Raw genomic sequence first — 134,347 nt, forward strand, 5'->3', positions numbered from 1 at the left:
GGACCCCAGGGCAGCCACCCGGGCTCCACCCGGCCCTGGGGCTCGCGGTGGCGCCCGCTCAGCCAACCCTGCTGCGTCTGCCATCGCGCCTCCCGCCACTGAAGAAACAGGCCGCAGGGTGACTCTGGCACCGCCCCCTCGCGGAGCGGGCGTCAGGTGTCGAAACCTCCCGCTGCGAGGGGGCCGAGCAGGCCACACCTTCTCCCGGCGCAGGGACCTCGGCTCCTCCCCTCCCGAGCCACCCAGGTTTGGCTTTGCGGCCCTCCCGCTCCCACTCAGACTCCACGGGATCGAACCCCACCCGCTCCCGAACGCAGGACGTTCGGCGTTCGGGTGTTCTCGGCCGGACCGACTCCACAGCCCCGCGCCTTCCCGGCGCAGGCGGGCCGCGTTGGGGCCTCCGAGGCTCCCGTCAATCCCACAGCCCGTGGCTCCACCCCCAGCCGCCACGCGCCCCACTTCGGAGAGTTCCCGCCCTACGGCCGAACCCTGCAGCCTCAGGTCCCGCCCCCTGGGCGCCCGCCGTTCGCTCCGCTGGGCGGGCTCACCCCACTTAAGAGCGCTCAGTCAGCGGCTTGCTTTCTCTCAGAGTGTCCCACTGTCCTCCGACAGAACCAGCTAAAGTCCTCGTAAACACCAACTTGGCCGAGGCGGAGCTAGCCCCTACGTAGTGCGCTGCGCAGGGTTTCCTCCAGCCCCTAACACGCCGACTGTCTGCGTCACTTTCGTCATCACGCCACGTCAGCGGAGCGGGAAGCCTGGGGGCGGCCCAGTCAGAACTGTGGCCCTGCCCCCTCAGCACCTCGGTCCAGCCCTCAGCGAGCCTCCTTGGTCCCCTGATATTCTGCAAGATCAGATCTTGGGGCTCTTTATCCTGGCTCCGCCCCCTAGGCACACGGGTCCTCCGAGCCCCGCCCCCCTTGGGCCGCTTTCACCCCGCCCCTTTCTAAGTGAGGCGATTCATCTCCTCTTTCATATTGCCTATGGCCCCGCCTTCTTACCTTGCAGGAGGCTCAAAGCTCTGGGAAGCTGTTGGCTCCGCCTATAATTAAACCAAGGTTACTTATGTTGTAGGGACAAATGAGGCAAGGCACTGAAGAAAGCAGGAAACAGTTTTATTTGGCTGCAGCCAGGTTCAGAGGACACAGCTTTTGCTATAATCAATCATTACCCTGAACCCCGAGTTCCTGTAGTTTCATAGTTTTACACCCAGCATGTAAGGAGGGGCTCAGAAGTTCACAGTCTGCAGAAGTTCCCATAAGAGCAGTTTTTCTTTCACTGTTCTGAGCAAGTTAACCCTCCAAGGGCCACATCTGAGAAGGGGAGAGCTTCTTCTCCCCTTTCTTTCCTCCCCCTGCTAGCTGTTACCATGGAGCCCAGTTGGTAACTCCTCTTATCCTAAAAATGTAGACATCTCTGTGAAGCCCAGCTCAAGGCCAGAGGCCTTGTTTGCACATTTCTACAAACTACTATACTGCATATGTTCGTGAAAAACTAGTAAGGGGTGTGCAGCCCCTGGAGTGCTGGTATCTTCTCTGCCAGTGGCCAAGTAAACAGGAAGACACGAAAATAGGAAGTTTATCTACATTGGACTCTTTTGCTGACAGTCCTAAAATCAACCATGGTGAAGATTTCTGGAGAACCCAGTTAAGACTTTTCTGTGGCAAAAGAAGGTGCCACTTCACTTATACCTATTTTCTCCAAGTAAACCAAGGCTTATAGCCCCGCCTATGTGGGAACTTAGGTACTTGAGGGGTACCCAGGCGTGTGACCCCGCCCACATCGGAGCAGATCCTTTGCCCCCACTGTTTCCGAAGTAAGCCAAGTCTATGGCCCCGCCCACATCCGGTCGCCTTTGAGGCCCGCCTATGTTGGAACAGTGACTTAAGCGCTTGGCAAGCTCTGAAGTAAGTCAAAGCGCGTAGCCCGCCTACATCCGAATGCTGCTCACGAATTCGACTATCTCCGATGTAAGCCGAGGCTGTGGCCCCGCCTCCAAACGGTGGGCTCAAGCTCTCCACAGCGCCCGAAGAAATCCGAGGCAGAGGCCCCGCCTCCTCCGGAACTCGGAGCTCCTGACCCCGCCCACCCGGGCCCCGCGCTGGCTCCTCCCGCTCCAAGCTCCAAGCTCCCGGCCCCTGTTCTCCGAGCCAGTGGTCCTGCCCATTCACGTACTGGTGCTCGGCGCTCGGGTCTAGCCGGTCCGTCAGGTTGGCTGCTTCTGCCTCGTGCTCCCAGTTTCCTCTCTACCCAGCCTGTCCAGCGCCCGGCTGCCGCGCGCCCCAGGCCTGGACCGTGAGGCCCGGCCGGCCCAGCTGGAGCAGGCGGCGCGGGGGCTTGCTGTGCGGGGAGGCGTGGCGGCGGACGCGGGCTGGCACTGCTCGGTCGCCTGCAGCCCCGCGGGCATTTCAGGTGGGCTAGGCTGGGGGGGACCGGGTGGGGACGCTGCGGGTTGGCTAGTGGTGAGGTGTGGGAACCGCGCTGGAGTGCGCCGGGCGCTGTGGCGTAACCGCCTGTAGCTCTACCCGAGCGCCTGGGACGGGCTCGGCTCAGCCCAGCTGCGGACGGGCCTGAAGACCTGCAGGGTCTGCTCTGGCGGCCTAGGTGGAGGAGAGGTCCGAGATCCAGAAGAGGTGGAGGGCTGGAGGCCCGAGCTTCTCTAGGTGCTGTCGGCGGAGAGGTCGGGGTTCTTGGGTCCTCGAAGGGGGAGTAGCTGGGGGATCTGGAAGGCAGTCTAGAGGGTTCCCGGGTCCTCCAAGGAGGAGATGGGGGGTCTGCATGTACAGGCTCTGAAAGAGAAGGAGTATGGAAGGGGAGCTGTGTCTGTGTTCTCAGAGAAGGGATGTCTTTTATGTCTGAGTCCTAAATGGGGGTGGGGAATAGGTTTGATTTCTGCGTTGGCCAAGGAGAGGGGTGGGGGCTGGATTCCTGGATCCTAGGAGGAGTAGTAGCACAGGCCTGGTTTCCTGGATTCCCTAAGAGGAGCTGAAGGCCTGGGCTCTCACCACAAGCCCTGGCCCTCTATCCCTCCCCCAGATCATGTCACCAGAAGAATGGACTTATCTGGTAGTGCTTCTTATCTCCATCCCCATCGGCTTCCTCTTTAAGAAAGCTGGTGAGTCAGGTTCCCTCCCCAGTGGAAAATAAGGGGGACAGGAGGGGGACCCCCTGGAAGGTTCCAGGCTTATGCTGTCCCTTTTCTCTGCAGGGCCTGGGCTGAAGAGATGGGGGGCAGCAGCTGTGGGCCTGGGACTCACCTTGTTCACCTGTGGTCCCCATACTTTGCATTCTTTGATCACCATCCTTGGGACCTGGGCCCTCATTCAGGCCCAGCCCTGGTGAGAACTGGGGGAGGGAGGGCAGGGAGAGTGGGGGTGTGGAGGAAGCCACTTGATTCCTCTTTGGGTCTTTCTCAGCTTCTGCCTCCAGCTCTGGATTTCTCCTCTTTATCTCTTGTTTCTCTGTCATTTGTCTCATCTTTTTCCCCTTTTATCTTGTCCTGCACCTTGTCCCTGTGTGTTTGCCATAGTCCTTTGTGTCCATGTTATGGCTGGACATGCCACCACTCATAGTCATGCATAGCCACCCCCCTTCTTCCCCATCTTGAGCTCTGGATCTTGGTGATGAAGAAAAAATGGAGGACTGAAGGTCTTCACCCTGCAGATTCTCTCAACCCTTCTTCATTCTTCTCCAAGACTGTGCAGTTCCACATGTTGCCTCTTCCATCCCTGCATACCATTGTCCAGTCCTCTCTCTGTCCCCCCCTTTTTCATCCCAGTGGGGAAAGGTGGGGGAGGATATGTGGTTAGACTCTGGCAAGAGGAAGACAGAGGCCCAGGTCCCTGCCCACACTGGCTTCTCCTTGCTCCAGCTCCTGCCATGCCCTGGCTCTCGCCTGGACCTTCTCCTATCTCCTGTTCTTCCGAGCCCTCAGCCTGCTGGGCCTGCCCACTCCCACGCCCTTCACCAATGCCGTCCAGCTGCTGTTGACCCTGAAGGTCAGACTTGGGGCTGCATTCTCCCTCCAGCTTCCTTACGGGCCATTTAACCTCCCTTGCTTCACCTCCTCCCATCCATGCCAGTGGGGTTGGGGGGTGGGATTTTATTTCATCCAAACCCCAAGAGTAGGACTTTACCTCTCCCTAGGGATAGGGTTCCCTTTCACATACGCCCCAGCAGTTCTTCACTTCTCCACTGTTCTGGGGTAAGGAAATGGCCCAAGTGCATCAGCAGGAGGAGCGATTTGGCACTTGGAGTGAGCCTGTCCAGCGTGCTTTGCCAGCAGAGTCTCTGTATTAAGCTGTGTTGCAAAGGAGGGATTCCAGCTCTGGGGAGGAGGTACCTGGCCCAAGGGCACAAAACTGGGATAGCCATTCTGACTCTTAACCACCTGGGCAAGGAGACATCCAAGTATAAATGGCAATAGGCAAATTACTGGAGAGGTCCAGGGTAGGGCTTGAATTTGGGTGTCATTAGCATGTGGACAGTACTTAAAGCATGGATTCAAATGCACCATAGAGAAAGAAGAGGAGGCCCAAGATGGAGCCGTGGGGATCACTGCCAACTGGAGGTGTTTCCCACCTCTCACGCACAGAGCTGCTGGTGGCAGGGACCTCGGCCCACTGTAACCCCACAGCCTACCTTGCTGCTGAGAGTGGCAGCTTAAGGGAAATGGATGTGAGGAGAGCTCAGCTGCTTGTTCCCTTTCCCCAGCTGGTGAGTCTGGCCAGTGAGGTCCAGGACCTGCACCTGGCCCAGAGGAAGGAAATGGCCTCCGGCTTCAGCAAGGGGCCCACCCTGGGGCTGCTACCCGATGTGCCCTCCTTGATGGAGACGCTCAGCTACAGCTATTGCTACGTGGGAATCATGACAGGTGAGTGGGCCTACCCTGCACATTTGCCTGTCCACCGTGGTCACCCGATGTTCCTCTCTCCACCCAGAGTTTATTGTCTCTTCTGTGGCTCCATCTGTGTCTGACTCTCACATAAGACCAGAGCTCTTATAGGTAGATGCTAATGGTTCTGAGCCTGCAGGATTCCCTACTTTTCTCCTATGATTTATTGAGCTAACAGAGATCAAGGGGTTAGGCCTCTTGAAACCTCATGTTTCTTTTTTTTTGAGAATGTATTTTGCTAAATTGCCTGGAAAGGCATCAGACTTGCCAGCCTCCTGCCTCGGTCTCCTGATCAGTTGGGATTGATCACCCCTGATGTTTCCTGCATTCAGGGGACATGTATTCAGAGCTTAGAGCCATTTTCAGTTTCAGAAAGCGTTTCTTATGAATGTTTTCCCGGTTTAGGGTTAGTGAGCTGTTGTTCACACGTTCACCCACTTGAAGCACACAACTCACGGGCTGTTGGTGCAGCCATGGAGTTGTGCACTGCCACCACTGCAGAACAGTTTCCTCGCCCCCCAAAAGACACCTTTAGCCATCCACCCATCCATCCACTTCCGCATGCTACTAACTGACCTCTGTTTCTATAGATGTGCCTGTTCTGGACATTTCTTGTAAATGGAATCATAACACGTGATCTTCTGTGAACACACAAGGTTTTCCACACCTGTCCTTTCTGTTAGTCCCACTGCTGCTCCCGAGGCTGCCACCTTCACATATGAAGAGCCACGACTGTTTCCTTTGCTGCCCCTCTACACACCCAGCCTGCTCAGCAGCCAGAGGGAGCTTGTGGGGTGCTGGGCAGCCCCTGTCCTGTCTGAGGGGCTACAGTGGTTTCCTGGAGCTCCGGGTGAAACCATGCCCTCCCTGCCTGCCTTCCCTGGGGAGCCCCTGCCAACCCCCCCAACCCCCACTGATATGGAGATCACCCCATCTTGAAGTCCTGCCCTCCTCTGTCTCATTCCCAGGATCTTTGTTCCACTCTAATCTGTCCCTCCTTCTTTCTCTGGGTCCCCGTCCTCCTGTCTCTGCTGCTTGTCCCCATCTCGCCCTGTCAGCCTCCTCCAGACTTGAGCTCTTCCCCTCGCCAGCCGCACACAGCACGAGCGTCTGACCGCTGCCCTCCCCACCTCCACAGGCCCGTTCTTCCGCTACCGCACCTACCTGGACTGGCTGGAGCAGCCCTTCCCGGAGGCCGTGCCCAGCCTGCGGCCACTGCTGCGCCGCGCCTGGCCGGCCCCGCTGTTTGGCCTGCTCTTCCTGCTGTCCTCCCACCTCTTCCCGCTGGAGGCCGTGCGTGAGGACGCCTTCTACGCCCGCCCGCTGCCCGCCCGCCTCTTCTACATGATCCCCGTCTTCTTCGCCTTCCGCATGCGCTTCTACGTGGCCTGGATTGCCGCCGAGTGCGGCTGCATTGCCGCGGGCTTCGGGGCTTACCCCGTGGCCGCCAAAGCCCGGGCCGGGGGCGGCCCCACCCTCCAATGCCCACCCCCCAGCAGGTCAGGCGGCGGGAGGGAGGCTTCCCAAGACCCAGCAGGCCCCACCACCAAGGGCTGGCCCTGCCCCTAGCAGGGAGGAGAGCGGGGTGCAGGGGCAGGGCCACCACTTGTGTGTAGGTGTGTCACCCCTGGCAACCCAGCTGCCTTCCCTGTTGGTAGGGAACTGTGTTCCTGGTACCTGTGGATTGCCCCTTGTTGCAAGTGCTTGCCACCCTCACTATGGTGAATTGCTCTCCGTTGCTAGGAGAAGGAAGACCCCTTCTTAGCAACCATATGCATCCTTGTGTTGCCAGGGACAACCCCAAGAACCTTACCGATCCTGGTTACTGAGAATGCCATCCTTTGGTAGGGGCAGGTCATCCTCTGTTGCTGGGGAAGCAGGATCCCTAGAACTGTTAGCCCCTTCAGGCCAGAAGGCTTGCTTTTGTGGCTACAGAACCTGCCACCCAAACTGCCCCGTGTTACTAGCAGCCATCACCTTCCCGTGGGATGTCATCACATAGCAGTTCAGTTGCCCTGTTTCTAAGGATCTAGAATCCCTGACTGTACTGTCCTGCTGAGGACATACCATTCCCAACAACCTCTGGGGCCTTCCTCCTGCCGCAACGCAGCCAAGCTCCCACCCCATAACTGTGGATTGGCCCTGTTGCTAGTGGTGCTGCCCCTGCCCCCAGCACCACCGTTGCTAGGTGAGTCATAAAGGCAGAAACTTGTTGCCAAGGAAGTGCTGCCCCAGTAGGGAAGTGGTACTCCTGGCAGCAGGGAGTGGTACTCCTGGCAGCAGGGAATGGCCCTCTGCTCCTCGAATCCATGTTCAGCCTTCTTGGGATTGGGGCTGGCGGCAGCCCTCTGGTGTAAATTATGAACCACCCCTTGCTGGGTTTGTGCCCCCCTAGTAGTCACAAGCAGCATCCTTTTGTGGTACTCCCATGTTCATTTACTGCCATTGCCCTGATAACCACCCGTGGACTGCAGCTGCTAGAGAGGAGGTGCCCTGAGCACAGGCCAGAAGGAAGGCTTTTCCAGATCTGCCAGGCCCCACTTCTAAGGCAGCTCTGTTCCCGTCATCAAGCCACTGAGGGTTCAAATGGGACCCTTGGTACCAATGACCTGGAAGCCACTGTATTTCTGGGGGTGACACTTCTCGATCAATTACAGAGACCAGGAAGAAAGTCCCTCTTTGGAAGCTTTTCTAAACAGCCTGGGCCTTGTTACTAAGGAATGCCTTTTCCCTAGCAACATGGATCAGTCAGAGCCACTGGGCTTAGAACGTCTCCCTAGCAACCCTGAACCACCTTTTAGGATTCTTCCCTAGAAACTACACTGCCCTACACTTCAGGAGGGACCATATTTGGAAGCTTCTCTGAAAATACTGGGCCTGGTTGCTGAAGGACTTGTGGCTCAGGCTTTTGGTGGCTGTGGTAGGCCTCTTGGTTACCAAGAGAACCCTGCTGTTGGTGAACACTGCCCTGTCCACCCTGCTCTCTGGAAGTCTCTCTCTGGGCTGTCCTCCCCTGTGGTCGTAGCAAGTCTGACAGCCAGAGGGCTATCGCTGGTCCAGAATCCCCTCCTTAGCATCTGGGGCTGGGACAGGAGCAGGCACCCAGAGGGGCCTGGCTGAGCTGCATGTCTGTCCCCACCCTCACCCTCCACCCCCAGTCCGGAGAAGGCGGCTTCCTTGGAGTATGATTTTGAGACCATCCGCAACATCGACTGCTACAGCACAGATTTCTGCGTGCGGGTGCGGGATGGCATGCGGTACTGGAACATGACAGTGCAGTGGTGGCTGGCGCAGTACATCTACAAGAGCGCACCTGCCCGCTCCTACGTCCTGAGGTGAGGGGCCCTGCCCAGCGCCAGGGCCAGTGCAGAGACCTCCCAGACAACCCCTGCCCTGAGGCTCATGGAGCTGTAGTTCCTCAGGTGTGAGGTCCTCATTGAATAGCAGCAGTGGCCTGGGTCCCGCAGGCTCAGGAGCCAGACTTTGCTGCATCATGGTGCTGCAGATCACTGAGAAGACTCCAGGGAGCAGCTGGCCACAGTGTCCTAGGCTGTTAAGTGGGGTTAACCTGTTAACCTTGATCACAGGCTGAGCGGTCAGGTGGGGTGCAGTGTGAGGCCTCACGGGGGTGCTTGCCGTGTAAGAGCTGTCACTGTGTTCCGTCTTTCTTCTTGTGCTCTTAGATCCCAGAGCCCTCTGCATGGCAGGCAAGCTTCTGAGCTGTATCCCCAGCCCTCTCCCTGAGTCTCAGTTTCCTGAGACTGCTAGGCACATTATCTCTAGTCATCAAAGTTCCTATCTCCATCTTAAGGAGAAGGGACTAAGGCTCAGGGATACTGGGTAACCTCCTGAGTCTCACTCGCCTCGCCTGAGATTCCTGAGGTTAGAATGCGCTGCGCTGTGTTCTCCTGGTACAAGTGCTGATGGCGCCTGCCTGGGTATGATCAGACTTGGGAGTTCCAGGTCTACTCCACGCCCAGCACATGCGAGGCCCTGGTTTGATCCCCAGCATCACAAAAAAAATCAGTGGACAGCTCCACTGGGGCCTCATTTGGAGAGGGAGCAAGGAGGCTGATCCGAAACCCTTGACTCTCCAGGTGGGGCCAGTGAAAGAGCTGGGATCTTCCATGGGGGTCAGTGACCAGGAAGTATGTAGACTTGAGGGGGAGTCTAGACTTGGGCACACCGCGTGTCCAGCAGGAGAAGAGAGTAAATGAAACCTGTTTCCCAGGTGATGAGTTTGGGTGCCTGCGGGTCCAGAAGGGCCCTTCCTGAGAAGGGGAGCACCCTACAGGGAGAAGTTTCAGCAGTGCGTGGGATGAAGTGACAAGACTTGGGTTTGGTGTCATTGACCTTGAGATGACTCAGATGTTCAGCTGGGGTCACTGGAGAGGCAGTTAGTCATAGGATTCTGGCACTTAAGAGAAGAGTGAATGTTGAGTGTGGTCAGTTGCAGGTGATGCTTATAGCCCATGGCTGTGGCAGGGTGTGGTGCATGCTGTGGGTGTTGCTGGGGATGGAGCCTGGAGTGGGGGTGGACCAGAGACACCCCTGAACACCACAGTGGAGGAGATGCCTCACACCCCCATGCCCGGTGGCAGACCACTGTTCTGTCATTAGGTGATCTTTGTACCTTAAACATCTGGTGTGTCAGAGGGACAAGCCCACAGGCAGGAAAGACCCTCCTGAGGCCACAGGAATGGCAAGCCAGTGATGGAATTGGAGTCGGGGAGTGACATGGAGACGGATGACTCTTCTTAGCACAGCCCCCCCCACCAGGTTCACAGGTCTCCAGGGCTGGGTCGTGGCTCAGTGGCAGGACACTTACCTTGCCCCCCGCACACTGGGCAGGTTCTGTCTCTGTCTTCTTACACACACGGCCGGGCAGACCTCCTGGGTCTGCCAAGGAGGAGGGGATCCTGGTTGGAGGTCTGAGTCCTCGTGGGTCAGCGTTAACACTCCTGAGTCCCTAAAGCAAGAAGGGGCTGGAGTCTTCCACTTCTAGGTCCTCAGAGAAAGGAGCGGGTGAGCTGGGTTCCCAGATCAGAAGTGGAAACTCCTGGGTCCCGAGGAGGAGGGACAGGCTTCTGAGATCCTGAGATCCTGGCCTCCTGGAGGAAGGGGGAGTTGGACATATAGATGGAGGACAGCCAAAGACTCCTGGTTTCCTGAGGAAGGCAGGTTTTGTCAGAGGGGAACACACGGCCGTGGCAGTCCAGGGGCTGACTCTGGGTCTCCTGGGCTGGGCCGCAGCTCTCGGGCATTCAGGTGCGCCAGCACCACCTGAGGCCTCGGCTCGCTGGCAGTGCCTTCTGGGCCTGGTGCCCAGGTCCCTGTGGTGTGGGGTGGGGCAAGGATCACCAGGTTCCCAGGTGTGCTGAAGCCAGGCCAGGGACCTACCTGCTCACCGGGAGCAGCACCCCGCCAAGGAATGGGACTCCTTGGCCCTGAGGGAGGAAGGCTGTGAGCCAAAGGCGGTAAAGGGCAGCACATGCCTGGGTCACTGGGTGTGGATGGGGCAGGTGGGGCTTCAGGAGACAGAATCCATAGCCTCCTGCCTTCAGGAGCTGGGGACGAGGACCCACAGGTCTGAGGGAGGGGGTTGGGGTTGGACCCCTGGGTCCTGTGGAACTGAGGCTATGGCTCCCCGGAGCCTGACTCCCAGCCTGTTCCCCAGGAGCGCCTGGACCATGCTGCTGAGCGCCTACTGGCATGGCCTGCATCCTGGCTACTACCTGAGCTTCCTGACCATCCCGCTGTGCCTGGCCGCAGAGGGTCGCTTGGAGTCGGCCCTGAGGTGGCGGCTCAGTCCCAGGGGCCAGAAGGCCTGGGACTGGGTGCACTGGTTCCTGAAGATGCGCGCCTATGACTACATGTGCATGGGCTTTGTGCTCCTCTCCACGGGCGACACGCTCCGGTACTGGTCCTCCATCTACTTCTGCGTCCACTTCGTGGCCCTGGCCTGCCTAGGGCTGGGGCTAGCTCTGGGTGGGGGCAGCCCGAGCCGGCGAAAGACAGCACTCCAATCCTCTGGCCTTGCCCCAGAAAAGCTCCGGGAGGAGTAAGCGGCCAGCACCCCCAGTGTGGTGGTGTCCAGCCCCTGGGCTTCGGCCTGGGAGCTCTGTGGGCCAGGCCGTCGCCTCCCCTCCTGGAGAGCCCTCAGTTGGCTAGGAGCCTGGAGAGGATCCTCTTTCCCAGCCATGACCCTGCGTCCGCTGAAGCAGAGCTGGGATGCCCTACGCAGAGCTCCCCTGCTCCCTATGCCCGCAGCAGGCCCCTCCTCCCAACTCTGAAATCAGGGCCCTGTCCAGAGGCGGTCTCCAGCCCTTGCTGCTGCACCAGGCGGCAGGTGTTCAGAGAGCACGCTTCCCCAGAAACAGGGCAAGGCCAGGGGCCATGTAGCTTCTTTGATAGATTCCCGCTGGGTCCTTGGTGTGGGCAGGAGTTTCAGGGTCAGGTTCTGGGGAGGGGAAGCCCCTTCCTGGTCTCAGTCCTCCTGTGTCTCTTTAGAGCAGTACTTCAGGGTGGAAAGGAATGTAGCCTTCCATTTCCTGCGGGGGACTGAAGCACTGGTGGCCTGCTGGGGACTCTGCTTGCACAGCGGCCACCTCAGGGCCCAGCCCACCTGCCACCTTATTATCATCCCTTGGCCTACAACAGGTCAGAGTGTGTAAATCTTTCCCAATAAAGTGTGGCACAGGCATCTGTTTGTGAGAGTATCTGTGGGGACAGTTAGGACACCTAGTGCCAACAGGAAGTGCCACTGCTCCACCTCCCAGGGCAACTCTGGTGACTGCCCTGCTCCAAAAGCCACAGGGACTTCATTTCCCAGCAGAGCCTACAGCAGTAGCCTTGGGAGTTCCTGAGAACTGCACCCTGTCCCTCCTGGCCACCTGGTGGTCAGGCGTGGCCTGCCATAGGGCCCTCCCTTACCTGGGCAGTCCCCGCCCAGGGACCCTGTAGAGACGGAAACGCTGCAGGCTTGGCGCCATGGAGGAAAACCGGACCTGGGACCCTGACGCCTGGGGCTCCTCTGGGGAGCAGCCAGCCCCTCAGAAAGCCAGGGGAGGTGGGAGAACTCGGGGTGCAGGTCCACCAGCCTCAAAGCCAGGGGGGGCTCAGGAGGTGGGGGCCCTGGTTTTCAGGGCAGAGAGGAGAGGGGAGAAGGGAACTGGAGAATTCTATCCCTTGTTATGAGGAGGAGGAGTTAGGAGACCCAGACTCATGGGGGAGGACAGCCAGGGTCTCAGTGCCTCAGGAGGGGACAAGTTTCCAAGCTCATAAGTAAAGGAAAAGGAAGTTAAGCCTGGACTCCTGGGCCTGAGGGAGGAGGCTGGGCCTGTGTCCTGGGGTCTGAGAGAGGAGGCTGGGTCTGAAGGAGGAGGCTGGGCCTGGACCCTGGGTCTGAGGGAGGAGGCTGGGCCTGAGGGAGGAGGCTGGGGCTGGACCCCTGGGTCTGAGGGAGGAGGCTGGGCCTGGACCCTGGGTCTGAGGGAGGAGGCTGGGCCTGGACCCTGGGTCTGAGGGAGGAGGCTGGACTCCTGGGTCTGAGGGAGGAGGCTGGACTCCTGGGTCTGAGGGGGGAGGCTGGGCCCAGACCCTGGGTCTGAGGGAGGAGACTGGGTCTGAAGGAGGAGGCTGGACCAGGACCCTGGGTCTGGGGGAGGGGGCTGGGGCCGGACCCCTGGGTCTGAGGGAGGAGGCTGGGGCCGGACCCCTGGGTCTGAGGGAAGAGGCTGGGGCCGGACCCCTGGGTCTGAGGGAGGAGGCTGGGGCCGGACCCCTGGGTCTGAGGGAGGGGGCTGGGCCTGAGGGAGGAGGCTGGGCCCGGACCCCCGGGTCTGAGGGGGGAGGCTGGGCCCGGACCCCCGGGTCTGAGGGGGGAGGCTGGGCCCGGACCCCCGGGTCTGAGGGGGGAGGCTGGGCCCGGACCCCCGGGTCTGAGGGGGGAGGCTGGGCCCGGACCCCCGGGTCTGAGGGGGGAGGCTGGGCCCGGACCCCTGGGTCTGAGGGAGGGGGCTGGGCCCGGACCCCTGGGTCTGAGGGAGGGGGCTGGGCCTGAGGGAGGAGGCTGGGCCCGGACCCCTGGGTCTGAGGGGGGAGGCTGGGCACGGACCCCTGGGTCTGAGGGGGGAGGCTGGGCCCGGACCCCTGGGTCTGAGGGAGGGGGCTGGGTCCGGACCCCTCGGTCTGAGGGAGGAGGCTGGGCCCGGACCCCTGGGTCTGAGGGGGGAGGTTGGGCCCGGACCCCTGGGTCTGAGGGGGGAGGCTGGGCCCGGACCCCTGGGTCTGAGGGAGGGGGCTGGGCCTGAGGGAGGAGGCTGGGCCCGGACCCCTGGGTCTGAGGGGGGAGGCTGGGCCCGGACCCCTGGGTCTGAGGGAGGGGGCTGGGCCTGAGGGAGGGGGCTGGGTCCGGACCCCTCGGTCTGAGGGAGGAGGCTGGGCACGGACCCCTGGGTCTGAGGGGGGAGGCTGGGCACGGACCCCTGGGTCTGAGGGGGGAGGCTGGGCCCGGACCCCTGGGTCTGAGGGGGGAGGCTGGGCCCGGACCCCTGTGTCCTCCCAGCCTTCTGCTCTCCTGCGCAGGCCAGTCCTTGGCCTCTGTGCTGCACCAGCTCCCCAGTGCTGCTACCCTTCGGTACCGTGGCCCTGGGATGCTGCCCTGGGGGACCCTGGAAGAGGAGGATGAGGATGGAGAGAGGAGCAGGCAGGCCTCTGCAGAAGCCAGCCAAAGCGAGCTGCGGGACCCTCGCCCATCCCGGGAGTTGCCGTGGCCCATGCAGGCCAGGAGGGCTCACAGGTACAGCAGCTCTCCCTGAGCCCTTCCTCAGGTGCTGACCGCTCCTTGCCTCCAGCAGCTGCCCCCTGTCTTTCCCTGTGGCTCCCACATAAGCACACGCATCCCTCAGGAGCCACCCGTTGTGACTCCTCCCGTCTCCCTGCTCTGCGTGGGTAGGGTCACTTCTGTCCCCTTGCCACAGAGTCTTCTGGGAGCCAGCACAGCACAGCACCTTTGGGTGTTCCCAGTCTGTGCTGACACGCCCTTGGTTCTCGTCTCTGACTGTTTCCCTTCCAGAAAGAGCCAGGCCAGGGAACAAGTGGCCTTGGGCTCTGGACCGAGGACTGCCCACTGGGCACGGCTGCTCCCTCGGTCCAAGGAGAAGATGAAGGAAGGCTTGCGCGGCCTACAGCCCTGGGCCTGGACCCTGAAGAGGATCGGGGGTCGGTGGGGCCTGAGGGGGAGGGCTGGGTTCCGACCCCAGGTCTGAGGGGGGAGGCTGGGCCTGGGCCTCTGGGCCTGAGCTGAGCAGGAGGAACTGAGCCCTGCCCCTCTGCAGGCCAGTTTGGCGGGGGCACCGAGTCCTACTTCTCCCTGCTGCGCTTCCTGCTGCTGCTCAATGTGCTGGCCTCTGTGCTCGGGGCCTGCATGACGCTGCTGCCCACCTGGTTGGAAGGGGCTCCCCCCGGCCCTCCCGGCCCTGGTACCTCCTCGCCCTGCAACTCCTATAGCCCCCACACCCAGGGCCTGGTCTCCTTTCCCACGCAGCTTTTCAACCTGCTCTCTGGAGAGGTAGGTGGTGGGCTCCATAGGTCCCACCTTCGAGCACTGGTGTTCCCGTGACTTGTATCTATAGCCCTGCCCCAAAGGCCTGGCTGCCTACTTCCTGGGCCCTGCCTCCACCTTGACCCCGATCTGCCCCTCACAGGGTTACCTAGAATGGTCTCCTCTCTTCTACGGGTTCTACCCGCCCCGCAAGTACCTGGCCGTAACCTACCTGTGCTCAGTCTTTGCCGTGGGCCTCATCTGCCTCCTGCTCATCCTGCACCGGTCAGTTCTGCCCACATCCTGATACCCTGGACAGGAGGGGAGTGAGTGGTGGTGGTCAATGCCCTCCTCAAATATCCTGGCTCTCGCTCTGTGCTCCTTTCTGACTTGAAGTCTGTTTTAAGATGCTTCTTGTGCACATAGGCTAGGGACACACAGGAGGTGGTGGGTCCTCCCCCCAGCAGGCTGGAGGCCAGAGGGAGGGAGGAGGTTAAGTAAGCACGTGTATTTTGTGCTTTCTGATTAGGATAGAGCTGTATAGACTACAAACAGGGCTGATTTCACTCATTCATACTCTGTGCCAGGCAGTGTTCTAAATGTTGGGACACATCACTAAGGAAAACAGGCACAGAGTCTCATCGCAGTGGCACTTACATTGCACTTGGGGGATAGGTAAGGAGCGTGTCACTTGCACAGGCTGCCGGAAGCTACTCAGGGCCAGAGCGAGGGACATCCCGGTGATGCGTGGGCCAGGCTGCTATATTGCAGGGGGTCAGGGAAGCATTGTTGAGAACACAGTGTTGAAAGGAGGACGTTGAGAAAGCGAGAGTTTCAGCCAGGCAGACACCTGGGGGAAGATCTTCCAGGCGGACCGAGGGCCAGAGCACGGCAGGCACCAGCCCAGCAGGTCCTCGGACAGAAGGCCATCCTGGTCTGAGTCAGGGAATGATAGTGTCCCCCTGTGGGCTTGTGGAAGAGAGGGAAGGAGGCAGAGAGAGAGAAGGGGAGGGAGGGAAGGAAGGAGTGAGTGAGGGGAGGCGGTCCATTAGGAGGTCACTGCCAGAGTCCAGGTAACAAGCGATGGCACAGACCACCATCTGATGGGAGAAGCAGGGTGGGGACAAGGGGTCAGTTTTGGAGTTAGTTTTAATCTTTAAAAATGCCACAAGTATTTAAAAGGAAAGGGTTTGAGTTTCCACTGGTATCAAGGAAGAGATCAGGAGCTGGCTGACGGCACACACCTGAAATCCCAGCAGCTCAGGAGGCTTAGATAGGAGGATCACAAGTTTGAGGCCAGCCTCAGCAATTTAGTGAAGCCTTAAGCAAAAGATTTTGTCTCAAAATAAAATAAAAGGGCTGAGGATGTAGCTTCTTGGTAGAGAACCTCCAGGTTCAATCCCCAGCACCAGGAAAGAAAGAGAGAGAGAGGGTGCTCCTGTAACCACGCCCTTCTACTCGCACTGTCCTGTGGCCTGGTTTTCATCTTGTTACGCTGGATGTATTTACAGGGGTTCCTGATTGACTGTATTAGGGGTGTGGTTGAAATCAAAGTCCAGAGGACTCCTGTTGACCCACACACGGCAGGGTAGAGGTTGAGATAGACGGGCCGTACGAGGAGCAGGCTGGTGAGGGTATCTGGGATGCAGCTTTAGACCCAGTGATTTTTGAGGTGCCTTTTATTTTGATATTGGGGGGGAATGGGACCCAAGGCCTAATGCATGCCAGGCGACACCCTCGAGCCACATCCCAAGCACCCAGGTGGCTTTCAGACCCAGTGTTACGCATGCCGTTGGATATGTGGGTGGGGACTAGAGTACACACTTGGGACTCTGGCATTCAGGCAGGACAGGGAGACTCCCAAGGAAACAAGTGTGTTCAAGAAGGAAATCAAGGACTTAAAAAGAATGGAGGGGCTGGGGTTGTGCTCAGCAGTGGAGTGTGCACCTGGCATGCACAAGGTGCTGGGTCCATCCTCAGCACCACATAAATGTAAAATAAAGATATTGTGTCCACCTAAAACTTAAGAATAAACATTTTTTTTTAAAATGGAATGTCTCCTATGAGCTGGACACTGTGGCCAGGCATGGGAGCCACCCCAGGGTCCCCATCCCTTGCGTGCTTTACAGCCCAGCCCAGGAGGGGAAATAAACAGTGGGACAGATGTGGAATGAGCAAACATCAGTAATTTGAGTCAGGGAATGACCCTGTATAAAAACAGGCTGCGGGAGGGGAGTGGGGAGGGGGGATAGTAGAGGATAGGAAAGGCAGCAGAATACAACAGACACCAGAATGGCAATATGTAAATCAATGGTTCTGCAACTGATGTGATTCTGCAATCTGTATATGGGGTAAAAATGGGAGCTCATATCCCACTTGAATCAAAGTGTGAAATATGATATATCAAGAACTATGTAATGTTTTGAACAACCTATAATAAAAATTAATTTAAATTAAAAAAAAAAAAAAAGAGCTAGGGAGGCTCAGTGGTAAGATGCCTGTGGATTCAACCCCTAGCACCAACAAAACAAACAAACAAAAAAGCTACTTCCTCTGGCCTGCCCTGATTTTAGACAGAGTGAGTCAGGTTTTATCTATGGAAAAAAATCAAACGTACTATTAAAAAACTTAAATTAAAAAAAAAAAAAAACAGGCTGCATGGTGTGACAGCAGGAGCCAACAGACTGCTGTAAATTAGCGAGTACGCGTCTTCATCTTCGAGGGTCACGCAGTCTAGTCCCAACTAATCTTTGCCATCATAGTTCGTGAGGGCAGCCATAGGTGACATGCAAATAAGTGGGTGTGGCTGTTCCAATATTTACAAAAACAGGTGTTGAGTGGGATTTGACACAGGGGCTGCTAACCCCTGTAATAGAGAATGGCAGGGGACCCTCATTAGATGCATTGTCAGCACAGGTTTCTCTGACTGGGGAATCTGTAGATGGGCCCTGGAAAGACAAGGAGCCAGCCAGGTGGACAGCCAAGATTCCAGCATTCCAGGCAAAGCACACTGCAGTGCAAAGGCCCTGTGGTGGGAAAGATGTTTGGGTTTGTCTCGGGAAATAAAAAGCCAGTATGAGGAGGAGGAAGAAGATGAATGAGGTTTGAGTTTCAAAGGTAGGTGAAGTTGCGGACCCTGGCTGGTTATACTAGGAAGCAGCCTGAATCTTAAGAGCAGGGAGAAGTTACATAATGGGTTTTCAATAGCCAACAGCATCTCTTTTGCCTAAAAAAGGAAGTCCCAACCAGCTCAAAAACAAAATGAGCTGGGTTTGGTGGTACACACCTGTAATTCCAGTGAATTGGAAGACTGAGGCAGGAGGATCACAAGTTCAATGCCAGTCTCAACAATTTAGCAGTACTGTCTCAAAATATAAAAGGGGCTGTGGATGTGGTTCCATGTTTAGGCACCCCTGGTTTCAATCCCGGGTTAAAAAAAAAATACACCCAGAGAATGGCCTCTCAGAGGTACAGCCTTCCTGGTTGTGCATGGGAAAGGTGAGGCTGAGGCCAGCGGGGGAAGGTGGATGTGGGGTTGGGTATGGTTTCTGTCCCTTTCTCTGGTTCTCTGTCCCCTCCCTGGGCCTCTGTGCCCTCTGTCTCTTGTGGTCTTTACCTCTACCCTCTCTGGGCCTCTGTCTCCTTCCCAGGTCCCTTCCTCTGCTCTCTGGGACTCACTCTCTCCTTCTGTGTCACTTTTAGTTGTCTGGACCCCACGTTTCTCTGCACCTTGTGGCTTTTGGTTCCAAGGACTATGTGTGTTCCACCTCTTTGAGTCTTTCTCCATCAGGCAGAGTTTGCCAAAGACCTTAGAGTTCATGTTCCGTTTGTCCCATTAGAGGGGTGCCCTGGGACCCCCCACTCGTGGCTGTTCTAACACCCAGTCTCACGGGTCTCCCCTCTTCAGCTCGGTGTCGGGACTGAAGCAGACCTTGTTGGCTGAATCCGGGGCTCTGACCAGCTACAGCCACCAGGTGTTCTCAGCCTGGGACTTTGGCCTCCGTGGGAATGAGAATGTGCGGTTGCGCCAGGGCATCATTCTGTATGAGTTGCAGGTGCGCTTGAGGTAGGGCAGGGGCCACAACTCCCTAAGGACCGGAAGGGACCAAGCTGAGAAGACGCTGGGCCTAACCCTGTGATAGGGCTTTTGGAGAGAAGCGGGTCGGAGATTCTTCTAAGGAGGGAGGTCATGGGTATGGCAGGGCTGAGGAGCATGGTGTGACAACAGGGTTGCCTGAGGCTGAGCAGTGCAGGAACAAGTACCCAGCAGAACAGGACCAGCCTTGAGGCACCTTGGTTCAAAGTGGACTGGTGGCTTGGCCAGAGCGGGCACGGCTTGGTAAGACAGGATTGGAGCTCCAGGCAGGAAGTGCAGGGCGGGAGTCTTGAGAGGGGGCCTGAGTGGTCCTATGTAGGGTCAGGAGTGGGTGGAACTGGGACAAGAGACAAGCTGGTAGGTGAGGAGTGCATCTGTTCAACTTGAGGAAGGGCTCTGGGCAGCCCCCAAAACTGAGGAGATGGAGCCCATGGGGACGTCTCTCCTGGCCTCAGGTGGAACTGGAGGAAGCAGTGGTCCGACGCCAGGCTGCGGCTCGGACACTGGGCCAGCAAGCCAAGGTGTGGCTGGTGCGCGCGCTGCTCAACCTGCTGGTGTTGGCGCTCCTGGCGGCGGCCTTTTACGGGGTCTTCTGGGCCACAGGATATACCGTGGAGCTACAGGTATCAAGGGTCTTGGGGAAGGAGCGCCCCAGGGCCCTGGAACCTACATTTCCAAGGATGGAGGGCTGTGGGAGGGAACCGAGGTCTAGGATTCCTGGAATCTTAGGAGCACAGGGGTGGAGGAGGTGTTTGGACCCTGGACTCAATGGTCCTGAGGGAAGAAGAGGCTGGGGGAGGCCCTTAGGCATGGCTCTTTGCTTGGTTTGTCCTCCTTCCCAGGAGATGTCCCTTGTCCAGCAGACCCCACTGCTAAAGCTTGTAGTGAATTATCTTCCGTCCATCTTCATCTCCGTGGTCAACTTCGTGCTGCCGTTTGTGTTCAAGTTGATCGCCCCACTGGAGGGCTACACTCGGAGCCGTCAGATCGTTATTATCCTGCTCAGGTTCCTGGGATGGGCTGGGGGTGGTGGAATGGCAGCCGTCAGGTTGCTGGCTCTGCAAATGAGACGGGAAATCCCATGGATGTAGGATCCAGAGGTTCTGGATTCAGAATCGGATCACACTGAGCCTCAGTTTCTTCATCTGTGACATGGGGAAAATCCTCCTCCTCCTTTGCCTTGCAGGACTGTGTTTCTGCGCCTTGCATCCCTGCTGGTCCTGCTCTTCTCCCTCTGGAATCAGATCACTTGCGGGGGCGACGCCCAGGCTGAGGACTGCAAGACCTGTGGCTATAATTACAAGGAACTTCCGGTGAGAAGCTCCTGGGGCAAGAAGCGGGTCGATATGCGGCTTAAAATCATGGATCCCTGGAGGAAAGGAGGAGCTGGGTGAAGGGGACCTGATGTCCGGGTTGGGAGGCGGGAGGAGCTTGGGTTGCTCTATAGGGGTGGATGCTTGGGAAAAAGGAGGACCCCGAGAATGCACCGGTAGCGCCCTACAGCCTGGCTATTTGCCGCGGCTTCTTCCTTTTTCAGTGCTGGGAGACTCGTCTGGGCCAGGAGATGTACAAACTCCTCATCTTTGATTTTCTGAGCGGCCTGGCGGTCACGCTGCTCATCCAGTTTCCTCGGAAGTGAGAGCCCGCCCCTCGCCGTGGCTCCGCCTCTCCGGGAGCAGGCCCCGCCCTCAAGGCGCGGTCCTCCCTGCTCGCCCCGCCGCCCCCTGACCCCGCCCCGCGCTCCTTTCCATTGGTGGCTGAGGCCTTGGAGGCGGGGAAACCTGCCGGCACGTCTCTCACCGCCTCGCCCGCTCCCCCTGCAGGCTGGTTTGTGGCTTCTGTCCCGGTGCGCTGGGTCGAGTCGCCGGGACCCAGGAGTTCCAGGTGCCCGACGAGGTGCTGGGGCTTATCTACGCCCAGACGGTGGTCTGGGTGGGGAGCTTTTTCTGCCCTTTACTGCCCCTGCTCAACACGGTCAAGTTCCTGCTGCTTTTCTATCTAAAGAAGGTGAGTGAGAAGGACCCAGCCAACAAGTACTGGGACCACCCCGGAGGCTGGACAAGGATGCCAGGTGCTCTGACTACTAGGTCCTGAGAAGAGAGCGCTGGAGGGCAGAAGAAGGGGTCTAGGGCATCCCGTCATCTAGGTCTCAGCCATTAGAATTCAGGTTCCTTGGTACAGCCTGGGGTGGGGGACAGGACTCTAGGGTAGGAAAAAAGATAAGTGAGCGACTCTTGGGTCTCAGAACCCCTTTTCCAACCTTCTTTGCCAGGTCACCCTCTTCTTCACCTGCTCTCCAGCCTCCCGCACCTTCCGGGCCTCCACCGCGAATTTCTTTTTCCCTCTGGTCCTTCTCTTGGGTCTGGCCATCTCTGCTGTCCCGGTGTTTTACAGCATATTCCAGTGAGTGGGAGCGGTTCCTGCCTCCTTCTTCTACCCTCACTCAGGGTTCTGATTCTGGTCCTATTGAGCCCAGCCTGTCTCTGCCTCCAGGATCCCACCTTCTAAGGCGTGCGGTCCATTCCGGGGGAAGTCATCCATCTGGGCCCAGATCCCTGAATCCATTGACAGCCTCCCTCAGACCACCCAGAATTTTCTCTTCTTTCTGGGGACCCAGGCTTTTGCTGTGCCTCTCCTGCTGATCTCCAGGTGAGGGGACACAGACTTCTAAGTTTGAATATGTGATCTGGGGTCCCATTACCTGTGTCCTCAAGATATCCTAGAAAGAAGGGACAGGGGTATGAATTCCTGAGTCTGAGGGAGGTGGGTTGGGGCCTGGATGGCTTGGTCCTAAGGAAGAGTTGGGGATCGGTACTAGATTCCTGGGTCTTGAGAGGAGGAGAATGGGGTCTTGCTCTCCTGGGCGTGAGAGGAGGGGTGGGACCCTGGAGTCCTTGCTCCTAAGGAAGAGGAGGGCCTAGAAGACTGAATTCCTGAATCGGAAGGAGGAGGGGGTCTTGGAGTCTTCCCCTGCCCCTTCTTTTCAGCACTGGGATTGAACACAGGGGCGCTCTATAACTAAGCTACATTTCCCCATCTCCAGCCCTTTTTATTTCTGCCTCCCGAGTAGCTGGAATTACAGGTGTTCACCACTGCATCCTGTCTAAATACATAGGTCAGGACGTGTGTCCGTGGTGCCTGTTCTGTGTTGCCGGGGATTCAACCTGGGGCCTGGCTCATGCGTGCCAGTCTCTGTTTTTTAATGAGACATAGGGTGAACATAATCTAAGAGAGTTTCTGGAGAGGTTTCCATTCCTTTCTCCCTTAGCATCCTGATGGCGTATACCGTGGCCCTAGCTAACTCTTATGGACGCCTCATCTCTGAGCTCAAACGCCAGATAAAGACGGTGAGCCAGGGCAGTCCCTGGGAAGGGCTCCTCGGGGACATGGAAAGTGTCATGGGGGAGAGAAGGTGTGTCTCACCTTCACCTCTCTTGATCCCAGGAAGCGCAGAATAAAGTCTTCCTGGCACAGCGGACAGTGGCAATGAGCTCCGCCAAAGGGGCTTCGACCAGCGTGTCGGGATGACGTCCCACCGTGAGGCCCCAGACTTTCCCCAGAAATGATGACGGCCTCCCAGCCCTGTCCCGAGATTTCCAGAGCTTCCGCTGCCAAGTACGGACGGTCTAATTGAACCTTCTGATCACTTTAATAAATAGGGTTGAGGCTCCTGAGCGCTCTTTCAAACCTGAGTCCTGAAGCCTGGGGTAGGGCTTTGCCCCGGGACTAGCCAATGGGGTGTATGGGCATGCGTGTCGGCGCGTAGGGCTAGACAGCATGCCAGCCAATCGGCGGCCGCATCCGGTAGCGTCAGGGGCAGGGCCGCTTGACAATCCCGACAAGAGCTGTCGCCAGGCGTACAAAACGCCCAATGTCTGGGATTGGCTGTGATGGAGAGTGTCTCGGCCAATCACCTTTCTCTACGGATTTGGAGGGGCGGTGCCAATTGACCTAAACCAAACCGTGGCCGAGGTAGGGAACAGGGCGGGGCATCTCCTGCCAATTGGAAGTGCTAGAAGGCGGGTCTGCCAGTCTGTGTACAGCTGCAGCGCCATGAACATCTTGCCCAAGAAGAGCTGGCATGTTCGGAATAAGGACAATGTCGCCCGCGTGAGGCGTGACGAAGCTCAGGCCAGGGAGGAAGAAAAGGAGCGTGAGCGGAGGGTACTGCTTGCTCAACAAGAGGTAAGCTTCGAGTACGGGCGGACAGAGCTATCCCGGCCAATCGCACCGGCGTCGCGGGCAGGAAGCGGAAGTGGGAGTGGGAGATGCGCAGGCGCGGTGCGCTGGTACTAGACGCCGCTCCAGCTTTTGGCGACTTTTTTTTTTTTTTGCTAGCTCTAAGCCCACTTCCGTAAAACCTCTAGAAATCTCTGGTCTTGATTCTCCCCCGATGTGTTTGCAGTGTCCAGAGCCTGCCTCAGAGTAGGAGCTTAATAATTAGTTGTTGAATAAATAAACGAATCTGTAAAAATGCGTTTCAAGGAAGTCACTTTTTAACCAGTTTGCCTGCGCACCCTATTTGTGTGCTCAGTTTGTGCAGACCACTTGATTTCCGAATCTTAAGCACTGAGTTCTCGGAGGGGGGTTGTCATCTTGCACGAAGCGAGGTAGCTTCAGAGAGGAAGGCACTGGAAGAGGGAACAGTGGCACAAGCCAGGTTCCACTTCACTGGACGAGCCCTTTCCTTGAACTGCTTCCCAGACGCAAGTTTTTTTTTTTTTTTTTTTTTTCCCTGTTGTTTTTGTACTGGGGATTGGACTCAGGGACGCTCTACCTACTAAACTACATTCCCACCACCCTCCCGGCTTTTTAGACAGGTCTCACTTAAGTTGCTGAGGCTGGCCTCAAACTTAAGATCCTTCTGCCTCAGTTTCCTGAGTCTCTAGGATTAGAAGCATGGACCACCACACTCAACTCAGAGGCTTTCTTTATAGCTCCTAAATTTGTTTGGTTTACACCTAATGCCTCAGCTAATCTGATCCTCAACGGTGGCTGGAGAGGTGGTGGCAATCTGGGGTTTTAAAATTCTCGTTTTTCAGTATAAATTACTAATCATTTTGGGGTAGTGACTTCATACAATGCCTGGGATTTAGAGCGTTCGCCCTGAAGCAATCTGACTACATTCATAACCATTGTAAATCACCACCATTACCACCAAATCTAACCCGAGGGCCTCACTCATGCTAAGCTGGGGCTCGACCACTGAGCAGCACCTCTAGCCCAATAGCTCTTTTTTTTTTTTTTTTTTTTCCTCTTTGTGGTACTGGAGATTGAAACCAGGGACTCAAACATGTTAGGCAAATGCTCCACTACCAATCTACATCTGCAGCCCGCCATTAAATTTTGGAATAGGGTCTTGCCAAGTTGTCCTAGCTGGCCTCCAGCTTGCATTCCCTGCCTCAGCCTTCCCAGTACGTGGGATTACAAGCACTACCATGCCTGGTCCTGTACCTGTTTTTATCCAGACTGGAATCCCTTTTGGTTTAGGCCAGGGATCTTTTTCCACCTGTCCTTGATAACCTCACCATTTACTATTTTCACCCATGCTGAGACGGGTGCCTCTTCTGGGTCCCAGTGCCTGTGTTCTCTCTTGTAGCCCCCAGCATGATGGACCGCTATGCTTTCTGCAGTCAGCACATTTGAGTCCCCTTGAGTGACCTGTAGGTTTTGCATATCCCACCTATAATTCTTTCCCCCCAGGCTCGCACAGAGTTCCTAAGGAAGAAAGCCAGGCATCAGAATTCACTGTCTGAACTTGATGCAGCAGAGGCGGGAGCTCCAAGGTCTGGCCCTGTGGACCTGTTCCGGGATTTGCTGGAGGAAGGGAAAGGGGTGACCAGAGGCAATAAAGACTATGAGGAAGAAAAACGACAGGAAAAAGTAAGCTGGCCTCATCTGTGTCATCAGAGGGATACTGAAGAGAGCTGGGAGACGGAGGACATTTTGGCCCCGGGCTGTGAGTGAGCATTAAGAAGTATAGTGAAAGTTCCTGTGGGGCACTCACAGTCCTGGTTAGTAGATGATGGAGGTGGTGCTGACATTTTTTATTTTGGGGTACCAGAGATGGAACCCTAGGGCACTCAACCCCTGAGCCACATCCCCAGCCCTTTTTTGTATTTCATTTATTGACAAGGTTTTGCTGAGTTGCTTAAGGCCTTGCTAAATTGCTAAGGCTGGCTTTGAACTAGCAATCCTCCTGCCTCAGCCTCCTGAGCTGATGGGATTACAGGCGTGCACTGCCACACCCAGCTTCTTAAACTTTTTAAATGTGAATCAGACCCTGCCACTCTATAGCTCTCTGGCATTTCCATCATTCTGAGATTGTTATTCCCCAACCTCCACCACTGTGCTTTCAGCTGTCTCCCCAAAGCCTGCCTTTGAACTCAGAGAGAGCTCTGCCCCATCCTCCCATTTACCTGCTTGGTACTACATTTGCCACTGTGCCTACATCAGGAGTTCAGCCTGTTTGCATTAGGCCTTAGCACCTGATAGCTGATTGATGATTGGCCCTTGATTTCCAGTGTGGAATGACTGGTTGTGTCTCCCCAGGACCTTGTGCTCTGGGTAGGATGCCCTCGGTTTCTCTGTTACCACATCTAGAGCTCCCTGAGGAACTGAAGTTCTATCAACATCTCTTCTGTTTTCTGGCTCCCTCAGGAGAGGCAAGAAAAAGCGCTGGGCATCCTGACATACCTGGGCCAGAGTGCAGCAGAGGCCCAGACTCAACCCCCTTGGTACCAGCTCCCCCCAAAGCGAGGGGGTTCCCCAACAGGCTCAAGCACAGATGAGAAGATCAAGAGCCGACTAGACCCCTTACAGGAGATGCAGAAACATCTGGGGAAGAAGAGAAGGCACAGTAGTGAAGAACGAGGTCACAACAGAAAGGGAAAAATGGAAGGATCTGAGAAGCAGCGGCCCAAGCAGTAAGAACAAAGACAAATGCAGGGCAGACCATTCCAGAGAACGTGGCAGCAGCCCTGCCTGGGCACCACAGCTGATATGGCAGGTGGGGTAGGAAGTGTTCTCAACATGTGGTCCATGGACCCCAAGTTCCAAAAAAGCCCTCTGGAGTCCTGTAGTGTCAAGCTGCTTTTTCATGATGTGAGATGTCTTTGCTCTGATTTCTTGATGTTATGAACACTTGCGTCCAAAATTTGTTTCATTTCTACTCCAGTATGTATACTTAAAAATTGAGGAAATCAAAGATTTTTAAGAGTATAAAAGGGTCCTGAGACCAAAACATTTGAGAATCACTGGGTTAGAGAATAAAAGCAGGCTTGTGTCCTCAAGATGTTAGATCCCAAGTGCAGGGGGCGTTTCTGACTACAATTTGATTTACCTCACAAGAGGAAACCAGTCCAGAGGTTTCCCTGTTCTCCCCAGGATGCTACTCTGCACCTCGGTTGGGGTGTGTGGCGTGCAGAGGGCACCTGCTTTTAGGACTGGGGAGAACAGAAGCCCACAAAAGGGTGGGCAGAGACTTCCTCATGGTGATCCTGCACCAGGTGGCTTCAAGAGCTGAAGCAGTAGCCTGAGACATAGGGGCTACTGGTGGTAGAGGAAAGAGGGCTGCCCTGCTTTCTGACCTTGCTTCTCTTCCCTAGGCCCCCATCCCTGGACCAGCTTCGAGCTGAGCGTCTTCGGCGGGAAGTGGCTGAGAGGGCTCGGGCTGAGGCCCTGCTGGCCCGGATCCAAGGCAGGGTACCCCAGGAGGGTCAGCCAGAGGAAGAGATAGATGATCGACGCAGGCGGTACAACTCCCAGTTCAACCCCCAGCTAGCCCGGCGGCCCCGCCAGCAGGATCATCTTGCTCACTGACTCCTGAGGGGGTATAGGAGAGGCTGTGCTGCCAGCCGTCATATAAAACTATTTATTCATAAATATTTTCCAAAATGAAAATAGGTTTACCAAAAAATGTCCCTCACTGGGGAGGGGAGGAGGGGGCAGCCCTCGCCCCCGGGGCCCCCAGGGTGGGGCTGAGAGGAAGAGAAAACCTCCCGGCCCTCTCCCTGCTTCCTGGGGGAGGGGGTGCCCCATGGCCTGGGGCCTCCCCAGTCTTCCAGGGCAGGGCCCTCACCTGGGCAGGGGGATCAGCATGCGGGGGAAGGGTCAGGTAGAGGGGGCCGGTGTCACTGGAGGTCCCGGTCCTCCAGGTAGCGGTACTCAAAGGTGAAGCCTTCCTTCTTCCGCTGGCCCCACTTCTCGTAGTCAAAGTAGATGTAGGTGCCCTGGCCAGGGGAGAAGGTGGTCAGTGAGTGGATGAGGTGGTGGACTGGTAGCTGGGTCAGACCAACTGCCCCACATGCACACACAATTCCACTCCACCGCAGTAATCTGGTGTGTGCCCCCCAGTCAGGCCTCTACCCAGGCCTGTCTGCAAAGCTCCCCCCTGCTCTCAGATGGCTGCAGCTGTGGAGCATCTCCCGGGTGCTCAGTACAGATGTAAAGGCCTAAGTGTGGCGTCTCCACAAAGAACCTAAGGCCACAGGTACCATCGCCCTTGCCTAGAGCTCCCAACATGCTCAGAGTCTACATTCCAAGTGCTCTGCAGGGACACTTTATTGTGACAGTGATGGTGTGGAATTTCTAAGTGACTGGATGCCCTAGAATGTACTGATGTGAAGGACCAAACTAGGATGGGACACAAAGTCAGCAGTCAAGTGATCAAGGTTGGAGAAGAGCTAGGTCCTGAGTGAGGGTCTGAAATGCTTCAAAGAAAGCAGCCTGGAGATCAGAGGAGCAGGATGGAATTTGGTGAGGACAAGGATCACTGAAGGGGCTTGACATCTGGGAAACATTTGTGGAGGAAAACCACTGTGGAACACACCAAATGAAAGTAACTTTAAAAAAAAAAATGTCCCCCAACATTGTACAGCAGGCACCATTAGTACTTACATGTTATTAACTCATTTCATCCTTGTACAACTGCAGGGGTGGGTCCTATTACCCCATTTTTACAAATAAGATGACAGAATAGAATAAGGGACTTGCCTGCCCAAGGTCAGCCAGCTGGAGCTGGGCTCAAACTCAGGAGGCTGACTACAAGATGTTTCCTAGGGGCTAATTGTTGGAACGTGAGAAGGCCACCTTGACAGCCTCCCTAGTGTCTGCTGAGCCCCTGCTGCTGGGTACAGTGGAGCCCACAGCCTGCTTCAGGGAGACATGTCAACTAGGACATTCACATTCCCAACCAAGGCGCCTAGTGCCACACAGAAGAGACACAGGCTGCTGGCTCCAGGAAGTCGTCTTTGGCCAGGAACACTTGGGCTCAGTTTGAGCCTGTTTTGGGCCCAGTGTTTGGGTTCAGACTAGAGCTCAACAAGTGAAGGATGAGAACTGCATCCCAGGCAGAGCAATCCTGGTTAGTCTGCAGGTCTCAGCTGGCTGAAGAGTGGGAGTAAAGGAGAAAGGCCAGCAGGGGCTGCCTGGGCTTGGGAATGCTAGCCATCTCTCAGTGGGACCAGGGTGGGTGGGGCCCTCACCTGCTCAAACTCATCGGTGATGGTCTTGGGCTCCTCATGCCTCTGGAACCACATCATGTACTTGGTGTGGAATCGCCATGATTGCTTCTTTAGGGCCTTGGCTGCCAAGTACTGTGCTTTAGTGCCCTAGGGGAAGAAGGCAGGAAGGGGGGGATCAGGGGGCCCCCAAGCTGGTTAGGGACCAGGGGAATGGGGTGGGGCATCAGGGCTGGACCCGGGCCCCCACTACAGACCACAGTTGGGCTGGACAATCCGTTTGGAGACAGCGCTGGGGGCATGGAACATACCAATGTTGGTCAGGAGAAGAAAAATGAGACAGGAGGTGGAAATTGCTTTCAGAGAAGCTTTGAGAAGGAAGAGAAACTAATATATGACGAGAGCTCAAAAGAGAAGGTTTAGAGTACTACTCAGTGGGGATGGGGGAGGGTACTCCTGATGGGCTGGGGTCAGGAGGATGCCTGAAAACAGGAGGTCCAAGACTAAAGGGCCTGGCTGAGGAGAGCTGGGAAGGGGCTTTAGGCCATGCCAGGGAGAAACCAAATGGTCTGGGGCTGCCACTGAGGCCTGCCTCTCCCTCAGTCTGAGTAGCTCTTGACACCACTGGGCTGGATGGAGACTGGGACAGTCTTGGTTTGGGGGAACAGGGCCCAGGACTGGGATAGGGAGGGGGGTGCGGTCCCGGTGGCCGCATTGGGGCACCCACCTCGCCCCTCCAGCCCGAGGGGGGACGGCGGCGGTGGCGGCGGAGCCGGGGGGCCCGAGGCTGCCCCGGGGGCCCTGCTGTACCTCCAGATAGTAGAAGATGAAGAAGAGCGTCTCAGTCGACAGGCGCTGATAGAACTCCACGGTGTCCGAGTGTGGGGGCGGCATCTGGTGGTGGTAGGGGGGCGTCGGGCAAGGGTTCCGGGGTAGGTACTGCCTGTGGAGCAGCAGGGGGTTAGTGCCAGCTGCTTTCTGGCTCCTGCCCCGATCTCAGGCCATCTGGAGGGAACCTGAGCCAGGCCTTCATCACTTCCTGGGGCCAGCTCACTTTTACCTACAGCCTCTCAGGACTGGGAGCCAGCTCCCCAGCTGCTGCCTCCTCCCTCAGACTCTGGAGTCCCGGCCCCCAGCCCGTTCTGTGGCCCCTCACCGGATGCGCTCGGAGTCAGAGGGGTGGGGCATATGGTGCCAGGCAGCCTCCTCCATGGCCTGCTGGTAGAGCTGCTCCTTGGTGAGGGGCACTGGCCCCAGTGGACACACACCCAGCGACAGTGGTATGTTCACCTCTGACAGTTGCAGGGGTGGCTGGGCTGAGGCCGGAGGTGCTGATGTGCTGCTCAGGATGATGTCTGTGGGGAGGGGAGGGTCAAGCCCTTGGATGAGGATGGATGGGGCCAACCCCTTCTCTTTGACCTGCCCCCTTCTCCACCATCCCTGGACTCTTACCTCGCTCCGTTAGGTGTAACGTTGGCACAGGGTCCTCAATACCAGAGCTGATGGCTGCCCGCTCTGCCATGGACTTCAGGGAGCTCAGAGGCTCAGGAGCCTAGGAAGGAAAGAAAAGGTCTGTACTAAGGGCACAGGCCAGAGATTGCTAAGAACAGCCTATCAGGCCCCAAGTACTCTTGCCTGTTCTGCTGAGAGCCATCAACGGCAATTACTCATGCCTTAAGATGTACCTAAGGCATGGGGTTATGAATGATGGTGGAATGTGATGATCATCATTATCCAAAGTACAGGTATGAAGACACGAATTGGTGTGAATATACTGTGTATACAACCAGAGAAAACTTGTGCTCTGTATGTGTAATAACAATTGTAGTGCATTCCGCTGTCATATTAAAAAAAAAAAAAAATGTATCTAACATGTAAAAGAACTGCTATGGGGAAAACTGGAAACTGTGTGGACTCTCCATTGTAGAATACGACCTACAGAATACCGATTGTGCCACCGTTTGTCTTAAGACATTCCTAAAGGGACCCCAAACTCTGGGGAAAAAAAGCCACTTGACTACTTGGTATTGTGGGGCATCTTAGGGAGGTGGGAGGTCTCATTCCCTTGAGAGTGAAAGGTTATCCCTCTGGGACTTGGTGCCCTCTTTGGGAATACCAGCAAGTTGGACTGGTATTAACTGGGTTGGAACTGACTTCTGCTCCCTGCAGTCAGGACTGCTCCTCCACCCATTCTGTACAACACTTCGGTCACCAAGGCCCATCCACCCTGCATCCAAATATCCTGGATAGACCCATTCCATCCCCTGGCCATGCCCGGAGCTGCCCAGGCCTTCATACCACTTTTGTTTCACCCACAGCAGTCCACAGGGACCTCTCCAGCAAGCTGTCTTTGTCCCTTCTCTACCCAAAACCTTGGCAAAGCTCCCATGTTCCGCCCCAGTGATTTTTTTCCTTTTAAAAACCATGGACTCCTTCTCAAAGTTGCTTATTCCGTTTTCCAGAAAAGCACACACCATGAATTTTCTGATACCTATGCAATTTGAAAGCTTCTTCTAGGTCAGAAACTATTCCAAGGGCCTTATAAAGAATGGTCTGGCAAATAATCCTATGTGGCAGGTGTTAACAGTGAGGAGTTCTACTTTTCAATGAAGAGAAAGAGGCACAGGCAGCCAGGACCTGGAGCTGGACAGCCTGGTCAGGTTCATAGGAACACCCCCCTGCTATGTGTGCAGGCTCTTCCTCTGCTGAATCCACCCAGACTGCCTGGGCTGATCAGTGCCTTTCCCAGAATTCCTCTGGCTGTCAGTTCCCACCTATCCTATGCACACAGCTTATGCATCAGGCCCCTCATAGCCTTCCTGGACCTGCCCCCCAGAACAGGTCAGGTACCCCTCTGCAGCCAACAAGAGCCTCCTCTGTGGCCACCTGATCACACACAGCTCCCTCTAGCACTGGAACAATTCTTGACGGCAGGAACCAGCACAAAACCTGACTCAGAGAAATGACCTGAACAAATATTTTTTTTGCTTTTGGTACTGGTGATTGAACCCAGTTGTGTTCTACCACTCTGCTACATCCCCAGTATGTGTGTGTGTGTGTGTATACTTTTTTTTTTTTTTTTTTTGAGACAGGGTCAGCAAGTTGCCTAGATTGGCCTCAAACTTGTGATGCTTCTGCCTCAGCCTCCTGAGTTGCTGGGATTATAGGTGTGACACCACACCCCATTCAAGTGTTTTCTTGACTGAAATGGTCTTTTAGAAGGGCCAAGGGCATGGTGACTTAGGGAATGGGCATGTGAAGTAGAAAGTACCATGCATCTCAGGACAGGACAGAGACTGAGGGTCTGAGGAGATAAAAAACAAACCCATGGAAAGCAAGCGAACAAATACAATCAACAGAGAGGGAAAGAAGACTAGAGAAACACACAGTCCCAGAAAGAGCCAAGGGGGTTGAGAGCACCAGAGATGGAGGTGAGGATGTGGGGTGGAAAAGGTCCAGAGAAAAGAACAAGTGAGAAAAGGGAAGAAAAAAACAGATAAACATTCAGAGAGGAAGGGGAGGTAGAGGTGTTGCTGGAGACCTGGAGCAGGGTGCAGGAAAACACCTGGAGGCCACAGTCATCAGGGATACTCAGAACTCACCTTGACTTCTGGGGTGGTGCTGAACTGCGGAGGTCCATTAAGCAGAGCACCAGCTGCCTTGGCCTCACTGAAGCTGGGTGTTGGGGAGCTTGGGGGGTTCACAGGCAGTGGCACTAGAAGGCTGGGTCCCCCTGAGTTGTTCCCTGAGCCTGGGGCCACACCGCCAGCCCCCGTTGGGGCTGCTGCACTGGATTCTTTCCTGGGAAGAAGATGAGAAGGGGAAGTGGCTCAGAGGAAAGTCATGGGAGTGATGAGCACAGAGAAGCCAGATGGGCTCTGAGAGGGGCTACCCAGGACAGAAACAGTTTTTTGGGACCAAGGTAGAATCAATTTCTGGGATTTTTTCCTCAGTAAAGCAGAGCTGCCGGAGTGGGAATACAGATTCTGAAGGTGCTCAAATAGGCCATGAGGTAAAGAGAGAACGGGGGGGGGGGGGGGGGGGGGGGGGGGATGTCCTCAGGTAGATGGACACAGGGCAGGTGCCCCTGGGGCAACCCAGCTAGAGCTGGGGTGGAGGAGGAGGAGGATGACAGGTCCTTCATTTAGTATTCTTTCAAAAACAGGTGGACCCAGAGGAGTGCTCTGACTTAAACTTTGGAGGAATGACTGGAAACAAAGGAGGATTTGTGGACATTTCACTTGGAAAAGTGGAACAATGTCCCATCCAGTGGGAGTCAGCCTTGGGTCAGGAAACAGAAATGGTGAGAATATGGTGGGGCACTGGAGAAAAGTCCTAGTGAAAGGAAGGTGGATTTAGGACAAGCTACTGGATAAAGCTAGAGGCTAATGCACACTTCCCAGGTGAAGAGAAGTGGAGACAGGACACCTAGCAAAGGTGGAAGTCAAAACCCACTGGACGCCCTGCCCATCGAGGCCAGGTTAGCAATCCCCAATGAGGGAGCCACCAGAGCCTATGTGTTCCAGGAAAGGCTGCAACTGCCACTGCTAAGACACTCACGAGGTGCTGGGTGGTGGATTGTGGGGACCTGAGGCCGGACCCAGGGCCTGGCTGCTAGCACTGTTGCCCCCACTGCTGCTCAGGGCCACCTCTGCAGGGCTGTCTGCCACGACTGAGCTGTAGCCTGGGGGGAGCAAAAGGCAAAGAGAAAGGGGCTGTTGGCTGCTCCCTGTCCTGCTCCAGGCCCCTCCTCCCACCCTGTCGGCCTCACTTACTGGTGGCACCGTTCTGCTTGCCAGCCCCTCCACCTGTGCTGCTGTTACTATTACTGCCGCTCCCTCCACCACTGCCACCACCACCCCCGCCAGGCTGGGCACTGGGGGGTCGGGGCTGGGCAGCACTGGGCCCACTGGGGGCTGGTGGGGCCACAGCCTGAGCATAGGGGGCAGGGGTGCCCGAGTTGTGGCTGGGAGCTGGACTGGCCTTAGGGCCCAGGGCACTTGGGGGTGCTGCTGGGGCAGGTGCCCCATTGTTGCCAGGGGTGGTGCTCAAGGCAGAGGCGGCAGGCGGGGGACCAGAGGGGTAGGTGGGTGGCACAGCTGGGGACTGGGGATGCTGGTTGCTGTGGACAGGCTTGGAACCATTTTTGGCTGGAGACTGCAGGGAAGAGAGAACAGTGTCAGGACCCAGTGGATCAGCAGGTTCCCACCCACCTCAGGCTCAGGCTCCATCATGGTCCTACCAACCTCTTCTCTGAACTTGTTGCCCTTGACTGCTCCCAAACTCCAGGGAACCGGGGGACCTCATCCTAACTGCTTCAGTCATCTTCGTGCTCAAAACACGTTTATTTCCAGTCTGCCCAGCTCCCTAAATTCTGCCAGAACACCTCCCCATGTACCCTATGGTGATCTGGCACAACTCTTGCTGTCAGTCAGCGAAGACCCATCTGTTGTTGGTCAAAAGGGACTAGTGGGAGACTCCTAAATGCCCTCAATGTGAGAGGAGCCGGAGCAGCCTCATGTTCAAGAGTAGAAGAAAACCAGCCGACAGTCAAGCACTGCTTCTGAATGTCACTGAAAGGACCACTACAGCCACTCATGGAGTCATACATTACAGCACTGAAGAAAGCAGTAGCAGAGCATCCCTGCTGCAGCCAAGTTCTGACAGACAACGTGGGCTGTCATACCAACTTGTGGTTGGTATGACATGGGAAACTCAGGCTCACCAGGCACCAAATGGGACTGGCTACCCACTTCCCTCCTGGGACTGCTGTTTGGCTGTGGGGGCCCAGGAAGGTGGCAGAGCCCACCTGGGAGTCCCTGCCCCAGCCTCTCTCACTGCTCCCAATCCTGGTCCCCACACCAGTCTCACTGATGTCCACCAAGGGCCTCTCCCTTGGACCAACCCTCTCATTGGCCCACAGGGGAGCTTAGGCCCATTCTGCCCTTCCTAACGTCATCCTTGTGTGTTCCCACCCAGGTAGTTCCACGGCAGGTGTCTGCTTTCAACCTATCGCTTCTCAGTCTTGCTTGGCCCCTTCAGGGCTGGTCCACAAAGCCCTAGCCCTGTAGCCCAACAATCCCAGGCCAGACTCATCCCACTTCCAAGCTTCCGGTTGGAGCTTGCCCTTGTGAACTGCGGCTGCCTCGTCTTCTTCTGGTGCCCAGGGCATGGCCACCTGAACCACAGCAGTCAGTCACTTGCCTATCTCCCCTCAAGGTGGCAACGATTTCTGAGCCTCCACTCGCCTAAGCCTAGCACACTGGCTAGCACTCAGACCTGAATAAGCCTTTGGGAACCACTGGATAAACAGGGGACATGCCCATCCATTACTGGCTTGAACCTACCTGGCTGACTTCACTATCTGTCGAGCGTCCTCTCTTCTTATCATCTTCAGAGTTCTCCTGGTTGGGGAAGGTGGAGTCAGACATCTGTGTGGCTCTTAGGTCCCAACACAGAGACACCATAATCTCTGAACCTCCTGGGGACCTGGACCCAGCTGAATGACTTTATACCCCAGAGTTGTCCAAACACCTAACCTTAATTTTTCTGGAGAAACCATCTAAATTCAGGTTCCCCAATGTCCTTGTCTTTTGGGAGCTGGCATTAATGCCTCCATCTTCCTAACAACCAAGGAACCTTCTCTCCTTAGGGAATTTCAGTCCTTGGATCCCTGCCTGAGCTTGCTGCCCAGGGCCTCAGGTGCCCCCTGCACTGGCCCCACACACCCAAGACCCACCCATGGCTTCAGATTGTGTGGGACACCAGGGTCCACCTATCAGCTCTTCACATCAAGAAGGGCCTCAGCTGCCCTCCCTGCAGGCCACTTTGGAGAAAACAGGCTCCTCTTAACTCCCATCCTCCTGGTTATAGCATCTTGCTACTCTGGGTCCTCACCGTGGTGCAGTTGGCTGGACTGGGGGGGATGGGAGAGCTGGAGGTGGTCGAGGTGGGCGTGCTGCTGGACTGGTTGAAGATCTCATCCTCCATGTGGCTGTGGCTGGGGGGGGAAGTGGCGACCAGCGCCTGTGCTGTGGAGGCAGGAGAGGGGCATGGTTAGCTGGTGCAGCTGACCCTTTGGGGCCTTCACCCTCTGTACCATGAAGGTCAGTCCAGGGCCTTACGAATGTCCTCGAGATCCAGGTCATCATAGAGGAACTCATTCTCCTCAAAGTCGGGGTCCTGAGAGGAGTCAACGTAGTACTCAACATCATCCTTGATCTTGCGAATGGCATCCACGAGGATGGAGTCATTGTCCAGCATGCGCAGGATGGTCTCCAGCATGCGCACGTGGTAGCGGTGCTTCTCGATGTGCCGCTTCAAGCCCTCAATCCGGTCCTGCTTCTGCTGGCGAGCCCAGGGCCAGGCTCAGGGGCTGCAGAGAGCCTGCCCGGCCCCTCCTGCCCCCACAGAACCTGTCCTCAGTCCCCAATCCCCATGGTGACCCGGAGGCTCCACTCTGGCCCCTCCCAGCATGGGGCAGTGTGGAGTCTGCCCACCCTCTACCCCACAGGAACCAAGCTCAAGGTTTCTGACATCTCAGGGATCCCTACCACACCCTCCCTAGACCCTTTTTGTCTCCAGCGATCCCTGGAAACTGGTGAAAGACCAAGATGCTCCTATGCCACCTGCAGCCTCTCAACTGAGCCCCCACCTGCTCTGACCTCCTGGGATAAACACCCGTTCTCCTGTCTCGCCCTAACGGTAACAATGACAGTTCCTGTCTGAGGATCTGCTTGTTGTAATCATGGCACATCCATCACCAGCCCACATACCTATCTGTATACCCCTAGAGACCCAGATCCAGAAGCCCAGCTCTTGCCTGCTCCCAAGGCCCCAGTTCCTTTTTGGATTTGACATCTTAGATCAGTTTCAAATTTCTCCTTTCTTCAAGGAACCACTCTCTCTCTCTGAGTTCCTACTTCCCAAACTTCTCAGGGTCTCACATCCAACACTGTCATACTCCTACCTCCAACTTTCCTAGTGAACCCCATCGGTCATTATTTGTATTCCTCTGAATCCACACCCTACAATCCTAGAGTAGAATCCAGGACTCTAACATCTGACTTCATCCCAGACCACTCTTCTCCTTCAGGCCATACCCATTGCTCTCAGAGCCCTGTCTTGTCCTGCCACCCTCTCCTGAGAATCTGGGCTCTAGGTGCTATGTGGCCTCCCACCTATGTCACCCTTCAGGTCTCACACTTACTTTGTGGCCCCAGCTGAACCTGAGTTCATTTTCCTCCAAACTGCTCCTCTTTGTGATGGCCTCGCTATCTACCATCTACCCAGACACCTAGGGCCTGATTCTGTCTACCTCCTTCCTGTACTACCGTAATTCTGCCTCTCCAAGCCCTCGCCCCAGGTTTGCACAGGCATCCAGACCCAGTTCCCATGGGCTCCCACTTGCTAGCCCACCTCCATCTTCCACCCCATGGGTCTCGGGGCTCCCCCCACTCACATCCTTATCACCCTTCTTCTTGCGCGTTTGCACTGACAGCGATTCCACTTCACTCTCAAACTGGTCCACCTGCATGTTTAGGGTGTCGATGGTATTCTACAGGGGGAGAAGGCTATTAGCCAGGGGTCCTGGGTATGCTGGGGCCAGGACCCCAAGCTCACCTCTTCTTCTCTGCCCCAACTCACCGTGAGCCACTGGCCAACCTCTTCCTTTTCTTTTTGGGCGGGATCCACCTTCTGTGCCAGGCCCAGGCCCTCCTTGCTATAGGCTTTGGTTTTGGTCTCTCTTTCCACAACTTTGAACCGTTCCATTTGCTGCAGAGAAAGCAGTTGGCAGGGGGGGCTTGAAGGTGGGAATGGAACTAAGGGCCAGCAACACCTGAATCTGAGCCTCAGGACCCATCCCTCAGACTCTAGGCCCACTGCCTCTTCCCTTCCCTCAGGTTAAATGCTGTATTCCTCCTGGAATCTCTGGAGTGACTGCTCCATCTCTGCCCCCTGGGGTCCCAGGAATCTGGCTACCACCCTGGTTAGGGACCTAGGCTCTGGGTTCCTACCGTCTCGATAAGCTTGCGGTTGTCAATAAGCTGCCTTTTGTCCTTGATCTCATTGGATGCCACCCATGTCTTGATCTGGTCCCTCAGCCGCTGCAGAGAAGAGAAGCAAGAAAGTCAGATCTTGGATCTGGGAACCAGGACCCTCAGCTCCCTCTTTTCCTGGGACCCAGTAGTCCACTCTCCCAGGCCCTCCTCCCACAGGACACAGGAGTCCAGCCCCAGCCCCCTCACTTGTAGCTTCTTAATCTCCTTCTTTAGGTCAGCCTCATACTTTTCTTTCTGGTTCGCGTTGGCTGCGTTGTGGAGCTGAGGGATGGAGAATCCAGCAGTCAGTGTGGGAGTGGCTGTCCCGAAACCTGCTCCATGGCAAAGGTCCAGTCTCTCTTCCTCAGGCAGGGGACTCTGACACCCAACCCAGCCCCCGCCATCCATTTTTAAGCTGGTTCTCATAGGTCCTTAGCACCAGGATATACAGCCCCCTCCCTTGCCAACACCCAGAGACCCCCAAAGCGCTTCCTGTGTTCTCCCTGGAAACCCAGATTTTTAGGGCCCTTGTACCTTCTGCCAAATATCTTCAAACTGCTCCACACCCTCGGACACCTTCTTGAGGCAGCGATCAATCTCACCTGTGAGGGAGGACGGCAGGCTGTTAGAATCCTGCCCATTGAGCAGCCAAAGAGGAACCCCCCCAAAGAGAGCATTCAGCTACACATGCAGTGGGTAGTCAGTCTGGTACCTTGGAGTTTGCGCTTGTCCGCCATCTTCCCTGCCCTACAGACGCACTCTCTTCATACTCCCTTGGAGACAGACGCTGCTGGCAAAGATTGGGGAGGAATTAACACCTATTCCTCTGCAGGTCCAGAGACATGAAAACGGGTGGGAAATGTGGGGTACGAGGCAGGGTAAAGGGAAAAAATGTGTACTATCTAATGAGAGGCCGGGTCCAATTCTCCTTATGCTCCCTCAATTACCCAGCTGCGATACTCTGGGAGTTCTCTTAAAATGAGGAAAGACACTTTTTGTGGTCCTCTGACCCAGGAACTGGAAGGTTCCTAGAGTACAGAGCATCCTTTCCCCAGATAACCATCCAAGGATTTTGTAGAGCAGGACAGTCATACTGCACAAGGTTGACTACAAGACAAAGGCACTGGCCCTAGAAATCACACTTCCTACAAAAAGGGACTGGGAACAGGGATGACTAGAAGTCATTCCTCAGGCAAGCCAAGAGACAAGCGGCATGAAGGCCTGATACTATGTATGCACCCATGAAGTGTGCAAGAGGGAGGGGACGCTGGGGCAAGATGGAAGAGTGACAGGAGATACCTAAAACTAAGAAGAGTTAAACCCAATCCTACCAGAGAGGGCATAGATCTCCAAGAAATTTACCCCAGGGCCGAATCCTTGAGCCAAAAGGGAACAATACTAACCCAAAGAGTGTGATACCAAGAAGGGCAGGTGATTTGGGGGCAGAAAGCAGTACCCAAGAGAGAGTTGGGAAAAGATAGAAATCTTACAAAGATAAGAGGATGTAAAGGTACCTTAGCCACAAGGGAGTTGATCTGCACATGCAAAGAAATTCCATATCAAATAGACTGGTAATTTAGACTCAGAGGAACCTATACCACCAGGGCAGGCACCCAGAACTTAAAGACAGGCATCTTTGCCCTAAGGAAAGTTACATGCAATGCAGGGGAGACCACAGTCTTTATAGTCATGCTGAAGCCACACCACAGGTCCCAACACGGAGACCAAGGGACCCTTGGGAGGGAGGACCATGCTAAGAGGACTTCTGAGTTGCAAGCAGAGGTTGCCTTCTCCAGGGGCCTACACTGCAAAGCAAGGATCCAAGGACATTCCTACTCCACTGACAAAGGGCAGGGGTACCCACAGTTACTACTGTGAAGGCAGCAACTGCTTCACACGGAGGACTAAGAGCCTCAACCTGGCGGGACCACACCAGGAATCCTCACCAACAGGTAGGAAACACCCAGGGGACAGTCCTGTCCAATAGCACGTACAATGTGGGAAATGTTCCACAGCCTCTGAATTGGCTGCCCTCTGAATTCTTAAAGGGTGGCCAGTGCAACTAAGGAACTTACTTAAAAAAAAAAAAAAAAAAAAAAAATTCACAGTATGTTGCTCAGGTTTTCTAGTTCCAGGCTCAAGCAGTCCTCCTGCCTCAGTCTCCAAGCAGCTGGGTCTACTGGCAAGAACCATCATACCCAACAACTTCTTTTATTTTAAAGTTGTTACTAATTGCCACAAGGGTTAGCACCTACTGAATGGGGCACTATAAAGACAGCAGGCTTTAAGACATGAGGCACAAAAAGAAAGAACAGAGCCATACTTCACCACGGGGTTTACTATTTTTGTTTTTACTGATCCCATAGAGACCTATTCCTACGGATGGAGATAGGTGGAGGTGGCACCTGAGACTCAGGGGACTCAGTACAGGGTCATTTGAAGAAAAGCAGTACCTCAGGGTCAACGGACACAAATGCGGGGAACCTCCAGGAAAGTGAAGCAACAGGACACAGAGGACAGTCCCAGTGAGAGAACTCAAACTGGGTTGGGGCAAGTACCTTTGATCCAGCGTCCTTCTACCAGGGCCCAGACACCAAAATGCAGCATGCAGGGATGTTGACCAAGAGTGAGTACTGGCTCCAACACGCCAGCACAGAAAAGCCCCTACACTTCATCAGGGACAAGAACTTTACAAGACTTTACACTCCCTCCTTCCACCCCAAGTGTGCAACAGAGGGTCAGAGGCTGGAGGGAGAAGTCATCTCATGGTTCACATTCCTAAATAAGGCACTCTACACCTTAAGGAAGTGACGCCCTCCCCAAATCCCATACCAAAGGGGTTGGGACCTTAGGGGAGAAGCTGATACCCCCCAGGAGGGACCATGCTGTGGCACCAAGGAGGTGCAAGTCCTGAAGGAGTCAGAAGCAAGGGGCCAGAGGAGTGGGACGGTGCTGGGGCTGTGCTTCTGACATCAAGGTGGGCACAGCTGCTACTGGTGTGGACAATACCTGGTTGGGGAAAAGCATCTCCACAAGAGAAGGGGCAAGTGCCACAGGCCCAGGGTACTCCTCCCTGGGATGCTGGAGTCTCAGCTCAGTGGAGGAAACACTCTCTCACCACGAAGAACCCCCGCAACCAAGAGGATGCCTGCACACCAGATGCCCCATCCCCAGCAAAGGTACAAAGAGAAACGAGGCTGGTGCTGCAGCACAGAGGTGAAGACGCCACCAGAGGATCTTCATCCAAAGCTTCCCCGAGACCCCCCCAGGAGTTAACTACTTCAGGGCCTGTGAAGAAGGGGTGCCTTCACACCAAACATGTGCTCAGACAGTGGGGTCTGAGACAGAACTGAAGAATCTGGGACTCTTGGCCCAGAACTGGCCCAACCACAAGGATCTCATGTTCATCGCCAAAGTTAGGAGCTCACGCTGAGGGGGCAGGAGGGATGAGCCACACACCAGAGCAGGGAAGCCAATAACAAAGAGGCTCCAGAACTTTACCTCAGGCGCCATGAGGGGCACAAAGCTTAGTCCCTAATCCTGGGGCCATCACATGCTCATACAGAGATCTAGGTGCAAAGTGCCTTTGATCTAGGAGAGCTTACACTCTAGACAAGGAGCTCTGGTGAGCAGTGTCACAAGGCAAGTCTCAACTTGGGGAAGATGCAGGCACCAGGGTGGCAGGTCATGGGTGGAGGTAGTTATATTCCCTGGGAGAGCCCAACACCAAGGGTAGGTATGGGAATTACCACCGTGGAGTTATAGCAGAGCACTCTATTCCCTGGGAAGGTGGTCACATGAGGTATCTCCAGTCTCAGGCACCTCATACTCCCACAATAGAGTGGGACCCACAGCAAGGTCTTTGTGATTACAAGGTCAGAGATGAGAAGCACTGGCCAAGGGCACCCCAACCCAAGGGGGTCCTTAGTCTCACTAGTGAAGACACATGGGGGCATTGACACCTCAAAACCAGGAGAGGGGACAATGTCAACACCAAAGAAAGCAGGGACCTTATTCCTGGGAGTGGCAACACCAAGACAAACTCCTTACTCTGGAAAGAAAGCACAACCCTAGAGAGAAAAGTCACCTCTCCCATCAGAAACCTTAGGTCTGAGAGGTTTTCCATCCCTGTGGGGTGACAGGTGAGTGGCCTGAAAGCCCATATTTTACAACTTCCTAAACTCAATGATGGGACGATCACACCCTCATAGGAAGAGTTCTCTGCAGAATACCAAAGGGGAAGGGGCTCTTGGCTCCTGGGGTGACAACACCCAAAAACAGATGTCTCAGACTCAGGGAAGGCACAACCCCTGGCGTGGAGAACCTTCACCAAAAGGGCAGGAGGCTAATCCTGGGGGAGGAGACAGCCCCTGCACCAAAAAGCAGCTACCACTCAGAAAAACAGGCGCGTGTCCTGCCCACGCGGGGAGCTCACCAACAGCACGGAGAGTGGGCTCGGGAGGCTTCACCCAGACCCAGGGAGCTAACCGGCCCCGACACCCGCACCGCGGTGGACTTGACACCCGGAGAGGCAGGCAGTGTGCATCCAGAGGACCCGGCACCCCCGAAGCAGAGGCGGCGCCCAGTCCCAGATAACAGGGCGGGCACGCCAGGGACAGCCTGGGTCGGGGGTCGCCACGCTCAGGCTCAAGCATAGGCACAGGCACGGGGCGGGCCGCCGGGACTCTACACTGGGGCAACAGCCACACGCTGCGAGGCGGAAACTTTGGCTGAGGCTCTAACTCCGAGCGCGGCCGCTGCGGGCCGGGGACTCAGTCCGCCACAGATCGCCCGCCAGTGGCAGGGCCCGGGGCGGGGCGGCCACGCTCCGGGGGCTGGCGGCGGGAGGGTGCGCGGGCGCCGCGGCGGGGGCGGACTCGAGCGCGGCGGAGGGGGCGGCACCTCGCACCCGGGCCGGCGCGGCGCCACGCGGGAGGCGGCGGCCGAGGCCGGAAGGGCCGAGCGGCGGGTGCGGACCGGCGGCGGGGCCCGGCGGGGCCCGGCGGGCGCGCGGCGAGGGGAGGGCAGGGCAAGGCAGGGCAGGGCGCCGTGTCGCGACAGGCGGCGGACCGCAGGGGCAGGCGGCACGGAAGGCGGCCGGCGGCACCGGGGGAGGGGAAGGGGTCCGGCCCAGTCGAGCCCGACGCTCTCACCGCAGGAGCTGGCGCCGCCGCTGAGGAGCGTATCGCGACAGGCGGGGGAGGCGAGCGCCCGCCGCCTTTTCCTCGCGCCCCGGGCCCGGGCGCTATCGCGATAGCGGCGCGAAGCGGAAGTGGGGTGGGGGGAGTGGGCCCGGGGTTGTTCTGACGACGGGGGTCGGGGCTCAAGGGAGGCCGCGGCGTCTGCCGAAGGCTCCGCGGAAGCTGACCGGGCCCGGTCCAAGATGGCGGCGGCGGAGGAGGCCTCCCCTCCTCTCTTCTCGTCTCTGGCGCCGACCCGCCCCCGAGCCCCGAATATAGGCCTGTCATTGCTCCTGCCGCACGCCGCTCTTGGCCGTCGGACGCACTCTATTGGTTCTTGGCAGAGATGCGGCCGGCCCCCTCCTGCGGATTGGGCAATCACTGCAAGGCGCGGCGTTCGATTGGCCTCCCGCGCTGCCTGCTAGGATTGGCTCAGATTTTCTTCCTCGCTCCTCCTCCTCCTCCCGCCTCAGGGCACAACACGCCAGCGCGAGGACCTGTGCGTCCATCAGGAGTCCTGTGTCGTGCTGATTGGATGTACCCGCCCCCCTCTCCTTAACCAATTGGTCTGGAGGAGGAGCCAAGCTGATCAGGGGCGGGAAGTCGTCCGTCAAGTTCGGAGCCACTCTTAATTGGTTGCGGGGTACATTCTGCCTTGAAGCTATTGGTTGTACCTGGAAGTGGGTGGGGAAAGTGGAGGAAGGCATGGAGAGTGGGCGTTAAAAGCCGCGTACCTAATCCGAGACAGGTGCCTTCCTAGCTGGTTCCTAACCGAATTTATCTGCCAGTCAAAACAGCTGACAGCCCGAGGGGGCGGAGCTAGGCAAGAAGGCCCACCCCTTCTCCTTCGCTGGTCCTGTTATTCATCTCAGTTTGCCCAATAACGTAGCGAGTGGGGCGGCATCTACACATACAACGTGTGACCTAGGGTGTATCCCGCAGGTGTGGCTCTCAGGAGCATCCTTCCGCATCTCTTGCTTTCTAAGCTTTATGGTCTTTCTCTAACTGTTTCTGTTTAGAACATCTCTAAATCTCAGTATTTGCTGAATTAAGGAAGGAACTTGAGACAGTGCCTCCAAGTCACTAGTATCATATATAGCAGAATTGGTTGGAAAGCGCGAGAAGTGGAGGTTTTGTCCTGCCTTGACTGGTTAGGTGAGCAAACAGTGGAATACTGTCCTCTGCACCTTTCTTCAGTAAGTAAGCCGCAGAAGGTACAGATGAGGCTGCCCTTCCCTTCCCTCGGTTGTCTCCAGTAACACCTGCTCGTTACACGTCCCAGCTCCGTTGTCTTTCTCTCAGGGGAAAAAGTCTAATTGACCATACTGAATGCTCAGGTGAGGATTTATTTTTGCATGACTGTCATCTTCATACTTATTTGTGTTCCCCATTTGAATTTTGCCTCCCTGGTACTTAAGACACAGGAAGCAGTCATAGCTTTTGCTGAAAGAATGCAGGTGATAACTTATTGAAAACTCAATGGGTACCTCAGCTTCCTGGGAACTGGGAGGTTTTTGCCTGGGGTCACACAACAGAAGTAATACACTCCTCTAGGTGGTGAAAAGTAATGGCCTGTTAGACATTCTGCACCACCTCTGTCAGAATTGCATGAGGCAAGAGAGGAAGGAATGCTTGTAAAAATTCGTATTTCTAGAACCATACCGATCTAAGGGAGTGGCACCCGGGAAGCTGCATTTTTACATATTTCCCAGGAAGTTTGAGAGCTACTGATCTAGAGCTTTCCTTTCAAAGTGTGGCCCATGGGTACAAAGATGTCTTGTAGGCATCTCACAAATCATCTAGGGATTTCTTAAAATACAGATTTTCGTTTAAGAGGTCTCAGATTCTGCTTTCCTGACAAGCTCATAGATCATGCTGTTAGTCCATACTTCACACTTGGAACCTCAAGAATGCAGAGAGATGATGATCAGGCTTGGCTGCACAATAGAATCACTTGGGGAGCTTTAAAAAAATCCAGATACCCAGGCTTACACTAGACCAACCAAATTACTCTCTGGGGGTGGGAACCAGACAGTAATTTTTCCTGAAATGATTCCGGTGTGCAGCTAATCTGAGCCACTCACAGAAGACTTTTCTAGAGCACTGACTCCCCAAAATGTGGTCCTTGGAATCAGCAGCATAAATATCAACCGCCTGGGAACTTGTTTGAAATGCACATTTTAAGCGTCACCCTAGTGAAACTGAACCAAACTCTGGGCCCAGTAAACATGTTTTAACAAGTCCTCCAGGAACTCTGAAGCATACTGAATTTTGAGATTCACACCTCTATGCCTCCACCCCACCCACCAATGGCAGATAAAAACTCAGGTCAAGGAGGGAAAGGAGATTCTGAAGAGAGATGTGGACAAAGGACCCTTTCCCGCGACACTGTTGCTCACCAGGACACCTCTCCCCTCAGCCTAAGTGAGTGAAGGCACTTCAGCTGAGCCCCAGTTCCCCAGACAGGGTGGTCAGTGAGTGTGAGTGAGGGTGTATGTGTGCTCCTTTTCCTCACCTGGCAGGGACTTTTAGAGTCAGTAGTTCATACTGATGCAGGAAGTCTGCTTCCCTCACCCTTGTCAGAACTCAGCATCCCCTACCCCCAGCAAACATGGTTTAAAAGTAACAGAATCCAGGGCTGGATTGTGGCTCAGCAGTAGAGCACTTGTTTAGCACGCATGAGGCCCTGGGTTCGATCCTCAGCACCACATAAAAATAAATAAAGGTATTGTGTCCAACAATTTCTAAAAAATAAATGATTTTTTAAAAAAAATAACAGAATCCAGCTATTGGGCCCCTCCTGTGGGCTGTGCATTCTTCCCAGTCCTCCCAGGTACCTCATGGGGAGGGCGTGAATGCTGGGAAGGTGAAGCCACTGGCCCAAGGGACCAGAACGATCCAGTCGACCATGTTGTATGCTAAAGCCTTTAAGGGCAATACTGCCAGGGCATCACAATGACTGATGTTCTCCAGGGCTTCACCCAGGAGCCCAGGATAAGGGAGGGGGATGGCCCAGACACCACCTGGATTGGAAGCCCAAGCTCTTTCCCTAAACCCAGTGGCTCTGGCTCCTCTAGGTGTTGGATGAATGATCACTCCCCAAGGACAGATCTTTGTACTGTGCTTTTAATCACACTCTTCCCTACAAAAGGATCTCTTGTCTCAGTTAAAAAGATGAGTATGAGGAAGACCAGTTCTGCCGGAATGGGGTGGTGGTATTAGTCTTGGGGGTGGCGGACAGAGCCTCTTCCATTGACTCCACCGATGTCCTGGTCCTGAACCAACAGCAGGGCAGAGCAGGCTCTCCACCCTAGGCTCTCCACTTCCTGGCTCTGAGCTGGATCCCTTCAGAGGGCTGGGCTTCCAGTTCTCTTCAGTGGGTGGCCACCCTGGGCGTATGCCATCTCTCAGGTGGACATGATGCCACTCTTCTCACTTTTGACCTTGAGGAACTCAGCCATGCTAGAGAAATACTTCTGGTTGGCCTCAGCCACCTTCTTCTCAGCTGCTTGTGGGTTCACAATCTCCAGACCCTGGATGAGGAGAGTAAGAGGGGATGAGAAGTGGAGTGGGGAAAAGGCCAGGCCTCCACCATGGCCCTCTTCACGTGTCAGAGCTCTCCATCCTTCCCAAGCCCTCAGGCTTCGGTGGACATGAAAACGGTTCACCAGTTCCTGGAGTTTCCTTCAACTCAGGAGACTTTAATCAGCAAACCTGGGGCTGAGGAGAGGGGCCTAGGTATCAGGCTTTTAACTAGTTCCCAAGATGATGTTAAGATCACCAATGTTTGAGAAAAGCCATTCCTGCCTGGTTTCTGGATAAGAAACTGAGACCCAGAGGAAGCGGCTAGCCTAAAGTCCTACCACACCACCACCAAAACCAGCCAAGGATAGTGGTAGTGCTGTTCTGAATTCTTCCAACACAGTAATTCTTTTTTTTTTTTTGGTCCCGGAGACTGAACCTAGGGGGCTTAACCACTGAGTCATATCCCAACTTTTTTGAGACAGAATCTTGCTAAGTTGCTTAAGGCCCCACTAAGTTGCTGAGGCTGGCCTTGAACTTGCAGTCCTCCTGCCTTAGCTTTACCAGGTTGCTGAGATTACCAGTATACGCCACCATGCCCAACCCAATGCATACCTGTTGTCTTCTGCTGAGGCTTCCCTGGCTGCCCGACCCCTACCCTTCCCAGCCCCTCTGCTGCCCTGTCTCTTCCTGGCTCTTGCCATCCTCTCACACACTGGGTGCTTTGCTCATCAGTCCACATCCTGCTGCCCCATAACCTCGAGGGGAAGACTTGTCTCTCTCATTATCCCAGAGTCCAGAACAGTGCTGGAAACTTTGTGGCCACTCAACAAGACACTTGCTGGAGAGTCAGTGAACTCATCAATTCCTCCTGACACTACGTGACAGGTTCACCCTACTTTGTGGTGAGTAAGCTGAAGCAGAGAGATATCCAGCTCCACACTTGTCTGTTACTGTTGGGCAGGGACCTGAACTCAGGCATGACATCCAAGCCCACCTGACTGCCATCTTTCTTGAGCAAGGCCATGAGATACCCCAATGCCCCAGTCATTTCCAAGGCAAGGACCTGGAGCCTCAGATGTAACCTAAATGGAGGGTAAGAGGGATGGCTGGACACAGTTCCAGTCCTGACTCTAAAGCTGGTTTGTGCTGACCACAGCCATGGGTCGCCTCCCATCACTGCTAATCTTTGACACTTACTATATGCCAGGTGCTGCTTAAGCCCTTCATGTACCTTGTCAACATGAAACTCCACCACAGCCCTATCATGTGCCTTCTTTAGAGGCAGAGGGGAGGGAGCTTCACCAGGATCACTCAGAGGGCCAGGGAGCAAAGCTAACCCAGGGCAGGAGCACCTGACTCTGGTGAGAGTGAGGGTACCTGGAGAGGGGTGAAGGCCACACTGGAGGCAGTCCCAGAGGAGCGGTCTCGGATTGTGGATTTCCCACCATACACCACACTTTGCTTCTGCAGAGTTCGCTGCAGGAGGGAAAGGGAGGCTGTGATCTGGGCTCACCTGGCTCCTGGCCCCTTTACCCCCTGGCCCCATGCAGATGGCCCATACCTGTAGCGTCTTAGAAATCCTGGCTTTGGTGGCCTCATTCACCTGTGTCTGCCGCACACGACCACTACCTGATTTGCCCAGGTGGCCCAGGCTAAAACCTAGGTCCTCCTGGTAGGCATCCTCCTCGATCTGGTGGGAGGGAGAGATCTTTCAGACACAAGGACTACACTCAGCCAGCCCCTTGGCACCCTCCAACTTGCTGAATCCTAGCAGTCTCGAGTGCTGGCCTCAAAGACACCCATTCAACCTGAGTGCCTTGTGAAGCCCCAGCCCAAGGGCACTTAGGTGACACAGGGGACCCCTCAAGACCCCTGCCTGACAGTGCTCAGGTGATGCTGGGACCCTTGAGAAACAGGATTCTGGTGCTACTCCCTGAGCTGCAGTGATAGCTCACTGCTCCATCATGAGCACATTAGAGGAAAGAAGTGGGGTGGGGTTCACTGCCAAGATGGCACCCTGTTCTTGAGCTAGTTCTTGAGGGATCCGCTGGAGGATGCTCAGATATAGGACGGAGCGCAGCCAGGGGGCTCATGAGCAGTTGGGCCCCTCACAAAGTCAGCGGAACCCTGAAGCAGCCTCAAGGTAGAAGGGAGGAGCTGGAGAGGCCCGTAGGGCTCAGCTAAGGAGCTGGGTGCAGAGGAGACTTGTGGGGAGCTGGGCAAGGGGACAGGCTGGGATAGGAGAGTGGGACCAGAGAGTGGGAGGACACCAAGGTTCCTTAGCTGCCAGGCAGGGATCTGACCTCTCCAAAGCTCATGCGGTTGGCCTGCTTCCGGATCTCTGTTAGCCCCAGCCGCTCCTTCATCTTGCGGTACCTGCAACAGGTGCGGGGAGCAGAGGCCCAGAAGTCAGCTAGAGCATGGCAGCCTCTTCCCTTTCCACCAGCCCTGGACCCAGGGCTGCTCACCTGCGGCCACCTCGCTTCTTCCGCTGTCCATCCAGGGGTGCAGGCAGGGGCTTCACTTGCTTTACAGGTGGCGGCTCCTGCCACTTGTCAAACTTGCGCTCAATCTCGTCCTTCAGTTCATAGCCCACCTGGAGAGGGGTGAGGAGAGGCGGTGGCTGCCCACCAGGCCTTGCCCATCCACCCACCATCCTTGTCCACCAGAGCAGTCTCCTCAGGAGTCTTCCTCCTGGGGTCCTACAGGATCCCATGGACTCTCAGGGCTTCAAATCCCATCTAGGACTTCATGATCCTTGAACCTTTCCCTGGGGCTTAGCCTGCACCTCTGAGTTCAGCACCCCATGGACAACCACCTCTATAGGAACGCTTCAAAGGTAACACAGCCAGGCAGAATCCCTGCCTCCTCCCCTCTCCAGTCTTCTGCCCCCTCGTTCCCAGACCAGTAGATGGCAGGTCACCTCCACAACCTCTCTCCCACACTGCGGATCACTCAGATCACTTGAGGCTCTTCCTTCAGAATGACTCCAGCTGGCCCCTTTTGAACACCTCTATCACAGCCAGAGTGTGTTGGCCTGTGAACCATCTACCTGTGTCCCCAGGCCCCCTCTCCTGGGGCTCACAGTGCTCCAGCCTCAGGGCCCCTACCCTGATCATTTCCTCTGCCTGGAGTGTTCTCCCCCCATGCATCCATGCAAGTCACCCCCTAAGTCCTCTCCCCTTCAGAGACACCCTCCCTGGCATCCCAGCTATGTGGGCATCTCACTTCCCTCCCACCCGGTCCCTGAACTCCTCCTGGCATCTATTTATTCACTTAGCCCTGAGGGACAACTACACACACAGTTTACCATCGGTCACACCCGCCCCTGTGTCTGTGCCGCCCCTGCTGTGTCCCCACCTGAGACAGGAGACACAGAGGCCGAGCACCTGACACCACCAGGCAGCTGCCTGGAAAACAAAGGTGCGCCAGATGGAGACAGACCTACTTTCCTGAACAATTCCAAGAAGGAAAACAGAAGTTGCTGAATAACTGCTTGAATGAGGTCCAGGAGCCCCTGCTTGTAGAGAGGATACTACAAAACAATGTCCCCTCAACACCCCCCAAGGATGTCCACGTTCGAATCACCAGAACCCATGACTGTCACCATGCACAGCAAAGAGTCTTTGTGGATGTGACTGAGATAATGACTGTGAGGTGGAGACATGCTCCCATTATCAGTGTGGGCTCAATGTCATTACAGGGGTCTTAAAACAGAGGAGACGGGAAGATGGAAGCAGAGCTGGAGAGGCCAAGACGCTGCATGGCTGGCTTTGGAAATGGTGGGGGGTGGCTGGCCCAGGAAGGAGGCCACCTCTGGAAGCTGCAGAAGGCATAGGGACAGGGCTCCCAGAAGGGAACAGCCCTACTGGCACCTGGACATCAGCTTTTCGAGACCCATTTTGCATTTTGGACTTCTGACCTCCAGGACGGTGAGATAATAAACCTGTGTTTTAAGCCCCAAGTTTGTGCTGACTTGCTACAACAGTCCCAGGAGAGGAACACAGGGCGGGTGGGGAAGATCCGGCCTCCGTGGGGAATCACAGACAGACACACCACCTGGGCGGTCCTGACATATGCTGTGGGCCTCTGGGGATGGCTCCCCCCTGGACAGACCCAGATGCCAGCCACCCTCACCTTCCCCTCGGTGCTCTCATGGAAGCTGTCCACACGGGCTGCCAGCGTGCACTTGGCAGCCACCAGCCGGGCTGCTTTCCGCCGGAGATCCTGGAACAAAGGAAAGAAGGGCCCTTGGTGACATGGCCTGGGTTGGATTAACTCTCATGCTTTGGAGTAGGACAGGTAGTGCCAGAGGACCCTGGCCACGAGTACTGGGCTCCAACACCTTCACCCTCCCCTGTGAGTATGTAACTCAGGGCATGCTGCTGGCTCTCCAGGTGTTCTAGTAGCGGTACCTGACCTGGAAGGTCACCATGAGGATCAAAGGAGAAAACCCACATGCAGATGTCTCTTCAGCACTTGCCACCAACACTGTTCCCCCATCCCACAGACAGAAGGGAAGCTGGCCAGGACGCAGGACCACAGTCAACAGACCAGGACTGGATCCAGACCTGCCTGTCCCAGAGCTGTGGCTCCCACACAAGAGGGAGTGTGAGGCGGCGCCTGGGCCAAGCAGCAGAGGTGGACCCCAGCTCTGGGTCGATGGCCTGGATCCAGATGACTGCGCTACCTGCATGCTCTTGGAGAAGCCACCAACACTCAGCACCTCGGTTTCCTCCTCTGTAAAATGGGCGCCAAGAGCAGCTGGCAACACTGGAGCAGAGTGAAGTGCCATCTTCACAGTGTGGTGAGGATTCAGGGAAATCCCCGAGTGTTTCTAAAACTCTAGCCACCATGGTCTTAACCACCACTGTCACCATTCCAGCCATTGCTGTCCCTATACTGTCACACAGCATCAACCCTTTCTCTTAACCTACTCTCACACAGTACAAACCTGTTTAAGAAGGGAACTTAATGGTATCACAAACGGGAGGTTACTAAGTAACAGAAGCAAAGTACATGGTGACTAAAATAAAGAGATTCATCTGCGTGTCCCTGAGATTCACGCTTCTGTGCTTCTAAAGGGAGGTGGCTTCTGTTCTAAGAAACATGAAAATTGTGCATAAAGCCCACGGTCACAAACTTGATAGATAACATTAAAACAACAAAGCCAGAGGCAGCAATGTGTATTAAAGAATTTAACTTGGGCTGGGGATGTGGCTCAAGAGGTAGCGCGCTCGCCTGGCATGCGTGCGGCCCGGTTTCGATCCTTAGCACCACATATAAACAAAGATGTTGTGTCTGCCGAGAACTAAAAAAAAATAAATATTAAAAAAAAATTCTTTCTCTCTCTCTCTTAAAAAAAAAAAAAAGAGAATTTAACTTTGCCCTGGGCTCCTGGGAGGTGACCTTTGCTGGCCTGCAGCCCTTGGGCTGGCTGGCTGGTTATGAGGTGGTCCAGTGTACCTACAGAGCTGGTCCCTCAGGGAAGACCAGCCATGTGACTTAGGTTGGGGGCTCTTGTTTGCAGACTGAGATCAGTCATAAGGGCAACTTGATCATGTCCATGCAGCTGAGCCCCAAGAGCCTAACACTGAGGCTTACAAGAGCTTCCTGTTGTGATACTTTGTGCCTATCATGTGCTGATGCAAGGAAGCAACAGTGTCCTGACTCCAAGGGACAAGAACTGGAGTCCTGAGGTGCTTCTCTCTCCTGGATCCAAGCCCCAGACCTCTTGTTGGCTGATGTGAATCTGCCCCTGTAATAAGCCATACCAGCATCTCTCAGGCAGCCCCGCAAATCCTTCTAGGGAATCACCAAACCTGAGGGGTCTTGGGCCCCTCACTCACAAGCTAACCTCAGGCTGCTCATCCAGTCCTGCTCTGTAGGTGTTCTGTACATAATGGGTCCTCATAGCAGCCGCAGGAAGCAGACACCATCTCCCCACTTTACAGAGGACAAGCCCAAAGCATGGTGAGCAGCTCTCGTGAGCTCACCCAATTGCTCTGCGGTGCTTCAGAACCCATGTCCTCATTCCTGTGCCTGCACTACCCTGTTCTCCAGGCTCCTGACGGTTACTGACAGCTGTGCAAGAGCTGGGGCTGAGGAGTGACAACAGGGAGGGCTCACCGGGGGCAGGGACTGCACGATGTCACTATGGTAGATGTAGCCAGTATGGGGCAACACCGAGGTAGACGAGAAGCCAGAGAGCGTCTTGCGTTGGGCCCCGAGCAGCATGATGTTGCATGCAGGCATCTTGGAGAGGTTGGTCAGGCCACCAGCCACGCCTGCAGCAGGAGAGGAGAGGTCAGAGGAAACATGGGGCATGCGTCTGGAGACTCACTGTGTGCTCCATGCCTTTACATGAGGATCTGCTTGGATCCCCACAGAGGCCCTGCCAGGAAGGACTGATGTCTCTCATCTCACTGGAGAGAGATGCAGAGGAGGTTCAGAGGAAACCCAACAGAAGTGACCCCAAAGTCTATGCTAAGCCACACTACTCCACTCGGAGGATACTGACTGCTTTGGAACAGTTTTCTTCAAACCAGGGGCTCCTCTGACGACTGTGAGTGGCCTAGTCATCCTAGTTTCTGGGGGAAGGGGACGGGGGCTGTCACACGAGGCTCCACAGTGGTGTTGTGCAGCTCTGCAACACTGGGTATCCACTCGGGCCTCGCACATGCTAGGCAAGGGCCTTGTCACCGAGCCACACCCCAGCCCTTTCTGTTTTATTTTGAGACAGTGTCTTGCTAGTTGCATAGGACCTTGCTGAGTTGCTGACGCAGGTCTTGAGCTTTCAGTCCTTCTGTCTCTGGCTCCCTGGTTGCTGGGATTATAGGTGTGTCCCACTGCACCAGCCACAGGGTGTTTTTTTTTCAGTTGTTGATGGGTCTTTATTTATGTATATGTGGTGCTAAGAATCAAACCCAGTGCCTCACACGTGCCAGGCAAGTGCACTATGGATAAGCCCCAGCCCCAGCCCCCACAGGGTGTTTTTAAGGATCATGCAAACTACCTCATCAAACGAATGAATCCTTAAAACAAGACCTTATGTCCAAATGTAGTCACATTCTGAGGGACTAGAGCTCCCAGAGTTACACAATACATTGGCCAACCTGTCTGTGGGACATGGCCTAGGGCCTTACCCATGATCTTGGCAGCTGTGGATGCTCCGATGATGATGGACAGGTTGGGTGCGATAAAGGACATCCGGGACTCCACGTACTCATAGATGCGGTGCTTAGAGGCATTCAGCTCCAGCGCCATGTCGCAGGCCTCCTCCAGCCGCTCCAGCTCCTCTTCCGACAGCTGCTGCCTGCAAGGCGGATGGCCCCAGCCCTAAGTGTCCCAGCTGCCTGGTATCAGCCCAGGCCCCCCTGCTGTGTGTGGGCACACCTGTGCGTAGATTCAGGGCAGTCAAGTCCTATCATCCCAGAAGCTGAGGCACAAGGGAATCACAGTTCTCAGCTAGCACCACCCTGGCCAGCCTGGGCCCTTGTCCTGCCCTTTCTGGCCTCTGTTGTGAACCAGGCCTGGGGAGATATGCAGCACAGCATCCCCTGGCATACGTACCCCTGGGTGGTGGAGGCGGTGACACTGACGACCATGATGGTGGCGTTGGTCAGGATCTGCTGCAGGTTCTCGTTGTTCTTGCATTTGTCCAGGCTGTTTCCCAGCTCCTGAGGTAGGGAGGGGAGGGAGCAGGGTCCCTGAACTCAGGACGGAGTTGGCTCTTGCTCAGCACCCAGTCTGGGTCTCTTCTTGATGACATTGGGAAGTTGTAGTCTATACCTGCGGAGCTTCACCTACCTCTTACCAGTTCCCAGAGCTTCGCTCAGAGTATTAGCCTTGTCTGCCTGCTTGGCTGATCCAGAAATGGACCTGAGCAGAGTTGTCACCCAGGGGAAGTGCCCTGAACAAGCCCACTGGTTCATTCAACTATGGGCACAGATGTAGTGAAAAGGACTTCCTTTGCCACCATCCTGGTCTTTTCAGGGACACGGGGTGGGGGGTGGGGGGTGTTCTTCTCCTCCTGCTGCTCTTTTCTCAAATTCCCTCAGCCCTCCTATGAGACTCAGAACCTTATAGGTCTGTCATGGTCTCCCTTTCTAGCCTCGCTCCCTGCCCCTCCTCCTTTCCTCTTGCCTCCTGCCAGTCAGGGTTTTTGCACTTATGCAACAGTGTACTCTGTATCTTTACATGGCTCCTGGGTCAGCCGTCAGACTTCAACTCAAATGTCACCCGCTCTGGCCACAGCTGGGGCAATAATAGGCCAGTGGGGGATCCCATTGGGAGATGAAGGGAAGACAGCAGCAAGGGGTGGGGGCACAGGGAGTGGCACAAGAATATCCCTCCTGGTTCCATCCCTCCCTGCTGAGCAGATGGGAACACCATAGCTTCCAGTCACCTCTCCTGTCATGTCCAGACCTCGAGGTTTCTGGACCAAGGGCCTGAGTGGGCCTTGCCCCCTTTTGCACTCTAATGGCCTCAGTTCTTCCAGGGTCCAGCTTCTCTCCACTCACCTTGACTGTGCGGATGTAATCCAATGCGTTGGGGACCAAGGACTCCAGTTCAGGGAATCTCTTTGAGTACTTATCACGGATGAACTTATGGATGATGTCTAAGGTGAACGGAAGAGCAGATGTTCAGTGAGGGGTTAGCAGGCTCTACTGGTTGTTCCTAATGTCCACTGCCCCCTCTTCCTTTAGAAACCACACCCCTGAATCACAGCTTGGCACATGGACATCAGTATAAAGGCTACATTTCCTGGCTGCTTTTAATGGTAGGTGTGCCCACATGAGTTAGTTCTGGCCCACAAGGTGTGAACCAAAGTGACCTATGCAATATCCAGGTCATGCCCTTAAGAAAAAAAGAACCAGGACCTTCTCTTCCCTCCCACCTACTGATGGGGATGTGGAGGTAAGGGATGGAAGCAGGGCATCACCCTGTAGCATGAAATAGGTGACAGAGCAACAAGACAGAAAGAGCCTGGGTCTTGTAGAGACTCAACAGTGACACCAGGCCTGGTCTGCTGACTCTGACTCACATATCACATGAAAGCCACTGTTACAGCAGCTGAACCTGAATTCGAGCTAACACCAGGGCTTAGGGGAAGCCCCCTGGGAATGGCCAGTGAAGGAATTGGTCCAGGTTCCTGCTTGTCCCTCCTGTGAGGAGGGGCAGGGAGTGAGGGGAGACCAGCTGTCTTCACCGCCCTTCCTGGCACTCACTTAGCTCATTCTCGATCTCCACAGTCAGGTTGTTGGCATCCACGATGACACGGTACTCAGGGGCTGCCTCTACTGGTCCCATCACTGTGAAGATGAGAAGCAGCCTAGATGGGTTTGTGATTAAACTCCACACCTCCTAGGCCACAGCTAGGGGTATGAAGCTGGAGGGAAGCAGGAAGGCTGAACGTCCACTAGCTGACGGATCTATGTTTGCAAATACCCCGGAACTCACGGCCTGCCTCCAATCTCTCCCTCTGGTCTGCCCTGTCGGCCAGTCTAGACTTGACCCCACTGTGCCGCAGAACTAAAACCTCCTATGACTCCCTGTTACCCCAAGGCTCACAACTAAGCTCCCCAGACTGATATTCAAGGCCTCATATGCCTGGAAGCCTGGTAAGGACCAGTACGAGGCGGCACCTTTGGTGCCCAGACCTCCTGGAGCCACTCAGCTGGCACTTGAGGACTCACCAGCTCTGCAGTCTGGCTCTCAGTCTCATAGCCCATCCTCTCAGCACACCTCCATTTCCTCACACTCCAGCCACAAAGGCCAGATTTCAGTTTCACTCCTCTGGCTTTCACATGTGCTGTTCCCTCTCCCTCAAACTTCCCTTCCTCAGTCTGTTTCTAGAAGCGTCTTGTTCTCTGTTAGTACTAACAGCCATGGGATTGACAACGACCCTATCACCATGAGCAGCAACCACCGCAGCTGTCATGGTTGGGACTTAGCAGGGATGTGTCAGGCATTGTTCTAAGTGTCATACAGGGGCTAATTTACTTCATCCACAACCACCCAGGGAGGTGGACATTACATCAGAATTGCCAAGAAGGAAATGGAGGGCGCCATCTGATGTTGGAGTCAGTAGGTGGCAGAGCTGAGACCTGACTGCAGGCAGGGTGGCTTCAGAGTCAGAGTCCTAATGTCTTTAACCCGAACGCCCAAATGCCTCACGAAGCCCTTAAGACTCAGATGGTGACCCAAGGGATCCAGATGTCTCCTCTGCACTCCATAACACGCGCTACCTCGGCTAGACAAGGATCACCATCTGGTTTGAGTTGTTTTGTGCCCACCTTCCCCACCAGATACCAAGTCCAAGCAACTCTGACTCAATCCCTGAGCCTGGCCTGACATCAGGAAGTTGTCCACTTCTGAACTGCCCATGCATGGCTCTCTAGGTCAAGAAGTTCCTCAGACTAGCACCTAGAACCTGTAGGAGCTGGCATCTTCTTAGTTATGCCTGGAGCTCTGGGCATGCTGTTCTCTTGCTCTGGGACCCCTTCCTCCCTTTCTTTGCTTGGTATATGTACTCATGCTCCAAACTCTAATTCAGGTATCACTTCTTCCTTGACCCCTGAGACAGGTTCAGCCAACCCACCCTGTGGCTCTGAAGTGTACTGAGCCTGTCACCACCCACCAATAACTGCCTGGAGCCTGGCCTAACTCCTCCACTAGACCCTCAGCATTTTGAAAGCAGAGACCTGGGCTGATTCAACTGAGAGTGCTCAGGAAAGTGTTAAATAATGGAAGAAGTGAATCTCCCTGAAGCTCTACTCTGACTACATCATTCCTATGCCCAGCAGCTTCCCAGGAATTCCACTGCTAGGGAATTTCACTTGAGAGCCCATCCTGCCCAGAAGAAGAGGAATGGAAACAAAACTGCACTCTTAAAATGTGATCTGAGTGCTTAAGAGATGACCCAGTGTTCCCCAAAGTTGGAAGTGTGAAAAGAATTTAGGTGATACCCTAACAACTGTATTTATTTTTATGGTTACTTTGTACTTATCAAATGACTCCCAGTGTTCCATTTGTAATAGTAATTCCCTTCGTTTTTAAACCTTAGCAGAAACATTCATTAATTTGAAGCAAATGTTAATAATAGGACATATGATTTACACAATAGCAAAAACTCTCCAACTGGTCATGTCAATCACTGAAGTTTGGGGAACCTTGAAATAAGTACTAACACAATTAGTAAGTGCTCAACAGAGTAAACACTTAAGTGTCAGCTTTATAATGCAATGTATTTTTAGGGGATAAATGAATTGGAGTGGAATAAAAAATAAAAGAAAAGAAAATGGCTCTGAAAAAGGATGAGAGGGAACTACACTTCAAAGCAACACAGAGCAAAAGAGCAAGAAGGCCCAGCAGGACAAGGCAACAAAGGGGAGGAAGTACCTTCTGAAGCTCTGGCCTGCTTGCTGATATACTCCTCAATCTTCATCATGATCTCAGCAAACTGTCAGGAAAGGAGAGTAGAGTCAGAATCCAGGACTGTTAAAGAAGAGTTATGGCCCCCCACTCTCTGCTCCTGGGAGCTTCTCTTTATAGCCATCCACACCCTCATCCTCTCACCATCTTGCTGTCCCATAACTTGGCAATACTTTTGACCGAGTCCCCAGAAAGATCCAACTGTGTCTCCTCTTGTACATCCTCAATGGCTGGTTCCTCCTCTTCTTCTCCATAGCTTCCTCCTTCCTCCTCTTCTGCTGCCTCCTCAAGATCAGCCAAGAGTTCATCTGCCAGAGACATCCCAAAGCCTATGGGGAGCAAGACCCAGTTGAGTCCCTCCTATTACCAGAAGGCAGGCCCTGGTCCTTCTTGTCCGCTCTAGTATGCAGACTCCAAAAGGACAGCGCTTTCCTTTGTTCCCTGGGGGCGTCTCCACAGCACATCCCTTTCACCGCCACCTTGCTAAGACTTACCACCTTCTTCTCATGCCTCTGGAGCCTCGGGCAGTCAGTCCTCTTCGCCTCACTCTTCCCCAGCCCAACGCCTCGGCCCCGCGCGCTCCTTGTCCCCGTCCGACCCCTGCACCCCATTCCAGCCCAGGGAGCTTTGTGATGCACCCCACACGCCCTGCGTGTTGCCCTAAGGCGCTCCGCACACTCGTGATTACTTAAGCGATCCCCGATGAAGTTCGCCTCCCGGGCATCAGAGAGGGCGCCGGTCACGCCCCCGGGGCCGTGCCACGGAGAAGCACAGCAGATCTCTCAGCGACCGGCCTAGGAAGACCTGTCCTTGTCCTTCTCCTCACACACTTCCCGCGCAGACCCCGACGCCCGGCCTCCCGCCCTCCCCTCGCCTCCATCACACTCACCTCCTCACTCCGCTCCACGGCGCCTAGGATATCAGCTTTGCGAGAGCGGTCGACACTCACTGATGACGTCTCAAACCTGCGGCGAAATTGCGACAAAACTGCGCTCTGATTGGCCACCGCCCACGACTTTCCGGCAGCGCTTGGAACAACTTTATTAGCACCTGCCTGGGAGCAGAGACGGGGTTGCTGGGCCCAGGGCACGGCCTGGCGGGCTCACGGCCCGCCGAGGCCTGGGCCTGCAAGCGAGGGTCACCGCGAGCAGGCGACGCGGCGTCGGGACAAGAATAAATACGGCGCTCCGCGGGCGACTATTGGCGGAGTTAGATGAAAAAACAAGGCCTTAAGCCGGAAATAGGAAACTACAACTCCCGGCTGGCCCCGGGCCAGGCCGAGCTACCCGGGCCGCGAAGCCTGATGGGACAAGTAGTTTTGTGCACGGCTCAACCTGGGCACCTGAGGCTGGAGCCCTGAGGCCTGCGGTACCCGGAGCAGGAGACATGGAGCTGGAGCAGAGAGAGGGGTGAGTAGCGGAGCTCGGTGCCCGGCTGCAGAAAGACGACGCGCCCCCGCGACGTGCGGTTGTCAGAGCTCGACCCGAGGCCGTGGGCGTTGTAGTTTGTGGTCTGTACAGCAGTGTCCTGCACCAGAGGGCTGTCCGCTTCGGGGCCGAGACGGGCTCTAGGGGAGGGGGCTGGGGCTGGGACCCGGGTCTGAGGGGGAGGTGGCCCTGGACCCCGGGTCTGAGAGGGGGAGGTGGCCCTGGACCCCCGGAACTGAGAGGGAGGGCTGGCCCTGGACCCCCGGGTTTGGGGGGCAGGTGGCCCTGGGCTCCCGGGTTTGGGGGATAGGTGGCTCTGGACCCCCGGGTCTGAAGCGGTAGGGCTGGTCCTGGACCCCCGGGTCTGAGGCGGTAGGGCTGGTCCTGGACCTCCGGGTCTGAGGGGGGAGAGCTGGCCTTGGACGCTCGGGCCTGGGGCGGGGGGGGGGGGGGGGGCTGGACCTGGACCCTGGGTCTGGGGGGGCGGTGACCCTGGACCCCGGGTCTGGGGGAGGGCTGGAGAGCAGCCGGCTGCGCCTGACCCCTGCTGACCCACAGAACCATGGCCGCCGTGGGCTTTGAAGAGTTCTCAGCGCCCCCGGGCTCGGAGCTGGCGCTGCCGCCCCTGTTCGGCGGGCACATCCTGGAGAGCGAGCTGGAGACGGAGGTGGAGTTCGTGTCCGGAGGCCTGGGCGGCTCCGGGCTCAGGGAGCGGGACGAAGAAGAGGAGGCCGCCCGGGGCCGGCGGCGACGCCAACGGGAACTAAACCGCAGAAAGTACCAGGCGCTGGGCCGGCGCTGCCGAGAGATCGAGCAGGTGGGCAGCGCGCTTCCGTGTCGGGGTCCCGGGCCAGGGCCTGCCCACATGCCCTCTTCCTAGTGGCCCTGCCTTCTCTCTTCCCTTCCCGTTTATTTACCGGCCTGGGACCACCCCTCCTGGAGAGCCCTTTCCTCGGGAGCCCCTGACGCCAGCCCAGCTCTGGCGGCTCCATCCACGCACCTCCCCGTCCTCAGCCAAAACTCTTCAGTTCTGTGCCCCTAACTCGAGGCCCCGAGGCCAGTCTACTCTGCTCAAGAACCTTCCCTGGATCCTTCTCCTCCCTCAAACCCCCAGGCTGATTCCCCAGCTGGGACAGTTGCCTGTCCCCTGGTGAGAATAAGGGTGGAGCAGCAGGCCAGGGACACCAGGGCCAGATGCTTGGGTTTTTTTCTTTCTTGGGAGCTAGGGAACCCGTTTACAGTTTTAACAGAGGGAAACACAGGGCCAGGCCTGAGTCCTCGAAGACTCTTGGAAGGTGGTCCTATCAGGTTTGCTCAGTAAACTGGGACCAGCTCAACAGTCACTCTGACAGTTTGAGGGCCGGTTAGTCTGAGCTCCAGGCATCAGCAGTGATGTTCCCAGAGGGCTGGAGGCTGGCTGCTTTCCAGGCCTTCCTCTCTCATGCTGCCAGTAATCGTTGGTGTTCTTTGGTGTGTAAAGGCATCCCCTGATCTCTGCCTTTTCCTTGCACATGTATTACGTCTGTTTCCCCTTTTTATAAAGATGGCAGTCATGCTGGGTTAAGGCCTCCCATGACCATGTTTGTTTGTTTGTTTAATATTTATTTTTTTGGTGTAGATGGACACAACATAATACCTTTAGTTTTTTTATGTGGTGCTGAGGACCACCTTCACCTCTGTGAAGACTACCTCCAAATCCAGTCATATTCTGAGGCACTAGGAGTTAGCACTTCAGCACACCTTTCTGGGTGGGGGGGGGGGGGGGAACGACACAAGTCAATCCATAACAACGGTAATGGTGGTTCTGAGAGTGGACAGACCAGGGGCCAGGAGACCAGGGAGGTATTCAGAATGCTGCCTGACAGGTGAATGGCAGAGTCCAAGGGAATTCTACTTGAGCCTGCTCTTAACCCACTTCCCTAGGAACAGTCTGTTCTTATCCCTGTTTGACACATGCAGGAACCCAAGGCTTCAAGGTTTAGTAACTTACTCAAGTTCACAGGTAGTGGCAGCAAGGTCAGGATTTGAACCTAGGTTTTTCTGAGCAGGAGGAGCACATGCTTCAGCCAATACTAGGCTGTTGCCTGAGCCATGTCTTCTGCCCTCCACACCCAGGCTGAGGTCCTCAGAAACTGCAGGGGCTGTCCCCACAGCCTGGAAGGCTTTGCTCCTGGTGGTCACTCCTTTGTCTCCTTCCCATCACTCAGCCCACCAGTCTTCTGATAGCACTCACTAAAGTGGCCCCACCTTGCCTTTGGCATGTCAGCCTGGCTAGTGTGCATCAAGCACTTAGCCCTGCAGTTGCTCATTCAGCAAGGCCAACGGGGGCTGCTGTGTGCAGGCACTAGGCCCTCCATAGATGGCGCTCCATCAGACCTGTCCCAGTGAGTGGGAGACTAGTGGAATCCAGTGTACCTGCCCACCATCTCCCCGCAGGTGAATGAGCGGGTCTTGAACAGGCTCCACCAGGTGCAGAGGATAACTCGAAGACTCCAGCAGGAGCGCAGGTAACCCTTTCTATGCCACCCTCCCTCACTATCTCTGCCATCTTCATCCACCTGGCCCTCACAGGCCTCAAGGACAAGAGGTTGAAGATGAAGGTAGGGTTGAGGCAGACAGGGAGAAAGAGTGGAGCTGGGTTTTAGAGGGAAAAGCTGGCTCCAGGACCCAGGGAAGGGCTGGGAGAGCAGACTGAGTGGACAGGACAGCAGGATGGAGCAGTGGCACCTATTTGCTGTTTGGCTCTGAGCAAGCAATATCCCGTCTGAGCTGCATCTTCCAATCAACTGAGGGCAACACCAATGTCAAAACTGCTCTAAGGGTTAGGCTGGGCTCTTAGGGATATGCTCAGCTTGGAACTTCCCTGAAGAGGTATTTGTGAAATGAAAGATCACCTGTGTAAACCACTGCCAGGACCCTGGTATGGGAAGTGTGCAGAAAACTTGTGGAAGCAGAGGGGAGGAAGAGAAAGCAGCCTTGGTCAGAGGTGAGGTTCCCAATAGGAGTGTCATGCTCACCTCAGTCATTAATAGGAATCGCAGCTCCTAAGTGAATGTTTGCAAAATGCCAGCCTCAGAGAGCCATTGCTGTGTCTGCACCCAGCCCAGCCCAGCCCAGATCAGTATCTCTCACTTACAGAGGAAACGAAAGGTCAGACAAGCCATCTTGCCCAAGGCCCCACTGCCTGGCTAGTGCCCAGTTTGCAGGCCTCTCAGGCTGCAGAACTCTAAATCTGGGTCAAGGACAATCTGGCTTCAAGTAGAATAGAGCTGGGCTCTACTGTGTGCCCCCAACCCCACTAATAAATAAGCTGTCCCACTGGTGGCCTCTCTGTTCACACAGGTTCCTCATGAGAGTGTTGGACTCCTACGGGGATGACTATCGGGCCAGCCAGTTCACCATTGTGTTGGAGGTGAGCACTGGCCTTCGGGCAGGTTGGGGAACTGAAGCCCAGGACACAATCTTGACTTCCTCCCCTTTACCTACCAGGATGAGGGAAGCCAGGGTACAGACGCCCCCACTCCAGGCAATGCTGAGAACGAGCCTCCAGAGAAAGAGGGGCTGTCCCCCCCTAGAAGGACTCCTATACCCCCAGAACCCAGTAGCCCAGCCCCTGGTGAGGGGCCCAGTGGGCGGAAGAGGCGGCGGGTACCTAGGGATGGGTGCCGGGCAGGAACCACGCTGACTCCAGAACTGGCCCCAGCACAGGTAGGAAGGAGTCCAGGTGCTATGGCCAAAGTGTCACTTGGCTCCTGTGCTGAGGGGCCCAGAGCTAGGCAGAGCTGGAGAAAGGTGAAGCAGGGAGGGCTGAGGAGGCCGGGGGCTGGACAAGACTCAAAGGGGAAGACCTGCAGAAGGAAGTGGCTGGAGAGGTAGCAAGATAGGAGGAGAGAAGGAGGGCAGGAGGGTGAGGGTGGAGAATGTGGCACGTCTGGGCACAGAGCTGGGGCTGCCTCTGAGCACAGGAAGCTGGCCTGTGAAAACAGTGCTGGCAGACCCCAGGGCTCCCGCGTTCCCTGGCTCACTTGTGCTTTCCTTCTCTCTCCAGATTAAGGCTGAGGAAGATTTTGGCTTTGAAACAGATGAGACCCTGGATTCAAGTTGGGTTTCTCGGGGACCAGACAAACTGCTGCCCTACCCAACTCTTGCCAGCCCACCCTTTGACTGACCCCAACCCAATAAACTGCCCCCCCCCTCAACCTAGTCCCTGTCAACTGCTCCTATTTCTCATCACACGTGGGTTGGTTTCACATTTTATTGGGCGAAGGTGCCTCCTCCCTGTCAATGGAAGTGCTCACAGTTTCTTCAGCCACTCCAAGCTGGGGCCCTGGGGGTCCTGGGGGTGGCTGGGCACGTCAGGCATGTTCCCATCGTCTCGGAGGGGCACTGTGAGACAGAAGGGTGGGCCACTGAGATCAGCAGATCTTTACGGCCCTGCAGAGAACAGCAGGGATGTTGGTGCAAGTTCAAAGGGAAACAGGTTTCCAGGGGAGAGAAAGGAGAGCCAGGATCAGACAATCAGTGACGCAGAGAGGTAGAGAAACAGGAAATGGTGGGAATGACGGTTATCCCCAGTGATGGGAGAACCAGACACCTGGAAAGCAACAGATGCAGGAACCCAAAGAGGAACAGAAATCTGGAAAGATAACAGAAACTCAAAAGTATAAAAACAATGGGATGCAAAATATGTGGATTAAGGATTTGGACAGGAAGAGTGCAGACAAACTGCAATATCTGACCCTGCTCAGGAATGGACTGCCCACTTCCACCCCTCCCTGCAGCACAGGTCCCCGCTCACCTGGGTAGTTGTAGGGTGTGGCCTTGTTGATCATGATGGCATACTTGGTGTAGGGACTGATTGGGGGCAGAATCACAGCTGTGGAGAGAAGAGTAAGGCCCAGCTTAAAGTGATTCTCTGAGATGGGGAAAAGGGCAAAAGCTGAGTCTCAGCAAAGAAGGGGGTATCAAGGGGAGCAGGAAGGGCTAGAAATTCCAGGAGGACCCTTCATTCTGTGGGCCCTTCAGTATTCTAGGATCCCCATTTACAGGCAGAATACTTCCAGGGAGTTGATGGTCCAGGGATGGGAGCCCATCAGTCAGGGACAAGTCAGGCCTGGAGGGCAGAGGGTAGTGAGGCATCCTAGAGGTGAAAGGGTGTGCAGGGTGTGCAAAAGGATCTAGGCCAGGGCTGTCTGACATAAAGATGACTTTACATTGTAATTTTACACGGTGGCGTTAAATGTTTCATATTAATCTTATAACATGTTAATCTGGTACACCCAAACATCATTTTTACATAAAAAATCAATATTAAAATGTTGGTAAGTGTACATATTTTTGAACATGCTAAGCTTTTAAATCCAGTGTGTCTCCTACCATCTCAAAATACTGGCCCCCCTCAAAAGCTCCGGAGCCCCGTGGCGTTCTAGAATTTCACCCGGTGTGATCCGCAGACCAGCAGTACTGACAAGACCCGGGAACTTGTTAGAAATGAAGAATCCCAGGCCTTGCCCCAAGCTTACAGAATCATGAATGCTTTTAACGGGACCGCCCACCCTGCCCAGGGTGAGCCCTGGGTGAGCCGCGCAGGTGCGGGGCACAGCTCCTTCCTCAGGGTGTGTGGCACAGACTCCCCAGCTCACTCCCACCCTAGCCAACCCGATGCGGATGTGGGGGCGGGGAAGGGCTCATTATTTCACCACTGGGTGAGTCCCAAGGCACAACCAGGGTGGACAGCCCTGCAGAGGCTCTGCACCTCTAGTGTGGCGGTGTACTGGGAGGCGTGGAGCGGTTCAGGCGTGAGCTCGGGCAGGCGAGGGGACGCCGTGGGGCGCGAGATGGAACGGGGCGGGTGACGCACGTTCGCGCCCGGGGCACTCACGCACCGAGACTTCCAATGGCGAAGGACACGACCAGCACCGGCTCCTTGGCCCAGGCATTCTTCAGAAAGGCGGCGAGTTCTGGAGGGTCGAGTAGAGAGTCACCTGCAGGGGCTGCCGGGTGACCTCTAGCCCGCTCGCGCCACCCCGCCCGGGAAGAGCCCCCATCTGCCTGCCGCGCCCTGTCCAGGACGGACCCCACCGCCTCCACATGTATTCCGCCACACCTCAGCCCTACGACCGCCCGCGGGCTACCAGAAAGACCCGTGCCCTGCACAACCGCAGCGTTCACACTTACTCCCAGCCATCTTGTTCCTGGCGGCGGCGAGGGCGCGCAGCACCCTGGGAGTTGTGGTCCTTGAGCCAGCCTCCGCAACCTGGGCTGCGCATGCGCCCTGGAGAGGTGTCCTGGCGGAAGCGGAGGCGCGCAACACCCTGGGAGTTGTGGTCCCTGCGCTCTCAGTCCGCGCGTGCGCACGGAAGTGGGAGGCTGTGGCGGGGAAGATTTAAATGCCTTGAGCGCCAGCTGGGTTCACTTTTCTCAGTCTAGGGGTCGCTCCCAAGGATTGACTTCTAGTCTTCCTGCAGCAACTCACATACGGCGGAATTCTTGAAAACCCATTTACAGAAGGAGAAGCGGAGGCTGGAGAAGGCGAACAACTGCCCTACGGATTTGCATCTCGGCATCAGCTGGTGCTGGAAGCGCTAGTTTTCGGGTCAGATGGTTTAGGGACCTTCTGTGGGCTCTCACAGTTCCCGTTGTTACTGCCGTATAGCTGGCATCACTCCCCTCCCCATTTTTTCCTTAAGTGAAATGGTCCAGGTTTGTCTTTCAGTGAAAGTGGGAGTTGCTTGAGAGCAGTAACGAGGTCTGAGCCCTCTGTGCTCCTGGCTTCACGCAGCAAGGGCCTGGCGCTTAATGGGTGCTTTTTTTTTTTTTTTTTTTTTTTTTTTTAAGTTTAATGAACACAACAGGTTATGATTCCTCCTTCCAACTTTTCCCACAGACCACGGGGCTGTGACACAGCCACCCAGGGCCCTTCCTCCCCGCAGCCCTTCTTCCCTATACAGGGCTGTCTGACGTCTGGCTTTCTGACATTGCCTCATTTCCTGGGAGGGAGGAGGGCATCTCCATTCCTGGCTTCAGCTTTAGAGAGAGCCCACTATGGCCCTGGCGGTGGCCCTCCAGCTGCTGACCCTCTGTGAGCTGCCCCCTCCCTTCTGCTTGGGTCCTTGGCTGGGCTGGGAGCAGAGAGAAAAGGGTTGGGGACCCAGCCACCCTGCAGCACCAGCTGGGCGGTTAGCATTCAAGGTCTAGTTGAGAATCAAGGGACAGGACTGGGGCCAAGACTGCTGGGCATTAAACTAGAAAAGACGGAGTCCTAGAAGAGGAGGGAAGTGGGAACAGGCTTCTTAGATCTTGAGACAGGAGGGGATCAGAGACTAGGGAGTGTGGAGTCCTGATTTAATTATTTATTTTTATTTTTTGGTACCAGGGATTGAACTCCAGGGCAGTTAACCGCTGAACCACATCCCCACCACCATTTTTTGTTTCCTTAGAGGCAGAGTCTCTCCCTGAGTTGCTTAAGGGCCTTTCTAAATTTCTAAGGCTGGCTTTGAACTTGAGATCCTCCTGCCTCAGCCTTCAGAGCTGCTGGGATGACAGGCTGTGCCACCCCCCACCTGGCTGTGGACTCCTGATTCTGATAGGGGAGGAGGTGGAAGCCAGGACCTCTGAACCCCTGGGAAAGGAGGGGTGGGGGGCAGGACTCCTGGCTGGAGGGAGGAGGGGGCTAGGGGCAAACATCTGGCTTCATAAGCAGGTGTGGAAGGAAGCCTGAATTCCTGACAGCTTAGAGAGGAGTAAGTAGGGAAGAAGTTCCTGTTCTTCAGACTAAGGAGAGGCTGAGGAATCCCATTCCTGGGCTCCTGGTGAGGTGGGACTGGCACCCTCAAAGGACTTTACAAAAAATTTCTCCTCAACCCTGTACAGGGGCTCTGGGTCACGCAGACCTCACTCCGCCTGGTGAGTAACACTCCTCTTCATCCTCTGCTTGGCTGACATCTCTTTTCCAACTACTCAGATTCTATTCTGGTGCTCAAGCTCACCCCAGATTTCCTTCCCTCCCTTCCTTTCTCCTGCCCCTTTCTGCTCCCTACCTTCCTCTCTCTCTCCCTTTCTTTTTCTTCCTTCCTTCCCCATTCCTTTTAGTGGCCATGATGGGTGGGTAGTGAAGAGACATGCCCTAGAACTCCAGTTTTCACCACCTTATTACTAGATGACCTTGAACAAACCACAGCTTCGAAGACATTTCCTTCTTTATAAAATGGGCTGTTGTAGGACTTAGTCTAACCACATGGGTAAATCCCCTGGCTTGGAGAAGTACCATCTCCTGCCATACCAATTATCCCTTCAACTGGATTCTGGGGTGAGGAGTCATTCCCTTTTGATACACATTTAGTTATATCCAGTTTTCCACCCCTACAAAAAGGAGGGTCTCCCATCCTGAGACGGGTTTCTTCCTGTTTCCTGAGAAGTGAGACTGACCTTTCCTTTCTCCCACTACACAACACTACAACTTCAAATAAGAATTATCTGAGAAAGGGCTGGGGATGTGGCTCAAGCGATAGCGCACTCGCCTTGCATGCCGGCGGCCAGGCTTTGATTCTCAGCACCACATGCAAACAAAGATGTTGTGTCGGCCGAAAACTAAAAAAAAAAAAAAAAATATTAAAAATTAAAAAAAAAAAGAATTATCTGAGAAACCATTGATGTCTGAGCTACCAGCTTCTTTCAAATTGTTTTTCTACCACTAAGCCACATCCCCAGCCCTTTTATTTTTATTTTGAGGCAGAGACTCACTAAGTTGCAGATGCTGGTCTTAAATTTGCATCCTGCTGCCTCAGCCTCCTTACTTGCTAAGATTCCTAGTGTGCACCACCACACTCAGCTCAAGTTAAGTTTTTTTTTTTTTTTTTTTTATGATAAAGCTAATATCTATTCATGGTTATAAAAAATATCTATTCATGGTTATAAAATATCTATTCATGGTTATAAAAAACAGTCTCCTTCTTCTTCATCTTCCTTAAATGATCTGAATTTCCTTATATTCACACACATGCATGTATTTATAGATTTGTCTTTTGGTTTTGGTTTTGCCAAAGCAATATTGATAATGGATGACTCACCCTGTTCTGTATCTCATGCTTTTTACTTTACAATCTGTCTTGGAGCTATCTCCATGCCACTCTTTCTACTTTTTATTGTCATTCCAACTGTTGACCAGAACTATTGCAGGATGGCTGGATTCTGGGGTGAGGGGTCATTCCCTTTTGATACACATTTAGGTATATCCAGTTTTCCTGGATATACAATCAATGCTGCAACAAGCACTCCTGCATGACTTTCTGGTGCACACATGTGCACCTTTGTGCCTGGAGAAGCAGTGGGATTACTGGGTCATTACTCATGTCCTGTATCTTGATAGAAACTGACACATTTCCTTCAGAGAGGGTATATTCAAGTGCCCAGGGGCCAGTTTCAACATATTCACCCAAACTCAGTGTTAACCACAGTTTTTGATAACCTGATTGGCAAAACAATCTTGGTGATTTTTTTTTTTTTTAATAATTACTATGAGGGTTAAGCAACCTTTTTCCTTTAGTTGTGTTGTAGCCGACTGACTTCCTCCTTTGTGAATTGCCTATTCATGTCTTGGACAGATTTTATTTGAATGGTTCTTGGGTTTCTTTCTATATTCTTAATCCAAATGATTTATGAATCAAGTGATTTTTGCCAATACTGTCACATGACTTCTAGCTTCATTTGTCTTTTGACAAATATAACTCAAGAGGTCAAATTTATTAATTTTATCTCATGAATTTTTCATTGTACAGCTTAAGAAACCTTTCCTACTTCGAGATATTTGTGTTTTTCTACATATTCTAAGAATACATTTTAAGAAACACATGTAGGTTAATTAATCTGGAATTTGGGGGAATGGTGCGAGGTAGGATCCCATGTTACTTTTTTCCAAATAGCAAGTTTTGGCAACTGTTAGTCTGTTTTGTGCTACTATAACTGAGTGCCACAGATGGGCAATTTACACACACAGAAGTTTATTTAGTTCTTAGTCTGGCTGCAAAGTCCAACATCAAAGGGCCTGGTAAGGACCATCTATCTGCATCATGCTGTGGCCAAAGGCATCACCTAGACAAGAAGGGTATTGTGCGTGTGTGTGTGTGTGTGCATGTGTGTGTGTGTTTGTGTGTGTAACTTACCCTTACATCAAACACTCACTCTGGCAATAATGGCACCAATCCAACCAATCACCTCCTTTTTTAAAAAAAATACTTTTTAGTTGTAGATGGACACAATATATTTTTTTTATTTATCTTTGTGTGGTGCTGAGGATCGACATATCCAGGGCCTCACACGTGCTAGGCCAGTGCTCTACCACTGAGCCACAACCCATCACCTCTTAAATTCCCACCTCTCAACCCTATTGTGTTAGGGATTAGGTTTCCAACACATAATCTCGCGGGGGTGGGGGGGGGGTGGGGGTGGGGGTGGGGGGGGTGGGGGGGGTGTAAACAAATTCAAACCAGAGCAGCAACGACTGAAATCTGGTACCAACATTCTAGAGACTCAACGCAGATGTCTCGGACATGACCCTCTGAAATTGTTTAAAAGCCATAACCCAGTGCAGGGGCATTGGCAAATGCCTATAATCCCAGCCTCTTGGAAGGCTGAGGCAAGCATTGCAAGTTCAAGACCAGTCTGGGTGATTTAGTGAGATCCTGAATCAAAATTAAAAAAATAAATAAATAAATAAAAAGGGCTAGGGATGTGGCTCAGTGGTAAAGCACCCTTGAGTTTAATTCCAGTACCAAAAACAAACAAACTACACAAACAACAAAACTGGAAGAGTGAGTGAGTGTGTGTGTGTGTGTGAGAGAGAGAGAGAGAGAGAGAGAGAGAGAGAGAGAGAGAGAGAGCAGGTATCACTCAAATGCGGAGGCTGGCTTTGAACCTGCCCTTCTCCAGCCTCAGCCTCCCGGGACCACAGCGGCTCCACCACGGCTTGCCACTTTCTCTGCCCAGCCTGAGTGTGGTCCAGGCCTTCCTCTACTTTACACAGCTGAGGCGGACAGAGGGGCAAAGGCGGCTGGTCCCGGTTGCTTCTTCCTTCCCCAACCTCCCCTGAACCCCCTGCGGTTCCTGGGAGGTCCAAGGGCTCACGCAGACTCCTTTATTAAGTTCCCCCAGCCTCCTACCCCAAGCCATGGCTGGGGGCTCAGCCAGCGGCTGTCGTGACCCCGGGGGTCAACGTGACCTTGAGGTGCCGCGCACCCCAGCCCGCCTGGAGGTTTGCACTCTTCAGGGCGGGAGAGAGCGTGCCCCTGCTCCTCCGGGACGTGTCGGTGGAGCTGGCCGAGTTCTTTCTGGGGGCGGCGACTCCCGCCCAGGGGGGCAGTTACCACTGCTGCTACCGCAGGCTAGACTGGGGGCCGGGCCTCTGGTCCCAACCCAGCGACGTCCTGGAGCTGCTGGTGACAGGTGAGGTCCTGAGCGGGGAAGGCGAAGGGCGCAGGGGCCGGGAAAGGGAGGGGAGAGGAGGGACAGGGGACGCTGGGAGGAGAGACCGAGCTAGGTGGGTAGCTGGGAGGTGAACAGGCGCTGGGAAAACGGAGAGCGGGATACAGGGGAGGAGCCAGGTCGCGCGAGCTCAGGCCCCCATCGCCCCGCAGACCTACTGCCGCGGCCGTCGCTGGTGGCGCTGCCCGGGCCGGTGGTGGCGCCCGGTGCCAACGTGAGCCTGCGCTGCGCGGGCCGCCTGCCGGGCATGAGCTTCGCGCTGTACCGCGTGGGCCAGGCGGCGCCGCTGCAGTACCGCGACTCGGCGCAGCGCTGGGCCGACTTCCCGCTGCTCGGCGCCCGGGCGCCCGGCACCTACAGCTGCTACTACCACACGCCCTCCGCCCCCTACGTGCTGTCGCCGCGCAGCGAGCCGCTGGTCGTCAGCTCTGACGGTGAGGCGTCCCGGGACCTAGGGGCCCGATCCCAGCCCTCCTCCTTGGGACCTAGAGGCACACTCCAGCTCTCCTCCTCTGGAACCTGGGGAGTGGCTTCAGTCCTTCTCCCAAGACCTAAGGAACTGTCGCCAGCCCTCCTCAGGACACGGAGATAGACCCAGCCCTCCTTCCCCAGATCCAGGGCCCCAGTCCTTCTCCCTCAGACCCGGAGTCTGAGGCCTTGTTCTCCCATCTGCCCTGCCCAACTTTGAGACTTGTGTCCTCAGCTCCACCCCAGGAGTTAGAGCCCAAAAGGTGCACATTTGGGGGTCTGGAGCTGACAGCCCATCTCCCTCTCCTTGGCCTGCAGACTCCAGCTCCATGGACTACACCCAGGGGAACCTCATCCGCCTGGGGCTGGCGGGCTTGGTCCTCGCATCCCTGGGTGTGCTGGTCCTTTTGGACTGTTGCAGCAGGAGCAGTGCCCTCGACCAGGCCTTGCCCTAGGGGGTCTGGATGTAGACACCTGTGATGTCAGAAGAATTCCTGCAGAGCAGCGCAGACACTGGGATCGCTGGGGCGGGACAGCCCCTACTGGAGCCCCCCAGCCCCCCAGCCCCCCAGGCTCAGCCCCACTTAGTCATCCTTCACCTTTGTGTCCTGCCACCTTCTTCAAACCTTGATTTCTTTTATTGTAATACCACACCACAGATTATCATCCGATTGAGTGAATAGTTCCCCCAAAAAAGTGTTTAGAAACTCTGAGTAGCCTGTAGTAAATGCTCAATAAATGTTAGCTATTGTAATTTCTACCAGGCTTGCAAGACCCCATTGACTCCATCTTGCTTTTTAAGCAACTCTTTATCTCCTTTTATGGCACCCTTGACTGCCAAGCAAATCCCTTCCAAACTGTTCAGACCTTCCCCCAAAAGCAGACTTAGAGGAGACCAAGCAGAGCTTCCGCCCTAGTTACAGCTTCATTTGCAGTGGTCTCCTTGACCACCACCACCACCACCACCACCATCGTTAAAGCCAGCTCCTTTGCCAGGCAAGAGCAGGTGGTGCATGCGCAGTAGAGCTTGGACCTGGTCACTGATCTTTACTCCATCAGTTTCCCACGGTACTCTGGCTGCAGTAGTGGTTAAAACACACACACACGCACACGCACACACACACACACACACACACACACACACACACACACCCTTCCTCTTGCAGCCTGTTCCCTTTCCTTGTTTTCTCTCTCTCCCTCCCCAAGGCCTGGCTGACCTGCACAGTTTCTCCTGGATTTATTCATTTAACTTCTATCTTTCTCTGGCCAACCTTGACGCTGTTCGCATCTCCAGGAACCCAGATTCTGTCTCCAAGCAATTCTCCCCACTCAATGTTCATGCATTCCCATCTTGACTTCTGCGGTGGAGCACAGACTCTATTTTTTATTGTTTTCCAGCTTCCTCCTCCTCTTCCCAGTTAATGGAGAAAACTGTAACTTTCAGCTCTTGGACAGCCCCAGCTCTGCCGGCTGTCACCTTGTGCAGTTTATCAAGCCTTCTGAATTTTCCTCTGTGAAAGGGGGGATTGAACATATCTACCATGTCAGCTCTAGAGAGAGTTAAACGGATGACATGTGTTTCCAACCTTAGGCCAGCAGCTTTCACTTCTCTGCTCCTTTTTCTGCACACGATAAGTAAAATTTACATGTAACTGTGTACACACCCACACACATGTACTAACATTCATAAAGCAATGCTTGCTTCTGTGCAGATGCACACTGACTTACTCTATCTTATTAAAAATGCCTTTAGGACCACACCAAACATGCTCATGGTCTCAAGAAGTATGAGCCACGTTTGTTGCTGTGTTCTTTTCTTTTAGAAACTAACCTACAACCACATTGTGCATAAAGATTGAGAAGTTTAAAATGTGCACAGACCATATAAAATAGTGTTATTTTAACACCTGAGTTGTCTTAGTGGGCAAGGTTAGGGTGTTCAAATGTGAGATCAGGCAGAACTGAGCTTTGAAGTCAGACTGGCTATCTGGGTGCACTGACATGCTGCAAAGGTGTCCGCTGGACCTTCTGGGTTTGTCCTTGGTACCCATGTGGGACCCTGGCAAGGTTCATCCAGGGCAAAGCTCCCTGACACAGGTGGATGTGGGACATCAAGAGAAATGAAGGGGCTGGGGTTGTGGCTCAGCGGTAGAGCACTTGCCTAGCACGTGCAGGATCCTAGGTTCGATCCTCAGCACCATATATAAAATAAAGGTATCATGTCCAACTAAAACCAAAAAATAAATATAAAAATAAAAGAGAGAATGAAGGGAGTCGCCTTAGATGGGGCTTCAGGGTCATCAAACCCAGTCTTCCCTCTTTGTAGATGAAAAATTGTGGAAAAGAGCAGTGTGGTGAAGTCCCCTGACACCGTAGGAAGTCGGAGGCACATCAGGGAGGCACTCCTGGTGCGACTTCACCTGGTGCGACTTCACCTGGCATCCTCCACTCGCTCACTCCACCACGCATCTGCTGTCCACTCACACCTATCGTGGACGCTCATCTGTAGCCACCGCCCACCTCTTCTTGCTTGCTGTCATTTCTACACCTCTCTATTCTCCCATTTCCCTCAGTCTCATTCATTCATTCTTCCATCCATCCATCCCTGCATTAATCAATCTATTGACCCACTGAACTGTTGACTAATTAGTCAATGCACTATGCATTCATCTGCCTGTGCACTGAATCCACATCTTTTATTCCTGTCGTCACCAACAGCCCTCCAAGATAGACCCAGGCAGTCAGCCCAGGATTCAAGTCTGTGTGGTCAGAGTTGTTTTCTCCATGGCTACTTCTCAACACAAGAATGTATTGAGTGGAGATTTCTGAGTTTTGTTGGATTTTGCCTCCTTTATCACTTTTACTTTTAAATAAGGAAGAGAGAGGGGAACAATTCACAATTCACATCTGCAAAGCAACCTGTGGCTCTCAAGGCAGATATTTCTGTACTTGTCACCTGTACGTGCTCAGCATGTGTCAGGTACTGGTGATGAGTCCGAGGTCTCTGGTACAGTATCTTCCATCCATCTTCCTTGCTGGGTTGATGCTAGTCATGCTGTTTCCATTGGCTCAAACTCTCATGGGGCCAAGCTCAAATTTCTATACATCTAGTTGTTTTATTATTTTACAAATATTATTATTGTTATCATATTGTTACTGGTGATTCAACTCTGGGGCACTTTATCACTGAGCCCTTTTTATTTTTTGAGACAGGGTTTCACTAAGTTGCTGAGGCTGGCCTCCAACTTCTGATCCTCTTGAATCCGCCTTCTCAAGTCTCCAGGATTACAGGAGAGCACCACTTCCCCTTGGCTCCAGTTGTTTCAAACGCAGCCCAAGGAAGCAGATTTTTAGATAGTCGAAGCTTACCTGCTTTGCACTGCCCACAAAAGCACATTCAACACCTGCAAGCCAAACCCTGAGGCTGGGAAAGACCCCAGGTCTTTGCCACCCTTTGGAGTTCTGGTCCCCCCTTGCTGTCCCCTAGGCATCCGGAGGGACTTCCCTTCTGCAAACCCATCAAGGGTCATCCACATAAACTTGTAGTGCATTACCGCCACCTTGTGGCACATCCTTGTCCTTGACCGGAGCTGAAGTCCAGAGCACACTTGCCACAGTCACTGTGCCTATTCTGGATCATGAGTCATGAATGTCATTCCCAGATCTCTCAGAGTGGCACACTGACTGGCCATTGCTGGAAACAGGGTGCCCAGAGGAGGAGGAGGAGGAGCACAGAGGTTCCTGCGGGCTGGGTCTACTACAGTCTCCCTGCCTGCCTGGCTCCACACCCAGCTCCCCGCTCAGGAGTCCATCTGGCCTTTGGGCATCTGTCTCCGTTGGCTCAGGCTGCAGTGACACGTCATAGACTGGGTGACCTGAAGAGCAGTTCTGGGGTGTGGGGAGGTACATAGTGAAGTGTGGCTGGGCTTTGGTGAGGGGGGAGAGAGAGAGAGGGTGAGGGAGAGAGAGAGCCCCCAACCCTCTGGTGTGTCTTCCCCTTCTTCTAAGGATCCTAATCCCATCATGGGGACCCACCCTCGTGGCCTCATCCAAGCCAAATGGCCACCAAGGGCCCACCTCCTAATGCCGTCACATGGGGTCAGGGCTTTACCCTGCACTCAGCCCGTGACAGATCCTCTAGGCGATTGAGTATCCTTATTTATTTTTACAGATTTGTGTCAGGGCTGGCTGCGTGACGGAATTCTGGAAACCGTGTGCTCATCCAGATGCTCACAGGCTCCAACTGACGGGTGCAGTGGCACATTCCTGTAATCCCAGAAATTCAGGAGCGTGAGGCTGGAGGATTACAAGCTCAAGACCAGCCTCAGCAACTTAGTGAGACCCTGGTTGAAAGTAAAACAATAGAAGGGCTAAAGATATGGCTCAGAGGTAAACCATCCCTGGGTTCAATCCCTGGTACCAAAAAATAAAAATCAGGCTTAAACTGCCACTGATCCAGGGGGATCCTAACTGGCCTCTGTGATGCTCCCGGAACATGAGCGGAGCCCAGCTTGCGAGCATTGGCTGCGAGACCATCTCCCGCTCACCTCCAGGGATCCTGTGCACAATAAGGCATGCACACTCTGTCTTCAACCCTGGTTCCTGGCCCCTGGCATTGCCTGGGTGGTAGTGGGGGCAGGAGCATCTTTTGTGACTCACAAGGAGCCCCTTCAACTTTGCCTGAGTTTATGCTGATGAGGTGACTTGGGGATGTGTAGATGTTGCCAAACCGACAGGGAGGAGAGAGGGGCTGGGGGTGATCAGCCAATCAACCATGCCCATGCAATGCAGCCTCCATAAAGGCTCTGAATGATGGGTGCAGAACCCCCCCCCCCGCCGCTGGCGAACACATCCACATGGGGCAACCCTGTGTTGGGGACCTGTGCTGGGGAGCCCTCTGGACCGTGTCTGCTGTCTCTCCAGCTGGGTTTCCTTTGTATCCTTCATAGCATCCTTTATAATAACTGGCCATAGTAAGTGGAGAATGTCCCTGCATTCACCCAGCTGTTGTAGTAAATTCCCAAATATGAAGGGAGGTTGTGGCACCTCTAGCCAGGTCAGACAGCAGCATGGTAACTTAGGGACCCACTGCTGCAGCTGGCACCTGAGATGGGAGCAGCCTGCTGGGGGGGTGTTGATCTGGGGGGGTCTGGGCTAATTCCAGGTGTTAGTATCAGATTCGAATTGAACCTCTGGACACCCAGTGGTCTGCAGACTGTAACTCACACATTTGGTATCAAGGTTCAAAGGGAGCCAGCTCCTTGGACTGGTTGTTCTTTTTGCTCTTTAGGTAAATAATGCCTCGCCTAAATCTAAAAGTGGCTTGTCTTATCCTCCCTGGTTGGATCAGTCAGCCCTGTCCTGGCCTCATCTGCCATCTGTGAGCTTGACAGCTGCATGTCCTCCTGGTCACACTGTCACCAGTGAACATCCTAGTAACCCATAGCTTGCTTTCTTCTAACAAACTGAACTTTAAGGGCCTGCTTTGACTTTTAGGCTACCTAATAAAATCCCCAAGTTTAGCTTTAAAAATTCAAGCCTCTGTAACCAAAAGGAGTCTAAGGATGAGAATTAGAATAGGATGTTCCTCCTTCACAGGTTTGGGAGAGAGGAGAGACAGAGAGAAGGGTGGGGGACAGAGAAAGCCCCAGAAGTGAGAGCAAGAAGAAAGCTATTATTCTGTGCCATAAAACCAATTCAAGAGTCTCATTTGATAAGCTGATAACTGAGGATATTCAGAAGACTATAAATGTGTCATGTGCAGTATGGAGATGTATGGCTATTTATTACGGTCACTCATGTGTTCTATCCTCTGGTTCTATAAACCTGTCCTTTGAAGCTTTACTTGTACAGAATAACCTTGTAGGAGTCCGACGGCATCGGGACCCATACAGCATGGTGGCAGTAGCTTTCAAGGAGCAACCTGGTGCTGAGTGGGGGTCTTGGCCATGCCTTGTTGCCCTGGCAACGTGTTATAATTGACACCCCTGCCTTCCCAGGTGGCAGGAGCTTGGAATCAATCAGTTCTGTGGCATCAGAAGGCGCTCATTAGCACAGTGTGCTGTTTTCCTCCCACACTTATGATGGAAAAGTTAAAAGCCAAGGAGACTAGATTTTGTACTTCAGCAAGAGTTTGAGAATCTGATTTAATTTCAGTTGCAGAATCTAACACCAGATCTGACAGAGACAAGGGTTGCCCCTGGTTTGGGCCATGGTGAAGAACGGGGCGGGGGGAAATGTTAGAGACAAGGACACCATGGATGAGCCTCGGGAGGCTGTGGGAGAGCTGGTGAAGTGGTGTGGAGGTGGAGAAGGCCCGGCTGAAGAGAGGGTCCCTACAATGGCCTCTGAGGGAGTTGGTCCAAGCAGAAAATGGGTGGGTGGGGGGGTCACCAGGTAGAGGAAAGTGGACTGGGACGGCCTGAGATGTGAAAGATGCACACACACACACACACACACACACACACACACACACACACACTTCCACTGAGCATCCTGACCGTTTTTAAGTGTGCCGCTCCCTGACCTGGATCGCGGTGTTGTACAACCATCGCGACCAGTGTCTCGGGAACCCTAGGTCACCCGAAGCTCACGCAGCGCACAGCCACTCCTCGGTGTGCCCTCTGCCCAGCCTCTGGGACGCGCCCTTCTATCTCTGTCTCTGGATCTGACTCCACAGGGCCTCCTGCCCCGGAGCTGACCTCCAGGCTCACCCCTGTTGTGGCTGGCCTCGGAAGGCCCTGCCTTTTCCAGGTGGACTGGTATTCCGGGGTGTGGACAGGCCACATGCTGAAGGTCCATCGGTCGGTCTACCTGTGGTGCACAGCGTTGGCTGCTGGGGAGAAGGCTGCGTGCATGTGGCCTGGCAGGGAGCCCCCCTTCTCCCGAGGAAGTCTGCTGGGCTCTGCAGGCTTAGTGTTCATGCTTGTTAAGACTCCGAGTACAAGTGCCATGCCAGCGCCCTGCACACGCTCCTCTTCCCTCTGCCTGGGGTTTTGAAAGCAGAGATTCCGGAGGGTTTCCTGGAGACCCCAGAACAATGCATGGCTTTTCATTCCTGCTATTAACTCTGCCTTCCAGAGGGTCCTTCTGCTAGGCTCTGGGTCTTGGTCCATTTTGTGTTTCTATGGCACAAGGCTACAGATTGGGTCGTTCCTAAAGAAAAGAAATTTATTTCTAGCAGCTTCGGTGGCTGGAAGTTCAAGAGAAGGAAGCAAAATCTGGCCAGGGCCTTCTTGCTGCAGCACCCACGGTGGAAGGCAGAGGGTGGGAGAGGGCAGGAGAGGTGGGATACAGTCTGGACACCCAGACCCCTGCCCTCAGGCCCCTCTGTCCAGCTGCGGTGCAGGTAAGTCTCCTGCAGCTGATCCTGGGGGACACATGCAGACCTCACTGCAGGGACAGTGGTCCTTCTTGGCCACGTGGAGATACGCTTCTTTGCTCAAGTTCAGACCTTTTATTGCACAGCCACAGTTCCCTTTATGGAGCACCTATGGTATACTGGGCAAGTTGAGTTCTGAGGAAGTTGATTAAAATGAACTTCATATTCTGGCTCCAGATTCTTAAGCTGTAGGTGGGCCATCTTGGCCACGACCGGATCCTCCCTCTGCCATGGTCCTTCTCCCTTCTTCTCACAGCCTGCTCCTCACATGCCCCTTCGCCTCTGGTTTCCCTGTTCTCCACATCCTTCTTCCTCCTCCCCTCCTGGCCTTGCGTGTTCAACCCCTTTTTACCCACCCTCCTCTTCTTTCTTTTATCTGCTGACCTTTCTTCAAGCCCAACCCCCTCTCTCTCTTCAAGCTTCTGGCCCATTCCTCTTCTCACCCTATGTCTCCTATGATTTTATTTTATTTTAGGTACCAGCTTCATCACTGAGCCACATCCTCCGCCCTTTTCTATATCTCATTTAGAGACAGGGTCTCACGAGCTGCTTAGGGACTTGCTAAGTCACGGAGGCTGCCTTTGAACTTGCGATCCCCCTGCCTGCCTCCCAAGCCGCTGCTGGGATCACAGGTGTGGGCCCCCACTCCTCCCACTTTATACTGTTTTAAAGTCGATCTCAGTTATAAAATTTTGTTATATTATTTCATCTATAAAGACTTCTAATCTTATTAATGTAGTGTTTACATGTGATAAACACCTAATAAAATGAACAGTAACTTATCAAAATCATCTAATCTAGTCCCCAGTTGTCAAAAACATGCTACAAAGTTATTCTTAAACAAAAAGCTATTCAAACACAGCTACCCTACATTTTGATGTTATGGTAAAGGATTTGAGATACATCTTTTTATTTTTTTAGAGTCGTAGCAATATAGGTGATTTTTTAAAAAATTTTCAGTTGTAGGTGGACAAATACCTTTATTTCTTATTTATTTTTTTAAGAGAGAGAGAATTTTTTAACATTTATTTTTTAGTTTTCGGTAGACACAACATCTTTATTTTATTTTATTTTATGTGGTGCTGAGGATTGAACCCAGTGCCGGCGTATGCCAGGCGAGCGTGCTACCGCTTGAGCCATATCCCCAGCCCAAAGGGCTACATCTTTCTTATTTTTACAGGGTCTTGCTAAGTTGCTGAGGCTGGCTTTGAACTTGCAACCCTCCTGCCTCAGCTTCCTGAGTAGCTGGGATCACAGATGTGGGCCACCACACCCAGCTCTGTTGGATTCTTCTACGGCACCTGCAGAGGACCAGCTTAGCACCTGTGGCAGAAGCCAGCAGCAGGCCTAAGGGAGAGGCTCATGCCCTCATGGCACCGTGGTGGGGTACTGTGTTCAGGAAGTGGGTGTGGTGTCAGATATCTGGGAGGCATCCGCTCTCACACACTAAGTTTGGTGCCTTCTTTCACATAGGCTGGCCCAGAAGCCAGGGCCTCCTCCTCAGTTAGGGTTGTCCTCAGCCCTCGGTCTCCACGTGTCCCACTTCTGCAGGTTCAACCAACCACGGGTGGAAGACAAAACAAAAGTGCGTGTGTGTGACAGGCCCAGACTCTGTCTCTGCGGTCACCCCCTGGACAGTGAGTGTGACAACCATTGATCAGCCCCTACGTTGTATCAGGTACTCAACGTAATTAAGATGATGTCAGGCACACAGTAGGACCGTGTGGGCTCCAGGAAAATACCACACCCATTTCCAGAAGGGACTGGAGCACCTGCAGATCTGGGTATGTGTGTGGGGTGGGTGTCCTGGGTCCAGGTCCAAGGAACGGACGCGCAGCACACAATTGCAGCACGAAGTGAGTCACACAGTAGGTCTCAGTCTCCTGAGCACCTTGGGAGAGTGCTTCCCCACCACAGAGCTGAGGCCTGCCAGCCGGGTGGCAGGAAGACCCCTGCTGTCGGTTCCTTGTGACTCTCTCACTAAAGCAAACCTTACACAGTCCTTCCTCACGGCCACCAGAGGAATGGAGCTTCGGCAGGCCTTTGCTGTTGGCTGATAAATTCCAGAGGCTACGTTTAAAATGCACGTCTTCAAAGTTAGCCAAAGAGACGTTGAGAAGAGAGAGAACATGTTCCCGTTTTCTGATACTACATAAGGAGGAAGATTCTTCTGAGTCATAAGACTAATTTAAGGAATTGATTTGATAAGGTGTTGAGTTGAGAACATTCCGGAGAATATCAATCTTGTTTTCTGGTGCAATATGGAGAACCACATGAATATTCATGACTGCCTCTGAAGCATTCCCTTCTCTGTTCAAATGAATCCATACACACAAGCGTTGCTTGAATAAAAGGGTCTTGTTGGATTCTCAAGCCTTTAAAGATCGTTTGTACATCTTTTGAAAATAACTTTTCAAGAAACACCTGTTGTTATAATTGGTTTTACTCCTTGACAATTTGTTGTTTTATTATTTTTCTGAATCTTCAAACAGTGAGATGAGTGAGCTTTATCAGGACCAAACAGCCTTGGGGCCTTTGCTCTTCTTCCAAATGCATGGTGGAAAAAAAAAAAAAAATTAAGACTGGTGACTTATTTGATTTCTTATTTTAACATAGAAATCGAGAATTCTCTTCCTTACATCAACATACCTACCCAATGCAATGTTTAAACTTTATTTGAATCCCAATTAAAAAAAAAAACAAAACTGATAAAAAGAACATTTTAAAGCCATCCGGCAAATCTGAATTCCGACGGGCTATCAGCTGCTACCAAGGAAGCTCTGTGAACTTTCCTGGTGTGATGTTGCTTGTGGTGGTGAGATCATTTTCAAAAATGGTTCTTATCTGATGAAGACAGCCACGCACCGGACTACTCTGAGGGGAAGAAGATGGTTTCACAGAGGGATCACTAAACTTGAAGGGTGGCTTTTGTGACGTCCGTGACAGTAGAGTGCCTCGGCGCAAGCTGGTCCCAGTCCATGTCACTCACCCGAGGGCTGCTCAGCCTGCTCCAAGTCCCCTCAGGAACCCATGTTCCAGCACCCAGCCCAGCAGCCCCGGAGGAACAGACCCCAGGACAAGGATGCGAGATGGAGCTGCATGGAGCGGATGGTGGGGCTCCGGAGGCCCCGTGGTGGGGACTGCTACTTCCGCTCTGGAGGCCAGCGCTGACCGTACTCTTCGAACTGTATCCTCAGGGCCACAGCAGCTGAGGCGCCCACCTGCCCAAGGTGCTGCCTCCTGGCCCCTGATTGATGGGCAGGGCACTTCCACAGATGCTCTATTGCTGTCTTCCCCAGGTGCTGGGAACGTGGTCCCTGAGTGTGCCCAGGAGGAGGGCAGAAGTGACCTCGGGGGTCAGGGAACAGGCAGTACAGGCTGGCAGCACAGGGGAGGGGAGGCCCCAGGCTGACTTCTTACACAGACCCTCCCGACTTCGACCCCCTTGACTCCCCATATAATTGTGGTAAAATGCACATCACATAGGTAAAACTTACCATCTGCATGATTGTTCAACCCCGGCATCCCCAGTTGGAAACTCTGCACCCATCGGTCAAGTCCACTCTGTCCACCACCATTCCACCTTTGTCCCCGTGACCCTGGGGGACTAGGAGCTCCAGGGGCGTGGCGTCACATGTCTTGGTGGGGTGGCAGGCTTCAGGTTCCTTCCTTTTCGATGCTGGATGACGTTCTGCCACGTGAAGAGGTCGCGAGCTGCCTGTCCTCGCCAACTGTGGACAGCTGGGCAGGCCCACCTTTTGGCTCTGGTGAACAGCGCTGCTATGAGCAACAGAGTTTTCAAGACCCTGCCTTCTATTAGTTTGGTTTACACCAGAAGCAGAGTTGCTGGGGCAGACCTGACTTAATCTCTAGCCTCCCAGCCGCAGGTGGGCAGGGGTGTGAATGCGAGCTTCAGGGAGCAGCCCCAGCGACCGGCTGCGTGTTTATGTGAAAGTTCTTAGGGTTCCTTTTCAGTTGGCTTTCTCCTCATCCCACACCACTCCATGTGAAATTTCTAAAAGCTAAAAATTTTTAAACATGTGAAATGGTGAAAGTAGCATATTGCTTCCAGCCCGTTTAGAAAGCACAAATAAGCAAATGGGAAAACATCAACCACAATCCCTCATCACTCAGAGAACAGTGTTCCAAGAGTATGTGATGATAGCCTTCCAGCCTTTTCCAGGGCATGTTGGCCCCCGCCTGTTGGGATCCAGCATCCGTGTTCCCCGCGATCTATCTGCACCACCCAGACGTGGGGTACGGCCTGCCTCCTCCCCTGGGTCTCTGCTGACAGCGTGATGCTCTGACCTTTCCTGTTGGAACTTCCGTCCCCTCCTCCACCCTTGCTTCCTTGGTGGTGTTCCTGAAAGTTCTCTCTCAGTCATCGGCTCTGCCCAGGGTGGCCAGAGTTGACATGTCACTTCCACTTGTGTCTTCTTGACCAGAAAAGCTGGCTGCGAGAAAGGTTTCTGAGCTGTCATCCTGGATTGTGTGTGTCCAGCTCTGTTCCGCCCTGCAGAGGAGGGGACAGTGGGTCTTGGTGTTCAACCAGCAGTTTTTCTCCTGTCCTCTGTGTGGATTCACATCTGTGCCTCAGAGAGGGCCGTCTGAATTCCCTGTGGGTCCAGCCCCTGGGACAGGGTTGGGTGAGCAGGTATTTCCTGACTTTTGACTAGGAATCAGGCTTTGTGGGTTAGGGGATTAAAACCTTAAAGGGGCTACTGCCAATCCCAGAGGCAAAACGATATCGACTTCAACAGCAAATCTGAAGGAACATTCTTTTTTTAAAAAAATATTTATTTATTAGGTTTAGGTGGACACAATATCTTTATTTTACATTTATGTGGTGCTGAGGATCGAACCCAGTGTCTCGTGCATGTGAGGCAAGTGCTCTACCACTGAGCCACAACCCCAGCCCTGAAGGAACATTCTTAATCAAGGCATAAGGTCCTGGGGTAAGTCTTGGGGGAGAGCAGGGCCATTTGGGGAGGGGGCCAGGCTGGGGAGGCAGTCGGAGCTGGCGAGGCCTGTGGGGTGGGTAATGGGGCCAGTGGGTGAGTGAACCGCAAGCCCCGGGTCCCTGCGTGCACACTGCGTGGGTCCTGTGCTACATACCTGCTGGGCACACCTTCCCCGTCTTCCAAAATCCAGTTGTTGCTGCATTTTCCAGTGACCCCTGCCTTCTCTCCTATGTGATATTTTTCTTGGAATTGACCCACATTTTCACCGTTCTTTTAAAGACAACTCTGCTTCTAAAACACATCTGTATGTGCATGCGTGGACACTGCACGCGTGGACAGCAGGTGCCCTTCAGCAGGAACAGAAGGTGGCCCTCAGGCTGCCAGAGAGGCCACACTGCCCAGCTCCTACTCCCCAGGAATGCCACCCCCAGCACTGAGCTGCTCTTTCCCCTGTTCCATTTCTAAGGGACAGGAGTGAGCAAGAAATGGGACAGAAGGCAGGTTCCTGCACGTTCCCCCGCGTGGCTGCGGCAGGGAGAGCTGGAGAAACACTCCCGCAGGCTCAGTCTGGGGTCACCATCCCACCTGCAGCTGTTTTATTCCTGGGGGTCTTGTGGCTGCCGTAAGGAAGGACCACAGCCTGGGTGGCTGGGACAGCATGATTGGGTTTTCTCTCAGTACTGCTGACCAGAGGTCCAGACCCAGGAGAGGACCGGGCTGGAGCTCCGAACCTTCTCTCATCCGCCTGCAGGTGGCGCTGTCCCCCTGCATCCCTCTATGCCAGTCTGTCCCTTTGGAAGGACACCAGTGGGACTGGATTAGAGCCCACTCTAATGACCTCATTTTACCTTTTACCTCTTTTTAACATTTCTGCATCTTAAAGATCGTAAACCAACAAAGTACCATATATATTTATGGTGTGAAAGGGGATATTATGATTCGTGAAGGTGACATGGAGTGATTGAATCAAGCTAATGACTACGTCTGTCAGCTTTTGTGGTGAGACCATTTGAAACTGACTCTCTTAGTGAATTTGAAATGTATGGCATCTTGTCATTTCTTGCTACACAGCAGATATCAAGGAAAAGCCTCCCACCCGTCTAACCAAGGCTTTGGCCTCTGACCATCATCTCCTAGCCGACCCTTGGGAATCCCTGCTGGATACCGTGAACGTGGCCAGGGAGGTGGCGTGTCTTCCGCAGCCATGTTTCTCATGGCCCTAACGCCCTTCCTGCCTGCGGACTCCTGACTGGCTGGGCTGAGGTGGGCTGTGCTGAGAAGCCCCCCACACGGGAAAGCAGGGCCGGCTCAGTCGCCAGGGGCTCAGGCCCTCCGTCCATGGGGCCTCGGGAACCGAGTCCTGCTGACCACACAGGAGCTTGCTACAGAAAGCAGATGGAAAGGAAAGTCAAATGGTATCCTGGTGAATTGCCAGGCGCATCTCTATTCTGACATCAGAAATGATCCTCTTAAAAATTAGAGCATTATAGAGATGCATAGGAGTTGGGTTCATTTTGACAAAATCATACACGTATGGGATTTGATTTCAGTCCCTCCTCCCTCCCCTCCTCCCTCCCCCACCCTCCTTCCTCTATTGATCTTCCTTTCACTTGTTCATTTATTTATTTTTAATTGGGCTTTCTACATCCCCTGTAGTATATTTACATACGCACATAGCATGGGTTGTTGGATTCATCCCACTCTCCCTCCCCTTTCCCGTCCCTCCTCCCTCCCTCTCCATGTCCACACCAGTGTTTATAGCAGCATAACTCACAGTGGACAGATTGTGGACTCATCCCAGGTGCCCACCAACAGGTGAGTGGGTAAAGAAAACGTGGCTTAGATACACAATGGGAGCTCCACCCAGCCATCAAGAAGAGTGAAATCACATCCTTTGCTGGTAAATGGAAGGAACTGGAGGACGTCATGCTGAATGAAATAAGCCAGACTCAGGAAGTCAAGGTCGAACGTTTGCTCTCGTGTGTGGAAGCTGGAGAGGAATAAGATGGGGGCAGAAGGGAGCATCATAAAAGACACAGGGGACATCAGTGGAGTCGAAATAATCCTTTCCTCATTTCAAATGAAAGTTTCAAGTGAATATATTTTTTTATTTGTTTACGTATTTTGTTTTTGTGGTGCTGGGGATCAAACCCAAGGCCTCATGTGCGCTAGGCGAGCACTGTACCTCTGAGCCTCACGCCCAGCCCTAATATATTTATGTTTAAAACAAAACCCACTCTGAAAGCAAAGCCAAAGCAAGTCGGCCTTGGCCTTCTGCACTCACCGATGTGGCCTGTGGGTGGAAAGTCCCCTTGGGCTCTGTGACTCTTCCTGAGCGAGAAGCCCTGATGGCAGGACGATTCAGCAGGCATCGAGTGGCTTCACCTGTGCAGAATGCCGAGTCCTCAAGAGCGAGGTGCATGCACCTCCTCGGGACCCACTCTGCAGGCCCCAGTGCTAAGCTTTTGGCGGTTTCCAGTCGGAGGCCCGACGTGCGACTGAGGCCGAGCAGGGTTTGCTGTGAGTCAGGCCCTTGAAGGCGGGTGTGTGAGGACCGTGTTGAAATCAGCATGCTTCCTGAAGGTGGCTGCTGGAGGGAGGGACTGAAAGGCCACTTCCTGGGTCAGGGAGGCTGTGGCTGGTCTGTGGGCTGCAAAACCAAGAAGGGCGCTTGGAACAGCTGGCAGGCGGACATGATCCCGCGTCTCCTGGCCCTCCTCTGCTTCAGTAAGTGTCCCGGGGCCATCCCCTGGGCTGCAGAAAGTCTCCTAGTGGTGAGAGGTTGGGGTCAGGTAGAGAGAGGAATCACAGGGAAGAGTTGGATCTTGGTGATGCAGGGGAGGCAGGAGCTCTAGCCCGGGCCAACCTCCTGGTTTTGCTGAGGGCTTCTGCACCAGGCTGCCCGGGGGTTTTGGTCTTCTCAATATCACTCAGCCTTTTGTGTAAGTAAAAGTGTTGAAGATAGAGACTTTATATCAGGGTCGTAATTAAAGTCCGAGGTCAAGAGGAAGGTAACCGTAAAGTAGATAAGATGCAGAGGAAACAAGGTCGGGGGTTCCGACCCTGCGCCGTTGCTGGCCACGGTTCTGAGCCTGCCGCCTGCTGTTTTCTAAGGAGGCAGTTAGCTATGACGGCAGTATAGAGAGGCTGGTTTCAAACGGAATTTCTTCCTGTTATAATCAAGAGTAATACAAGAGACATCAGAAGATAACAGATAACAGGTTTTTAAAAAAAGATTTTTTAGTTGTTGATGGACCTTTATTTTTTATTTATGTGGTGCTGAGGATGGAACCCAGTGCCTCACACATGCCAGGCAAGTGCTCTCCACTGAGCCACAACCCCAGCCCCACAGATAACAGTGTTCAGGTAGGATTCGATACTTTACTCGCCCTTCCTCCTACCTGAAATCATTGCATAGAACACCTGTGGGACTGGTGTCATACTTGGGGAACACCATTCTGTTCTATCCCCAGCCCCTAAAGAGCCCTGCAAAAGCAAGTTCGGTCCACTTTTACAGCTCAGGAATTTAATCTGAATTTGCAATGTAGAGTGACTTGCTCAGGACTGCACGCATTTAAGGGAAACGAATTTCTACACACGACTGTCTGACGCCACGTGATCAATGTTTCCACACAGCCACGGAGGTCCCCTGGGAGGGGCATGTACAGAAGGGGTCCTTGGTGTGTCCTGGGGTATGGGAAGGGACTTGGATCTGGAGAAATCTGAGGAGCTAGAAGTAGTTCAGAATGTGCCCAGCTGTGGGGCCAGAACGCAACCCAGGAAAAATACCTCTAAATACCTTTAGAAACAAGTGGCGCTGGATCCCCCAAGCCCTGAAGGAAGCCGCCTGGCCTTGATGTGGTGGTCCTTCCTGTCACTCTGATTCTTTGACCCCAAAACTTCAGGTTCCCGGAGCTTTTCTTCTGTGAGAGGCCTGTCTAAGGAAGAGGTGTTCAGTTGTGTTGGGGGGACTGGGCAGGTAGCAGGGTTCCAGAACCTTCACTCCTGGGTGCACCAGTTGTAGGGTGTCAGGACGCTGTGTCCATACTTAGGACTCCTTTTCCTCCTCTTTCAAGGTCAGCTTAACAGGTTCATGTGTGAGTGAACAGTGCTCAATAATGATTCTTGATTTTTTTTTGTGAGATGGGGTCTTGCTGAGTTGCCCAGGCTGGCCTCAAACTTGCCACCCTCCTGCCTCCGACCCCTGAGAGCTGCAATTACAGGGGTGCACCATCATGCCTGGCTAATGATGATACTTTTTGTTATTCTTCCGTCTCTGACTTGGTTAGGGACTGATTCCGTCAACTGTTTCTTTGAGAGAGCTTCCCTGGCTGTCTGCATGGAAATCTCATTCCTTCTTTTTTATGGCTGAATAGTATTTCATTGTAGGTGGGATAACAGCTCTATAGACACAGATCTAGGTCTAGAATGGTACTTTTTCCAAGGAGCTGGTACTTGAAGTGGCAGAAGCAGAGAAGTCCCCCAATCTGCCAAAATGCAAACTTCTCCTGTCCCTCTTCTGTTCATATGAGTTGCCTAGTGTAGGTATCTCGTAGGAGGGGCACCGTGCATGTCCTCTCTTCCTGGCTCCTCCCCCTGGCACAACGTCCTCAAGGTCTGCCCACCATGGTGTGGCATGTCAACATCTCCTTGTTCGTGTATGTGTGTGTGTGTGTGTGTGTGTGTGTGTGTGAATAACATTCTATTTGAGGATGGACTACCTTTAGCTTATCCATTCCTCAGTTGATGGGCACTTGGGTATTTTCCTCCATTTAGATATTTATTACTTCCCTTTTTAAAAGATGAAATGTATTTTCAACCGATTCTTGTATGTAATTTTAGCACAAAAGCCTTGAAACTTCCTCCTTTTAGTGCTAAGACACAAAACTGTTGGCTCCGCAGTGGAGGAAAAAGAGGAAATCTCTTTGGATTAGCCCAGTCTCTTTATTATGATAGTGTCCATACTCAGGCTTGATGCTCATTTGAAAGAGATCTTGGCACTCAGGCAGAACCGAGTCCCCCGTGTCTGGGCACTTAGGGCAGGACCACTGTGAATGGTCACCTGTGTCAAGCCACCTTCACTTAGAAGTTTCTTTTTGCATTGGTTGATGTCCGAGTCTTGAGAGGTGTGTGTCAGGTTGATTTAGAGTGGGGTTCTCCCCCTGCCTCTCATTCAAATCACCAGGGGCATGTGGAAAAGTGCCCGGGCCCGAGCCCATCCCAGGGATCCTGACTCATGCTTCTGGGTTGGCTCTGTGCACTGGACTTTCCCAGGTCCCCAGCCCAATGGGCAGCCCAGGGTAAGACCACCCAGATGGAACAGCCCACAAGTGCAGCTACCTGTGGGTGGGCAGGGTTGTGTTTTCCCCTTTCTGGAATATCTGTTTGGATTTTTTTGAGGCTTACACAAGGCACCAAACAAGCATGAAAAGAAGTAATGATAAACACCGGGTCAGAAGTCCTTCAGATTTAGAGTAAAAGATGGTTCCCCTAGCCCTCCCCAAGAGCCAGTCCTTCGCCCCGGCAGGTGGATATGATGGTACAGTATCGGAAGCAAGGGAGGAAGATGGGGTGCTGTGGCCAGGAGCACCCCTGAGGCTGTGGCTCCTGCTGTAGTGGGCGTCCTGTTGGTGATATCAAGTGCCTGAGGGAATCAACTTAGAAGGAGGAAAGGTGTATTCTGGCTTGTTGTTTCAGAAGATTCAGCTCAGGGTCGGTTGCATGTGGCCTTGGGCCTGTGGCAGTACAGTACATCATGGCGGGAGCCCGCGGTGGAGGAGGCTGCTCATCCCACAGTGGCCAGGAAGCAAAAGGAGACAGATGGGAAGGGGCCAGGGTCCCCATCACCCCTTCAGGAGCACACCCCCAGTGACCAGGCCTCAGCACACGAGCCTGGGGGGACACTGCAGATCCACACTGCAGCAGCTCACATCCTGGTGGCTGGAAAGTCCAAACAGCATGGCACTGGCATCTGGCAAGAGTGCCCTGTCCTGCCTGGCGGGGGAGCTGGCCTGGTCCTGTGGGAAGGGCATCAACCCTCACTGGCTCTGCCCTGTAATCGATTGCTTCTCAAAGGTGCCACCACCTCGGTACTGTTCCCTGAGGACCTAACTAACCTCCAGCACTAGAGACTTTAGGGGACACGCTCAAACCCCATCATGGGGCGTATCACCAGTCAGCCAACACGTGCTGCTGATGGCCGACCAGGAGCCAGGGCCTGGACAGACCTGGGGGCCACACAGAGACCTGCCTTCCAGCTGCTCCGTCACAGCACCTCCATGGCATGGGGTAGGGACACTTCTATCAGCTCCTAACTATGACGACCAAGTGGTTTCGTCTTCATCCACGTCACCCGAGGCACCAGGCAGCCTTCTCTACGAGGGCTGCTCGGTCCTGGGAGTCTACAGGAGATTCGCACTCCAGCACAGGGTCCTGAGGTCCTCAGGAGCAGTCATGGTCCCCCAGGCCTGAATCCTCCCCAACAGTCTGCCTGGCAGGGAGCCCTCCCCTGGGGTCAAGGCAGGGGCACGGGGAGCGCAGGTGGGAGCACGGGAGGCTGGCGAGGGGTGGAGGAGACCCTGCAGCACACGCGCAGCCCCGGGACCCTGCCATCCAGAGTGTGAGCCAGGGTTGGCCCAGCACGAGCTTGGGCCTCAGGCAGCTCCAGGCAGCCCTCCTCCTCACAGGCTCTTTTGCAGGATTGTGTGTTGGCCAAAGAGACGCCCCAGGAGATGGTGAGTGATGCTTCTGCAGACGCGGCCGGGTCCTTGGGCAAGAATGTCCCCAGCCCTACCCTTTCTCCCAGCTGGGCTTCTGCGACCCAGCCCTGAGCTCTGCTTCCTTCCAGGGTCCCTTCCCAAGCCCACCCTCAGCGCCTGGCCCAGCTCGGTGGTCCCCGCCAAGAGCAACGTGACTCTGCGGTGCTCCAGCCCCGTCCCGGGGATCCGATTCATTCTCAGAAAGGGACCTGATATTTTGGATTCCAGGCTGCCACTGGATCCCACTAAGACAACGGCCGAGTTTCTTCTCACCGAGCTAGGACCCCGGAGTGCTGGGCCATACACCTGCGAATGCTTCTGGAGAGGGCTCTCTGGTGTGACCTCTCAGCTCAGCCATGTCCTTCTGCTCTTGGTCACAGGTGAGAGGAAGGGTTGCCCAGAATAGCATGTGGTTGCCTCAGATGGACGGACGGAGGAGAGGAAGAGGGGGAGGGGTTGGGCTGTCATCTCCAGAGCATCTGGGGAGGGGCTGGGACAGGACTGGATCCCTTGGCTTCATCCAGGACCGTGGGAGGGGACATCTGGGTCCTGAATCCAGAGCAGACAGTGGGGGAGGGGAGGTGTGGCGGGGACTTCCTGCCAGGCCAGGGGCCTTTCCCCAGGACCTCAGAGCCACCTTCCCTTGCAGGGTATTTGCCTAAACCTTCCCTCCAAGCCCATCATGTGGGCCAGGTGACCGCAGGGGGACAGGTGGCCCTGCAGTGCCAGATACCCAGCACCATGGTGCAACCTTTGGAGTCTGCCCTACTGAAGGCCGGGACCCCGTCGCCGGTGCAGCTGCACAGTCCAGTGGGGTCGGAGTCAGACTTCTCCCTTCAGGGCGTGACAGTCAGTGACTCGGGGACCTACAGCTGCATCTACTACCAGGCAAGGGCTCCCTTCTGGGCCTCGGACCCCAGTCCTGCCCTGGACATCCTGGTGACAGGTGAGCTCTTTGTCACCTCTTAGTCTGTCACTTCTCTTAACAGCCTTCCCTTCCCCAGTTTCCTTTCCTCCGTTGCTTCTGGGCCTTGGTGACCCCTGTGCCGTTGTCCTTCCACATCCCGAATCCTGCCTCTCCGGTTCCCTGCATCTCTGTGGGTCCGTGTGGTCCTTGGGATCGGATCTTGTTCTCAGGGACTCTCCATTTTCCACCTGGTTTTCCACGGCCTCCTGCTCCTGGCCTGGCGCAGGTTCTCCTCGGGTCTCTTGTCTCCGGGGCCACTGTTAGGACTGAGTGATCGCCCAGGCCAGCAGGTGGCCTCGCCAGCTGCCGCCCTCAGCTCCTTCAGCTTTGTGAATTCTCTTTTGTGCCTTGAGACTGTGTGCGGAGTGCGACTGTTTTATAGTAAGAAATAAAGGTCTGGCCAGGTGCGGGGGTGCACGCCCGCCCGTAATACCAGTGACTCGGGAGGCTGAGGCAGGAGGATTGGGAGTTCCAAGCCAGCCTCAGCAGCTCAGTGAGACCCTATCTCTAAAAAAACATAAACAGGACTGAGGGTGTGGCTCAGTGGTTAAGCACCCCTGGGTTCAATCCCTGGTACCAAAAAAGAAAAAAGGAAAGGAAGGAGGTAAGGTCTTTATGGTCTTTATGGTCGTTGGTGAGAGCAGCAGAGGGCTTCCGCGACCTGCGAGGGACTTGCTGTCTTCCCTAGGGACTCGGCCTGCAGGGAACCCTGTTGCCCATGAGGTGAGCCTTGTGCTCCTGGGGTGGGCTGAAGCCAGGACAGGAGCCAGGGCCAACACCAAGCTGCCCTTCTCCAGGGCCAAGTCCAGCAGCAGGGAGGCCTTCACGGCCTTGCTGGCCTTTCTTTCAGTTCCCCCGAGGGCCTCGTCCGAGGGTTACACCAAGGGCAACCTCGTGCGGCTGGGAGTGGCGGCCGGCGTCCTGCTGATGGGGGTGGTCCTCGTGCTGGAAGCCTGGCATGCTAGAGGGGTGCCACACGCTGGGCCAGGTAAGGCAGCTGAGCACCGCCCATGGCGGGCAGCCGCAGCGACGCCCCACGGTTGGAAGGGTGTCACTGGTGAACAGAAACAGAGTACACTATTGCCACGTCCGCTTGTTTTTATTTGCCAATTTTATTTGCCTCAGTCTGGGAGGAAGAATCAGGTCATTTATTGTGCACTAAATACATCCTCCCACTCCTGGTGAGATAGATGATTGCCACCAAGCAGCTGTTCGTAAAGATCCACTGTTCCAGCAAATTTCAGCGACCTGGTGCAGTGCCACTGACTATAGCCACCTGGTGCTCCACCCGCCCGGGTTCTCTGAGCACCAGACTTACCCGGGGCCCTCTGTGATTCCTCCGCACGGGTACAGATGGCAGATTAGGTCAACTGTTCTTTTCACCATGTGGGACTGTCTAATTCATTTTAGGGACAGACTTTAAATTGTTATGAGGTGCCAGTGAAGCCCTGGTCATAGTAGAATTTAACAAGGAGCTGTTAGCCTCCATGACAGCTCGCCAGCACCTGAGGGGAGGAGGGGAGGCGGAGGGGGACCGTCGGAACCTGTGTTGGAACCTGAGTTCCTCTTCTGAACTCAGGTCTGTTCTTGGCACCCACAGGCTCCCCCCAGATCCCCAGTGCACCCATGAATCCTGGACAAGTTGGGTCAGCTGGTCTGAGACAGTGTCCTGTGCCACCGGGTCTCCCAGCTCTTTGAACAATGGCTCCCTCTTCCTCACTCCTTACCGGGGACAGGGACAGGCTTGGCACCCTCACCAATAAAGCATTTTTATGATTATCATAATAAAACTCTTTTCTCTACTGACACGGCCATGCCACCTGGACCCTAAGCCAAAGCTCATGTATGTATGGACCTTCTCTGTGATCCCAATTCTATATATTTGATCATTGTGGCTTTATTTTTCCTTTTCCTAAGAGTGTATGTTGAGAATATAAAATACACACGACTTATATATATATAGTATGCATTTATACGTAATATATATGCATCTCATCTATTATAATACATATTTATATTCCTGATAAGTTGCTGATTGGACATTTTATCCACTTTTATTTTTAGTTGAGTTCTTTTTTTGGTGGGGGGCAGTACTGGGGATGGAGCCCGGGTCCTGGGGCATGCTTAGCTGGATTCTTTATCTTCTTAACTTTGCAACGTAAAGATACACACAATCTGGACACAAGCCCCTCAGCCCATATACGCTGAGCGATTATTGGTTTCAGTCCATGCCCTGCCTTCAGATTTTAACTTCATTTTTTCTTTCTATACTGAGTGTTGAACCAGGGCCTCGCACTGAGCCAGCTCCCAGCCCCTTAACATCTTTAGAAAAGCAAGAGTTTTGAATTTGGGTGAAACTGAGAAACCAAGAATATTTTTCCTTTGTGGGAAAAAACCTTCTGTATCCTAGCTAAGAAATGTTTGCCCACCCCTTGGTGAAGGACTCAATTTTCTGGTTTCCCTTCCCAGTTTTCTGGTTTCCCTTCCCAGTTTTCTGGTTTCCCTTCCCATTTCTGTCGCCTCTCTCCAGTGCCCTTTGCCCTGGTGTCAGGCTTGTCCTGGCTGTCCCCTGTGCCTGGCCTTCTTCACCCAGATGTTCCTGGTGTGCTCAGGCAGCAGGAGGGCTGTCTAGCCCACCGTCCCAGGGAGAGGCTCACCACTCCTGCTTAGGAGGCTTTGGGCTGCTGTGTGGTCAAGAGTGGCCACAGTTGATAGAGCTCTGGATTTACAGCCAGTCTGGGCGAAGAACACCAAGGGAAATCTCTCTCTCTCTCTCTCTCTCTCTCTGTACTAGAGATCAAACCCAGGGGTGCTTTACCACTGAGTAACATCTCCAGCCCTTTTTATTTTGAGAAAGGGTCTGGGATTGCAGGTGTGCACCACCACGTCTGCTTCCCGACCCCCCAGTGCTGGGGATGGGACCCAGGGCCCCTCCTCCCATGATAGACCAGTGCTGTACCACCGAGCTGCAGCCCCAGCCTCCCCTGCGTTTTATTGACAGATAATTGACAAACAAAACCCTTACAAGGCTGTTGGAACATACCATGCATCACCATTGACTATGTCACCTTGCTGTGCAGTCGCTGGGGACTCCTCCTGACAGATGGTGACTCAGTCCCTGTGGAATATTCTCTCGCCTTTCCCCACTCCACCTTTCAAGAGAAAAACTGGATGCTATCTATCAAAACTCCATATCCACACTCTCTCTTAGAATCTGGCTTGAAGACACCCTTAACCCTGTGAACACACCCGAGTGAACATTGCCGATCATTGTGACCTATGGGGAGGTTGGATTTAGAGCCCGGCTCCCTGCTGGCACCTGATGGCATCTTTGCCAGCAACGCTACCCAGTTTCTAATGGAGCATGAAAAATGGCCTCAGAGCTGGCTTCCCCCTCCTCCAGGGCAGCTGGTTCAGGCAGAGGGGCTCCAGGGCTCAGGGTGCTGTCTCCCGTCCACAGGGGCTCACCTGGTTTGGGACCCTGCCACACTTTCATCTCCATCTAGAACCTGTGTTGGAGGCGCGGAGAATCAGTGATCCTCTTCTGAACTTAGGTCTGTCCTTGGCACCCACAGCCTCCCCCCAGATCCACAATTTATTTTTAGAAATAAGACACACTGAGCAGGACACAGGCAGAAGAGGACTCTGCCCGAGTTCCGACCCTGCCCGTTCCTGAGCCCCACGGGCTGAGATGCCTGTAAGTTCCACACCATGCCGCTCAGATCTGCTGCTGGGAGACCTGTCCTCTCCCGTTCTGGAGTATTTTGAGGCTGATTCTTGTGACCATTTCAGGAAAGAGATTTCCGATATTCTTACTCCAGGGAAATGATACATTTTTAAGGTGATAGATGAGCTCCTCACTCTCGTTTGGTCATTCTACACTGTGCTCATGTACTGAAACATCACATTGTACATCATAAGTATACCCAGTTATTATCTGTCAATTAAAAATGAAGCTAAACTAATGAAATTTTAAAGCACTTTATTAAGGTGGGACTGACATGTAAAAGACTTTATATTTAATGTCTACCACCCAGTGAGTCCCTGGGGTAAGTGCACACCTGTGAAGTCATCTCCACCAAGGACAGACACACATCCATCACTTGTAAGCCCCATCCCCCTTATTGTTATCCTTGTTCTCTGTGATGAGCAGAGAGACTGGTGACGTCTGAGAGACATCGGTGACCTTGTGGGTTGTCTGTGCAGATGCCGGCTCTCTGGTGTTGAAAATGTCCTGTGGTTATGTCACCATGGGTGGTGGCTGAAGGGGAGGCGGGTGCTCTGCTGCAGTGGGCACTCAGAGCCGCAGGTCCACGCTGGCAGATTCCACCAGGGATGGAAGATATTCTGGAGAAGCTGCCCCGAGGAAGCGTCCTTGTGTGTATTCCCTAAGCAGCACAGGGTAACAATGGTTCCCAGAGCGGTTACCCTGTACAGGTATCACAGGTCATCCAGATACTTGGAAGCATGCTGCGGTTGTGTGCTGTGCCTCGGTTACATGCCAACACTGCCCCATTTTCCATAAGGGATTGAACATCCTCGGATTTTGGTTTGGGGGCACCCTGGAAACAAGGTCCCTCAGATAACAAGAAATGTGACTCTTTTTTGTGTGAAACTGTAACTATCTCCAATAGCTAAAAGCAACAACAACAAAATTAAAACATCTTAATGAAGATGTAGACATATATAATACATAAATATAGTAAAGAAATATTTGTTCAAAATTAGTGTTCAAAGTTGCTGGGCAGGACCCCAGGAGGCGGGGCAGGTGGAGCCGCACCCCAGCATCTGTGGGACGTGTGGTTACCGCTGGCTTCTGGCTTCCTGAGTCGGTTGCAAGAAGGAAACGCTGCACCCGGTGATGACAGATCCAAAGCATCAGAGCAAAGCCTCGTCCTCTGGTCTGGGGGTGGGCAGGAGGGGAGAGCGCTGCCTGCTCGGCCTGAAGCCAGGGTCCGGCTCTGGTGGAAGGAGCTATGAGCGCAGAATCCCTGTGGCTGCTCTGCCTGGGTAGGTCTCCAGTGGGCGCTAGGGCTGGATGGGGAGTGGATTCATGCCCGGGAAGGTGGAGTGCAGGAATGGATGGCCCTGCGTGGGTGGGTGCGTCAGAGCCTGCCGCCTCGGGCTGTGCGCATCCTAAGAGACGGGAGCCCAATGGCAGGGCCCGGGGACACCCAGCCTACTCCAGGAGAAACGCAGCGCTCCGCGGGCATCTCCAAGGCTGCCCTCTGACTGTGCCCTCTTGCGGAGGGCATCCCCATGGGCTACAGCGGGCAGGGGCTGCCCTCAGTTTGAGCCAACCCTTATCAAACGATCCGATACTGTGAAAAGCAAGGTGTGGACAGAGTGAACAGGATGGTGACAGAGGTACCCTCCTCCGCCCTGTGTTCCTTTGGTGGCTGCTGAACCCCAGCGCGCCAACCTGGCATAATGGGAACTATTCTCTCTCAAGTGCTGGCCATGCCCATTCCTTACCAGGGTGCCGAGGGGTTCTGCTCCCTGCCCCTCTGCCTGGCTCTGGCACCAGCGATCCTGGGCATCTTTGCTGTGTGGATATGTTGCTGCGATCTCTGCCTCTGTCCTTACTCAGCTTGTGTGTGGATGCCCCCCTTCTTCTTACAGGGACAGCGGTCACGTCAGAGGATGGCCCCACTTAGCCTAACTCTTCACGTTTGTAAAGGGGCATACTGCTATGTCAGGTACAGTCCTGTCCACAGTTGTGGGAGCTGGAACTCAACTGTGTCTCCTGGGGACACAAGTGAACCTTTAACACCCTCCTCCTCTGGCCGTAATCCTCTTCCAGAAGCAGGTCTGTGACCCAGGCCAGGCCAGCCTGACACTGCTGGACGCTTTTAGACCAGCAGTGAGAGGGGACTTCTTTCCTCCCCGAGTGTGACCTACAAAGATGCAAGACTGTAGCTCCTACAGCTCTGTTCCTGGGCCCCTTCTGGTCCAGCCGGCGTCCCAAGGGAGCCAGACAGGAAAGCCAGGAGAACAGAGCCTGGAGTGTTGGCGCTGCCGGGCACCGATAGGCAAGGCGCCCATGTGAGCCAGAGCCACTCCGTTTTATTTGGGGTGAACTTTTACTATTTAAATTTATGTAGGTCTGGACTAGACAGGGTAAGAACACCAATGCACATAAAATCTTAAAGTTATTACTTCCAAGGGTATGAGGTGGTGACTGAGTCTGTACTGGTGACGTTTAGTAGCACCTTGTCAGGTTCGGAGACCCTCATCAGCCCGCAGGCACCTTTGGTGCTTCCTCCCCATACATTGGTCGCTGCTCCTGGCATCCACTCTGTCTCTCCCGACTCTCCCGTTCTGGATGTAGCATAAAATGGAATCAAACCCTGGTGGCCTGGGTGCCTGACTTTGTTCACTTAGCATCATGTTTCTGAGCTTCACCCACATCGTAGCATGAATCGTACTCCCCTCCTTTCTGTGGCTGAATAACTCCACAGAGAAGTGTAGACCTCACCAGGTGCTGGTTCAAAGGACCTGTCAGACTGTAGCTAGTTTTTGGTAATCCAGGAGCAGGTCTTCTACACACTCTCAGCATTTACCTACAGCTACAATTTCTCAGGCGCCCGTCTCTTGCCATACACTTAACATCTGTACCGTCTCTGTGTGTGTGTTGCCATACTCCAATGCAGAGCCGTGCAGTTCCCGCACTGTTTAGGGGCTGTTGCCTTCCGTCAAGTGGGAAGAGCAACACTGGAAACCTAGCTCCCCAGCCAGGCACAGAAGCGCACGCCTGTAATCCCAGCAGCTCCGGAGGCAGGAGGATCGTGAGTTCAAAGCCAGCCTCAGCAAAAGCAAGGCACTAAGCAACTCAGTGAGACCCTGTCTCTAAATAAAATACAAAATAGGGCGGGGATGTGGCTCAGAGTTTAGTGCCCCTGGGTTCAATCCCCTAAACAAAAAGAGAAAAGAAAGAAACTGAGCTCCCCAGCAGAGGGTGGTAATGTAAACTCCCGACTACGGGATCACCAGAAACTGGCTCCGGTTTATAGGTACTGAAGAGAAGCTTGCAGAGAGCAGAGCCAGGTTGACACGGGCCCCTTGACACGGGTCCCCCGGAGGACAGTCCCCACCTACCCTCATGGCCTACCCACGGTCACACAGCTGAAGTCCTGTCTAAGGCCCTGCCTCTCTCCTTCCTGGGCAGGCTGGCGTCTGTGCTCCGAATTCCCACTTGGTTCAAACCAGGACAGACAGCCTGAGACAGTTGGTGGCTCCAGAGAGTACTAGCTTCCCCCCAAAAACGCTCCAGGCTGGTGTCCCCTTCCCCGGGGGCTCCTCAGTCTCCCTTCCCAGGAAGACCTCAAGAAGGAGCAGAAGGGGCTAGAGCAGGCAGCTGGCCGGCCTGAGGGAGGGGCCTGGATCTCCAGGGAGGCAAGGGGTCCCTTGGAAGGAGTAGAGAACCCTCTGCACACCCCCAGGGTAAAGCGACCTTTGCATTTATGTAAGTGTGTGACAGAGAGCCACAACCTTGGAAAACCATGCCAAGGGTGAGGGGGAGGCCGAAGCGAGTGATTTCTAGCTGGTGAAGGAACTGATCCTGAAAGCAAAGTGATCACCAGAAAGGGTTGTGGGAGTGTCCCTCTGTGACAACTTCTGAGTGACAACAGTGAGGAGCAAGCCGGGGAACTGTGGGGATCGACAGAGGTTTCTACCATGCGGCCAGCGCAATGGTTTCATTAATGAGGTTCTTGGCATAAAAGTTAGCTAGCGAGATCGAAATAAACACACAGACTCAGTTACCTTTTTCTATGACCAGGTCCGAGACGGCTCCCCTCTCTGGTTCCCTCCTCTAACTGCCCGGCAGGGCAGCAAGGATTACTCAGGGCTAGCAGGAGAGAGAGAGAGTGAGCACGCCAGGGAGTAGCCTTTTATTGGGGAGCAAGAAATTCAGGGGAGAATTCCATCCAATGAAGGTTGAAGAGGGGCCGCACTCCAAGGTCAGGGTCAGTGATTGGGCCTCCGGGGTCAGTGGTCAGTTACACCCCCACACGGACAGGTTCTCTCAACAGGAGAGGGCCGGGAAAGCTCCGACACAGCCAGAGCGCCTCAGACCCTGACCGGGAGTCACCCAGTCACGTGTGAGAATGGCTCCCGACAGAGGTTAACCCTGGTAGTTGCGCTCTCTCCTGGTTGCATGCGAAGCCAGGCGCACAGCCATCTCTCAAACACATCCTCTCTTCCAGGGCTGTGCCTGGGCCTTGCAGACCAGGGAGAGAACGGTGAGTGTCCCCGGTCCCCTGGGCATTCCTGCGCTCCACATTTTCTGGCCTTCTCCTCCAATCCTCCTGATTCCAGGAGGGGCTTCACCGTCTTCCAGATGAAGAGGCAGTTAACTCTGAATTCTTTCCAGAGAAACTTCCCAGGCCCTCGCTCTGTGCCTGGCCTAGCTCCGTGGTGGAACTGGGGAGCAGTGTGACTCTGCAGTGTCGGGCTGGTTTCCAGAATGCCACCTTCATGCTGGGGAAATTGCACGACCCCGGGTTCAAGCAAGAGCAGAGCTCCGCAGAAACCACGGCTGAGTTCCCCCTGGCCAGCCTGCAGCCTGAGGATGCCGGGGGCTACTTCTGTGCCTACAAGACGGCAGCCACCGGCCAGTGGTCAGAGCAGAGCCAGCGCTTACAGCTAGTGGTCACAGGTGAGGGGGTGGCCTGAGATCACCTCCTCCTGCTGCAATGGGCTGGGAAGAAGGAATCCAGGAGCCGAGACAGACCTGGTGGGGAGCCGGGGAGGTGGGAGTCGAGTGTGGGGATTCCCGGGGGTCTTCATGATGCGGATGTGGGGGGAGTTTTAGAATATAATCAGTTAATTAAGGGTTCAAGGTACAGTGAGGCCCACAGACGAGGAGACACCTGCCGCTGAGACAGCTGGTGACTCAGTCCCTGGGGAGGAGCTCACTGCGCCATAGAGGCTCCATGGCAGGGGAGCCAGGGCTGCTCAGGCCACAGAGGGAGGGAGAACTGCCGGCAAGAGCCACCTTGTATTTCCATGGGAAAGAGTAGGTTGGGACCCGCTCCTTGTCCCGGGGTGCTCCTGGTGGCTTGCACTTGGTCCTGGGTGGTGGGGAGGGGGGCTGTGGTATGAGAGCCCCATGGACCAGGGGTCTGGCATGTGGCTCTGGATGGGGTGATTGGCACTGGGAAGCCAAAGCCTGACAATGGGATTAACTAGCCCATCATTTAAGGGGAGTCCCTTCAAGGCCACCAAGGCCCCAAGGCATGTGGGGCCTCTCAGCCCTGGCTCTTCCCTCACTCCCCGTCCTCCAGGATCCTGGCCAGCACCTTCCCTCTCAGTCAGTGCAGACCCCGAGGCTGCTCCAGGTCACAGGACGCTGCGATGCCTGACTCCAAACAATGGCTCTGAGTGCCTCATCACCGCTCTGCTGAGAACAGGCACCCCAGACCCCGTACAAGTCAAGGAGGGGAGAGAAAACCAAACGGACTTCCCGCTCCGCGAGTCGAGCGAGGACAGGGGAAGCTACAGCTGTGTGTACTACCAGTGCGGCTGGCCACACCTGGGCTCCTCCCGCAGCAGCCGCCTGGAGATGCAGGCGACAGGTGAGGATTCAGGGTGATGACGCTGACTTTGGGCTCGCGTCCAGCGTTTTCTATGCTCCAGACTCTACAACAAGCAACCTACCTCCATTGGCGTGTTCAGTCGTCTCTTCCTGTGAGGGCGGTTTTTGCTTACAGAGATTAGGGGTGACCTCCTAGGTACACAAAGATAATTAGCCTCACAATGCTGTTCAAACATAAGTTTAAAATTAATTCCTATGAATGACCGGTACACTCTGAGGGACGAAGGGAAGGTGACCAGTGGAATGTGGGGCTCAGAGAACCCACTTCAGGGAAACTGTTTCAGGCAGGGGGCAGGAAGGTGAAGAGGAGGGATAATGAAGACAGTGGAGGGAAGGTACTCATGGGAGGTGGCTGCATAAGCACCTGAGATCTCAAGGAAGGGGCATAAGGGGTGATTTTTTTTTTGCATTTTTTCATCCATCCGTCCATCCATCCATCCATCTATCCTTCCTTTCCTCCAACTATCCTTCCATCCATCAGTCATCTTCACATCATCCATCCATCTAGCTATCCATCCACCCATCCATCCATCCATCCTTTCACCCATCATCCATCCATCCATCTATTTATTCACTCATCATCCATCCATCCCTCCACCATTTTGTCTACCAATCATTCGACATTCTTCTTCAAGTGACCAAAGTTGCTCCCAGTAGGAGAATCCCTGGGGAACCTCACAATGACCAGCGTGTGTACACGTAGCCACATGTCCACGTCTGTGGCTTAGCTTGGACTTGAAGACAACATTTGACTTTTGACTACCCCTTTGTAAGGCTCAAGATAATTGGTGCTCCAACCATGTGTTTCTCACCCTGAAATTAATTTCCTATTTTATCCCTAATAACTTTTTCTTGCAGTCTTATGAATTTTTTTATCCATACTTTAGACCTAAAGTTGTGGTGTTAGGTTGCCAGGTCCCAGCTGTTCGCTGGCAGATTGTCTATTTTCCCCTGATCCTCTCTTTCTCAGCTGCCTGTTATGCCAACAGACAGGCTATACTACCACTTTTCAGTGATTCAATCATTCAGACCTCCTTCTCCATTCAGAACGTTTGTTGCTTTGCAAACCACTTTTCTCGTTATTGCCCCTCACCTATTACAAAATGAGAACATGAATGCTTCTGTTACAGAAGAAAATAAATTAAAAGTATACAGCACAAAATGGCTGTTCATTTACCCTACAAACCTAGATGCTTTGATACGTAGTATCAGCAGTAACAGACAGATCAGTTCTCTTGGCCAATAGGAGCATACATCATTTTTGGGGGGGAGAAAAAAATAAACAACAACAAGATATGAAGCTTGTGTTTTTAAAAAAGTAATAGATAAACCAGGTATGGTGGTGCACACCTGTAATCCTAGCTACTCATACAGTAGATAATTACAGGTGTGGTGGTACAAGCCTGTAATCCCAGCTACTCAGGAGGCTGAGGCAGGAGGAGGCAAGTTCAAGGTCAGCCTGGGCAACTTAGAGAGACTCTGTCTCAAAATAAAAAAATAAAGGGACTGGGGAAGTGACTCAGTGGTAGAGTGCACCTGGGCTCAATGAAAAAAAAAGTTATAGATGGAGAATAAGTGATAACTAACTAACCAACTAACTAACCACAACTCCAGCAGCTTACAACAGCCGTTTATTCATGCCGTGGTGTTGGTGGGTCGGGAGGCCAGGCAGCACCTAGCTGGTTCTGTGCTCGGGGTTTCCCAGCCTGCGGCCCAGGCGTCAGGCAACGCTGGGCGCTCATCTGGAGGCCTGACTGTGGAAGAGGCTGCTTCTCCTCTCCATTGCTTCTCCAGAGCCCACAGGAGAGAGGCAGAGAGAGAGAGAGGGAGAGAAGGTGAGTCCCCTAGCAAAACAGTCTCGTGTGGACTAATGTCACCACTGGAGGGACATCCCATAACCTTTGCATATCTGTTGTTAGAAGCCAGCCACAGGTCCCTGCGCTCAAGGAGAGGGGACAGCACACAGGAGCTCGGGCTCATGAGGGACCTGGAGTCTGAGCCGCAGGCATGGAGGACAGGAGTGACCCGGCCATGCTGACCTCTGGGGAAGGGCATCCAGGAGGGAGAACAGTAGGAGCGAGTTCCCAGAAGTACCCATGCTCTGGGAATGGTCGGGAAGCAGAAAGGAAGATGGAGAGGGGAGAGCAGGGTGAAGGGTGGGGCCCGAGGGGCCTGGAGCAGGAGCATCTGACCCGCCCACAGACTCTGCTCTGAGGCACTGGAAGCCCAGCTTTAAGGACCTCTGGCTCTGGGACAGCAGAGGCTTGGAGGAGCCCAGGAGGGTGCTGGCAGCTGCATCTCAGGCAACGGGACACTCTGTTTTAACATATTTAGTTGTCAGTGCGATAATGATCATCACGGTCAGGTTACTGAGCACATCTGTCACTGCACTTGTCGTTAGTCCCCAGAGCTTGTTCATCAGAAACCTTGTGCCCCTCCCACACACGATTCACCTGAAATACACCAGACACAGAAAGACAGACGCTGTGTGGACGGAATCTAAACAAGGCAAGCTCCCACAAACGGAGGAGAGTGATGGTTTCCAGGGCTGGAGGTGGGGGACATTTCAACTTAGACGGGATGGTGCCCCTGGACGTGGGATGTGGACTCACCCTGACCTGTATTTCAAGATCCATATTGGTGCCAGGGATTGAACCAAGAGCGCCTAGCCACTGAGCCACATCCCCAGTCCTTTATATTTTTTTACCGAGGTAGGGTCTTGCTAAGTTGCTTGGGGCCTCGCTAAGTCACCAAGGCTGACTTTGAACTTGCAATCCTCCTCCTGCTGCAGCCCCTGAAGCTACTGGGATTCCAGCTGTGTGTTACTGCCCCAGGCTTCAGATATACATTTGAGATAGAACTTACTGGTTGTGGTGCTGGGCTGGATTCACTGTTGCAGAGATGTCAGAAAGTACGGGGTGGTCCTAGAGAGTTGGCTTTAGAATGTGGGGGCCCATGGTGGTCTCTGCTGAGGTGGGAAGATGGACAAGGAGAGAGATGGAAGGGATGGGATTAGTAATGCCATTCATAAATGTCACTTATTGAAGATGATTTCTAACTCCGGGAGGACTGTGGCATGGTGAGGACGGTCTCTCTTCTGCTTCCCAGAGAGGGCCGGCCCGAGCCCCTCTGCAGGACACGAGGACTTAATGCCTCAACGTTCCCATACAACTTGGTGATTCCTTTCCTTGCATTCTGTTTCCTAGATGAAACTGATGGACCTGGAGCTCCTTCCACAAAAACAGGTAAGAATGTTAGAAAGGAGGTGATTTCCCAACTAGGTCTGCTTCATGGGACGGGGATCCCCTTTGCTTCAGCGCACAAGAACTAAATGCCCACTTTCTCTGGGTTATTGGGCAAAGATCTCTGAGGCACTTACAGGTTCTGGAAATGCTGGTGGGTACACAGCACAAGGAGCACCGTCCGCCATGTCACATGGTGATCACTGTGGTGGATCTGGGGACTGTTTGGGGTCTGGGACCTGTGCGTTGCAGTGCTTTGGGAAAATGTGTGATTGAAGACATTTTAAAGCTCTGAAATTCTCAAAACCAGGAAACTATATTATGTTCTTTTTTTTCCCCCATGAGCAAGTGATTAAAAGTCTGTCCTTAGAGTTTCCCCCCCAAAATTCGGGCTGTTGGCAGCATGAGGCTGGAAGAGCTGGGCCAGACTTTAACCACTACGTGCTTAAGCAACCTTTCTTTCAGCAACCCAGGACCTTTCTGTAATCTGCCCAGTGGCGAAACTGAGAATGGCATTGCGAGAGTCTGTGCTGGTGACATTTATTTTGGGAAAGGTACCCCCCAGTGTGCTCTTGCCGGATGAGCATCAGTCTTGAATAGGGTTGGATTCCATGTTAACAGACTTGGAAATGACTGCTGCTCCAGCTTTATGGACGCAGTTGATGCCAGGAAGGTTTTCTCAAGGGACTCTGAAATCTGAGAGAGCAGAGGAGAGTGGAAGTATTGGAAGCAGGCAGGCGATCTCAGGAGACGTGAGACTAAGAGCAGCTTTGAGCTCTTGGATCATTCATTTCCCTTTTTGTTTTATTGACATATTTTTCCTTCTATTCACTCTCGTAAAGTGCGCCATTCAGTAACATTTCGTGACTTCACAAGGTGGTAGAACCATCACCACTACCTAATTCCAGAATATTCTCATCACCCCAAAATGAAATCCCCTATCCATTTAGCAGTCCCTCCCTCACCAGGCCCTGCCCATCCGTGATCTGCTTGTCTGCCTGTCTGTTTCTGAGCTCAGCCCTGGGGCTTGAACTCAGGGGTGCCGCTGACTTTCTGTTTCATTTTTTGGGAACTGCCAAGCCGTTTCCGTCGTAGCTGCGTGATTTCACGTTCCCACCAGAAACGGGCAGGTTCTGTTTAGCTCCACCTCCTCGTGAGCTCATGTTTTCTTCTTTGAAAAATCATAGGCATCCTAGGAGGTACAGATATGAATTCTTAAAACATCCTTTCTGAGTTCGGATTTTTCTGGGCACAGTTCTAAAAAGAATAAGGTACCCTTCTGCAGAGGAATGGCATCCCCACCCTGCATTGTCACCTCAAAGCCTCCAGAAACGGACCCTCACAGCAACTTCCAGGTGAAGAGCTTGACCACCTGAATCTGACCCGGGGCCGCTCCCCTGGGGCACCTGAGGCTCGACTCCTACCCGCTCAGGCCGTGCCACTGCTCCGTCGGATGCCAGTATTGTGGACACTTTGTTGCTTGTTTTGGCCATTTGGAAACAGTGATGTGGAACTTGACCAGGCTGTGTGGACACCGCAGTGGGAAGCCAGGTCAGTGGCTGTGGGGCCAGGTGGGGAGGGTGATTTTGCAATGATTCACTTCTCATTTCTTAGGAACTGCGGGTGAAAGAAGCCGTAGCCCAGGAAGTGGGGGGGACAGCCAGGAGGAGGTGAGGCAGCAGACTCTGTGCGTCCACGGACGGTCCCAAAGGTCCGGAACAGAGGTTCTCGCCGGCGTCACTGTCCCTGAGATGCGCGACTCAGTGCTGCTCTGGAGGGTTCCTGGGTGAGGGTCATGGAGAGACAGGCTCTTAGGGACACTGGTGGGAGGTGACACAGGGAAAGTGAGATTTTAGGGGACTCAGGACGAGGCCTGAGAGGGAAAGAGGCTAAGCAGGTGGCCATCACGCCCTAGATGGCATCTCTAGTTGTCTTCAGGGAGGTGCTGGAGTCGGGGCGGTCACAGCACAGGGGCAGGGAGCTGGGGTGTTGACACCCCCACAGCGATGGCCGTTGACCAAGGGAGCCACGGCTTTCTGGATTCTCCCAGGCAGTCGCCCAGCGAGGACACAGTCACCCGGCAAGGCCAGCTGGGGAAGGGACGGTCTGCAGTGTGCAGCAATGGTGGGCTGCAGGGGAGACCGTGGCATCTGTTATGGGGACGAGATGGGGGGACGCAGTCATATGACCTCGTCTTTATCCTGCATGTGGCCGCAGCTTCAGACCAAGTGCTTTAAGGTCCTGATTTCTCGTCACTGCAGAAATCCTGTTAGGCATGATCACCTGCCCACTGCCCTTCTTCTATTTAACCAAACAGTAACCTGCTCTGGGAAGGGAAGGGACACTTACAAAGTCTGCCGTCCCTGCACTACTTCCTGCTCATCAATTAAGAAGAGCCTCCCTGGGCTGAGTGTGGTGGCACACACCGTCATCCCCGCCACTGGGCGGGCTGAGGAAGGAGGGTCAGAAGTTCAAAGCCAGCCCGGAAAACACCACTGTCTCAAAATAAAAAGGGCTGGGGATGCAGCTCAGGGGTAGAGAGCCTGCATCACTTGCCCCAGCCTGGGCTCAGTCCCCAGCGTCTCTCCCTCATACACACACACACACACACACACACACACACACACACACACCAAGAGGATGCACGAAACATAAGGAGATCAGATAGCTCCGTGATTGGTAACAGGGGGTTGGCTGTCAGAGGTGATAGCTAGGTAATAGATACCAGACAGATGGCATAGACCGGAGGCAATTCAACGTGTGACATCTTCGATAAAAAGATTCTAGGAAAGTAGGTAGGTAGAAATATACTTAGAGATGGTGGAGAGGTAACTAGTGGATACCTGTATACCTACATAGAGGACAGATTAGACCTCAGGAGTAGATGGATTAGACAGATGATTCCACCTATAGACAGTGAGGTGACCAGGTGGGGACAAGTCTGGGACAGTGACCCTGGGTCAGCGCACAGGACAGGAAGTTGTGAAGGCCTCCAACCTGGTTCCACACATGGCCACAGATGGTCCTACACCCGGGAAACATTGCCAGGCCGGTGCTCACTAATGAAGATGGCGGCAGGCTGCCCCTGTGACTGTGCAGAGACTGTGGACTCCGTCTTCAGCTTCTCAGCCTCTGCGTCCCAATCCCACAGGCCTCCCATGTCTGCTTCCTAAACTCTCAGGGACAACAAGGGGCTGGGGCCGGGGTGGGGCCTGCTTTTGCAGAGCTCTGGGAGCATCCAGCATGGCGGAGCCGCGTGTGTGCCCTGCAGCAGGGAGTGGGCTGGATTCAGAGGGCGTACTGTCACTTCTGGAGACTCAGTGTCTTGTGTGTGGCATGGGGGGTCTCTCTTGAGCACGGTGCGCGCGGGCATGGGCGGGCTTCTCCACCGTGCGCTCACTCTGCTCCCGACAGGACCTCCTGAGTCCTCTCAGCCGCTCCGTTTTCACTCCTGGAATCACGTCTCCTTCAGGGTCCTGCGGCCTCCACCCTGAACACCCTTGGTGCCCAGGTCCCCCAGGCCCTGCCCATGCCAAGCCCCATGAGCCCAGGGAAGGGCGACTGAAGTGGGAGCTACGGCCATGTCTGTTGTCAGGGCTCCAGAGAGCAGGACCCAGTGTGCACGGAGACTTCTTTCCAGGAATCGTCTCATGGTTTGGGGAACTGGCCAGTCTGGAAGCCGCAGGCTGGAGATGGGGACGCTGATGCTGCAGCTTGAGCCAAAGACCCTCGGAGCCACCACCCCTTCCTGCTCGGGGACCTCCGTCTTTTCCTCCGAGGCCGTAACTGATGGGCCGGGGCCCACCCACATTTTGGTGGGTGATCTGTTCTGTGCAGTCCTGAAATGTCTTGGTTGAAATGTCGATCCCAGCCACAGAAGGCCTCATAGCAACGTCGGGACTGGCTTTTGGCAGAACAGCTGGGTGCCATGGTCCAGCCAAGTGGACATACAAAATCAACATCGCAATGTCCTCTGTGGCCTCACAGGATAAGACAAAGGGTGGCCAGGGGTTGGGACGACCCCCCTTGACACTCTCCGTCTAGAATCCAGTTTCCTACACACCCAGGCTTCTGGCTGTGCTCAATGGCACCAGGATTCTATATGAGACTCAGAAATACTGTGGTCACAAAGGATACCCCCTGGCCCTGGTGGGCTTGGCCTGGGCCTGCGGGTTCCAGAGTCCAAAGGGAGAGGAGGACCTAGGAAACTAGTCGGACCTCGCAGGCTTTCCTGTTTCATTGTGGTAACAAATGCATGACATAAAACTTAGTGCTTTTACTATCTTCTACCTTTCTTCTCCTAACTACAAACATTTACTCCACATTCTTGTTTTCTAGATGTACGATTTTTTTTTAATGGCCTAAATTTCATTTTATTCGGCTCTTAAAGGACCATTTAGTCTTTTGTTTTTCTTAAAATACAACCAAATTACAACTACATGGCACAACTAAAAGGGTGATCTATGATCTGCAAGTTGATTAATTTTTTAAAATATTATTCTTATTTATGTATGACAGCAGAATGCATTGCAATTCTTATTACACATATACAGCATTTACAGCACAATATTTTTTATATCTCTGGCTGTATACAGAGTATATTCATACCAATTCGTGTCTTCAGGTTTTCTGAGGAATCTCCAAACTTTCCAGAGTGGTTGCACCAGGTTGCAATCCCACCGGCAATGTATGGGCGTGCCTTTTCCCCCACATCCTCACCAACACTTATTGTTGCTTGTATTCTGGATAATTGCCATTCTGAGTGGAGGGAGCTGGAATCTCAGTGTAGTGTTAATTTGCATTTCTATAATTGCTGGTAATGTTGAACATTTTTTCATATATTTGTTGGTCATTCATATTTCTTCTTCTGTGAGGTGTCTGTTCACTTCCTTTGCCCATTTATTGATTAGGTTATTTGTGTGTGTGTGTGTGTGTGTGTGTGTGTGTGTGTGTGCGCACGTGCGCGCGCTAAGTTTTTTGAGTTCTTTATATATCCTGGAGATTAATGCTCTATGGGTGCAAGTGGCAAAGATTTTCTCCCATTCGGTAGGCTCTCTCTTCACATTCTTGATTGTTTCCTTTGTTGTGAAGAAGCTTTTTAGTTTGATGCTATCCTGTTTATTAATTTTTTTTAAATTTTACTTCTTGTGCTTTAAGAGTCTTATTGAGGAATTTGATTCCTAGGCCCACACGATGGAGAGCTGGTCCTGCTTTTTCTCCTAGTAGGCACAGGGTCTCTGATCTAACCCTAGGTCCTTGATCCACTTTGAGTTACTCCAGACTCTTAAATCATTCGGTAGGTGTCTTCTGAATTAAGGATTCTGATTTTAAGGATATCCATTTTGTCACCGTTTGTCACCTTCCTGTAGTCAGATTACACTCTTGTCATTCTCTGGGCTTGAATTCGGGCTCCAACCCCATGCAAGGGCTGGTGTCCTGGTTTTCCAAGGGCACTTTCTTTTTTCTGCAGGATTTAGAGAGCTGGGTCTCCCTGCTGTTTCTTTCTTTTTCTTTTTGACCTATCACTAATGTTGATTGTTTAACGCAGAATCAAGACTCACACACAACATCAGGGCTTTCCCTTTTCTTCCACTGGCCGTTGGGACGTGGCTCAGGGGTCCCCGCTGCATGGAGCTCCAGTCTTGGGCACCTGGTATTACCCGCCCCCTCACGCCCCATGCAGTGGCAAACCCAAAGCAATGGCGCCTAGCCGGCCACAGCCAGCCCCAGGGGTCTGCTTCCTGTCTGGTTTCTTGTCTGCAGTTTTCTTTTTCCCTCTCTCCAGAACCTTCTAACTTCATTGTCAACTCGCTGCATGTAAGAAAAGTCAGAAAATACTTGAACTTATGAGCTGCTCTCAGCCAGAAGAGTTAGTGCGTCTAGTCCATTGTGTTTCCAGAAATAATAGCAAGCTGCCTCCTCGTGTCAGGGGCTTGGGGAGGGGAGTGGGTTCAATGTGCCATTTTGAAGGCAGAAAAAAATAAAGTGATTCTTGACTCAGGTGCGAATTGAGACTTTTTGTTCATCAATGATTGTGTCTCGCATTGCAGTAAGTTGGCTAAATGTTCATCCCTTGTGGTTTAGATGGCCCCAAAAGCTCATGTGTGAGACAATGCAAGAGCATTCAGAGGTGAGATGATCAGATACCAGTGGATTAGTCCACTGATGCCGACTACCTGGGTGGTGACCATAGGCAGATGTGAGTGGCTGGAGGAGGTGGGTCCCTGGGGCAGTGCCTTTGGGGTTTATATTTTGTCCCTGCTGAATGGAGCTCAGAGACAGAACAATTGTCTATTAGGAGCAAGGCCCTGGTTCCATACCCGGCACCAAAAAAATCAATGAGGGAATGAATGCATTAAAAGTTCAAAATGGAGATAGTAAGTAGTCAATCTACTTATGTGCTCACCGTGGAGATGAGGAAGACGTACACACAGCAGCTAGTGCAGAGCTGGCTCTCCATCAATGACCAGAACGATCGATTGCAGAGGATGGAATTCCCTGCCGGCAAGGCATGTCCCAGGCCTTTGCATGCGTCCACGTCTCCTCCCTACCATTCAGCAAAGTGGCTGCCACAGCTCCCTCACTCTACAGGGAGAAGAGGCGGGAGGGTGGGGGGCGTCCCAGCTGGGGAGCCAGGCCGCCAGGCCCCTGGCTGCTTGTGTCCCAGCAGACTCTGCCCACCCTTCTCTCACCAGACCTCAGAAGCATCCTTGCCGTCACCTTCAGCTGCCTGGCCATGGTCCTCCTCCTCATCTGTGTCTTCCAGGTGGACAGGTGGACACGGCAAGGTGAGCTGGAGGCGGTTCTGCCAGGCTGGGGTGGGGACGATGAGAAGGCGTCCTCAGGAGGGGACCCCTCCCTCTGCTCTTTTCAGACTCGCCGGGTGGAGACTCCTCCAAGAGGTAGATGGACACAAGCCCCCGACAAGGCCTGTACCCCACCCCTTTCTTCAGAGACCCTATTTACACTTCAGGGATTGGCGTCCAGCCCACCCAAACCCCGCCCCAGCCCACTGTGTGCCTTTCCCCTGACCTCTCCAAAGCCCGTCTCTCTCCCCCCCAGAAGCAGCCATTCCAAATGTGACAAGCAGGAGACTTCAGGTGAGTGACACAGAGATGGGTGAAAATCATGGAGACAAAAACCGAATGCCTGAAAATTGATATTCTCTCTCTCTCTCTCTCTCTCTCACAGATTTCGCTCACCTGGGAAACTCACCTGTCCCCGTGAGTGCCCCCTTAGGAATTCCCAGAAGCTCACTCACTGCCAGTGTGGGTCACGTCTGCCCCCGGTGTACCCCACTCTCTGCTTTATGATGCCCCAACTCACCCAGGTGACAGGAGGCCAGCCGGCATTGTGTTCATCCGTGAGCCTGAGTCCAGAGCTGCTGGGTTCCGTCCAGGGTGCCCCTGTTCACCACCACGTGGTCTTAGAGTAACCACGGGGTCCCCGGGGTTGGGCTTCACTCCGGTCCCCATACCTGGTGGATACTGCACCCTCATTTTATAAGGCCTGGGGGACCCAGCAGGATCACAGGCGTCAGGTTTGCAGGGTCTCTGTCCCGGGGTCGGCATCCCAGCTCACAGAACCCACGGTTGGTCTGCTGTGCGTTTTTTTTTTTTCTCCTTTTCTGTTCTGATCTGGTCTATTTGCCATGTTCAGATTTTGGCATCAATTCACAGAGAGTTGGAGGTAGAATTATTGTAATGGTGCAATATTTCACAGCCAGTGGCTGCAGAGGAGCAGTTCCTCTCCTCGACCCTGGGCCTTTGTGGCAGTCCCTGTGAGCATGGGCAGGACACCCCACCTCCTCCAGCACAGCTCAGAGTGGGCCGTCCAGTTGAACCGGCACCAGGTCTGTTCTTCTGCTCTGCCTAATGCAACCAGCACCAGTGCATGTGGCCCCTGAGCATGCGAAATGCAGCCAGTGGCACCGAGGTCCTGAATTTCAAGGCAACTTAGATCAATGTGGATTTAATTAGCCCTCTGTGGCTAGGGACTGCCACATTGGACCACCCAGCTCTACAGACCCTCTGTATCCATCTCCAGGAAGTGACCCATGTTGAGCTGAACGCCGACATACCCTCCGAGGTGGCTTCTGTCCCCACTGAGGTGCCCCCAGGATCTCAAGAAGGTGCAGAGCTGGAAGTGTAGAAGAGGGGGACGCGCTGGGGGAGGGATTAGGAGCACTGTGGTGATTGGGAATGCGGAAATCCACTTGTCCCTGCGGCCCTTGCTCGTCGCCACATCAATAAAAGAAGTTTCTCATCTCAGAAGGATCTGGCTTCTTCATGGATTATCAAGACCAACAATGGACCCCACTATCTCTGCACACAGTTCTCCCTTGAGCAATTCAAGGAAATAACCAAAAACCACTGACCCACTGTCAGCAAATAATTAGTGAGCCTCTCCAGGAGAAACGGGGAGAAGAAAACGGTCAAAGGGATTCAGCTCAGTTCCGTGGCCTGTTTTACCCAAAGAGCGGAAGATAGAGAGTTCAGCTATGCATATTACAGACAATTACGCAAAGGTAGAATGGATGGGCATGTCACAGATCTAAGGGCTCAGTCATAACTGAATGGTCTTACTTTTTTTTTTTTTTTTTTCTTTTAATTTGCTTTTGCTTTTCCGAGACAGGCTCTTGCTATGTTGCCCAGGCTGGCCTCTAAGTCCTGGGCCCAAGTGATCCTCCCACCTCAGCCTCCTGAGAGAACGGTCTTCCCATGTAAACTCAATGGAGAGGGAAGACAGGATAATTTAAAGTATAGGTAAATGTTCCAATCAGCTTTCGGAGAGTGTCTAAAAGGGGCAGTGAGGCCAGGGACATCTGCCGCACCTTGCTCCATTGGCTCAGGAGATAACAGCAAAAACACGACATTTCTCCTTTGGCTTCCACACCTCTCAAACACTCCTGGATGGGTGTCCCTGAAGAGCAGAGTTGACATTAGCAGGACCTCGCCCACGGGCTCACAGCCACCAGGGGGTCCGTGGAGGAGAGTCATCTCAGAGGCCATCTGGCCCAACACCTTGGTCAGGCCCCTGGTGACAGGTGCAAGAGCTGGTGATCTGAGTCAGGACTGTTCTTCCAAAGTCCAGCAGGGACCAGTGGCAGACTCAGCTCAGAGCCCTGACCCACTGACTCCTCTCCAGAGGCCAGAAACCGTGGCCCGAGCAGGACCAGAGTGGTGCTGTCAGCTCTGACCACAGGGCCTCCTCGAGGCCAGGCGGCTGGGCATCATAGCTCAAGCACAGGTGGCTGCGCTCAGATGAAACTGGATTTACCAAAACCAGCAAGGGCGTGTTTGCCAGTCCCTGTCCTGGGCCGCGGCTTCTGCCAGTCTGACTTACCAGAGTAGGAACTGGAATGGGCAGAAACACGGGCTCAGCGCACAGGGAACTCTGCCTCCTCATTCTCCATTTTCAGAATGAGAGATCCTGCAGGATGGGAGGCCACCCAGTCCTCCCGCCTTGGACACCCTCCTGCAGCAGGGTGTAGGTCTCCTAAGAGGGCCTGGCCAGCATCTCCCTGGAGAAAGGCCCAGCTGGCCCAGGGGCCTGGGAGGCGCCTGTTTCCGGGGAAGCTTGCGGCTTGTGTCTCAGGGAAGGGTCAAAGGAGCCTGGAAGAAGAGGACCCTAGAGGCACAGCCACCGTGCAGGCTGTGGTTTGCCCTGGCAAACCTCGTGTTGAAATTCAATTACTAATGTGGGGGTCTGGAGCGTGTGGGCCCCCAAGTGGTGTTTGGATCACGGGGCTCCACCTCCCTGAGCAGATCAGCACAGAGTGGGTGAGCCACTGTGACAGTGAGTGGCCATGTGTGTGTCCCCCTTCTTCCCTCCTCTCTCCCACATGTGTCCACTCACAGTCACACATACCCTCCTCCCATAGGATGCTGTCTGCCATGTTACCATGCAGCACCAGGCCCTCGCCAAGGGGGACACGGGATCTTGAACCCCCAGCCTCCAGAACAGGAGCTAAATAAACCTCTTTTCTTTATAAATTACCCAGGCTCAAGTGCTCTATTAGAGGAATGAAAAACAGACTGAGACAACGAATATGTGTACACGTGTGCGTGCACTGTGTGTGTGCACTGTGGGCCACACTGAGGGTTGGGAGTTTGGGGGGACAAGGACATTCAGCGTGTGGACATGCCCAGTGAGAGCCACTCAGAGCCCTGACACATGGCACACACACCAACACACACTGTGGTAGGTTGAGTCCGTCTGCTGAGTCCTGGCCCCCAGAACCTCAGGTGGGGCCTGTTTGGAGATGGGGCCATACTGGAGTGGGGGGGCTCCTCATCCCACAGGCCTGCTGTCCCTGTGCAAAGGGGAGTTTGGACGCAGAGACGTGCGGAGCCTGCGTAAAGGTGAAGGCAGAAGTAGAGGGGTCTGCCTGAAAGCCAACCAAGCTCACCATCGAGCCCCGGAACGGAGGCAGGCCTGGAGCAGACTCTCCCCCAGAGCCCTCAAGGAGCCAGCCTGCGACAGCTGATCTCCGGGTTCTGGCTCCCAGAACCGAGAGACGATGAGCTTCTGCTTCAGCTGCCCAGAGCGCTGGACCTGGTCACGGTGGCACAAGTGACACGGTGTTCTACATGAGGCGGCTGCACACCCAGTGCAGGCGGCTGCACTCCCGGCACAGCAGCACCCCGGCTGAGCCACGCTGCCCCACACATGCACGGACACAAGCACACGTGCACACGCAGACGCGGCAGCACACACATCCTGCGCCCCACGGTCCCCGTGTTTCCAGGACACGGCGCCCAGGATGCACCCCCTAGGCCTCCCCAGGAGAGAGTGCCGGCCCTTCCCCTGCTGGAGCGAAGCTCCTGGGACTGGGTGGCTTGTGACAACTGACACTTGTGCACAGCCTGGAGACCAAAGTCTGAGAAGGAGGCGGCAGGCTGGGGTCTGGGGAGGCCGCTTCCTGCCTCCCAGATGGTGGCTTCTCCCCGCGTCCTCACGGGCAGAGGACGGGGGAGCCCCGGGGGCCTCTGAGCAAGGACACGATCCCCTCAGCTCCCCAAGGCCACACTCCTAACACTGTCACAGCGGGCTGAGGTCCACCACATGGATTTGGGGACACACACTGGGTCCACAGCGCCCACGCAGCTGGTCCTGACGCCTGTCGCAGCAGCTCCAGGGCCTGAAGGGCATCCTCACCCTCCCGTCCTCTCTGTCCCCACCCCCAGCCCAGCTGACAAAGAGCCCAAGTCCCACGGGACAGCAGGGCCGGAGAGGAGTGTTCCCTGCTCCTCTCATCGCACATGGTCCTGGACTTTAAAACGGGGAGCCCTCGGTGGCCATCTGTCCCGCCATGTGGAGGAAGCCGCTCTCGGTGACTCAGAGAACATGGGAAACAGGCGGGAGAGACGGTGCCTTCAACTTGGCTCCCCTGTTCTGACGGCTTCCAAAGTCGGCATCCTCCCCTCAGCTTCCTCCTCTGCGGCTCTCTGGGGGGAAGGAAGTCCTCCCATCCTGGGGGCTGAGCCGCACTTGTCCCGCGTGGGAGGAGGCACTTCCAAGCTGGGCCTGGAACGGCCTCCTTCCTGCAGCGCACCCTCTGGGCTCCTGGGCTCCCCCAGCCTGAGAGGCAAGCCCGCGCCATCCCTGGGTGGTGAATCTGCAGCAGATCATCCGTCCTGGGGCCCTTTGTGTGCAATCCTGGGCTGAGCACTGACAGGGAAGTGGGGGCAAACCAACCCTGCCGCAGGTGCCCACACCATGGGCTCCCTGGTCAACCTCCCCCCTTGCCCGCCAGCCCGGGCCTCCTCTGACGCCAGTCTCCAGGGTTGGATCAGGCTCCTTAGTCCGCTCGAGCTGCCACCGTAAAGCACCACAGACTGGGTGCTGGTAAACCACGGAAGTGCATTTTGCACTGTGCTGGAGGCCGGGAGTCTGAGACCAGGGTGTCAGTGAGGCTGAGTTCCGGCCAGGGCCTCTCAGGGGGCAGACTGCCAACTTCCTGTGTCTTCACAAGGTGGAAGGGTCCAGGGGGGCCCCCAGCACTAATCCCACTCCTGAGGGCCCCACCCTCACGACCCACCTCCTCTTACCCTCATATCAGGGGTTACGGCATCAATATGTGAGCTGCAGCCCAGGGACCCAGGAAACCCAGGCCCAGGATTTGAAGCCCAGTAAATTGAGGACGTGGAAAAAAACTTAGAGGTGTCTTTGTGAATGACTTTATTGGACCCACTTTATTGGGTCATTTAGCAGCAGGACTCAAAGACACACAGGAACATGTGTGCACAGGGGCGGGCGTGAGAGGACATGGTGAGGACGGCCCACTGCAAGCCCTGGAGAGCAGGGACCCAGGACAGGAACCGGGGAGAGCAACGGGTCTGTCTTCAGCCCTGGGCACAGGTCAGGCGGCACGAAGCTGGGTAGCTCCCTTCAGACCTCCAGGGCTCCGTGCGCCTCCTCGCGGTGGACAGGAAGGTCTCCGAGGGTCCTGCCAGTGGTGTGACCACTACCTCCCTCTTCCCAGGGCTGGTGTAGTGTGAACAGGTATCTCAGGATGCGGGATGTTCTGTTTTTCAACAGGGATGAGGGAGAGACCCGAGAGGGTGCAAAGGCGAAGTCCGCGCTGCAACGGCTCCACCAACCCAGGAACCCTGCTTTCCTCTTCTTCTTTTTTATGTTGACATTTAACACATTTTATTATAGATTGAACTTACATGCATATTAAAATTAAAGCATTGCAATGCTTTTTTTATGCAAGCCCTTTCGTAGGCATTTTAAGTGAAGTCAGAGAACTAGTCAGTGCTGTTAAACAGCTCGCCTGACTGGAAGCAGGAAACCATTTATCTTTTTTTTTTTTTTTTTTTTTTTTAAGGAGAGAGAGAGACAGAGAGACAGAGAGAGAGAGAGAGAGAGAATCTTTTTTGTAGATGGACACAACACAACGCCTTTATTTTTATGTGGTGCTGAGAACTGAACCTGGGTCCTACCAGCGCTCTACCGCTGAGCCAGATCCCCACCCAAAACCATTTATCTTGCAAATCAGCAAACCCCTGCTTTCTTCCCCTAGTGGCCACCTCTTGGTGGGATCACTTTCCCGAGGCCTTGGGTGACCTGGAGGTAAGACTCATGATGCTTATGGTCATCTTAAGGTCATAAGGACTTCTGGTCTCATCGTTTTTCCTTTTCTTTATGTTCTCTCCTTTTCTTGGTCAGATGTGGGGTGGGACAGGCATCAGCTCAATCACTGGAATGCTCCTGGAGGCTGACGGCGCTGCAGGGTGAGCATGGTCAGCCAGCTCTTGCTGACCACCTGGAGCATCTGCTCCTCTCTCACGGGCTCACAAGGCTGCAGATCCCTCACCTGCTGTTGCTGCGCACCTCCTCTAGTTGGCCACCTAAGGTCACCTCCCTGGTCTTCTGTACATTTCCAGCCTCTCCCTGCAGGCCTCACCTCCTGCCTCCAGGTGGCGCTCCTGCAGCGGCTACATGAGCCTCCAGGGTTCCTGTCTCCCTCCCTCTGGTCCAGCTGGACCCCAAGGAGAAACCAGCCCCTAAGGTGGAGAGGGCGCAAGCCACACACACCAACTGTCCCTCCTAAAGAGACACAAAGAGGGGCCACGGCCGTGGGGGAGTTGGGTTCCTGGCATCTTGAAGTTGTACGTAGCGTCCTAGCCTAGAATCCTTGGCATCCATGGTCTCTGGGCCTGATGAGCGGCTGAGATGCTCTGTCACTTACAGGAAGACGGCAAGCCAGCCATGGTGGTTGGTGAGCGTGAGTAATGGTGGCACACTTTATTTCTCTTCTTCGGAGGTGCTTGATTCTTGGGGACAAGGTGTGGACACACCTGAGTCTCCTCTGGATCCATTTTAGTCTTTTTATTTTATTTTATTTTTTCCAGTCCTGGGGATTTGACCGAGGGGTGCTTTACCACTGAGCCTCGTCCCCAGCCCTTCTTTTTGTTTATTTATTTACTTATTTTTGAGACAGGGGCATGCTAGGTTGCTGAGGCTGGCCTCCGACTCATGCTCCTCCTGCCTCAGCCTCCCAAGCTGCTGGGTTTGCAGGTGTGCGCCACTGCACCTGGCTCTGGCTGGCTCTGGCCACCTCAGTCCTGCACCACAGATGAGGAAGGGTCCTTTTGAAAGAATGGAAAGTTGGAAATGAGAGCTGCAGGTTGGGGTGGGAGATGATGGTGTGCTCCAGCTGCTGGCACCCCCCAGGCCCCACCAAGGATGTTCTTCAAGGGTGCACCCAACGGTAGCTGTCCCTTCTCCTCCACAAAGCAGGAGGGGCCGAGAGAGAAGGAGAACCTGAAGGACGCCAGGCAAAGCCCAGCAGATGGTTTGGGGACACCGGCCTTCACACTCCCACCCCTTAGCACGTTTAGACCAGACACAAATGTGTGAGGCAGGAGTTAGGCGACCATTCCAATGCTTTTCTGCCACCAGAGCCACTTCCAGGTAAGGCCAGGAAGGTAAGGTGAGGGCTGCCGTCTTGCCAGGGAGGTGCCCGGGTTCCAGGTAAGGAGGTGGCTGACCAGCAGGCTCGGCCCTCACTCGCTCCAGGTGGTTCCGTTGGGCTCCGAGGGCACCTGGGCGTGCGCAGAGCAGGCTGGGCGCTTTCACTGGAGGGCGCTGCCCGGGCCTAGGAGCTACGTCTCCTTTGACCTCCTCCTGCCCCTCTTTCTCCTGATGCTGTTCCCAGACGCTTGGCCGCAGGCGCCAGAATTCCTCTTCCTGGAGGCCGGCCCCAGAAGCCCTCTCCCCCCTCCCGCTGACCCCCCAATCGTAAAGCTAGGAGTGCCCCAGTCTTGGGGGCCTGTCTGTGTGGGTGCTGGCCGTGACGGCATTCCCTACGGGCATGCGACAGTGGGGCAGAAGACCCTCATTCCAGAGGGGCTGCCCTCTCCCTGGGTGAAGGAAAGTCACACAGAGACCAAGAAGACGCGGCCCGACTCCTTGCTGGGTCTCTGTCCCAGCCCTGCCACCAGGCCGCGCCCTCCTCTAGCCACCTTCTCCTCCTCTGTCCCTTCAAGTCTAAGCACAAAGAGGACGGTTTTCCCCGGGTTTTGTGTTCATCTCTGCAGGCGCCTGGGTCACACAAAAGTCCTGAGTAAATAAATCTGTGGAGCTTGTCTCTCGCGGAGCCTCTCAAGGGCACAGCTGGTTACATCACCTTTGAGCTTCATCTCTCTCTCATCCAAATCCCAAATCTGCTTAATAAAACCTGGTGACCTTAAACGTCCCCGAGAGAAATGCTGACACTGAGGAACTTGAAGTTCCCTTCCAAGGAGAGTCCCCATCACCAGACTTTTTGGGGGGAGCTACAGTGTTGGACTAGCCTCCTGCTCTGGGCCCAGGTGACAAGACCAAACCCCAGTGGAGTCACCTGGGCCTCGTGCCACGTCATCAAACTGGACTCTAATAAAGGCCAGTTTTTAAACACAGGAGCTTCCGGTCTACCTGAGTCAGGACGTCCCCTCTGCTTTAACCCCACCGGGACGGTAGCTCGGGAGTGACGTTCCCACCTCGTCATCCTTCTGTCTGTGAAGCCCACCTCCCTGCTCAGCCCACGCACGGCCCTTCTACTTTGTAGAGCAGGGTGTCGTCGGATTGAAGGTGGCAAATAGAAGCCAGTTAGGTCTTTAAATGTGTTGTGATTTTGGACACTAAAACCAAATCAAAGACAAGGAAGTGTTGGCCACGCCTGCCCAGCTGAACTGCCACAAGCTGACCACTAAGCGAGGTCAGGGACTTTATTTCACGTGGATCTCAAAAAGATGGGGAGGAGGGCTGGAGGGCCCTCCACCTGCAGGAGGGCAGGTCCCCTGCTCCGAAGACCCTGCTGGAGGGGCTTAGGCAACAGAGACCCCTGTCGCCTCCCCTGACCCCAAGGCCAGAGACGGGTCACTTCAGGGCAATGGGTCCAGGAGCCGGGTGACCCCTTAGAGTAGCAGCCCAGTAGATCCCCGAGTTTATCCCTCCTCTCTCCCCAACCCCCTGAGTCTTGTGGTCGACATTGGCCCATCCCGCCCCAGCCCCTGGGACGTGCTTCCATAGTGTGGGTTTAGGTCCCTGTGGGAGGAGACATGCGGCATTTGTCTCGCTGCCTGGATTGTTTCGCCTGATGGAAGGTCCTCCAGGTTCATCTGTGTTGTCCAAGTGGATTCTTTTCCTTTTCTCTCTCTCTTTTTCTTGGGGTGGGGGTGGGTGCTGGGGATTGAACTCAGGGGCACCAGACCACTGGCCACACCCCAGCCCTATTCTGTATTTTATTTAGAGACAGGGTCTCACTGGGTTGCTGAGCACCTTGCTGAGTTGCTGAGGCTGGCTTTGACCTTGCCATCCTCCTGCCTCAGCCTCTGGAATCGCTGGAATGACGGGCGTGGCCTGGAAAAGTTCCCCAGTCAGCACTCCAGCTCTACCCAGTCTGCTGGTTGTCGGTCATAGGATAGCCCCACATTCTTTATTCACCACCACATATCGTCGTACCCGTATGTTCACAAACTCCTTGCTTTAAGGATCACTGTTCTTGCTTCATGTTGCTAACCTGTTTCCTTGCCTCTCTTGGTGTATTTCTCATGCTTACTTGTTTTTAATTTTTGGTCCTGGAGATTGAGCCCAGTGGCCTTCTCTCTACCCCTAGCCAAAATCCTCAGCCCTTTGTAACTTTTATCTTGAGACAGGGTCTTGCTGAGTTGCTGAGGCTAGCCTTGAACCTGTGATCCTCCTGCCTCAGCCTCCCAAATAACTGGGACTATAGGCATGTGTCACGGTCCTAGCAGCGCTTATTTTAAGTTCTTGGTCCACCTGCACCTTCTTACCCAAGCCCTGCAAAGAATGATTGCTCCTGTCTGGCTTCACCACACCCAGCAACTCCTCCAAACCCAGCTCCATACTCAGACCCTGGAAGAGAGATTGCCGCTCTGCCACAGGCTGCCCGACACTGGCCATCCCCTGGTGAGCCGTGCTGGTTCGGCATAAGTGACACTGAGTCTAGGCCATAAAAGGTGGGGACCAGGGCACTGCTGCCATTTCTACAGCAAGATGGCGGCCAATGCCGTTGCCCACCACAGGTGGAGGTGGAAGGAGGCACTTTTCTGTCTCAGTCTTCAGTGGCTCTTGCCTTACCTCTAGTGTGCACAGAGCATCCGTCAGAAAAACGTGACCCCTGTTCCTTACAGAAGCCCAGCCTCACCGGCACCGCTCCATTCCATGTCCCCATCTCCACCCCAAGCCTTTGACCCAAGTCCCCAGGACCCCCTAAAGTAGAGCAGGGGCTGAGACACGGGGCCCTGTCCTGTTCCAAAGACCCTCTTCCCTTGCCGAGGGGACAGCCACGGTGGGCGTTCACCCCGGCCGTTGTGCCCGTCTTTCACCCCGCAGCGTGCCCCCTGCCAACCTCGGGAAATGATGTGGTTACTTCGGCACCAAACTCCTTCCCCACCACAGTATTAAACTGAAATGTTTCTCCATTACTGATTTATTTTTAATTAATTGGCTTTTAGTCGACAAATAAAAACTGTACAAATTAACGGTGAACAACATGATGTTTTGAAAATGTAACGTGGGGAATGGGGAGCGCGAGCTAATTACCCCACAGCGCTCAGCTGATCAGCAATTTTTTTTTCCCTTTTGTGCTGAGAACACTTAAAATCTACTCTCCTAGGTCTTCCGCGCAGCACGCTGTTATTAACTGTAGTCACTGGGTTGCAACATCTGAGTCTTAAAGTCCCCTTCCTGCAGGCTTGTCTCAGGCGCGTCCTCGACTGACACAGCGAACACTCGTACACCACATCCTAGCTCCAAATAGCAGCAGCCGTGACCAGCAACTGCACACCTGGGCAGAGAGGCCAAGCATGGGAGGCAGGGAATCGGACAGGTATCCGCAGCCGCGTTCCGGCAGAGTCTTTCACACTAACCAGGAGGCAAAGCAGCGCCGTGACCCGATAGACTGATGGATACCCAAAGGGAAACCTGCCCTGCCCCTCCAGGACCTCCCACTGAGAGAAATGAGCGGCCACAAAGGGACAGGTCAGTCGTGGAAGCTGGAGGGGGGACCCCCGCGGCTGCTTCCTGGGCGTGGTGGCACGTGGCTGTCACCCAGTGGCTTGGGAGGCGGAGGCAGGAGGAGCTCAAGTTCATAAGCCTCCGTCCAGGCTCACTTCCAGGACCTCCCTGCCCCGCACTGTCCCTGGGAACTCTGGCCTCTCCAGCACAGCTGCAGTCACTCCTGAGAGGGCCGGTGAGGAAGGCAGAAGTAAATGACGGATCCTGAAATTAAACAGCCACGGCTTCCTCACCTGCCTGTGGCGCCCTGCCTTACCAGGCGCGTCTTAGCTCTCATGTCCCCGAGACCAAAACGCCCGACAAGAACGACTTGGAGGAGCAAAAGTTCCCGGGGCTCAGGGGTTCAGAGTCCGGTCCATGGCAGCCGCTCCCCTGCTCTGAGGCTGCGTTTGAGGGAAGGCCTCGTGGAGGTCAGCCGTCCGTCATGGGGAGTCAGGAAGCAGGGCTGGGACGGGGCCACCGGAAGACCAGTCCTTCCAGGGCAGTGACCCAGCTCCTCCGGCCACACACCCCCCGCCCACAGTGGCCACCCAGTCAGTCCATTCATACTAGGATGGACTGATGGAGGGACAGCTCTCACAGGCCAACCATGTCACCTCCAAACATCCCTGCACTGGCAGGAGCCTTGGGGACACCTCTCACCCAAACCATGACAACCATCGTCACGTCACAAAGAGCCAGCATGCGTGGCCCAGGTGTTGTGCCAGAGGCCTGCTGAAAACTTGACCTGGATTAGCTCAGTCCCAGCAATGCCACCAAATAGTAACATTGCTACCCCGTGTAACAGCTGAAACGGAGACAGAGAGGTGAAGCAAATTGTCTAAAGTCGCACGGCTAGGAAGGGATGTGCCCAGGGCCAGTTCCTCTTGTTTCCTCCCCACGAGGCCCGTGGCTTCCCCTTTCTGGGTTTGCCAAGGCCCTGGTAAGGGGGAAGCTCCGCCTCCCTCCCATCCCCCTCTGTGAAGAAGCCTGGGCCAGGTAGAGATGGACAAGTAGAAACCTGCAGACAGACATCCCGCAAATCAGTTAGCGAGCACACACACACACACACACACACACACACACACACAGGGTCGCACAGCACAGACACAAAGATTCTCAGCACAGCACCCACCAACACACAAGCCCCTGTGCACAGTCGGGACGAAACCCGGGGAAGAAATGCACACACACACACACACACACACACACACACTCACGGATACAAAGAAGCTGCAGAGACGCACCAAGCAGGCACAGCTCGAGGCCACCAAGAAGCGCGTGCCCAGAAACCTCAGCAGCACACCAGGACACCCCAGAGAGACAGAAAGGGGTGCACGCACGGCCAGCCCCACCCACACGGGCGCTGGCCTGGACCAGGTGCGTCCTGAGGGCCGAGGGCCATGGTGCTGTTGGGAGGTGCTGGCTCCGTTAGGGGGCGGGACCAGTGGGAGAAGCTGGTCATCAGGACTTGCCCTGGAAGGACAGGCAGGGCCAAGTGACCTCAGCCTGAAGCTGAGAGCCAAAATAAACCTTCCCTCCTTTTAAGCTGACTTCTTGAGTATTCTGTGACAGTGACGCAAAGCGGCCTAGCAGAGGGCGGCCGTGGTCAGCAAGGGCCGGAGACACTGCCAGACTCTCCCTCCCATCTCAGGCCTGCCGCTTCCCTCCCTGAGCCCAGGTGGGAAGGAAGTCCAGAGTGAGACCCCCACCCCGGGGCAAGACGGCTCTGGGCTTCCCTTAGCTGGGCTCCGAGTCGGAGAGGAAGGGCAGCTGCTGCGGATCTTTCCCCGGCACTTATCTCAGTTCATAATCACACACTCATTAGTGCGGAGATGTGATTAATATCTGTTTCCAACCACACGCCGTAGGCTCCACAGGGGTCCTGCTTTGCCCTCTACTGTACGCCAGGCCCGGAGTGCCACTCCATACAAGTCCCACGACCCCGTGCCAGGAGGCCCCGCGCCGCTCTGTGGGGATTATTATCGCATTTGCTCCTCACAGTGACCCTGGGAGGATGGAGAAATGGAGACATCCAGAAGCCCCCGGGTCGCTGGGGCTGAACCTGCCCCTCCGGGTCCAGGTGCTGCACCAGGAGGACATGGCCTCTGCCTGCTGGGTCCAGGAGGGGCCCATGCCCAGCTCTCTGCCCTCTGCACCCTCAGCACTGCACTGGGCACACCAGGAGCCACACCAGACGTCGGTCCAGCCGCCCACATCTCCTGGACGGCAGAGCCACGTTCTCGGTGAGGAAGACCCTTCCAACCCTGGGCAACCTATAATGACACTGCGCCTCTGTCATGTTATAGGACATGAACGCCCCATTTCCCGTAGAATATTTACAGGATACATGCGAAACACATTACAGGACATATTACGTCCCACAGTACCTGTATGAACCTGCCGGGCTCATGCTTTTGTGGGTTAAAATGGCGCAAAAGCAATATGTATTCAGAAGAAACCACACTTTGAATTTTGAAGCTGATCTCTCCCGGGGTTGGACACCTGGCGGACACCTGGTGGCAGGTCTGGGGTCACAGAGGGAAACCACCTTCTCAGCAGCATGTGTGTGGCTGGGTGGTGACATCCCTGGTGAGGTGTGTTGAATGCATGGCGGGACTCAAGATATTCCATGTCTGAACGTCTACGGGCGCAGCCGTGGCAGAGTGAGGTCACCTGCAGTGTAGTCCTGACCGAGACATTGCTGGGCACGCTCCGGGAGGTCTCAGAGGGGGATGGTAGCAGAGCAAGGGATCTTACGAGTTCTCAGGCACAGCGCAGCAGCCCGTGGGCCCGCCCAACCGGGTCGACGTTCAGGGCACACATAGGTCAAACACCATGTTATACATCTTAGATATTTACACTGTGAACAATGACACCTCATTGAAGCTGGACAAAAACCCACAAAAATGAAAGATTTAATTCAGAAAAAAACATACCCATGATTTCTCTATTTGGAGGGCTGGGTCATCTCTGTCACGAGGGATCCTTCCTAGTGCCTTCCTTTGTGACACCCCCAATCTTTCCTAACCCCCCTGACAACCACCAATCTCTTCTGTGTCTATGACTTTATCATTTCAAGAACAAGAAAATCGTGTTAACCCCTCGACCTGTCTGTGCTCAACAACTCGCCATGGCTCCCTAGTGCCCTCAGATAAAGGCCAAGTTACACAGTTGGACAGGTAGGTCTCCCCGCCTCCTCCACACTGAGACCCCTCTCTTGCCCCCTAGATCCCACTCACAGGCTCCGGCCATCTCTGGTCTCCCTCCTACCTGGAATGCCCAGAGCCCAGGAGCCCAACGCTGCCTTTTACTCTTCCTAAGACTCAAGTTAGGCGTCTGCTCCTCCCGTGCCTGAGCCCCCACTCCCCGGGGGTTCTTCCCCCTCTGGGCTTCACGGCTGGAGCCCCCACCTCCGCGCTCACCAGCTGCCCTGTGGCCCGGCCGAGCTGTGCTGGGAGGCAGGTCCAGCTCACTTTCCTGCCTGCTGTCCAGCGCAGGACTCCAGCATCAGGGATGCCAGGTGTCCCAGGAGGACCCAGCTCCCGGCCCACTGGTGGGGTTTGTCTGTGGGAAGGGACTTCCCCTTTGGAATCATCTCAGACACACGGGAAAGCTGCAAAGGCAGTCCAGAGGGGTCCCAGGTCCTCACCAGGCGTGGGTCTCCCCTGCAGTGACCCCCCACATGACCATGTTGGTCAGGCCCACGAGGCCTCCGACTGAGCCAGTGTTTCTGCGTCTGGCCTGTCCCCCAGGTCTCCTCTCGTCTAAGAGCTCCTCGGAGCTTGTTCTTCCTGACCTTGGCCATGGGCCATCTGAACCAGGGTGACGTCACCTCACTACTCTGTGCAGTAACTAGCGTGACCCATTCCAAGCTCACGGATAGCGGTGGGAGGTCTTCGTTTCCAGGGATGCCGATCCTCCCTCTTTCACACTTCCTGGCACATGTGAGGATGGTTGTGCAGAAGATCCGTGTTTGAACCCCACCTTCTCCACTGAGTATCTGTGTGACTTGGAGAAAGTTGCTTACCTGCTCTGATCCACTGTGCTTACAGCAGTCCAACCAGCCCACGGACGGCAGCTCAGCAGCACTGTGCCTGTTGCCAAGATGATGCTCATGAGACGCTCAGCCCAGCGCCCAGAACACAGGAGGTGCAAGGTGCATGGATGGGGTCTCCTAAGGGAAGAAGCTGGCCCCGACCACAGTGCCCACTCATGCCCGCTGTGAGTAGTGGGGTGGGTGGTCTGTGGCACCCACTCCTTTGTCCTGCTCCTTTGTCCTCCCAAGCCCTCCCCAGAATGCCCCTGTTATGACACCACAGTCTCCCCAGGCTTCCCGGGGACCTTTCACGACCCCACAGCTGGCCCAGCCTGTGCTCAGCCCCTGTCCCCCACCCCTGGACCCCGCGAGGCTGGGAGGGAGGGTGGTCGGGCCTCCTCCTCCGCTGCACCCTCAGGTGCCTGTCCCTCTGTGCATCTGTGTCCACATCCGCCTTTCACAGGGTCACCGGTCCTTCTGGATTCCCCCACCTGGTCACCGGGTCCCCACTGACCCTCTCTCCCCACAAGGCTGTACTCTGAGGCACTGTGGGTCGGGCCCCAGCGTGGGGACACGAGTCGACCGTCACCCACGTCACTCCTGTCTCCACGTCCCTGGGCTCCCGCGGGACTCCAGGCTGACAGGTGTGCATGGCGGGTTTCCGGGGAGGACACAGGCCGCTCCGCCCTGCCCCAGAAAGCAGGGCCACGTCACAGACTCACTCCAAATCAAAGCCGTTACATCTCCAAATCTTTAATCTCAAATCAGGTCACAGTCAGTCACAGTGAGTTAATCCCACCCGAGCTGCAGATTCAGGAGTCTCTCCGCAGGGGGACCAGTCCAGACCTGGAAAAGGAAGGCCCGACCCCCTCCGAGACCCCACCCCACCCCAGCCTCAGTCTCCCCATCAGGTCCACCAGCCCCCCCCAGGGAACCCTCAGGTGCAGAAAGCCTCTTCCTGTCCCACCCCAGGACACCAAGTCAGCCACCGAGAAGAGCGTGTTCCCAGAGGAGAAGGTGCTGGTGGGAGCAGGTGCGGGGGCCCAGGGAGGGCCAGTCCTCCAGGGGACGGGCAGGTCTTCCGGGCTGCTGGAGGAAGGGGTCACGCAGGCCTGGGAGGCACACCGGAGCCTCTAGGTGGCCGGGGGTCCTTGCTTGGGGCACAGCGACCCCCAGGGCCAGGAAGGCAGGGAGAGCAGCAGGAAGCAGCCCCCGCCCAGCAGCAGGACCAGGCCGGCCGCCACGCCGCAGCCCAGGGACCAGGAATACTCGTAGGACAGGCGCGGGACCAGGCCAGGCTCGGGGGCGGCCCCCTGCAGCAGCGCCTGCACCGCGTGGCGGAACACCTCCAGGCTGACCAGGAGCAGCAGGCCTGCGGGACAGAGAGAGGCCGCTTGTCTTGTCACCCTTCCTTAAACAGGACAGCTGGACAAGGCACATGGCACCAAGTTACCCGGGCGGTCTAAAGTACCCGGGAGGGTGCACAGATCTAGGCAGACATGGCGCCTGCCACGGGAGGCCGTGGCGCTCCTGTGGATGGGGTGGCTGAGCACCTCCTGTATCGCAGGCCCTGCTGGGGAAGTGGAGAGAAGGAACAGGACCGTCCCCAGAGGCGGAAAGCAGCCTGGTGCTGCCCACGGGTGGGCAGAGGGGTGGGGAGGGGTTGTCAGAGTTCCACCCAGAGTTTCGTATGCATGGCTGCCAATGTCCCTAATGCCACTGGCCGGCATGCTTCCAAATGGGTAAGAGGGCAACTGGCATCTTGGGTGCATCGCCTTGTGATTTTAATCAAAAAGTAAACACAGGAATCAAGAAACACAAAGTTCAAATTAAGACTCCAAGACTCGGGCACAATGGCACACGCCTGTAACCCCAGCAGCTCAGGAGGCTGAGGAAGGAGGATCGAAAGTTCAAAGCCAGCCTCGGCAACTCTGTGAGGCCCTAAGCAACTCAGCAAGACTCTGACTCTAAATAAAGTACATTTTGAAAAACGGGGACGTGGCTCAGGGGTGAAGGGCCCTGAGTTCAATCTCTTGTTACCCACCCTGCCCCCAGAAGACTCTTTCTAAAGAGTGACAGTGAAACAGCAGAACACAAGACGGAGGCAGGTGACGGCTCTCTGCCCCGGATCCACCATCCTCTCCAGGAGCGGACAGATGCTAAGCCAAGGCACCGAGGCCTGTAGACGCGAGTGTCCCTGGGAGCACAGAGGCAAAGGAGGCCAGAGCCGTGAAGGGACCAAGCTGCGACCTGGCCCCTGTGGACCTGTAGGAAGCAGCACCTGACCGGCCAGAGCTCCTGACGTGCCAGTAGTAGCCACAGTTGGCTCCAGGGTCCTGTCACATCTGAAGCACTGTTTCAGGGACGTCTGGAGTCGTCCTGCCTGACGAGCCTCGGGTCCTGCACGTCTCCAGCTGCAGGCTGCCAGGGAGCGGCCTCCCCAGGGAACACGGGAGAGTAGGTAGTTCAGAAGGTGACGCCCGGCGGGGAGAACTTCACACCAGGGGCCACGGCCAGGGTGGGCGGGCGCCTCAGATGGTGGGCGTCACCAAGAGCCGCTTGAGCCCAGGGACAGAAAGGAGCAGGCCACACAGAAGACTGAGCAGCTGGCTCCAAGCAGAGGGAGCAGCTGGCTCCTAGGCCGCACACTTGAGGGAAAGAAAGGGCGGTCACTGTGGACGGAACAGGGTGGGTGGGGCCGAGGTGGCAAAGGGGCTGCAGAGTCTTGTGAACCGCCAGACAGCACCCCCGGGCCGGAGGCCACTGCCTCCCTTCTCCACCCGACTCCTCCATCTTTTAAACCTGGGGCCTGGGGACGCAGCCTGGAGCCCGCGCAGCCCCTCCCCTGGGCTGACACGGGCTCATTCAGCAGCCCCAGTGGGGTGGCGGGTACAAGGGCTTGACACACAGATGAGACCAGCCAAGTCCCCGTGCCCCCGAGCTTCATCCAGTGATGAACGGTCAGCTAAAGGTCACATGTTGGAGTCCCAACCCCGAGTCCCCAGAACATGGCCACATCTGGAAGTGATTAAAGTAAGGCTGCCAGAAAGGACTGCAATCCAGTACGACTGGGTCTTCCTCCTCAGAGACGGAGGTGTGGGCAGCTGGCCACAGGCAGGGCGGAGGCCCAGCCCAGGCCCTGCGGGGGCCCAGAGGAGGCCCTGTGGAGGCTCAGTGGAGGCCCTGTGGAAGCTCAGCAGAGGCCCAGCAGAGGCTCTTGGAGGCCCTCCACCCCTATGGAGGCCCTGTGGAGGCCCAGTGGAGGCCCTGTGGAGGCCCAGCAGAGGCCCAGCAGAGGCCCTGTGGAGGCCCAGAGGAGGCCCTGTGGAGGCTCAGTGGAGGCCCTGTGGAAGCTCAGCAGAGGCCCAGCAGAGGCTCTTGGAGGCCCTCCACCCCTATGGAGGCCCTGTGGAGGCCCTGTGGAGGCCCAGTGGAGACCCAGTGGAGGCCCTGTGGAGGCCCAGTAGAGGCCCAGCAGAGGCCCTGTGGAGGCCCAGCAGAGGCCCTGTGGAGGCCCAGAGGAGGCCCAGAGGAGGGACAACATGTTTTCCTCACACTCTACTTCTCCTCCGTGGCAGCTCCTCACCGCTGGTGATTAACAACAATGGATCCACATGAGACTGTCCTAGTGCCATCTCACCCCAGCCCTAAACCCTCTGAGGGCACACGCCCACCTGGCACAGCCCTGAATCCTCAAAGGACACTGACACAGACATTTAGGAAAAGACATGCTATCTGCTGTGCCTGCCTCTCTGTCTACAGAGACACCTCCCCCGCCCCCCGCCCACCGCCCATCCGGACACCCAGCATGACCACACAGTGTCAGGGCCACCTCGCCTGGTGTCAGGGCCACCTCGCCTCCGCCTGGTTGCACAACCCACAGGACACATCCAACACTCGAATAAAACACTTGGAGGCGCCCTCAGGGAGAAGGCAGGTGTGAGCGCCCCAGCGCCCGCCCCCGCGAGCTGAACAGTCCACAGTAAGGTGTCCTCTGACTCACGTTCCCTGGGGTGGGGCTGAGCAGGGCACCCAGCAAAGACCTGGCTGATGGCCCAGAGGGCGGACAGTGGAGGGAGGAGGAGTGACGGGTCTCTGTAAGGCTCCGAGGGCGGCAGGAAGGGTGAACACCTGATGGGTGGACCCTTGGAAGGTCAGGGTTGACGCGAGGTGACCCCCAAAAGCTCACGTGTGAGACAGTGAAAGAGGTTCGAGGAGAAATGATTGGCTTGTGGGAGCCCCGACCCACTCAGTGAACTCACCCCCGTGGGGTTGACAGAGTGGTGACTGGGGCCAAGGGCGAGGCTGGAGGAGGTGCCTTCGGGGTCCTGCCTTTGGGTAGATGTCTGTGTCTGGAGAGGGGCGTCTCTGCCTCCTGGTCCCCCTGACGTGCGGGGCGTCCCTCAGCCACTCTCCTCCAGGATGCCCTGCCTCCCCTCGAGCCCCGACGAAGGGAGCTGACCTTCTAGGGACTGAGACCTCTGCCACCGTGAGCCCCAAATGGACTTTTCCTCCTCTGCGGTTGTTCTGCTCGGGTCTTTTAGTCACGGGTGTGAAAATCTGAATAAAGCAAGGGAGTTCTGGATGTGAGGAGACTTAAGTCAGGGATGGGAAGAGTTTGCCCAGATCACAAGCGGTCTCCAATCCAGACACGCTCTTTCCCTGCTGTCCCCGCCGTCCCGTCCCAGCACACCCCTCTCCAAGGCGGGTCACAGTGGCCCTCTCTCAGGACCTCAAGTTCACCAAGCTCTCTTCTCCTTGCTTAACTCTGATGTGACATCGTTGATGTCACTGCCTCGGACAGGCTGCCCAACTCCCCATATGGAATCAGGTGCTCTTATTGCTCACTCTCGTGGGGACGCTCCTTGTCCTTCATGTCACCGACTATGGCTTCTAACTGTGGGGTTGCTGTGCGGCTCCTGTCTGAGTCGTCAGACTCGTCAGCATGGCGACAGGCACCGTTCTGCACTGTTAGGATACTGCCTCCAGACATCTGCTGTGTTCACGCATGTGCAACACATGTATCATGTATGTGTGTAGATGTGTAGATATGCACTTATTCATTGTATCACAGTAAATTAAATGAACTAGCAAATAGAAGAAAGGAAGGAAAGGGAATGACTGAATTTCCCCCTCTACCTAGGGAGATCTCTAAGGCGACGAATAAAACACGGCAATACTCTTCTCCATTTGTGTGGCTCTTGAGCACCCACACGCCTTCCAGGCCTCTACCTCACGTGTTCATAGAGGCTACTGTGTGCACTTTTGCTAGACTTGCCTTGATGTATGCTCTGATCTTCATTCTGTTCTGCAAACTTCCCTAATGCTTTATAGCCTTTGCCCATTTTATTTCACCATCACCTTGACAACTACCACCACCACCACCACCACCATCACTAACATTACCACCACCACCACCACTAACAATACCACCATCATAATCCCTACCACCTCCATCACAACTGCCACCATAACCACCACCATACCATCGCTGTTACCAGAACATAACACCACCATCACCCCTACCATCACCATCACCACCAACACCATCACCATCACCACCAACACCATCACCATTACCACCACCACCACCATTACCACCACCACCACCATTACCACCACTACCACCACTACCATCAATCACCACCACCATCACCATCACCACCAACACCATCACCATTACCACCACCACCACCATTACCACCACTACCACCATCACCACCACTACCACCACTACCATCAATCACCACCACCATCACCATCACCACCAACACCATCACCATCACCACCAACACCATCACCACCAACACCATCACATCACCACCAACACCATCACCACCATTACCACCACCACCACCACTACCATCACTACCACCACTACCATCAATCACCACCACCATCACCATCACCACCAACACCATCACCATTACCACCACTACCACCACTACCATCACCATCACCACCAACACCATCACCATCACTACCAACACCATCACCATCACCACCAACACCACCATTACCACCACTACCACCACTACCACCACTACCACCACCATTACCACCACCACCACCACTACCACCACTACCACCACTACCATCAATCACCACCACCACCACTACCATCACCACCAACACCATCACCATCACCATCACCACCAACACCATCACCATCACCACCAACACCACCATTACCACCACTACCACCACTACCACCACTACCACCACCATTACCACCACCACCACCACTACCACCACTACCATCAATCACCACCACCACCACTACCATCACCACCAACACCATCACCATCACCATCACCACCAACACCATCACCATCACCACCAACACCATCACCATCACCACCAACACCATCACCATTACCACCACTACCACCACTACCATCAATCACCACCACCATCACCATCACCACCAACACCATCACCATCACCACCAACACCATCACCATCACCTGTTGCCATTACAACTGTCACCACTGTACCTTGGATAATTCCCATCATCCTTCAATTATCAGCTCAACTATTGCTTTCTAGATCAGTTATTCTGCCACATACCACCACCACAGAAAGTCCCCTTAATATGCTTTATGGTAACTCTCATCGCCAATTCAGTTGAATCATGACTTATGTAATTATTAGTCATACTCTTTTTTTCTGCCCAAATTGAGGCCCTTTGATAGCAGATTAGTTTTGTATCTATCTCTAGCCCCTACCATGCCTGGATCATAGTAGATGCTCATAAACACTCAAAGAAAGGAAGTGTAATCAATGATTTTTCTTTCCACCTGAGAAAAGTTTGATTCAACAAGGCAACTAAGGCCCAGAAGATGAATGGAACTTTCCCAGGGTCAAATACTGATTCAGGACCCAGACTGAGACAAAAGCTGACCACTGACTCCCCGGCTGTGCCTTCGTCTCACCATACCGTGCTGAGCCCACACCTCAGGAAAGTACTCCCCGAGGTGCCAAGTGTGTGCAGTGAGAGAGGCGAGCTTGGAGAAGGTGGCCCAGGCTCAAGCCCACCTCTGTCCTCACTGTGTGAGTCTGAAAAACTCACCTGCCTCTTCTGAGCTTCAGTGTTCTCAACTACAGAATGAAGAACAGTAAGCTCTACCTACCGAATTTCTCCACATAATTGTCATGGATTTTATGCCAATTATTATTATTATTAATTTTTTTTTTTTTGCAAAAAAGTCTGGTGCAACCATCATGTGAAGCTTTTCTTTTTGTAAAAACAGTGCTGGCATTACTTAAAAGTAACTTTATTCTAAGCTAGCTGTCTTTGTGTAAGTTTGGGATGCACAGGATGCTCGTGAACATAGGTTAATGCAGAGGTGATGGTTATGCAGTTAAACACAGCAGCAGGCCTGGGTAATCTGAGCTAGATGTACAATAAACTGAAGTCTTTGTTACTGTCAAGGGCCACATTTCCTATGATGCAGTATTTTTTCTGGACCTTCAACTCCAAAAATGCAAGAGTCCTTGCAGACCCCAGGCCCCAGGTCCAAATCTCAAGGCCTGTGTGGAGATCCTCCAAATCCCAGCCAACCACCAGGCTTGAACTCTGCCACCTTTGAGCCTGATACAGCCCTTGGGTTTCCCAACATCAGAGCACACAGCAGTGCCTGCAGACCTCCCCACCCCACGATACAACAGTGCTGGGATTCCAGGTCCAAACCCAAAAAGGTATTTGGGGAGTAGTCCAAGCTAGCAACAGGCTTGGAGCTGTCCTGTGGCTGAGACTTCTAGGGCCCTGGGGCTCCCTCCTGCTCCTGGCATGCGGCAGTGCTTGGGGTTCCCACCCCTAAGCATGCAACAATCCTTGGAGACTCAGGTCCAGATCAAAATGGTATTTGTAGACTGCCCAATCCTCAGCCAACAAAAGGGCTTGGAATTCCTCCATCTTTGAGCCCATCATGGCCCTTGGGCTCCCCTCAAATCCCAGCATGCAGCAGTGCATGGAGATCCCACCTCCCAGCATGCAATTGTGTGTACAGACCCCGCTTCCCAGCATGCAATTGTAATTCTTGGGGATCCCCCTCCCAGCATGCAATGCCCTCCGCCCAGGCTCTCCGCCCTCACCTGAGAGGACAAAGCAGACAGCTCCAACTCGGAGCAGGAACTCGGCACCTTTACTGAGCACCATGATGACACAGAGACAGCCCAAGGCCATGACCACCAGGCCCAGCACGGCTATCACCGCAGCGGCGATGTTCACCTCTGCAAGGGGAGAGGGGAGAAGCAGAGATCAGAGAGAGAGAACAAGAGGTTTCCTTTACAGGGGCCCAGGGTCAGGAAGATGGATGATTCAGGACTGTAGAAAAGTTGTCAAGTCGGTTGCCCAGTCCAGTCCAATAACTATCCTGTTGAAGAAACTAAGACTCAGAGAGGGTCAGTTACTTGCTTAAGGCCACAGAGCAGAAGGCACAAAGCCTGGGTTTTAGAAGGAGATGTGATCATTACTGATCATTACTATCGTCTGGTCATCATTTGTACATTACAGGGGAATGGCCCAGAACCCTACTTGGGTGGGCCGTGTGCTTGGCACACACAGGTGGGCCACAGGTGAGCACCAGGATGATGCCACCGTCCCAGAAGTACACAGTGACCCCACTGTGCTCACCCAGCACGGAGGTGAGACAGAACAGGTGGAGAAGGCCGGGAACCACTGCTTACAGGTAGTGAGGGGTCACTGCAAGCCCTGGGCTCTGGAAGCCTCTAGAAGCCTTGTCTCATGAAATCCTTATAGAAGCCAGATTCATGTCAGGATCCCAATCCCTGTGCTGGTGGGGACACCCCGTGCTTAGAGCAGAAAGGACAAAGT

The 134,347-nt window shown here is 54.5% G+C and overlaps 12 protein-coding genes and 1 long non-coding RNA gene across 24 annotated transcripts in view; 8 read left to right on the forward strand and 5 right to left on the reverse strand.

Annotated features, from left to right (window-relative positions):
* The window catches only part of Tsen34 (tRNA splicing endonuclease subunit 34), a 4,826-nt gene extending 4,036 nt beyond the window's left edge, over positions 1–790 (reverse strand). The window contains exon 1 of one of the 3 annotated variants that reach the window (XR_013089232.2): positions 549–790. The gene's annotated coding sequence lies outside the window, so the exon portion shown is untranslated. Of the gene's footprint in view, positions 1–301; positions 488–548 lie in introns of those variants that run through there. The other 2 variants (XM_076839037.2, XM_076839038.1) reach the window with 2 other exon arrangements.
* A 1,304-nt stretch (positions 791–2,094) lies between these two features.
* On the forward strand, positions 2,095–11,588 carry Mboat7 (membrane bound acylglycerophosphatidylinositol O-acyltransferase MBOAT7). Of its 3 annotated transcripts, none has more exons than XM_076839027.2 (8): positions 2,095–2,412; positions 3,037–3,115; positions 3,209–3,338; positions 3,872–3,998; positions 4,714–4,873; positions 6,033–6,393; positions 8,053–8,229; positions 10,572–11,588. In XM_076839027.2, exons 2-8 carry the CDS (start codon positions 3,040–3,042, stop codon positions 10,957–10,959), a joined length of 1,419 nt encoding a protein of 472 aa, XP_076695142.1. In that variant the 5' UTR covers positions 2,095–2,412; positions 3,037–3,039; the 3' UTR covers positions 10,960–11,588. The 3 variants fall into 3 exon arrangements, with proteins under 3 accessions (XP_076695142.1, XP_076695143.1, XP_076695144.1); XM_076839028.2 differs by having other exon boundaries at positions 2,095–2,210; XM_076839029.2 differs by having other exon boundaries at positions 2,095–2,201.
* A 296-nt stretch (positions 11,589–11,884) lies between these two features.
* Tmc4 (transmembrane channel like 4) lies at positions 11,885–22,119 on the forward strand. Its single transcript, XM_076839018.2, has 15 exons — positions 11,885–11,963; positions 13,481–13,694; positions 13,971–14,116; positions 14,233–14,465; positions 14,602–14,723; positions 18,346–18,493; positions 18,990–19,157; positions 19,377–19,540; positions 19,721–19,847; positions 20,072–20,169; positions 20,358–20,541; positions 20,807–20,937; positions 21,028–21,183; positions 21,803–21,881; positions 21,979–22,119. The coding sequence occupies exons 1-15, from the start codon at positions 11,885–11,887 to the stop codon at positions 22,060–22,062; spliced, it is 2,133 nt and encodes a 710-aa protein (XP_076695133.1). The 3' UTR covers positions 22,063–22,119.
* Positions 22,120–22,549: 430 nt separating this feature from the next.
* Positions 22,550–29,884, forward strand: Leng1 (leukocyte receptor cluster member 1). The gene is made up of 4 exons (XM_076839040.2): positions 22,550–22,719; positions 24,238–24,417; positions 25,195–25,460; positions 26,142–29,884. Exons 1-4 carry the CDS (start codon positions 22,588–22,590, stop codon positions 26,353–26,355), a joined length of 792 nt encoding a protein of 263 aa, XP_076695155.1. The 5' UTR covers positions 22,550–22,587; the 3' UTR covers positions 26,356–29,884.
* Positions 26,394–42,439, reverse strand: Cnot3 (CCR4-NOT transcription complex subunit 3). 6 transcript variants are annotated; one of them, XM_076839016.2, is made up of 18 exons: positions 42,190–42,439; positions 37,749–37,823; positions 37,571–37,638; positions 37,244–37,318; positions 37,013–37,102; positions 36,642–36,770; positions 36,457–36,552; positions 35,120–35,339; positions 34,893–35,026; positions 34,343–34,399; positions 32,771–33,152; positions 32,556–32,679; positions 31,598–31,796; positions 29,448–29,547; positions 29,152–29,350; positions 28,806–28,938; positions 28,020–28,145; positions 26,394–26,765 (listed from the first exon to the last, which is right to left on the reverse strand). In XM_076839016.2, exons 2-18 carry the CDS (start codon positions 37,771–37,773, stop codon positions 26,667–26,669), a joined length of 2,256 nt encoding a protein of 751 aa, XP_076695131.1. In that variant the 5' UTR covers positions 37,774–37,823; positions 42,190–42,439; the 3' UTR covers positions 26,394–26,666. The 6 variants fall into 6 exon arrangements, with proteins under 6 accessions (XP_076695131.1, XP_076695130.1, XP_076695129.2 ...); XM_076839015.2 differs by having other exon boundaries at positions 35,120–35,342; XM_076839014.2 differs by lacking the exons at positions 26,394–26,765; positions 28,020–28,145 and having other exon boundaries at positions 28,158–28,938.
* A 2,887-nt stretch (positions 42,440–45,326) lies between these two features.
* On the reverse strand, positions 45,327–58,196 carry Prpf31 (pre-mRNA processing factor 31). Its single transcript, XM_076839024.2, has 14 exons — positions 58,067–58,196; positions 57,322–57,506; positions 57,145–57,205; positions 54,972–55,055; positions 54,264–54,361; positions 53,314–53,420; positions 52,887–53,056; positions 51,871–52,028; positions 49,879–49,968; positions 48,210–48,337; positions 48,045–48,117; positions 47,303–47,431; positions 47,119–47,217; positions 45,327–45,749 (listed from the first exon to the last, which is right to left on the reverse strand). The coding sequence occupies exons 2-14, from the start codon at positions 57,496–57,498 to the stop codon at positions 45,624–45,626; spliced, it is 1,500 nt and encodes a 499-aa protein (XP_076695139.1). The 5' UTR covers positions 57,499–57,506; positions 58,067–58,196; the 3' UTR covers positions 45,327–45,623.
* Tfpt (TCF3 fusion partner) lies at positions 58,196–62,793 on the forward strand. Of its 2 annotated transcripts, XM_076839045.2 has the most exons (6): positions 58,197–58,586; positions 59,163–59,421; positions 61,041–61,111; positions 61,947–62,016; positions 62,094–62,312; positions 62,653–62,793. In XM_076839045.2, exons 1-6 carry the CDS (start codon positions 58,564–58,566, stop codon positions 62,770–62,772), a joined length of 762 nt encoding a protein of 253 aa, XP_076695160.1. In that variant the 5' UTR covers positions 58,197–58,563; the 3' UTR covers positions 62,773–62,793. The 2 variants fall into 2 exon arrangements, with proteins under 2 accessions (XP_076695161.1, XP_076695160.1); XM_076839046.2 differs by lacking the exon at positions 62,094–62,312 and having other exon boundaries at positions 58,196–58,586.
* Positions 62,794–62,845: 52 nt separating this feature from the next.
* Ndufa3 (NADH:ubiquinone oxidoreductase subunit A3) lies at positions 62,846–64,877 on the reverse strand. Its single transcript, XM_076839057.1, has 4 exons — positions 64,782–64,877; positions 64,490–64,564; positions 63,403–63,480; positions 62,846–62,990 (listed from the first exon to the last, which is right to left on the reverse strand). Exons 1-4 carry the CDS (start codon positions 64,789–64,791, stop codon positions 62,899–62,901), a joined length of 255 nt encoding a protein of 84 aa, XP_076695172.1. The 5' UTR covers positions 64,792–64,877; the 3' UTR covers positions 62,846–62,898.
* A 771-nt stretch (positions 64,878–65,648) lies between these two features.
* Oscar (osteoclast associated Ig-like receptor) lies at positions 65,649–71,005 on the forward strand. Its single transcript, XM_076839232.2, has 6 exons — positions 65,649–65,685; positions 66,477–66,509; positions 66,696–66,707; positions 69,744–70,043; positions 70,235–70,516; positions 70,869–71,005. Exons 1-6 carry the CDS (start codon positions 65,649–65,651, stop codon positions 71,003–71,005), a joined length of 801 nt encoding a protein of 266 aa, XP_076695347.2.
* Positions 71,006–85,585: 14,580 nt separating this feature from the next.
* On the forward strand, positions 85,586–94,882 carry Tarm1 (T cell-interacting, activating receptor on myeloid cells 1). Its single transcript, XM_077105883.1, has 7 exons — positions 85,586–85,619; positions 89,591–89,626; positions 89,740–90,030; positions 90,300–90,596; positions 91,468–91,605; positions 92,218–92,271; positions 94,824–94,882. The coding sequence occupies exons 1-7, from the start codon at positions 85,586–85,588 to the stop codon at positions 94,880–94,882; spliced, it is 909 nt and encodes a 302-aa protein (XP_076961998.1).
* Positions 94,883–95,593: 711 nt separating this feature from the next.
* Vstm1 (V-set and transmembrane domain containing 1) lies at positions 95,594–99,293 on the forward strand. The gene is made up of 3 exons (XM_076839234.2): positions 95,594–95,627; positions 98,825–98,860; positions 98,992–99,293. Exons 1-3 carry the CDS (start codon positions 95,594–95,596, stop codon positions 99,291–99,293), a joined length of 372 nt encoding a protein of 123 aa, XP_076695349.2.
* Positions 99,294–100,140: 847 nt separating this feature from the next.
* Positions 100,141–111,588, forward strand: LOC143384007 (uncharacterized). Its single transcript, XR_013089235.2, has 6 exons — positions 100,141–100,195; positions 103,422–103,460; positions 110,224–110,359; positions 110,520–110,557; positions 110,649–110,680; positions 111,504–111,588. It is a non-coding gene; the product is annotated as an uncharacterized LOC143384007 (long non-coding RNA).
* A 14,845-nt stretch (positions 111,589–126,433) lies between these two features.
* Positions 126,434–134,347, reverse strand: part of Cacng6 (calcium voltage-gated channel auxiliary subunit gamma 6) — a 13,462-nt gene continuing 5,548 nt past the window's right edge. For both annotated transcript variants that reach the window (XM_076839044.2, XM_076839043.2), the window contains 2 exons: positions 133,606–133,743; positions 126,434–126,880 (listed from right to left, as the gene is read on the reverse strand). In XM_076839044.2, the coding sequence (XP_076695159.2) occupies positions 126,642–126,880; positions 133,606–133,743 (377 nt within the window). In that variant the 3' untranslated portion in view covers positions 126,434–126,641. The remainder of the gene's footprint in view (positions 126,881–133,605; positions 133,744–134,347) is intronic.

The sequence above is a fragment of the Callospermophilus lateralis genome, chromosome 18 (genome assembly GCF_048772815.1).
Source record: "Callospermophilus lateralis isolate mCalLat2 chromosome 18, mCalLat2.hap1, whole genome shotgun sequence".
NCBI classification, from domain to species: Eukaryota; Metazoa; Chordata; class Mammalia; order Rodentia; family Sciuridae; genus Callospermophilus; species Callospermophilus lateralis.

Excerpts from the sequence above, each read along its gene's own strand:
- Mboat7 (XM_076839027.2), top strand. The coding sequence starts at position 3,040 with ATGTCACCAGAAGAATGGACTTATCTGGTAGTGCTTCTTATCTCCATC. Across the intron at positions 3,116-3,208 it reads CTTCCTCTTTAAGAAAGCTG|GGCCTGGGCTGAAGAGATGG; the intron begins GTGAGTCAGGTT and ends TTTTCTCTGCAG. Across the intron at positions 6,394-8,052 it reads CAATGCCCACCCCCCAGCAG|TCCGGAGAAGGCGGCTTCCT; the intron begins GTCAGGCGGCGG and ends CTCCACCCCCAG.
- Tmc4 (XM_076839018.2), top strand. The coding sequence starts at position 11,885 with ATGGAGGAAAACCGGACCTGGGACCCTGACGCCTGGGGCTCCTCTGGG. Across the intron at positions 13,695-13,970 it reads CAGGCCAGGAGGGCTCACAG|AAAGAGCCAGGCCAGGGAAC; the intron begins GTACAGCAGCTC and ends TTTCCCTTCCAG. Across the intron at positions 14,117-14,232 it reads GACCCTGAAGAGGATCGGGG|GCCAGTTTGGCGGGGGCACC; the intron begins GTCGGTGGGGCC and ends GCCCCTCTGCAG.
- Leng1 (XM_076839040.2), top strand. The coding sequence starts at position 22,588 with ATGAACATCTTGCCCAAGAAGAGCTGGCATGTTCGGAATAAGGACAAT. Across the intron at positions 22,720-24,237 it reads TACTGCTTGCTCAACAAGAG|GCTCGCACAGAGTTCCTAAG; the intron begins GTAAGCTTCGAG and ends CTTTCCCCCCAG. Across the intron at positions 24,418-25,194 it reads AAGAAAAACGACAGGAAAAA|GAGAGGCAAGAAAAAGCGCT; the intron begins GTAAGCTGGCCT and ends TGGCTCCCTCAG.
- Cnot3 (XM_076839012.2), bottom strand. The coding sequence starts at position 37,773 with ATGGCGGACAAGCGCAAACTCCAAG. Across the intron at positions 34,400-34,892 it reads GTCCAGCCAACTGCACCACG|GAGAACTCTGAAGATGATAA; the intron begins GTGAGGACCCAG and ends TTCCCCAACCAG. Across the intron at positions 31,797-32,555 it reads AATCCACCACCCAGCACCTC|GAAAGAATCCAGTGCAGCAG; the intron begins GTGAGTGTCTTA and ends TCTTCTTCCCAG.
- Prpf31 (XM_076839024.2), bottom strand. The coding sequence starts at position 57,498 with ATGTCTCTGGCAGATGAACTCTTGGCTGATCTTGAGGAGGCAGCAGAA. Across the intron at positions 49,969-51,870 it reads TCGTGCAGTCCCTGCCCCCG|GATCTCCGGCGGAAAGCAGC; the intron begins GTGAGCCCTCCC and ends CCTTTGTTCCAG. Across the intron at positions 48,118-48,209 it reads AAGAAGCGAGGTGGCCGCAG|GTACCGCAAGATGAAGGAGC; the intron begins GTGAGCAGCCCT and ends CACCTGTTGCAG.
- Tfpt (XM_076839045.2), top strand. The coding sequence starts at position 58,564 with ATGGAGCTGGAGCAGAGAGAGGG. Across the intron at positions 58,587-59,162 it reads GAGCTGGAGCAGAGAGAGGG|AACCATGGCCGCCGTGGGCT; the intron begins GTGAGTAGCGGA and ends GCTGACCCACAG. Across the intron at positions 59,422-61,040 it reads GCTGCCGAGAGATCGAGCAG|GTGAATGAGCGGGTCTTGAA; the intron begins GTGGGCAGCGCG and ends ATCTCCCCGCAG.
- Ndufa3 (XM_076839057.1), bottom strand. Across the intron at positions 63,481-64,489 it reads CTTCGCCATTGGAAGTCTCG|CTGTGATTCTGCCCCCAATC; the intron begins GTGCGTGAGTGC and ends TTCTCTCCACAG. Across the intron at positions 62,991-63,402 it reads CACACCCTACAACTACCCAG|TGCCCCTCCGAGACGATGGG; the intron begins GTGAGCGGGGAC and ends TCTGTCTCACAG.
- Oscar (XM_076839232.2), top strand. The coding sequence starts at position 65,649 with ATGGCCCTGGCGGTGGCCCTCCAGCTGCTGACCCTCT. Across the intron at positions 70,044-70,234 it reads CCTGGAGCTGCTGGTGACAG|ACCTACTGCCGCGGCCGTCG; the intron begins GTGAGGTCCTGA and ends ATCGCCCCGCAG. Across the intron at positions 70,517-70,868 it reads GCTGGTCGTCAGCTCTGACG|ACTCCAGCTCCATGGACTAC; the intron begins GTGAGGCGTCCC and ends CTTGGCCTGCAG.
- Tarm1 (XM_077105883.1), top strand. The coding sequence starts at position 85,586 with ATGATCCCGCGTCTCCTGGCCCTCCTCTGCTTCA. Across the intron at positions 85,620-89,590 it reads CCTGGCCCTCCTCTGCTTCA|GATTGTGTGTTGGCCAAAGA; the intron begins GTAAGTGTCCCG and ends GCTCTTTTGCAG. Across the intron at positions 89,627-89,739 it reads AAGAGACGCCCCAGGAGATG|GGTCCCTTCCCAAGCCCACC; the intron begins GTGAGTGATGCT and ends GCTTCCTTCCAG.
- Vstm1 (XM_076839234.2), top strand. The coding sequence starts at position 95,594 with ATGAGCGCAGAATCCCTGTGGCTGCTCTGCCTGG. Across the intron at positions 95,628-98,824 it reads CCTGTGGCTGCTCTGCCTGG|GGCTGTGCCTGGGCCTTGCA; the intron begins GTAGGTCTCCAG and ends CCTCTCTTCCAG. Across the intron at positions 98,861-98,991 it reads TGCAGACCAGGGAGAGAACG|AGAAACTTCCCAGGCCCTCG; the intron begins GTGAGTGTCCCC and ends AATTCTTTCCAG.